Raw genomic sequence first — 121896 nt, forward strand, 5'->3', positions numbered from 1 at the left:
CATATTTTAAAATACTTGATATGCAACATGAGGACTAGACCCTTATTCTATCTTAAATGAATAATAATAATAATAATAATAATAATAATAATAATAATAATTTATTTCTTACCCGCCTCTCCGATTGGATCGAGGCGGGGAACAACAAGCATAAAATACACAAAATACTGATTAAAAACATAGCATACATTGTTAAAAAATGAAAACCAAGTCCCTCAGACAAATGATGTGCCAAATTTCAGATTCTGCATGAAATATGCAAATTCATGTGATGTAATCACAGCATATGAATGACCTGGATTTTATTTTTGAGGCTGGGACTCCATAGCCCATTTTGGAAAGACCAACAGAAAATACTGCCCATAATCTAAAAAGAAAAAGAAAAAAAAGTGCAATTCTTCTGTCACCTACATCAATATAATGCCGTTTTAATGCTACTGTCTTTTAATTCACCATGGCAAATAATAGTCTCAGTGAACCGCCCAACATCTGAGGTTCCTCTTCCTTTCCATGTATTATTATTATTATTATTATTATTATTATTATTATTATTATTATTATTATTATTATTTATTTATTTATATAGCACCATCAATGTACATGGTGCTGTACAGATTACACAGTAAATAGCAAGACCCTGCCGCATAGGCTTACAATCTAATAAAGTTGTAGTAAACAATAAGGAGGGAAGGAGAATGCAAACAGGCACAGGGAAGTGTAAACAGGCACCGGGTAGGGTGAGGCTAACAGTATAGAGTCAGAACAAACTCAACATTTAAAAGCTATAGGGAAGAGAAAAGTTTTTAGCTGAGTTTTAAAAGCTGTGATTGAGTTGGTAGTTCTCAAGTGTTCTGGAAGAGCGTTCCAGGCGTAAGGGGCAGCAGAAGAAAAAGGACGAAGCCAAGTAAGGGAAGTGGAGGTCCTTGGGCAGGCGAGAAGCATGGCATCAGAGGAGCGGAGAGCATGAGCGGGGCAATAGTGTGAGATGAGAGAGGAGAGATAGACAGGAGCTAGACCATGAAAAGCTTTGAAGGTCAGCAGGAGAAGTTTATATTGGATTCTGGAGTGAATTGGAAGCCAATGAAGAGATTTCAGAAGTGGAGTGACATGGTCAGAGCGGCGGGCCAAGAAGATGATCTTAGCGGCAGAGTGGTGGACGTTTATGTAGGATGTTTGTAGGATGTTTTAATAATGTATACTATGTTTTTAATTCAGTTTTATGTATTTTATACTTATTGTCGTTCCCCGTCTCAATCCAAATGGAGAGGCGGGTAAGAAATAAATTTGATGATGATGATGATGATGATGATGATGATGATGCATATGCAAGGGGGCAAAACCTGTAAGCAGTCCTACTGTCTACTTTGAAAGCTCTATAAGCCTGCATTTCAGCTTTGATCACATTTCCTCCTACTGAATAAGACAAACTGGCAACCTTCACTTGTGTGAGAGAAGGGTTAACTTTTGTAAACAGCATCATTGTGGCCAGAGTATACTCAATACTTTTATGAACCAGGCCTTGTTTGATACACTGATGGATAGCAAAGGAGGAAATTTCTAATTGGGCAGTGAGGGACAGGTTATTGGAACAACAGCAAAACCCACAAAATTCATGGAAGGACAGTGTGACTTTCAGCATAAGCCAAGCTATCACTGGGTGTTAGTATCTCCTGTTCTTTTTTTATATCCACTGCTCTGTAGTGCTGCTTGAGAAATAAAATACTCATTAGGACATGTGATACCCTGAGGTGCTCACAAGGCTCTCTCTGTCTCCAGATTCCTTGTTTTCTCACTCTAAATTTAAGAAGACCCAGATCCAGATCCAGTTGCTCTACAAGACTAGTTAAAACGTCTATCCAAAACCATTCCCAAGTTGTCAAGAAACCAGTATATGAAAAGGAGGGATGCTTTGATGTGAAAGTTTGAGTGGTTTTCCACTTACAGTGTCAGCCTTCCCCAACCTAGTGCCCTCCAGATGACCAGGACTACAACTTCCATCATCCCCCATCATTAGCCATGCTGGTTTGTAGTCAAAAACATCTACAGGGCACCACACTGGGGAAAGTTGATACACCATCAAGGTGTTTTTTGTGTTAGCGGCAAGTGCTTGGGAGGAGGTAGAGGAAAGAGGCACCATGAAAGACTCAGTAACAGAGTGTGCTGCCATCCCAAAGGAGCACAAAGTGCCTTGGATCCACCTGCCCAAAAGAACATGAATGGCTGTATGTTGCTTCTACTGCTATTGCGCCCTTCTTCCACCTAAAAAGAAACCAGAAGGTCTCTTCCCCCAACACACACACTTTCTCTCAATCACACACCCACCCTTTCCCAACCCTAATACAACCTATCTTTCATGCTTGGAATAACTGCATACTTTCAGATTCCAGAGCGCATCAGAAACAGCTTGGCTTTGAGTAAAATTCACCCCTCACATCAACCTATTCTTCTATTATTAATAGATAAACTGCAGCTGAACCTCTCAGAACCTCCCTCGATGCCAGACTTCTTTCCTGGGTTTGTTCATTATGACTAGGTTTCACTCATTTCAGAGCACCCAGCTTCCCAACTCATCCCCACCTCCCCATGACATCCACACACACACACAGAGCAGATTTTGTGGCTTACTTTCTGTACTGCGCCTTCTCCTGGGTTTGGACTCAAGACTGCATTCTATCAAAGTCTGGAGCTTCCTTTGTAAACTCTCTGTTCATTCTTGTTTCCTGTTGCCACAATAAAAGGAAGTACTTTGAACGCTTTATGCTTTACCTATGGGATGCTGATTCTCAGATGTGAAACATCAAGGTTTTCCAAGGGAACATCTTAAGATCTTATGTCCCAGCAGCTGAGAACAGTGTAACAGTCGTAGCATGGTCTAGAAAAAAGGAAGTAGGTCTGACTTGTAGCTGCTTCTCAAGTGTTCTTCAGCTCCTTGGGCCTGGGAAATCAGTGCAGTTTCTTGTCTTGCTTGAGAAGGAAACATGCTACACTGCCATGGACACATCTGCTGAAGTGTGACTCTACAAAGGTGGGATTACAGTGCTCCCCACACATACATGATATGGGTCCGAGAGTGTTCCTGCAAGATATTGTCAAAGTGGCCTGGGTAGTTGGAGGTAAAGCTGGAAAGGAACAACCCCAAAAGCTGGACTATTACTGCCACTCTTTCCTCCTCCTCCTCCTCTTCTTTTTTGTTTTGTTTTTTGCATGTGGTTGTCAGTTTGCAATTCTATGCTGTGGTGTTAGCTGCCCACCTCACTGCAGGTTTCCAGAGCTAGAACAGGACTCAGGAGCTGCAGAGTCCTCTGTGGGATGATAAGAGGGCGCCATCCTCTCTGACTCACAAAGATGTGTTGAGACCTCTATTTCTGTGCTACCCTATCTGCTCCGCAATGACCAGACCTGGGCATAGGGCACTTCTCACACCCTCACAATGAAGTCTCCACGCAGGACCCATTCCGATGGAGATGGCGGTGGTCATGGTTGAGGCAGCCTTCGTTTCGATGCACAATGAGGATGGGGAAATAGAGAGCATCCTGGTAAGGAGGGGGATCTTCTTCCTCCACAGTGACCTGGCTGGACAGGCGGGTCTGCTCAGTTGGGCAGCTCTGTTCATTGAGGCTCCCGCTCCGGCTCTGCCAAAGGCAGCTGCGCCGTGAGCCATAGAGGCGGCCCAGTGAGAAGCGGCTGCTGCTAAAGGGGATCCTGGGGCTGCCATTGCAGATACTGAGGGCGCTGCGGGAGAAGATGGAAGAGCTGCTTATAGTCCTGTGGCACTGCTCACAGTTTTGCCTGTAGCTCCCGTAGCGGCAAGAGGAGTAGGTGGTGCAACCAGACAGTCCCACCAAGTCCATGAGAACAGCCTCTGAGTAGCTGGGCACCAGCTGCTGATTGGACCGGATGTGCCACTCTAGCTCAGTACTATCCACTGTGTTGACCCGGGGCATCCTCCGACAGAAAGGGCGCTCTTCCGATGGGGTTACTGCCACATAATCAAATCCAAAGAGTTTCTCCACATGGTAGTGGATGTAAGAAGTACGGTACTCATTCAAGACTCTCAAGGGCCAGGATAAAGTCAAGAGAGCAGCCACCCAGAAGACATAGTGGGAGACATACCAAGGTAGGTTGTCTGGATCTGAGAAGGCCACCATATATTCTTTGAAATCCACATTCTTGAGATGCATGCCTTCCCTTGCCTCCATATAGTCATCCAGTCCTTCGTTTTCTGTGAAAAAACGGGCCCTCTGGGTTAGATAGGAGTTCTCAGACTCCACATTGGCAAAGCTGAAGCACTTGGTGAAGCGAAGCCGAGTGGCTGGGAAATGCTCCAGGTCAATCAGGTCTTTTGAGATGTCCTTCACCCCACAGTTAGAGTAGTCAAACTCTGCTTCTGCAACATGGGTGTTGACCCTCTCGTGGTACACTTGGGTGGTGGTATAAGCATCACCGTTGCGGTAGCGGGTGACTTGGCGAGTCCTCCTGACATAATGGTAGCTGATGGCTTTCCACCAGATGCACGGCGTGGCCTGCTGCATCCTCTGGACACGTTCATGCACACTCTCCACATCCACCTTGTACTGGAGTTCATTGCGGGTGTAGCAGTGCCAGCACTCCACCAGGTAGACCACGTACAGCATCACCAGGAAAGCCAAGGGGATGTAGACATAGCCATTGGAGCAGGGGCTGTCATGGTACATCATGGACTTCCCCTTGTAGGCGCTATCAAATGTCAGCCGGGTTACCTTAGTCACATGGCACCAGGTCATGGCTCCCATGCAGCCATACATGAGGAGGGAGAGCACCAGGCACTTCCAATGGGACTCTCTACAGAGCGACTTGCTGAAGGACTGCTTCACTGGCCGCTGCTGCTCCAGGTGGTGAGGAGAAGCCAACAAGATGGGGGCAGGGAGGGAGAGGAGAGAAGAGAGAACAGAAAAAGAAATTACAATACAGTGGAGGAAAAGGGAAAGCCACAGAGCTGCATTACTCCCTTACTTAGCATTGGCTAGAGAATGAGTCACAGATGGAGATCCCCAGAGGCATGAAATCTCACTTCAGAGGCTACTCAGGAAAAATCCTCACAGCTGGCAGGCAAGAGGCGCCAGAAGCCTGCCTAATGTGTGATTGTTTCCCAGGACCCATATTGTATGTCCTCCAGTTACTGCAACGGGAAACCTGTGCCCTCTCATTTCCATCCTTGGACTGTCACATTCTGCTCTCAAGCACTCATGAAATGTGGACTCAGGGTATGTGGATCTGCTCTCAGAGTTATGAGCATATGGTCATCCTGTTTCAGTCTGAATAGAGTAGTTGCATTCATTATCTCCTGTCTCGTAGTAGGATGGAAAAGATGGCCCCAGTCTGACCACCCCCTCCCCCACCACCATACATTTTCCCTTCTACTGGAAGCCAAATGTATGGGACAGCTTTGTTTGCAATCAACAGTCACTCCTTGTTGCAATGGCAGGCCAACTGGCTCCCTCCTTTGTCCCATGATTTCTGTCCTCATATTGAAATCTTCCACTCAAGGGTCAAGAGCAACTGATATTTATTAATCCAGTGTGTTTACCCACCAGGCCTAGTTACAGTTATTTGCCCTTTTATAAGAACAAGGCAATCAGACGAGAATGAAACATCCATTTCTGTATCATCCACATTAATGGATGTAAACCAAGGATGAGGAACATGCGGCCCTGGGGACAAATTCTGCCTTCCAGGCCTCCCCATTCCGACCCATGAATGGCTCAAGCAAGGCCCCTCAGAGAAGGGAGAGGAGGTTGGACAGCGACACCCAACTGAGCTGCGAGCTCAAGAAGCACTCCTCAGGGCCATGGCTCAGTTGGCTTCATTCCCCTCTCACCTTTAACCTCTCACCTTTCCTGCCTAAGCCACTGCCTTGACAAGGACTTCTCAAGCTGACCAGCATGGATTGAGTGTATGAATGAGGTGTGCATGTGAAGGGGGGGAGTGGGTCTGTGTGTGAAAATGTGTGGGGTGCATGCTTGTCAGCAGTGGCTCTGCAGCAGCCCTGCTTACCACTGGCTTGTGCTCTCCAACCTAGAACCAACCAAGCTCTTTAAAAAATATTTATAAGCCCAGTTATAGTTGTTTTTGAAAGCCTTTCTTTATGCACCTTTGTGCATAAAACACTAAAGGCACTGGGAACTCAAATGTTAGTGGAAGATAGCAGATTGCAAGCCTCCATCAATCTCTAACGCTTAGTGTTCTTGTCCTCAACAGCCTATATAGAGAAAGGGGTTTCCCTTTGTCCCACTCAGTGTTAGAAGAACCCTGGCAGGTATAGGGGAAAGTTCTCTATCCACAATTGCAGGAGGTAAACACACACAAGCACCAGGAGGTGAAAGATGAGCTTAGAGATGACCTGAAAACAAAAAAGGATACATATAGGAAGTGGAAGGAAGGCCAGGCTACAAAAGAAGAGTACAGACAGGTAGCACAGAAGTGCCGAAATGGAGTCAGGAAGGCTAAAGCTGAGAATGAGCTGAGACTAGTGAGGGATGCTAAAAGCAACAAAGACTTTCTTCAGATACGTGAATAGTAAAAGACAGATGAAAAAAATAGTGGTTCAACTGTTTAATGAGGATGGCAAATTGATAACAGATGACAAAGAAAAGGCCGAAGTGCTCAATTCCTGCTTTGGCTCAGACTTCTCCAAAAAGAAGGTCTATAAACAAATGGTCAGGGAACACCTAATTTCTTTGAACGAGTTCAAATCTCCAAGGCCTGATGAACTGCATCCTAGAGTAATAAAGGAGTTGGCAGAAGAACTCTCAGAACTACTGTCTATTAACTTTGCGAAATCATGGAAGATGGGTGAGATGCCGGATGACTGGAGGAGGGCTAACGTTATCCCTATATTCAAAAAGGGCAAAAAGGAGGAACCCAGGAACTACAGACCAGTCAGTCTGATATCCATCCCTGGGGAAATTTTGGAGCAAATTATAAAGAAGTCAATCTGTAAGCACCTTGAAAACAATGCAGTGATTACTAGAAGCCAACATGGATTTGTCAGGAACAAATCCTGCCAGACTAATTTGATCTCAGTTTTTGATCAGATAACCTCCCTTGTGGACTGCAGGAATGCTGTGGACATAATATATCTATATGTCATATATCTTGACTTCAGCAAAGCTTTTGTCAAAGTGCCCCATGATATTCTGATTAACAAACTAGCTAAAAGTGTGCTAGATAGACAAACTATTAGGTGGATTCACAGCTGGCTACAGAATTGGATTCAGAGTGCTTATCAATGGTAGCTTGTCAAACTGGAGGGAGGTAACGAGTGGGTTACAGTTACAAGACAGGGGATACTTGGCTCAGCAATACTACAAACGAGAAGGATCTTGGAATTGTTGTAGATCACAAGCTGAATATGAATCAACAGTGTGATGTGGCTGAAAATAAGCAAATACTATTTTGGGCTGCATTAATAGAAGTATAGCTTCCAAATCACGTGAGTTACCGGTACCCCTCTGTTTGGCACTGGTAAGACCTCTGCTTGAGTATTACGTCCAGTTCTGGGCACCACAATTCAAGAAGGATGCAGACAAGCTAGAGCATGTTCAGAGGAGGGCAACAAGGACGAACAGGGGTCTGAAAAAAGAGCCCCTTGAGGAGAGACTGAAAGAACTGGGCATGTTTACCCTGGAGAAGAGAAGATTGAGGGAAGACATGATAGCACTCTTCAAGTACTTGAACGGTTGTCACACAGAGGAGGACCAGGATCTCTTCTCGATCCTCCCAGAGTGCAGGACACAGAATAATGGGCTCAAATTACAGGAAGCCAGATTCCAGCTGGACATCAGGAAAAACTTCCTGTTAGAGCAGTACGACAATGGAACCAATTACCTGGGGAGGTTGTGGGCTCACACTAGAGGCATTCAAGAGGCAGCTGGACAACCATCTGTCAGGTATGCTTTAAAGTGGATTCCTGCAATGAGCAAGGGGTTGGACTCGATGGCCTTATAGGCCCCTTCCAACTCTACTATTCTATGATTTTATGACCTGTTATCCCGTGGCTTTGCAGTCAGACGCAGTGAATGGGACTTAGTTTACACTACTTCTGCAAAGTTTCTATCTTTGCCCTTCTCTCTATCCAGCCCAACATTGTGTCATTTCTAGTACTGGGGATGCCCAGTGTTGCACAATGAATAGAGCAGGGATGGGCAACACAAAGCCTGTGTGTCACATGTGCCCCCCCTCCGCCATCCCGAATTAAAAAAACAAATAAACAAAATGGCACTCTATAGCAGTTATGGAGCATTAAAAGGGTCAAATTTAGCTTGCTAACTAGCTAAGTGTCACCCTTTAAGTGCTACAGAGTACTTTATTTATTTTAGCCTAGTGCAGCCGGGGTGGGGGATGGACAACCGCTTTCAGACCTCCAGCAGTTGCCCACTGCTGGATCCTCTCTGTACCTTCGATCCTCAACCTAAAATGTGTCCTTTGAACAAATGACATTCCAGTGGTATAAATAACACTTGCTACAGGTGAAATCACTGTGTTTACCTATCTAGGATTCAAGAGGTGGTAGGAATATAATAATTTAAAATAAATAAATTAGCATCATCCATCTGCTGGTGATAGAATTACAGGTGACAAAAATGGAAATATGTTACAAACCACAGTTTCTCTACTTGGATGCTGCTAGTTCTATTTTTGTATCTCTCACATTTTCTGAGAGTGACTAGCCAGCTTTGCTTTATAAATCTCCCACATTGACAGGATGCAAGAAGCAATCTCATCACTGGTGTAGTTGGTATCCTCAGGGTCATTAACAAGATTTTTCTGGAAGGAGCTGTTTGTATTCAAATTCTTGGGTGAACATTTCTAAAATATAATTTATAATTTTGCTTTTTTTAACCATGATTTTCCAGGGTGGGGGGGAAGAACCAGTGAAAACCAAGCCTCCAGATGTCTTTAACAGAGATCCTTTACAATGAGTAATTCCAATAATACTCCAATGGTCCGTCTATGGCAGACTGAAGCACCTGACAAGCTATTTCCCCGCTCTACAAGTGTATGGAGCAATTCCTACCTTCCTTTGCACAGAGGGTGGAAAGGCCCCTTCCAAAAATAGCTGAAAGGGGGACCAAAGTCCACACTCCACCAAGGCAGATGCTGGCTCCTTTGGAAGCCACTGGCTCCAGACACTGTGCCTTGAAGTAGCAGTTCACCTTTCCTGATGGTGCAGTGAAATGAATATTGGGAAAATCAGAATAGACGAAGTATTACTTCATACAGCACGTAATTAATATATGGAATTTCCTGCCACAAGATGTGACTGCCATGAACGTAGAGGGCTTTAACAGCTGAGAAGGCAAATTCTTGGAGGATAAGACTATCAATGGCTACTAGTCATGATGGCTACATGCTAGCTCCAGGACCAGAGGTAGCATGCCTCTGAATGCTAGGGGAGCAACAGTGGAACAAGGCTAATATTCTCATGTTCTGCTTGTGGGGTTCCCAGAGGCATCTGATTGGCCACTGTAGAAGATAGGATGCTGGACAAGATAGACCTTTGATTTGATCCAGCAGGACTCTTCTGATGGCCAATGGAGCAAGGGCTGCTGGGAGGTTATACTCTTCCGAACACGACCTCCAGCAACATGATCAGTCTGGCTCCAGCCACCGGATCAACAGTTACAGGGAGCTTCTTTCCCGCTCTCCCTTAGTGATCCTGTGGGTGCCGAAGCAAGTGGAAGGATACCCTTGCCCCAGTTACTGACCAGAAGACCAGAAACTGCTAAGAAGCACCACCATTTCCCTACCAGGAACAACATGCCTAATATCCATGGTTTCTTTAGAGCTTTTTAAAAGTAAGATGTTAAATAACTGTGTAAAACAATTCACAGACTTAAGGCCTGGAAAATCCTTATCTAAATTAATATCAGTATGGGTTTTGCCACTGAGAGCAGGATCTGAGATTTGTCATCCCCCAACACACCCACACACCCACACAGTTTCACCTTAACCCCAAGTGCCGGATTCCCACCCCCGGAGCAAAGAAAGCATAAGAAGAAGACTGGATATAAACACTCCCAGCTTCCCTCTATCTCTGTATTTCTAAGTGTTGTTAGTTCTTAAAGTGTGGAAGGTATCCAGTGTGCTTTAACAAGCCAGACTGCCAGGTGTCAGGGCCATCATTAACCCTCACTATCAATACAAAATAAAATCGGCCTCTTGGGTTGAGTTAATTATGTCTCCAGGCAACATCCTGCTCCCAGAAAGCAAGTGGCTGGCTCTGTGGTTGATGAAGACTTGCTTCGCACCAGAGAGTGCTTTGAAAGATAAAATGAAGCAGATGGAGAAGGCAAGAGAGCAATTTGCATGAGTGGCTGAACAGATCTGTGCTGAGTACTACTGAATGACTCAGGCCACCCTCAGTACCAGTTCTAGCCTATCTAAAAAGTTTTTTTTTAATTTACTACATTTCTATACCGCCCAATAGCAGAAACTGAGTGATTCACAACACAATTAAGTAAACACAACTAGGCTTGAACCTCCTTCTTGTATCATCATGGGATCCTAAAGCAAGAGTGCTACCATCTTCCCTTGGCATTCCTGCTCCTATGCTTTTGAGACTAGTGCCTGCTCTCTGATTTGGGAATTCCATATGAATTCCTACAGAAGAACAATAGGCTGCTCCCTACACAACATGATGGCTAAGATAGACGGCTGCATATTTCTCAGATTCTTTGTGCCAACTCTGCTCACAGTTCCCCTCATATCATTATTTGCCTGGCTCTGAGTTGCCTGCCCAGCAATATTGTGGGAGTGAAATCAAATGCTGTGCAAGCAGCCCCCACCCCCATGCATGCCTGAAAATCTGTTCTGGAGGTTCCCCCAACCCTCCGAAACAGATTTTGAAGGCACATGGGGGGCTGCAGGAGGGAGGAAGAATCTGCTGATGGAAGCAGTTGTGTCAACAAGAGAACTTAATTAGATGCCACCCATTGAGTTCCCTGTTTTTCCTTGCATCTTAGCATGAAAGTATCAAGGAACTGGCTAACTCTTGCCACATTCTGCTTTCTTTCAGGAAGGAACATCCCTGCTGCAGAATCAAGGCCACTGGAACAGGTCATTGTGCATCTCAAGATGTAGGAGGTGAAATCTGATGAGGGATATTCTGTGCATGCAAGCAGACCTCAGGGCTGCAGAGAAAGAATTGGCAGTGCATGACCAGTGTTCACCAAAGGCTCGGAAACAAAGTCCTTAATCAAGGTGTCTGTATGCAGGAGCCTGGATCTCTGTGCCTTGTCTATTTCTCTAACCTAAAACATGATCTTCCCTCCTACTCTCCATCATTCCCTCTTCCTCCTCCAGCTTCTTCCTTTCTGTCTACAAGTCTGGTCTTTGCCAAAGCATTCTATATTCTGTAAAAATCTAAATGTTGCAATAAACCTAATCATGTCTATTTTCCTATTATGATTTCTAGAGCAATTTTCAGTGTACACAGTGCAAATAACGAACAAGTATTTATTATTAGGATTCACTAATCCCTGTAAACTGTCCACCACTCTACATTGTTTGCATAATTTATCCACTTGAGTTGTTTTGGCCATGGAAGTATAATTTGAAACAACCTCGTTCTGCAAAGAAACAATAATTCCTTATCTACTGAGTAACAGTCTTAAAGCTCCTGTGAATAATTTGGAAAGATACACACATCTGTGGAAAATACTTTTCAGTTATTCATAGAATCATAGAATAGTAGAGTTGGAAGGGGCCTACAAGGCCATCGAGTCCAACCACCTGCTCAATGCAGGAATCCACCCTAAAGCGTCCCTGACAGATGGTTGTCCAGCTGCCTCTTGAATGCCTCTAGTGTGGGAGAGCCCACAACCTCCCTAGGTAACTGATTCCACCGTCGCACTGCTCTAACAGTCAGGAAGTTTTTCCTGATGTCCAGCCGGAATCTGGCTTCCTTTAACTTGAGCCCGTTATTCTGTGTCCTGCACTCTGGGAGGATTGAGAAGAGATCCTGGCCCTCCTCTGTGTGACAACCTTTTAAGTATTTGAAGAGTGCTATCATGTCTCCCCTCAATCTTCTCTTCTCCAGGCTAAACATGCCCAGTTCTTTCAGTCTCTCTTCATAGGGCTTTGTTTCTAGACCCCTGATCATCCTTGTTGCCCTCCTCTGAACACGCTCCAGCTTGTCTGCATCCTTCTTGAATTGTGGAGCCCAGAACTGGACACAATACTCTAGATGAGGCCTAACCAGGGCCGAATAGAGAGGAACCAGTACCTCACGTGATTTGGAAGCTATACTTCTATTAATGCAGCCCAAAATAGCATTTACCTTTCTTGCAGCCATATCGCACTGTTGGCTCATATTCAGCTTGCGATCTACAACAATTCCAAGATCTTTCTCATTTGTAGTATTGCTGAGCCAAGTGTCCCCCATCTTGTAACTGTGCATTTGGTTTCTATTCCCTAAATGTAGAACTTGGCACTTATCCCTATTAAATTTAATTCTGTTGTTTTCAGCCCAGCACTCCAGCCTATCAAGATCACTTTGAAGTTTGTTTCTGTCTTCCAAGGTATTAGCTATCCCACCCAATTTGGTGTCATCTGAAAATTTGATCAGCGTTCCCTGCACCTCCTCGTCCAAATCATTAATAAAAATGTTGAAGAGCACTGGGCCCAGGACTGAGCCCTGCGGCACCCCACTCATTGCCTCTCCCCAGTTTGAGAAGGTTCCATTGATAAGTACTCTTTGAGTCCGATTCTGTAGCCAACTGTGAATCCACCTAATAGTTGTTCCATCTAGCCCACTTTTAGTTTGTTAATCAGAATGTCATGTGGTACTTTGTCAAAAGCTTTGCTGAAGTCAAGATCTATAACGTCCACAGCATTCCCACAGTCCACAAAGGAGGTTATCCTATCAAAAACTGAGATCAAATTAGTCTGACAGGATTTGTTCCTGACAAATCCATGTTGGCTTCTAGTAATCACTGCATTGATTTCAAGGTGTTTACAAATTGACTTCTTTATAATCTGCTCCAGAATTTTCCCAGAGATGGATGTCAGACTGACTGGTCTGTAGTTCCCAGGTTCCTCCTTTTTGCCCTTTTTGAAGATAGGGACAATGTTATCCCTCCTCCAGTCGTCCGGCACCTCACCCATCATCCATGATTTTGCAAAGATAATAGACAAAGGTTCTGAGAGTTCTTCTGCTAGCTCCTTCATTACTCTAGGATGCAGTTCATCGGGCCCTGGAGATTTAAACTCATTCAAGGAAATTAGGTGTTCTTTGACCATTCAAACCTTATCCAACAAATCACTGCTGTACTAAGAGAGACTAGATTTCAACACTGTCCCAAGCTATGTTGGAGGCATGGGAAGGTACGCATTAAACACCACACTCATCATCCAACAATTTTGTTGCCATTTAGTAAAGAATGCCTATTTGTTCTCAGCAGCCTGCTCTTGCTTCCAGCAGATACTCCAAACAGCAGCAGACTGGTGCAATCACCTACCCTGGAAATAATAAGCACAATTGGGTGAAATTAAAGCCTCCAGTGGTTGTTTAAATAGAATAATCAATCATGTTAGTATCTTGCACATACACATTGCAATACTCTTACCCAGGTGTATTACTCTTAATACATGTTTGAGAACTTGATGTCATCAGAAGTCTCCATTTCTACAATTCCTCATCTTAACACTGAAACAAAAATGGCTAAGATTTAGGTAAATTGCAGCAACTGTAGAGGGCAAAAAGGGCAGATTCTAATCCCACTGGAGTCAGCAGTAATTTGCCTCTCTTTTCCCAGAAGCACAAATTAATCCCAGACAGAGTAATAACTGACAGTTCTCACCTCAAGTCAAACAGGGCTTCTAAACTAGCTCCTTAAGGGAGCTACTGAGGAAGGCCTCTTACTCATTGAGGACAGGGTTAGGAGACAAAAGGCATGAAGAACCACAGGACAAGCAAAACTGAGAAGGCAGGGCCAGGTAGATGAACACTTTCCCAAGAACTCCTTCACTAAGTAGGAGCAGTACAGCACATGCTTTGCTTGTGGAAGACCCAAAGTTCAATCTGTGGCATCTCCAGGTAGAGGTTAGGAAAGACTCCCTGGCTAAATCCCTGGAGAGCTGTTGCAGTAGGCAATACTAAGGTAGACAGAACCAACTGTCTGACTTGATATAAGTCAGCCTCTGAAGTGATGGAGATGAAACTGCAGTTCTGGACACTTGTTCTATTTTAGTGCAGATGGGACTTTCCTCTAGCCCAGTGTTTCCCAGTATTGTAGTCCAGAACATCTGGGCTATATTTTCTACCATCCATGAATGACCAATGACCATACTGGCTGGGGCTGATGGAAGTTGTAGTGCAGAATAACTGGAGGGCACCAGACTGCAGAAGACTGCTCCAGCCTCTTTCCACCTTCACTGCAAAGTAGTGAACTTTGCAGTGCAAAATAGTCTAAAGAAATGAAGGATATCTGTAAAATGATACGTCTGTCTTCAATTGCAGTTAACTGGTTCTCCTTTCCTCTCTTAACTATTTCCCTGTTGGCAAGTATTAAGGCCAATTCAAACATTCAGTTCCCAAAGGAGTACACTCCTCTCCAAAGAATGTATCACATCTGTTTGTGCAGGAAAAAGAGCCTACAAGTCAAAATAGCATTCAATCCATGTGAAAAACATACAAACCAAATGCAAACACCTTTCATTGTTTTTTGAATCACCACCATTTGATCCCTTTGGGGAGCCACTTCCATGACACTGTGTTTGAAAGTCTGGCAAGATGCTCATGGGTTAGATATGCCCACAAATAGAACAACAGAAGCTTTTCAGTATGAAGTAGGGTCAGTGGGTTGCAAATTAATCCACTGCCAGACGTGTTTAAGCTGTACTTTCCAGAGCTGTGACTTACACAGGAGGCTGCCTTATATCAAGCCAGACCATTGGTCCATCTAGCTCTATCTACACAGACTAGCTGCAGTTTTCCAGAATTTTAGATGGGAGTCTTTCCCAATCCTGCCTGGAAATGCTGAAGATTGAACCTGAGACCTTTGCATGCAAAGCATGTGCTCTACCACTGAGCAAAATCCTTCCCCCTAAACTTCATTAGAAGAAGACAAAAATATTGTATGTTTTGATCTTCTCCTTCAGAGACAAAATCTCGGACTGGGCACACTACGGCTTCACCTTTTCCTAAAATCAGCACTAGAAAAATACATTTTCAGCAGGTGAGTGAAGATTTGAACTGTTGTGAGTGTCACTCTCTATCAAAGGAAACTATATTATATAAACCTTAAGTCCATAATGGTCCCAAAGGTAATGCCAGCTTCACTGCAAAGTGAGTAGAGCTGCAAAAGGGAAGGGACAGCATGAGCTGCTGAACCTGTGTTGAGGAGAAAAGGGTATGCCACTGACTCACACTGTCAATTCTAACCATGACCCACCCTGCACAGGAGAAATTAAAAGTACATCAAGGAAGAGGCAATGTATGAATCAGTGGATTAATCAGTGGTGTGTTAGATATGGAACAGGGTTTAAAATAGACATGGGTTTTTATATTAACACTGCAAAATGATTTTAAATGAGTAGAAAAAGTTTTTAAAGGCAAGGTTGTAGCTTAGTGGTAGAGCACATGCTTTGCATGTAAGAGATTCCAAGTTCAGTCTCTGTCCTCTCCAAATAGCGTTGGGAAAGGCTTTTATCTGAAATCCAGGAGAACCGCTGCTAGTCATCATTGCAGACAATACTGAGCCCGATGAATCAATGATCAGACTTGATGTAAGGCAGTTTCCCATGTTCTTGCTTTGAAAATCCACCGATTTTCCCCATTTTCTGATCCTGGTCGTCAACTTGAGAAGAAAAAAACCAACAGCAAAATGCAGAAATAAGTCCTTACGTATCTGTGGAGGATTGTTAGGCAGTAAGCAATAAAAAGTGACTATGCTTTGGAGTTGTATCTGTCTGGCCTAGTGTGTGAGAATATAATGGCTTAGATGTCCTCCTAATTCCCTTGCAGACTGTCCAGCAACAGCAGCAGCAGTATGGAATCTTTTACAACCTCCTACAAATTAATGCCTTCAATGATGATATTGACAATGCTAGTCTCCCAGGAGAACAGAGTGACAGCAGCACTTCGTCTTTCTATTTTCTAGTTTCCTGATGTTATTTTTCAGTTCATCTTCCCTATAGGTTTTGATGATGAGGGACTCCAAGCCTTAGTAACAATGTACACTGACTTGAGTTTCCTGTTAATTCCAAACGGATTGAGAATACTTATGAACCTGAGATCCCAAAATTATCTTGTATGAAGGCAACACCAGCAGTACTACTAGTAGAAATAAGAGAATGTCTCAACTAATGGAGTTACATTTCTTCTTCTTCTTCTTCTTCTTCTTCTTCTTCTTCCATTTGTATACTGCCCCATAGCCAAAACTCTCTGGGTTGTTTACATAAGATTAAAACATTTAAAAACAATATACAAAATTTAAAACTACAAAAACATACAACACAGAGAGAAACATACATTTAAAACTATAAACAGCTTTAAAAACAAATCTAGGATCAGTAAAGCTCATCATATATTGCTAAATGCCTGGAAAAAGAAAAAAGTTCTAACCTGGCGCTGAAAAGATATCAATGTTAGCGCCAGGTGGGCCTTTTCGGGGAGATGATTCCATAATTGGGGGGCCACCACAGAAAAGGCCCTCTCCCTTGTTGCTGTCCTCTGAACTTTCCTCAGAGTAGGCACCCGGAGAAGGACCTCGGATGTTGAATGTAGTGTACGGGTAGGTTCATGTCGGCAAAGGCGTTCGGTAAGGTATTGTGGTCCCGAGCTGTGTAAGGCTTTATATGTTAAAACCAGCACTTTGAATTGGGCTCGGAAATGTACTTCCCTCCTAGCCTGGGAACAATGTGAATTTCAGTCCAACATATCTGGAGGGCATCAGGTTGGGAGAGGCTGACCATAGCCATCTTTCCTTGTTTTGTGCTACAACTGGGCAGGCTCATCTATTGTATTTCTTAAGGGAACTCATACGGATGCATTGGAGAAGCCCTCCTTTCCTCTCCCTCATGAAATGTTTTTTTCCTTTATATTAGTATGACCTAAATTCATATCAGTCCTGTCAGCCGATATAGCTTTTCCCAGCAGGGGGGAAATGCTGGACTATCTTCTCATAGTCCACTCAAGATAGCGGACTGAAGCACATTAACAAAGAATTGTGAAACTGATGTATGTTGTCCTTTTTCAATAACCACAGGCTCTCTGTCCTGAGGGCTTTAAGTCTAAGGCCTTTTCACCAGCCATTTCATTTATCTGAAGACAAAACTAAATAGTAAAAACCATTCAGCAAGGAATCTGTGACTTTTTCTTTTGCAGACCTGACAGTGTCATGCACTGCTCAGGTCAAAAGAGGTCAAGAACTTGCCTCAGCCCAGAGTAAGAATTAGCCTACATTACAAAATGACCCCATAATTTAAAGATTTAAAAATGGTTGTTGCTCCGTGTTTTATCTCTGCTGGTATGGACTGGGATATTTTTAATGCTGTTGTCTTACATTTAATGTATTTCATATCTCTTTTAAGTTTTAAACTGCTTTTCTGATGATTGTTTAAAATGCATTTGGTTACATTATAAATGTGAAGCAACTTGCCTGAAAAATGTGATATAAATATTTAAATAAAGAATTAATTTGAGTGTGGCTAGATGGGAAAGCAGTGCCTTTTCTGGAGAGGCCAAAGACCTATAGCCCATTCTTAACTCTACCTATAAAGCAGAAAGTACGTGTGTGAAATGTATGTCCGGAAATGTTTACCCACTTCCAGATGAGTTAGAAACTTGAAATTTGGCATGCTGATAGGTCTGCCTGTACAATATACCAGAAAAATCTAAAAACACAGAATTTTGGATTTTAAGTATTTTTAAAGAATTCAATAAAAACCAAGGCTTATGACTACAACTCCCAGCATGCCTTGGGCGGGAGGCCAGACTTACTGACCTTTGGCAGCCATTGTGAGTGCATGGGCGGGTTGCCGCTGTGTGTCTTTCACAACTCCAACTCCTAAAGTTGGTCTTGTACAGTCAACTGAATTCCACATAAAAAGAATTAAATTTTCTTTTTAATTCTGTGTGATTTAAAATCATAACTAGATACAACAGCGTGACTTTGAGGGGCCAAACATGCTCAAAGGCACTCCATCCTGATATCGCTGTTTTCTCAGAATCTGGGCGAAGCAATCACACAGCCTTCACCCTTAAGAAGGAGGGAGGAAGGGGAGGCACTCTGCGCATGCCCAGAAACAGACCCAAAGTAGTGGGGGGGAAGTGCCTGGCCCAGCCCCGGCCCTTCAGTACAGGCTCCTGATGGAGCTCTTGGTGAGTGAGAAGCGCAGGCCAAGGCAGTCCCAGCAGGATTGGCCAGAGCTAGGTGCGTCCACTGACAGCTGTTTACCTCGCCTCCTTGGCGATGCTGCTCCTCGATGCTCTATCGAGGAGCAGCATCGGCAATAAGGGGATGCCTCAGAACACGTGGGCACCTGCAGGCTGCCAAAGGCATGCTGGGAAGTGTAGTACTGCATGTAGAGTGGCTAATTTTAAATAAAGTATGAGTTAGCAAACCAGGTCAACTATCTCTCAATCCTAACTCCGCTCCTATTTCCCTGACCTCTTACTGTCTTTGTTCTCCTTCAACCTGACTTTCTCCAACTGCCACTAATCACGCCCAACATTCCATTCTAGCCTCAGCTATCAGTCATTCCTCCATTCACTCTTCTGTTTCAATGGTACAGTGAGGCTTTTACATAAAAATCATAACCTTTATTCAGTAATTCCTGCATCTGTCTTGGAATGTTGTGATTTAGTTATAACAGGGGGCGGGGAGAACGCAGCATAAAAATCTTATCAACTTAAAAGGCCTTGGGGTGGGTGGGAATCACTTGGCACTGGAAAGCTATTAGTGCAGCTATTAATGCAAGCCTGTCTTGGAAAAAGAAATCCATAGCAGGGTGCCACAACTAAGAAGGCCCGCTCCCCAATTGTCTCCCAACACACCTCAGATGGTGTTCAAAGATTAATATGTTATTCAGGGAGCTAGGTTTGCACCTACAACTCCCAGCATGCCTTGGGTGGGAGAGAATATTTACTAGCTTTAGCAGTCATCATCTGGAAGTGGCTTGCCATCCTGGGCTTCAAGGGAGAGTGCCTGGGACTGGCTGCCTGGGTCACTAGGCACCAGCGGGAGCGGGAGGGTGCAGCTCCAGCCTCATCGCTGACAGCAACAACTGAGCTAACTGTCAGTCAACCAACCAGCTGGCTCCGTCATGGCCTACCTACACACACCAATAGCGCAGTGCAACATCAGCCAGCTCGGCCAGACTTCCAACCCCAGTGCTTCAGTACAGCCTCTTGCTGGAGTACTTGGTGGGTGAGAAGTGCAGGCTGGGCAGGCACAGGCCTTTAACCTGGCTGCCCTCAGAGGCTTCCTGGCACCTGCCAAAAGGCCCGAGCAGAAGATGGTTGAGAGGGCCATGGAGAGCTGCAGCTTTAAGGCAGCCCTGGCCTGCATCAGGGGAGAGAGAGAGAGAGAGAGAAAGGAATTCACTTTAAAGTTGCCTCACAAGCCTATCACCAGCCTACATTGTGGGGTTGTCATGAGGGTGAGAGAGGAAAAAAAGAAACTAATTTAATTCATTTAAAAGGTAACACACAGACCTAGCATTGGCCTACTACTTTAATATTTTCAGGTGATTATCCCTTGCAAGTATGCAAGAGAATACATAAATGCCATTAAAATACATATAGTTTTAGTAAGAAAAGGAATTAATAAGTAGTGACAGCAAAATCGAAGGTGCCCCAATAAACTCAGTGGAAGAGAGTTGAACTCTCATGAAACAGATGAGTGGCTGACAGCATATCATGCAGAGTTCTTTGGGTTGCTAAAAGTAATGTGTGTCAACAGTTTTAGTATCTTGGTTTATTGATTAAAAGGACATGATATTATTCTTATATTTTTACAAATAGTCCAATAAAATTTTCTACGTAATATAACATTTAGATCACATTATGTGTGCTTTAATTCCCCCCCCCCTCAATTTCAGGTAAAATACATGTGGGCATACTGGGACAAAAAATAACATGGGGTACTTTTTTTTTTTTTTTTAGCTGTGTTTACTGAATAGAAGTAAAATGATCGTATTAATTTAGATCACTCTCTGTGCAAATTGAAAATTTTACGATGCAATAATTTTTTTTTGGAAAACCCATATTACTGAGTGCCTGTGGAAAGCCCAAGAGTGGGGACAACAATAAATATATGGAAGAGTGATGGAGACAAGTGAAGGAGACACAGGTCTAGGTTAACACAGGAAATTTGGGTGAAGATAGGCCTTAGCTAGACCTAAGGTTTATCCTGGGATCGTCCTGGGTTCATCCCTGTTCATGTAAATGACACACAGGGGATCTTGGGAGCAGACAGGGACGACCCCGGGATAAACCTTAGGTCTAGCTAAGGCCATAGATTAAGTGTATAGTTTCAATCAATGGACCTACTAAATGGAAAAATTAACTGAGTAACAGATGTTCATACTCTCAAAGACTTGTCAACCCTTCACATATAATAGGTTGGGGTAGATCCACTAGCAATGGTAGCTAACCCCATCCATAGATGGGGTGACCTTACATTACACTTGCTATTGGAGTAAGAAAGCATGCATAACCGCGCTATTTCTAACACATTCTTTGTGTTACTCTTCACATTCTTTGAAGAGATGCTTCTAGAGGAAAGTTTGAGAAGGACTGGGGCCTGTTTACGGAAATTAGCCTTCTGCGGCCCCTGCCATAACCTCCCGGGCTTCTGCTAGATCATTGGGAAGGTAAGAGGATGGCAGACGCCATGTGCAAGGACTTTTCCTCCTTTCCACTCTGGTGTCTGCTAGCAGAAGCTAAAAAAAAAAACCCAAAACCTTCTCCTTCTCTTCCCTCCCTCCCCATAGAGGCTTCCACGGCCTGCCACCCAAGCCTATATCAGGGCTTCCCCAGCCACCAACATATGGAAGCAAGAGGTAGGGGTGACGGAGAAAAAAATTCTCTCCCAGCCCACCATTGGGGCATCTCCGGCCTGCCCCCCCCATGCCTATGTCAGAGCCTCCACCCCATAATAATCGGGACCCTCTGCCCCACCTACCTATCAGTGCAAGCAGTTTCAAGAAACTGTTTTTTAAAAACATTTTACTGTCCTTTGAGCAAGGCAGCCTCGTTCGGCACAGCAAGGCAAAGGTTAACAGCCCTTGCAGATGCCGTTCTGGTATTTTCTCGGGGCCTGCGCGGTTGCTTTTAGCTGGTCCTTGTTGTCCTCCTCCTGCTGCAGTTTTTGCAGGGGCCACGTGGGCAGGCTTGTGGCTGCCTTAGCGAAGGCAAGATTTAGGGGAAGGGGAGAGGCTCCGGGTGTTTACTTAAAAGTAAGTCCCAACGTTTTTAACTGGCAATTGGGAGGGCTCCAGGTTGGGGAAGACTGGCCTGGACTCCTAGCCATAGGTTTAAAGAGCCATAGGTTCCTTGTTTCCCAGTTGCATTTTTAATATTATATTTGTTTGTGTAATGCATTTTGTTTTAATTATACGGAATTGCCCAGAAGGCTTTGCTGGGACTTAGTTTGTGGCATTTTCTAGGATTTATCACACAATCCTATGTGTGTTTACTTAGAAGTAAGTCCCACAACTGGCAATTGGGAGGGCCCTAGGTTGGGGAGGCTGTTTTAGGGGAAGAGTGGCTGGCACTGGTACAGATAGGTTTGAAAACCCCTTACCAGCAAGATCCCTTCCTCGCTTCCTAATTGCATTTTTAAAATATATGTTAATTTATTTTATATTGCAACTGCCCAGAGAATTGGTTAGGAATCGGTTTGTGGCATTTTCTATAGTTCATTGCAATTCTATCCACATTTACTTCAAAGCAGGTCGCAACATGTTTAACTGGCCCCAGGTTGGGGAAGGCTGGTTTAGAGGACTGCCCGGGATTGGTAGCCCTTAGCAGCAAGATTCCTTCCTCGCTTCCTAATTGCATTTTTTTAAAAAATCTTATTTTATCAAGTATTTTGTTTTAATTGTACTGAAATGCCCAGAGAGCTTTGTTGGGAGTTGGTCTGTGGCATTTTCTACTATTTATCACACAATCCAATGTGTGTTTATTTAGAAGTAAATCCTAACATGTTTAATTGGCTATTTGGAGGGCACCAGGTTGGAGAAGGCTGAATTAGAGAAGGAAGAATAACTGGACCAGGCACTGATTGCTGGGTGGCATTTTCTGGATTGCTTCAGGCAGCCCTGGAACTGCCTCTACTCCCCAGGCTTGCCTAGATAGGAAGCAAAAGAGAAGACAACTCCTGTCTTCGATCACACAGCCCTTGGCCCAGCAATTGCTTCCAAGCTGCTGGAACACATGGGGTGGGGGTTTATATTAATAATCCAATCAGCACTCATTATGTGCAAGCCTTTGGCCTCAACTTGGGTAAACGTTTTAAGGATGATTGTGGTGCCTTTGGTTCACCACTCACATTCACCTGTTTGGCCTCCCTCCACTAAAAACTAGCTTTTCAGTGGAGGCTGGTGACTCCGATATCAGTGAGGCAATAAATCTGCTGCTGACTTCAGTAGAAACCAGTCAGAATTCTAAAGATGGTACTTGGCAGGCTCGTTTAAAGTACTGACTGAAAACAGTCCTCTCTACGATGTGTTTTTTTTTGTGTGTGTGTGTGTGAGAGAGAGAGATTCTGAGACGTGGGAGCACATGGAGATGATGCCTTAATCTGTAATATTTTTGACCAGGGATAGGCAACCTGGTGCCCTCCACATGTTTTGAAGTACAGCTCCCATAATTTCTGGCCATTGGCCATGTTGGCTGGGACTAATGGGAATTGTAATCCAAAACCAGTCCATCAAATGTTAATTTCAGATACACTGAATGTCTCACTTGTATTTTATTTCAGTGATTTTAACATTAAGATATTATGTAGAACAAGTTTGTCTTAATTGTGAGCTGTGGAACCAGACATGTGACCAAGGCCATGCCCCCTTGGGGGCTAGGCAAGTTGCAGTGGGCACGCCTCGTTGTGTGTCGGCCATGTTGTCCTCCTTTTTGGTTTCCAAAATATGGTCCTCCTACTCTCCACTGTGGTTTTGACACACACACACACACACACACACCCATCTAGAGAACCAGTGTGCTGTAGTGGCTAAAGTGTTGGACTGGGACTTGGGAGATCCTGGGTGCTAGTCCCCACTCGGCCATGGAAGTTTACTAGGTGACTTTGGGCCAGTCACAGACTTTCAGCCCAACCTACCTCACAGGGTTGCTGTTGTGCAGATAAACTGGAGAGGAGGGTTATGTACGCCGCCTTGGGTTCCTTGGAGGAAAAAAGGCAGGATATAAATGCAATAAAGTCCCCACAATTCTATAATTATTTTAATCATTATAATTACTTGAGATTAATCAGCCTAGAGTGTTCTTATATATCACTGAATTAGATTAGAACTATGGTTACATATTTTAAATATCTTTTCTTTTTTGAAAGAATGAATATATTAAAAGAAAAGCAATTAGAGCATCATAACTAACCTTGCTAAGTCTTCGTGAGAATGCTTCAGAGATTGTAAAACTCAGTGAGCTGATTTACAGTGTCTTTCTCCCCCTCCGCATAAGATACATAACATGTGTTGCAAGAACCATCACTATTAAGTTACATAGCACACTAAATAGCCACATTTATACATACATCTGCTCCCATAATTATCTATAACGAACAGAAAGGAGAAAGAAAGAGAGGTCAAATGAGACATCTGTGGCTTGTATTTTTTCTTCTTTCAGTGTAAGAGGGAATGCTGACAGACATACCATTAGGAGCTGTTCCTACGCATACAAATTGTGTGGCACAAGGATCCTGGGGAAAACCTACTGCCACATGCCACTGTCATATACCTGCAACCTATCTTGCCACAAACTTTCTCCTGATATGCAATCTGCAACTGAGGGGAAAGTTCACAATATGGAATGGGAAAGAGGGAATAAGTCAGTGGTAGTGCAGATGCCTTGCAGGCAGAACGTTGCAGATTCAATCCTGGCATCTCCAGCTAAAATGATCAGTTAGCAGGTGATGTGATGAAAGAGATAGGCATTGTTACCTTTTCCTAAAACACAAGTATGGACACCTTCAAGACAGCTACACCTCTTACTTCCTAGATCTGTTTTTGTACCATCTTCTTGGGTTGACCTTGTCCTCAAGGTTTGTTCACAGTTACATTCATATATGTTCTTATGCTCTTAAGAAAGCCATGCTGGATCAGACCAAAGACCTATCTAGTCCAGCTTCTGTTCACACAGTGGCTAAACAGCTGCCTCTGGAAAAACCACGAATAGGACAAGTACAATAGCACCCTCCTGCTTATGTTCCACAGCAACTGGTATACAGAGGTACACTGTCTCTGATATCGGTAGTAATATATAACCCTCATGACTAGTAGTCACTGGTAGCCTTATCCTCCATGAATTTGTTTAATCCCCCTTTAAGGCTATCCAAGTTAGTGGCCATTACTACATCTTGTGGTAGTGAACTCCATAGTTTAACTATGCACTACATGAAGAAGTTCTTGCTTTTATTTGTCATGAGTCTCCCACCATTCAGCTTCATTGGATAACCTGGGTTCTAGCATTATGAGAGAGGTTTCTCTCCCTAGTCACTTTCTCCACACCATGCATAATTTTCTACAGCTTTATCACATCTCATCTTACTTGCCTTTTTTCAAAGCTAAACAGTTCCTGACATTGCAACCTCTTCAGTTCCAAGAGATCCTTTTGGAATTCATCACAATCCCTTTTTGTGTTAATCACCCAAAATAATAACATGTTTATTGATACTCTCAAAAACTCTAAAAGGTTACTAAGACCGGACATACCTGTAGACATCATGGTGATTGTCTTTCAGCAGCACTTAGCCTGTTATATGCTTGATGTTATCTTTAATAACATTTTCCACCAATTTACCCAAAACAGATGCTAAGTTAACCAGCCAATAATTTCCTGCACCCCCACTGCATCTCTTTTTAAAAACTGGCACTACATTAGCCACTCTCCAGTCCTCTGTTACATATTTTTGTTATAGGATCAGCAATTTCACATTTGGGTTAAGAACTGTGGGGTGGATACTATCTAGACTCAGTGCAGATCTACACCTTGTGTCACATCATTATGAATGTGCAGTAAATAACACTATGAATATGGAATGTGGATTGTACCCCAACAGTTATCAGTGCCCTTCAATACTGTTATAAAGCAGTAGTGTAGATGTAGTCTCTGTGATTTGTTTGTTTTCATCAATAAGATAATATCTAGTCATCACTATTTGCTTATTTCTCATATTATCTTTCTAAAAATGCCAATTCAGGCACTGATATCTGCCCTACATCTTCTGCAGTGTTTTAAGATGAAAATAATTTATTCAGCTGTTCTGCCATCTCCTTATCTTCCTTTTCTACACCTTTAACTTTGTTGTTATCCAAGGGTCCAACTAGTCAGTTTCCTGCTTCTGAAATATTTAAAGAATTATTTATTGTTAACCTAGATATTAATAGTGATATGTTGCTCAAAATACTTTTCTTGCACCCCTTATTGTCTGCTTGCATTTCCTTTACACAGGTTTGCGTTCCTTTTTGTTCTTCTCATTTGGGCAAGGCTTCCACTTTCTGAAGGGAGTCTTATTTTCTCCAATACCTTCCTTGACACTGCTCATTAACCATGCTGATGACCTTTTGGACTTGGTGCTACCTTCCTGAACTGTGGCATACATTACAGCTGAGATTCTATAATTGTGGTTTTGCGTAACCTAAAAGCATTTTGGAGAGATTTGACTCCCCCTTCCAACATCCTTTTTATCAGTTCCCTCATCTTAGAGAAGTTTTCCTTTTTGAAGTAAAACGTGACTGTGATGGATTTCCTTGGAAGTTTTCCAATTAAATATAAATTAAATTTGAATTGGTTCAACACAATTAGTTCAACCACACAATTCTTGCACTAGAACTACCACTTTGTTATTTCTGTTTAACATTCACATTAACTTATTGCAGCTGTTTTTAAAAGTACTCCAGCATGCTTACTGATCTCTGAAGGTTGGTTACTGCAACAGGCATTCACTGAGGAAAATCACTCTTTTTTAATAACATGTGATCAGTCCAGAAAAATGGCTTAATGCCACATGTTAAGCCACACTCTATGTAACTAATGAAGCATATGAAGAAGCCACCTCAGTTGTGTGGCCTGTGGCTCCTTTTACTCTTTCATTGTGATAGACCCCTGGAACCTGGGTTGTCACTTGCCATCAAGAAGAAATGCAATCACTACATCACAACAAACAGAGTGCTCAATCCAGATCAATTCAGTTACTCCTTAGCATATTTCAGCTACCCTTTCCTAGTCAGTGTGTCTACAGACTCACACAAAATTACACCCTTTTACCCCACATTAATGTTATCTACAATTATTATTTACCACCCCCTGGTTCAAGACTCAATGACACATGAAAATCCCCAATTCCCCCACATATGCATGCATTGAAAAGGTGGAAACCCATCCTTTCAGGCATCAAAGTGTGCTAAGACCCAATTTGAATCTGAGACTAAACGTGGGGATTTTTCCCCTAGCCTAGTTCTTAGACAAAGTGAATATTCTGATTTGCCAGCAACAGCAAGCACAAGACCGAAGGGCACAGTATTCCAGATGAGCAAATACTGAATATAAGGCTGAGAGGCAAGTCAAGAACTACCCCACCCCACCCCTCCTAACGCCCTCCCAGGCAACGGAAAAAAGAGGGTCTACAAGGAAGGAGATCGGGACCACCTGCTGTGTTCCCGGGGATGCCGGCGAGGGAGGGCAACGGCGCAAGTGGAAGATTGCGTACCTGTGTATGCAAAGCGCACTGGCCGCGTTACAGCCGGGGTGCAAGCCAAGCCCCGTGTCGGAGGAGGGAGCCTCATCGCGATGCAATGAGCGTGCCATGCAAAGCCGGTCACATGCAGATGGTTACAACGTGTTTTGCTAAGGGCCGCCCGTGGAGGGCAGGTAGCTCCGCTCAGTCCTCACCTCCTCTCGACCACCCTCCGCCTCCTCCTGAGGCACCGAGGTGCTGCTGCCTCTCTCGCTGCTGCTGGCCGCGGCCGCCGAAGCCGGGGGGGACATGGCGGCGACTCGGGGCCTCTCGGATGGGCAACCAGCGGGCGCGGCGGCGGCGGCGGCGGCAGCGACGACGACGCATTATCCCGCCACGGCAAGCCGACAAGCGCCACCCGAGCGGCTGCGCCCGGGCCGGGAGCCGGTCGGCCAAAACCTGGGAACCATCTGCGAGCCCGGCATGGCGTCCCCCAAAGCCCGGGGCACCCCGGCTGGGGAGAGAGGGAGGCTGGCTGGCGGGAACCACCAGGGAAAGCCGAGCGGCACAGAGAGGCGAGCCTCAACGGCGGCTTGTTATTGTTGCTGTTGCTGCTAACTGCCTCCCGAAAAGCTGGTGGCTTCGCGCCTGAGGAACTCCTGGCCGAGCCGGAGCAAACCTCACGCAGCCCGCCGGGCGCGCACGCACCGAGCGGGGACGGGCAGCAGGGTGGGAAAAGGGGCGGGAAGCTGAGGGGCTGGCTGGGCACGGTCGAGTTGCGAGGCGTGGCGGCTGCTCAGGTGGTGGAAGGCGGAGAAGAAGCCGAGGGCTGGAGAGGGAAATAGGGGGCGCTGAGGAGAGGGAAAGCGGCTTCGTTCCCGCGCGCCTCTCCCCGCTCCTCCTCCTCCTCCGCTGCTGAGGAGGGGAGTGTGTGACCTTGAGGCTGCAGAGCTCCCTCAGGCTCCCTCTCTCGCCCCCTTTGTCTGGTCGCCCGCACTCCCTTCCTGTACTCTCTCCTCCAGCCGCGGCCACACACCCTCGCACCTCCCCATCCTCTCAGTTCAGATTCATGGAAGAGGAGCTCCTTTCCAGGTACAAATAACAAAACTATTAGTAATGAATGCTCTTCACGCGAGCATTAGCTCGGGGAGATCCAGCTTGCTTTTCTATTTCTTAACTGTAAGCGACAGATTAAGAAGAATCTTACAAAATAAGGGCGCAATCCTCTACCTGTTTAGATAGGATAAAAGCCCTTCAACTCCCAACACTCCGCAGCCAGCTTTGCTGGGGAATGCTGGGAATTTTAGGACATTTTTTTCCTGTCTAAACATGTATAGGATTGCGCCCTAAGAATCCTACAGCATGTTATCCCTGTTTTCTTCAACTGTTCCTCTCTGACCCTGCAACATATGTGATTCAAAACTTGAGTGTGTGAATGAGTGGGCGGGTGGGGTTTTTAGAAAGGGATCAGACCAAGTTTCTGATAAAACTTCAGAAGAAGTTCTAAGAATAGGTACAAAGCCAAGCCAAAGAGCCAGCACATATCCTGTCCCATAGAATTAGCTCATGTGCTAAATCAATGGTTCCTATTCGCTGCAGACAATTAAAGTTCCTGTCAAACAGATAAGAGGATGAGTCTCAAAGGCTCCATTAGTGGCCGAGATGAATAGCCACTTTGCCCAGATGTGTATGCAGATATACATACATAGAATCAGCAACTAGATCTCTAAAAATACGGAACAGTCAGAGAAGAGTGGGTATATCAGAGAAGGACTTCAGGACCCTCAGAATATTCTGTTAAGGCTTCCAGTCTTTGAAATGAATATGGTGGGCATTGGTTTTGTACTTTCATAGAAACCAGAATTGTATTGCTGGGATTATTCTCTAATGCTTCTCCAGCTCTACTTCTTCTGTGTTAGCATCTATGCCTTGGCTACTAATTAAAATAGTCATGGCACATTTAAATATGCTAGGTTTTGGCCTTATCTTTTTCAAAATGGAATTCACCCCTCGAGTTAAAAGAAATTCTACACTGCACCCCTGTTTTAAAACAAGAGTGAGTAAAGTATACCCTGTGGTTTGAACCACTAAGGCCTCTTAGTGTAGGCAGGGAACCTATCTGAGGTGGTCCCCTCAATCCAAATGCAGAGATCTCTAATGCAGGGTTGAAGTTGTGGAGAAGAACACCACAGGCACTGCATACTTGAACTTCATCAAGCACTTTTACTGAGCTTGCCTATAAGCGTTTCAGATGCGGCTTGTATTGGATAGGAGGCAGGCAGGCAGGGCAAAGTAAAGTAAATTAAGATATAGCAATAGGATTGCAATGTCTCCCAGGGTAGTGGCAGCACCTGGCTTCTGCTCATTTTCATGTTTGATGCATGAAACATCAATGTCAACTTAACAGTTTCCCGGAATTTAAGAAAGCCATAAAGACTGATCTCTTCCAGCAGGCCTACCCAGTTGAATTTTAAGGGGCCTTTTTAATAATGTGCTGCTTTTAATAAGGTATTAGTTTTAAATGTTTCAATTAGTTATATGTATTTTATGGTGTTTGCATTTGTGTTGTATCCCACCTCGATCCAGAGGGAGAGGCGGGTAACAAATAAATATATTATTATTATGTTTGTGTGTATGTGATATTAACACAGAATGCCTGAAAGTACAATTTCTGGTTAGGTGAACTTAACATAAGTTATGTGAACAACTTATAAGAAGTAGGGCTATCCAGAAAATCATGAGAGCAACCAGGGACAACTTGCCCCAGGCATCACTCTGCTGCAGTCCATAAGCAGAGATGCTAAAAGAAAGGAAACTTGCAGCAACAAAGAAACTGAAGGGGCATGAATTCAGTATGGTATACCTAAAAAGCTCAGCACTCAAATAAGAAGAGTCCTGCTGGATATAAGTGCCATTATAGCACTCTCCCACTTGTGCTCCCCAGAAGCTGATGTTCAAAAGCATACTGCCTCCAATACTGGAGGTAATATATGGCCTAGTAGCCATGTTGTCCTTTTCATCCAGCACCTTTTTTAATCCTCTGTAATATCAAGAAGTTCTCTGTCTATAGCAAAGCCATCACATTATTTTCATTTCCCTTTGAAAGAATTTATAGATACACATTATCACATCGGCTCTTTGTTCAGCTCAGCCCCTTTTCCATCTATTTAATGAGACAGATAAAAGTTACTAAATCCAAAGTCCTAATGGTCAAGTATCACCATACCAGACCAATCCAAAGGTCCTGTTAAGTTAGGGGTAGGCTACCTGGTACACCACCACTGATATTTTGTACCACAATTCTCATAAAACCCTGATCATGATGTCAGGGATTGATGGGAGTTGTAGTCCAAAACATCTGGAAGGCATGAGATTGCCTACCAGCTGACACTAAGCCAACACCAGTGTAGTGTCAGCATTGCTTAGTCAGAATCCTATACAGTCCCAGCGGAAATGTTGAGGAGGAAAATGTCAGCAGAACAAAAAGAACTGGACAAGGGCTGAGCTGTGTGGAATACTTAGTGAAGGAACACACTTTACCCTGGATGAATCACACTGGATAACCGGGTCAAAGGAATAAGAAAGCTAGCATTTATTGCAGGAAATACATGTCGTATAGGAGGTTCCCCAGCTCAAGTTGGAAGGAAACTCAAAGTGGTGTCTTCTTTCTGAGAGGCAAGAGCGTAAAGAAGTAGGAAGTGAAATCAGCAACCCTGTCAGTCTAGCATCAGAAGGAAGGTCAGCATAGATAAGAGGATAGTCTATGAAGCCTGGAGTCCCTCTCTCTGTCTATTCACTTTCCATGTAGACACAACAGCCTTTTTTCTTTTCTTTTGAAGCTAGCTACCATATTTCTTCGATTGTAAGACGCCATCGATAGTAAGACGCACACTAATTTCAGTACCACCAACAGAAATAAAAACCCTAAGACACACCCACGATTCTAGGACGCACCCCATTTTTAGAGATGTTTATATGGGGAAAAAAGTGCATCTTAGAATCGGTAGATGCACCCACACTTCCAACAGAAAATGACAGCACTGCAGACAACAGAATGCAACAACTCTAAGAGCCCATCCCCAGCACCCATGGCAATACCACCAGCATCCACCAAGCAAGGCTGACAACACCCATGCATCACCCAGGGTTCCTGGGCATGCGGAAGGTCTATTGTGCATACATCTGTACACACAGAGACTGTTTTTACAACTTTAGCTGAATGCACAGATGTCGGGGTGGAGCCAGCGGGCACATCAGGGGGTGGACTTGGGGTGATTGCAGTGTGCTTCCATGTATGCATGGAGAGGAAATATTTGCATAAGGTTTTGGCCAGAATTTTATGCTCCATTGCAGTTGTGTGGGCAGAATGAGAAGAAGTGAAGCTAGTGGTTTGGGGCTCTCAATTGACTTCAATATTAGTGTTTTAACGTTTTGCTGGTGTAATATTATATTGGTATCAGGGCCACGAGCAGGTTCTGGAAGAGTTTAGGATTCTGACTGAGTTGTACCGGTGGGGGGTACATATCTCCAGGATTCACTGTTGCTAGGGATTTAGGGCCAAAACAGACATAACATTAAATCTGTATCTAGCAGTGACTTTTTTCATTCTTACTCCAGAGGAAGCATGGGGGGAAGGCAGTACGGATGAGGACCCTAACATGGGGGGAGGGGCTTTTAAGATCCAAACCAGGCACCCTGTGCGTACTCTAGAGTAAAAATGAAAAAAGACGTAGCTGCTATATATGAATTTAAAGCGGCCTTTTATCATAATGTAACGACTTCTCAGCTAGTGTGCTACTTTCGTATAATATTACGTAGAACGCTTGGCAGTAGTATTAGAAAGTTCTTTGTGTTAAATAAGAGAGAGGTGCACAGGCCTCGTGTCAGTTTTTATTTGGTTTAAGTTCATTAAAACCTCGACCTGAGGTTGCTTCAAGGCAATTTGCCCCAGGAAAATTAAAATTTTGAATCCTATCCCCATGATGTTGTGTCTTACTGATCATTAAGGGCTGATTGGGATATTATTTTCTTATTTTCATTTTGAATGTCTGTCACTTCTTTAATTCCTCTCCTTTACAATTGTGTGCATGTCTTGAGGGGCTGCTAGAAATCAAAAGATTTTCAACTATGTGCTCCTAGAATGCAAATAAGGTGAACCTGCTCATTGAGTTGCTAAACAGTTTCTGTGCACCTTCTCCAAAATTGCAGGCAGCAGTTCCCTCTTCAAGACATAGCTGAAGCTATTTTGGTCCCCTTAGTTTGCCTCTATGGTTGGGCCAGTCCTGGCTCTATCTTTATGGATATTAATAAGTGGTTGAGTTTTGGCAGCTACTTTGAAATAAACATTAATATGAAATTTTATTAACAGAATAGCTGACAACATTACGTCAGTATGCAGGAAAAGGATGCTGCACAAATTCCCTGTGCTTCCGGACCAGCTTGCACATTTAGGAACATAAGAAGAGCCCTGCTGGATCAGACCAAAGACTTACCTTGTCCAGCATTCTGTTCCCACAGTGGCAACCAGATGCATTTTGGGAATCCCACAAGCAGAACATAAGTACAACATTTCTCAGGCTGCAATTGTGCAGGAACGGAAAGAGTGGGGATCTTGTATATCCGATTTCCCCCATCTACAAAAGAATGCCTGAAGTGGCTTTCTTCAGAAGTTCTGGGGAAGTGTAAAATTCTGTGAATTGAGCAAGAGATTATGCAATAAAAGCCTCATTAGAAAATGGCCCAAATTGCCCTAGCAAACAGGGAAGAGTTCCCTCTCCCCACCCCCAGCAGCGAACTGAGATCTTTTTGCACTGCTCACTAACTAACCTAATTGGTCTGCAAAGAGTTTCCTGAATCACCATTTCAAGATTCCAAAATCCATATTAGATTAATATCGCTATTACGCCAACACAAAGTTCTCCAGAAAGTTTAATCAGGCAGATGGCAAATACAGCAAAAAGAAGAAGAAGAAAAGGAGGGTGGACTGGTGGATGTTGAAGCCATGTAGACTGCACTTAAATCACAGCCTTTAAGGGGGAAGGTGTGAGGAGGAGCTGTAGACCATCAAATTAGGCCCTAGAAGGTGCTCGGATGATTTCAGGTTGTTCCCTAGAACTTCTGGGATGGAGAAAAAACAATGGTTGACCACACACACCATTTTTGAAAATATAAAATTCATCTATGAATGGCTACATATGGCTGACAGGGCTTTCACCATATCCTACACCAGCAATATCTTTTTCATTCCCTTCTCTTTTTTTGTTTTTGAAACAAGCCCAGCAAAGAGTTCTGTGAAACTCAAAAGCAAGCTAATTTGTTACGAGGGGCTTAGATGATTGTAATAAAGGTATTATGACCGTGTTCCCATTTCGATTTTTCTTTTCTTTCTCATTGACCAGAATAATTGCCAGCATTCTTCCTCCCACTCCACTTTTGACTACTTTATCTGGAATCTAACCATTATAGGGTAGGTGGGGCTGGATTTCATCTCTGCCTTCCCAGTGTTTCCATGGGAACAGTGGCAAGTTGGAGGAGCTTGTGATTTTCACAGTCAGCCAAAAAAAAAACCCACTTCCTCTCACCTAGGCAGACAGCCTGGATCCTCTAAGGTAGAGAAAGCAGGTCAGACTTTGTCCTTAAGCACCCTGAAATGAAATCACGCGTGCAACCTAAAACTGAGAAATGAGGACAGTCAGGAAAGGTCCATTTGCTGAGCTGTCTGCATCATGATATGCTTTCCTAGAATCCACATATTTTAAATAAGAACAATGTGTCGCTGTCGTTTATATCTGGATGAGATTTTGAGAAGATATTAGACTATTTCACTTTGGGTGCCCTAGGGAAGGGTGTCTGTGTATCTGAAAACATAGCAAAGGCAGAAATGCCATTGTGTTTGCCTAAGGACAATCTTCAGTACCTACCTAATCCGGCATTCTCTTCCCAAATTGGCCAATGAGATGCCTGTAGGAAGCTCACAATCAGGACCCGAGTGTGTGTATAATTGTTATGTTTTTATTGTGTTTTAATGTATTGTTGCATTGTTTTAATCAATTTTAATTGTTTCTATAAGCCAACTTGAGTGCCATTTTTTTTTTAGAAAGGTGGAGTACAAATAAAACAAAACAAACAAATAAATAATAAAAAGACCCCGTCAACTGGTATTGAGTGGCATACTGCCTCTGATACTGGAGCTAATATATAGTCAAATAGTCTTATTGGCCACAAATTTGTCTAGTCCCCTTTTAAAACTGCTCATGTTGGTGACTGTAACCCATTGACTCAAACAGACTCTGCATTTGAAACAGACCTACGTTTTATTTAAAGAAAGCCCTTTTCACAGAGTTCTCTCAGGCTGTGGCAGCTCTCTCCTCAGGCCAGAAGCAGAGGGTGTTGCCCTCAAACACTTCCTGGTTCCCCCAGGAAGCACAACTCACTCAGGCTGAATCCAGTAGTTCTTTCACATTGTTACCATCACCACATCTTGTAGTAGCAAATTCCATAGTTTATATATTATTCACTAATTGTTTATCCGACCTTTCCACCCAAAATGGTTCTCAAGGCAGCTAACAATAATAAAATGAAGATTAAAAACGAAATCTTAATTAAAACATGACATAAAAATAATTAAAAATACAACACTAAAACAAATAGATAGTACCCAACCAGTTAAAACCATTTTTGGAAGCAGACTGGATTACATACCACAGGCCAGCCTGAATAAACATATCTTCGCCTTCTGGCAGAAGGAAAACATAGAGAAAGCCAATCTAAACTTCCTCAGCAGGGAGTTCCAGAGCCTGGGAGTGGTCCCTGAGAACGCCCCACCAAACGTGCCTCTGAGGCAGTGGGACCAAGAGAAGACCCTACCCTGAAGTTCTCAAAACCCAGACAAACTCATATGAGAGAATGAATTTCTCTCTATTTTTTCAAATAGCTTGGCCTCTATGTATGTAGAGCTTCATAGGTCATAACCAGCAATTTGAATTATGCCTGGAAACAGGTGGGTAACCAGTAAAGCTGTTGTAACAAGGGAGTAATTTGCTTTAGTTTAACTATATGCTGAGTTTTCTAAGCTAAAGAGCTCCAAAATTGTACTCTTTCCTCATAGGGGAATATTTCTGTAGCATAAATTTCATGCTTCCTGCTGGTGTTCATGTCTGGCACAGGTGCCCTTCAGGCATTACAACAGCAATGTGGGAACAATTTCTCCATAAGTTCACACATGGCACTGCTTTAAACATCCAAACTATGGAATAAACCAGGTACCGGGTAGAGAAAGGCCAATTTACATCTTGATGAAGAACACAGTAGTAATCTGCAGATCCTTAGTGTAACAATACATTCTAGGACAGCCCTCTGCAACCTGGTGCCCTCCAGATGTTTTTAACTACAACTCCCAGAATTCCTGACCATTAAGCTGCTGGCTGGGGATGATGGGAATTCAAATCCAGAACATCTGGAGAGTACCTAGCTGCTCTGGTATTATTATTATTATTTTCATGGGGGGGAAAAACCTTTTGTTTGAGAGAAGAATTAAAGTGCTTACAAATTCATAGTTGCCCTGAAGAGCATGAAGTTGCAAGTTAAGACTCCCATCTTAACTTTCGTAGCATGTAAACTGAGAAGACCTTGCATAGACCTACATATTATGCTCACTTCCAGCCTAGTCTCCGTATACCCACATTTTGCTTTGGTCTTTAAGACTCATTGCTCTTGCTTAGTAGGCTGGGGTCAACACAGAGACAGGAATTTGTGTTATAAACAACGAACAACAAAATTGTCTGATAAAAATAAGGTTAGATATTTAAATTAATGGCATGGAATAGCCATTGGAAGGAACAGTTGCAACAGCAATATCACTCTGGAAATAAATATTATTATTCTCCGATCTCTGCGTGTCTTATGTGCTGTAATACAAAATAGATTTTTATGCTGTTGTTGCATGGTTTCCTTAGAAACAACCCCATACATGAAATATGCTCCAGTATATGCTCCAGTACCTTCTTTAATAGAGGCATCTATTGCTGAGCTATATTTGCCAATCTGAAGCTGCTTGTTACACCATTGTGCAAACAGACACTCTAAATGTAATTGCATCTTGATCCTTGTAGATGTAGTTCTTTTGTCAGGTTCTTGAGTTACAGATAAGGGCACACCCAGTGTCAGGGAATCTCTACCTATTTCTAAGAGGTATACATAATCATCTGCACACAATTAAAGCTATGGGGAAATCATCATTACCAGATACTGCTGGTTACAACTAGCCACTAATTTTTGCATGGGAGGAACAAGGACAAACTCACAAGAACAGAAAAATCAGTGGGATTTCCCCTTTCCAAATCTGCCGTCACCTGACTTATCCTCTAAGGTGCCAAGTCTCATTCGGGTGTTGTTGTTGACATTTCAAATAAAAGTGTATTTGACACACCACAGTCCTGACAAGATGGCTGGTATTGGGCCTAGTGTTTGGCTGTGGGGTGGTGGGCAAAAATGACTTCCACAGTTTTGGAGTAGGACTTAACTTCCCTCTAGTGACCCTAGATCAGCCTTCCCCAAACTGTCAGAGCTCCATCCGACGAGTGTTTTACTGCACAATCGTTACTGGGCACTCACGGATTGCTCGCATGTCGTCATCTGCCTCTCACGCTTCTTCTGCCCCCTTTGGCCTTCCTTGCGCCGCAAAACCACCCCCAGAAAAAGTCCGGTTGCTGATCTCTCCTGCTGGACTGAATGGGCCTTGTTACTTCCTGTTTTCAGCAACAAGAGAAGCAACGGGAGCTGTGCATTTCTACCTAGATGTAATGGAGCTCTGAGCCTCCAGATGTGTTGGACTACAACTCTAATCATACCCATCCAGAATCCCCAATGGCCACCATTTGTAGTTTCCTTTGTCAAGGAAACTGCAGGTAAATGGCCCCCCAATGACTAAGAAATGGCTGGGGAGAAAAGGCTCCCTGCTCCAAGCTACTTAATGCAGGTGTCTTTGTGTGAGAGGAAGAAACAGAGAGGAAGAAACAGAGTTGATTTGAGTTCTATAAGCATCTTACGGAGGTGGCTGATTCCTTGGAGTTGCCATGTGAAAGTGGACTTCAGCTGTCCATGGGAGCATTTAAAGGCAGGGTGTAGAACCTCAGGCCCAGGGTCCAAATCCAGCCTGCCCCTTTTCTCTGACCACCAACTGTTTATCGGTTTTACAGCTTTTGTTTGTACACCACCAGCACCATTATTCTAAAAGGTTGAAATGCCTCTCCTAAGATTTCATGAGAGCGTTAAGCTAAATATGCTGGTATCTTTGGTATTTTGGCCACATACCCTTTGCTGGAATGTGCCCACTCCCTGAGAACTTCTCCGAAATTGAATCCCCCCCTTAGGCTGAAAGGTTCAGCACCCTTGATTTAAGCCTGAGTTCAACCCATATATTTATAAATAAATGCAAATATGACACAGCACCAATAAGCCTCCAATAGCCTCCTTCCAAAGGGGAAAAAAGACCTGAGTAAGTGCTGCACCTCTGGAACTTTTCCTTCTCTGAAAAGTGGGGTAAATGTATAAATATCAAATACATTGCCTTCCTGGGGATAGATTTCCAAAGTCAGTGTGCCACAACAAAAAAGGCTCTGTCCCTGCTCATCTCCTGCCGCACCCATGACAGCAGTAAGATCCCAAGAAAGTCATCTGAGGCTGATGTTAATACCTGGACAGACACGTGAGGGAAAAGAACATCCTACGTTGTTAACAGCACCTATGTGGAGCCTGAATCAGTGATTGACACTGGTTAGGCTAACCCGGATAAAGTTCACAAATATGACACCACAGCTGAGATGTAAAATAAAATAAGCATCCTGAGCTCCCCAAAGGCAGATCTGGGGAATGGGATCCACCTAAGCGCCTGCCCTCCTTCCACCTACCCACGGGACCACTCCACACATACATCTGGAGAAACAGCCGGGAGGATAGACACCAATACTGAAAACACTTTAAATGGCATCAGCGCCAGGAACAGCTGGTTACCTGGGTAACACAGCTCAGCTCATCACTTATTCATGGAGACTTGGCGTGTAGCAGTGCTGAGGAGACCCTGCCTAGTCCATTCTCTTCCTTCTGCATCCCCAGGGAGAGCAGTCTACTACCTTCACAGCTTCTCATTCTTTTTTTCCTATTTATTGTTCCAAGGAGCAGATGCGTCTACCTTTCTTCAGTAAAATAGTCTTCCCGGCCCACCGGAGCTGGTTTTCTCAGGCTACCCTTTTATTTCCCAACTCTTTATTAAAGGCCAGACCCAATAGTAAGAATTTCCCATGGCTTTTCGTAAATAAGTGTGGTGTAGTGGTTAAAGTGTTGTACTGGGGCTCAGGAGAACTGGGTTGTAATCCCCACTTGGCCATAAAGCTTACTGGGTGATTTTAAGCCAGTCACTGACATTCAGACTAACCTAACTTATAGTGTTGTTGTGAGGATAAAAAGGAGAGGAGGACAACCACACAAGCTGCCTTGGGTTCCTTGCATGAGGGGAAAAAGGTGGGATATAGATGTAATAGTAGATAAATATGGAGCATCCGAGAATGGTAGGTAAAGATGGGACATGGCTACTAAAAAATAGGGATGTGCTCCGCTTCTAATCGGACCGGAGAAGCAGTAGCGGAGCGGGGGGCTTCGCCTGCCCTTAAGGCAGAGGCAAAGAGGATTGGGGGGCCAGCGGAGCGTGGCGAAGAGGATCGAGGTGAAGGCGGATCCTTCGCCTCGATCCGGAGCTCTGCCGGAAAGGTAAGTGGGGTTTACTGGGCCCTGCCGCTGTCGCTGTCGCCCATGCGGCGACAGCAGCAGGGCCCGGTAACGCCCCCCGCCCTCCTCTCCCTTACCTGTCTCCGTCCGCGGTCCGTCAGCGTCTCCAATTGAGCCCGTGGTTCCAGCAGGAAGTCTGGGCCGCACTTGCGGCCCAGACTTCCTGGTGGAACCGCGGGCTCAATTGAAGACGGCGACGGACCGCGGACGGAGGCAGGTAAGGCCCCCTCCCCCTTGGTCCCTTACCGGGCTCTGCCGCCGTCGCCGCATGGGCGGCGATGGCGGCAGGGCCCGGTAACCCCCCCTATGGGGGGGGACCGGAGCTCCGATCCGGATCCGGAGCTCCAAGTGGAGCGGAGTGGGCACAGGCGGAGTGGGGGCGGGGCGGAGCGGGCCGATCCGAAAATGGCGGATCTTAAAATGAAGCGGAGTGGGGGGTCCGTGCACACCCCTACTAAAAAACCCGTCCAGTGGCAAATCCATGGAGAATGTCAAGTTCTTCCCTATAGTGGCTGGTTTTTTATTGGGATTTGTTGCTTTGCAAGACACTTTGCTGACAAAAGACTAAGCATCAGGACCTACCATGAGGCAAAGTGGGGTGATGGCCTCAGGCGGCAAATGCTGGGTGATGTGGAAGGGGGCAGCCCCCTGACCATTCCTCTTTGTTGGAAGACAGAGCTGTGTGTTTTGGGCAGCCTGCCCAGCACCACCTAAGCTAGCCTGCTGCTCTCAGGTACGGTAAAGGATGCTGTCCCATCCCCAGCGATGCAGTAAGATTCTGGCCTGGTTCGGACGATACAATAATCAACGGGGGTGGGGTGGGGAGGGAAGAGGCAACTGTCTATTGAGTTGATTATTGTGTCATGGGGACACATACAATGCACAATATGTTATTTTGTTCATTTAAACAATGCAGAAAAACAACAGGCTGCTTCATTGCTTATCAAATAATCAATTGATTAAAATGTTGTATGGCGGGCTCTCTCCCCCCGTTGAGTACACTATTCCATAGATGATAGAGTTCTCTGGCAGGAGCAGCCGAAAACACCCCAGCTGCTCCTGTACAGCTGGCAGAACTCGCAATGGCTGATGGGATAGGGCTGGGAGGAAGGAGGGAAGGAGGAGTAACAGCCACCCAGAAGGACACCGGGACTTTGAGCCACATGATGGAGGGAGAAGCAACATGTCATGTGGTGAGTACCGGCAAAATAATGAACAGTGAGAGTGCTGTTCCAACCTCCGTTGCCTAATATGTCATCCAAACCAGGCCTCTCAATTGCTAATCCAGTTGGCTTCTGTAGGTGGAATGGAGAAGCACCATCTTGTCCTTTGCCTCAAGCAGCAACATGTCGTGGGCCAATCTTGTTGAGCATGTCATGCAAACCATGAGGTATGCACCAGGATGCCTTGCAACATAACAGATACAAGGCAGCTGTTGACTAGTGCCATGGAAACAGTGAACAGTCAAAAGGTTGTGTCCCAGAATCCCTCTGACTTCATAAGCAAGGTGCATCTTTTCAGATCATGTGCTACTGCTGTGGATGTTGCAAGAGTTGTGTCCTGTCATCTTCTGTGATATCACGAAGGGCCCTGTGACATGCTTTTCAGAAGGACAATCTCACTGACAATGTAACAGGAAGTAATTCAAAGTAATCAAGTCTAGGCCAAGGTAGTCTGGGGGTTTCAGGTTGGTTGAGAAACATTCGGATGGTAACTTCCTTCCCACATTTGAGAACTCAAGTCATCTGGAATGTACAGCTCGCAGGAATATCCTTCATTTCCTGTTTGTTAGATGTCTGGACTGGTGGAGGGATAGATTTGGACTAAAACACCCTGGTGATTAACTGTTTTGGATGAAGAACTAGCATAGCTGAATCTTGAAATGAGAAGATCCACTTATATGGCTTTGTGACTTCTAACACTGAAATCTCGGTATATGAAGTTGTAGCAAATAGCCATGGCAGAAAAATCAATATACAAACTGAAGATAGCTAAAGGCAAAAGCAAAATACCTGATTTTCAAAAATAAAATACGGCTTGATTTTGCTTCATATACAAATCAGGGACATATTCAGCAATATTTGTCAAAGCCTTTCCTTAGATTATGGGAAAGAGACTAAGGGCGTCACCACACGAGGCTAAAATCCCATATCCTTACTAGGGCTTCTGCTTCCTGATTCTTTGTGGGATTAAGATTGTGTCCTCTACATGGGCAGACACATGCTTTGAATTAAGGACTTCCTTTCCTGGCAAGTTCTGTATCTTTCATTATTCAGCTACTAGATGCCGTTATATCGGCTTAACATTTCTTATTGGGTTATCGCTTATCTTTTTTAAACTGGGATAAAGTTCAAGAAGTATGGGAGACACCCTGGAGGTTGACAAGATCATGTAAAGGAGCCACAAACTTCCGTGAGTGAAGTTTATTTTTTTTAAAAAAAATAATAAAAAATAAAAAATCATGTTGCAAAAAAAAAAAAAGCCTTGCGTAGAAATGCTCTAAATACAATTGCAACAACAAAGAAAGCAGAAACAAGACACATTGACCTGGTTTGCATGATCACTGCAGCCCACCGTGGCTTATTAGCCATGGTGGGTTGTGGTGCCCATGGGTGCCATATTGGTCATCCAAGCCCCTGCCGTGGCAGCTTCTCATTATGTGCAACCCTAGCATAGGTGGGTTGTTAGGGTGCTTGCCAAGGGACATTTTAGGCCCTTTCAACACCTAAGGGTTATCCCAGGAAAATGGAGGGATCGTCCCTGCCTACTCCCAGGATCCCCTGTGTGGCATTTTGATGCACAGGAATGATCCTGGGATGATCCCAGGATATAGGGCTGGTGTTTACAGGTGGTTTCTCAACCACACCAACAACACACCCTCCCCTGTTTGCACAAAATGAGAAGTTGCAGGGAGCCCTCTCCCGCCACACCTTGACTATTTAAAATGGCAGCCACTACCGCAACGAGAAGCCCCACTGGGAAATTCCCTCACGGTGGCTTCTTGTTACATATGAACTGATCCTCTGTTTATGTCTTCAGCAAGCTTGCATAGTTTAGCTCCCCGCCAATGCCATATCTAGTTTCTCACACAAACCTCAGCAACCTAAGACTCAAGAGACTAATATGAATTGGTTATTATGAAAAACCATAAAGAAAACCTACAAGCAGCCCATGGATTTCACCAATATTTTTTGTCTGTAAAGTAAAAGGGGGAAACGTTAAATGTAGTAGTTTTAAATGTGGTGCACTTTTGTTCTTGTTGTTGGTTTATCTAGGGTGAACATATGAAAAGGAGGACAGGGCTCCTGTATCTTTAACAATTGCATAGAAAAGGGAATTTCAGCAGATGTCATTTGTATATATGGAGAACCTGGTGAAATTCCCTCTTCATCACTACAGTTAAAGCTGCAGGAGCTATACTAGAGTGACCAGATTTAAAAGAGGGCAGGGCACCTGCAGCTTTAACTGTGGTGATGAAGAGGAAATTTCCCCATACATACAAATGACACCTGCTGAAATTCCCTTTTCAATACAACTGTTAAAGATACAGGAGCCCTGTCCTGCTTTTCATATGGTCACCCTAGTTTATCTTTGCATTTGGAAAATTAATACAATATATATTTAAAAACAGTCTCGTGGTTTCAGAGGCAAAGGGGGGAAAGGCTCTCTGGCCCCAGGCAAAAGAGCTAGAGCAGCTGAAAGGTCTTTCCCAACAAGACCGACTGGGAGGGGAAGATCAGCCTGGCCCCAGCCATCGATCAGAGGATCACTGATCAGCTATAGGCAGCTTGTTTCCTCTTCCCTGCCTCCCACCCTAATTGGTAGCTTGTATTATTTGTATCACATTCTTTGCATTGTTTCTTTGCTGCCAATGGTATATGAGCACATTTGGTCATGGCAACACTACTTCCCTGCATCACAGTTGGGTTGTTTGAATATAAACATACTAATGACAAGAGTGTACTATGCTACTAATAAATACCTACCCCAACCCTGTGTTCTAATAATTGTCAAACCAACGAGGCCAACGTAAACTTGAGCCAGGTGGCTTTTCTCTCCTGTGGTGGTGTGAAGAAGGTGAACGATTGCGCTCCTGTCCTAGCAAGGGGCGCCATCTCCTGGCAGGCCATGGCACTTCACTAGTATAAAGTGCATTATGATGTTTTCATTCCAACAAGAAGGAGGGGGGGGTGTGGAAAGCCCCTATTTGCATTGTACAGCTCAGGAAAAAGAGCTGAGATTGAGAGATAATTACTAGCCCAAGGCTATCAATATCACAGGGCCAGAACTTTAACCCAGTTCTAAATCTGTCCTTTTTGCCCACTCAATCGCCAACAGCACAAATACAAAGACCCAATTGGACACTCCGCAAGCCCCAGATTACTCAGACCCCAATGGAGTATCTTTTCGTCCCTGGGGAATCCCTGCTGGGAAACAGATTCAACTGGAGAAATGACACAAATACCGTTCCTTTCCTGCTGGAGGATTCTGGGATTGCTAGGTGGGATTGGAGAGTGCCTGCCAGCCCCCAGCCCCTCTCTGTTCCTCTGCCCTATGCTGACCCAGGGGAGTTATCGATCCCTTAAGGAGCAGGGAATGAGGAAGCAGAGATGACAGAAGCATTTTCAAGAACATTTTATCTGAATGCTTGCAAAATCTCATCTCCTTTTGGGGTGAGCAGCAGGATGCTTGTGCATTCTTATTAAGAACATACAAACATAAGCATTTCCCTGCACTATCCAATCAAGGCCCAGCTTCAATAGTGGTCAGTCAGAAAACACAAGCAGGACATGAAAGTGATAACTTCCCTCTGTTGTTGTTCCTCCATCCCACCCCCACCTGGCATCCGTTATTCAGAAGTATACTACTACTTCTTTATGAGGAGATTTCTCTCAGCTGCCATGGTGGATTGTAACTGGACATGGTGAATAGTCATTGATAGGTTTATCCTCTATGTGTATAAGACATATTAGTCACAAAGATTTACTGGAAGAAGCAACAGATAGAAAAAAATACCCTATAACGGGAGTTGGCAACCTGCGGCCATAAGACTCCCTGTGGCCCTTGGCCCAATTTTAAAAGTTTACTGCAAGCAGCCAGTTCAGATTTCCATCAAGGGGATAAAAGTGGGGAGGGGGGAGCTTGATAGAAGGGCAGGGGAGCCCTCTGTAAATAATCAGTACAGACATCTAGCAATAGTAAACTGTACCTCCTCCTGAAGCCTTCTGTGTGGGGAGGAAGAAGGAGGGAGGGAGGGAGTGAAAGGGAAGGGATTGCCCCATCCAGTGGAGGCTGGTGGCTCTAATGTCAGTGGAGTGGTGAATCTGCTCCACATTTCAGTCAGAACTCTAAAGGAGCTCTGTGCCTTGGATAGTTCCTTTAGAGTTCTGACAGGTTCTGACTGAAACCCAGAACGGATTCACTGCCCCACTGACATCAGAGCCACTAGCCTCCACTGCTTCCACCCACTTTGGGTTCAGGCCCCACCCACCAGTAGATTCAGGCCATTCCACCAGTGACATGGTCTGACCCTCCCACCCACCAAAGATTATTCCTGAGGGAATGCATCTCTCAACAGACAAAAAAAAAAAAAGTCCCCTGCTCGCCCTTGACCTAAAGAGAAAGGGAAGGAGGTGGGTGGAGAGCAGAGGGAGAGAATACTTCAAGCAACAGAAAGGAAACCTGTGACTCAGAATCACAAGCTCCTTCCTCTCCTTCTCAGTGGGCATTTCTTTCTCTCTGTGGCAGCAGCGGCATAGGTTTGGTTCATCCCCAAGGGGGTTTGTGGAAAGGCCTGGTGGGTTGATGTGGGCGCGTACGGAGTTCACTCTTCCCCTACGGTGTGTGAACTGAAAGGATTTAGGAAGATATTAATAGCACCTTGCCTTAGATACCACCTGATGTTAGTTGTTAGTTTTGATCATGCAGTTCTCTAAGAGGTGCAACAGTAAAGGGATTGAAATCTTCCGGTGATGCACAGTAGACAACGCGGGTCAGCTGTTGCTCTTCCCCCTATCGTTTTGTCTGCAGAGGCAGTTGGTTTCGGATGCAACTGCATATTTATCCCTACAACCCCACATACATGATAGTGCACAGCTGGGGTTGGACTTTGGGGCCAACTTCCAGGGCCCTGCAGCCCCGGACCCCCCAAATGACCACCCCAAGAGCAGCAAGTGATGAGGGCATGATGGTGCTAAGATTTAAGTTGATCTAAAATGCAAAACTGCACGTGCTCAGAGTTTGATTTTTTTAAACAAAAAAAATCAGGTTTGGAAAACAGTTTTGTTGTTTGTTTATTATTACATTTATATTCCACCTTCCTTCCATTGTGAAACTTAAGAGGGCTACATGTGGTTCCCCCTCCAAGCACTGACCAGGCTCAGACCTGCTTAGCTTCAGCAACTGCCTCATTTGCTTTCAGACCATTTCTTGGAACCAGGACATGGCTTGTTGTTGTTGTCAGAAATGTAGAAGCAGATGTAAAGTGTGGATTGGTAGGGGCCAGAGAGAAGAAAAATGCGAATTGTGTCCTTTGCAACTGAAGTCGTGCACATATGCCTTTTATCATGGCCTTCCCACAATGAGTATTGTTATTGCTGCTACTGTTATTCCTGTTGGTTTTATTGTTTAAATTGCTGTTTTATTGCAATCATGTTTTTATCATTTTTGATATTTTATTGTTAATATTTTATGTATTTTACTGTTGTAAGTCGCCTTGTGAGGGGCTCTGCCCTGAAAGGTGGCCAAGAGATGTAATAACAACAACAATCTATGACTATGTTAAAGACCGCCCCCCCCCCCCTCCATCAGACCATTATGTCCCGAGTCCAAAACTACCTAGCTGCCCCACTGTGCAACACATCTCTTCCAGCACTGCTCAGGCAATGTGAGAAGTCCTGGGCCACATGAGAGAGGCCTGCATTGTGGCTGCCTGCTCTGGATGGTGAGTAGTGAGGAAATGAGCCGGGTGGGAGCACTTCCCACCCCACACAGATCATCACTAGAGGCCCTTAGGCTAACCTGGCTGGCTGGAGCTAATGCAGCCTTCTCCAACCAGGTGCCCTCCAGGTGTTTTGGACTCCAACTCCCAGCAGTCCCAGCCAGCACAGCCAATGGTCAGGAATGCTGGGAGTTGCAGTCTCAAACATCAGAAGGTTAGGAAAGGCTGAAGTAATGAATCTGAAAAAAAATGCCAATAGGTGCTTGAGCTCAGAATGCACTCACTGGTCCCTATGGGGGAGAGGGCAGAATCTAAAGCAGGGCTGCCTACTGCTTACCTGAGCTCAGGGGTCCAGGTAAATGCAAAAAGAGCTTGTGCCAATTTCAGAGAGCAGAAGCATCACTCTGGGGTCAGGGCAACGGGGAGCCTCAGGAACACATATCAACTAGTTCATTAGGATCATTGCCTAGTTCCATCAAGAGCACATCCCTGCTTGCACCAAGACCCCTTGGAATGGCAGCAGCAAGGGAAGCACCAGTTGCGCTATTACAAGCTAGATATTCCTCCGCTTTCAACTTTGCTTCTGCATCAGCCAGATAGGACTATTGCATATTTCAGGTGAGAGGAGATACATAAATAGCTGGAATTACAAGTGGGGTTGTCTGAAAGCAGCAAAAGCAAATGGTTTTCTTCCAGTAATTACCAGCAATAAGTGGTTTATTAATGGCTAGCTTCTTACACATGCATCAGATGACTTAGGCTATAAAACAACCAGGTCAGCCACACAGGTTGAACAGGTCCTTTGTTTTCTGCTAATTTCTCTGCCTTTTTTATTTGAAACTACCAAACTAAATAGGAGAAAGGAAGCAGCTTTCACAAATAAGAAAATATAGCAAGAGAGTCAAGGAATTATCCATAGGCATTGTTACAAAAACATTAAATTATTCTCTGCTTTTCATCGGAAGCCAAGAAGCTGCTTTATACCGAGTCAGACCATGGGTCCATCTAGCCCAGCATCGTCGACACTGACTGAGCAGCTCTTCAGGGTTTCAGGCAGGATTTTATCTTTACGTACCTGGAGATGCCGGGTTTTGAATTTGGAACCTTCAGCATGCTAAGCATATGTTCTACCACTGAGCTACAGCTCCTCCCAAATAGATCAACAGTTTTTTAAAAAATTCCAGGGATTAAAAAAAAGAAAGGTCTGTTGTCCTCCAACAGAAAAAGGTAAAGTATTTAAAATCAAGTGGCTTGCTTTTGTTTGTAATCTTTACATCCCAGTGTATCCGATGGACTTAGGGCACATTTAGTCTATTTCATCATGGTATCCGACTCTGTTTTCAGAAGGGCTCACAATCCAAATCCAGTCACTGTTTTATCTACTGCAGGAAAATCGCAACCAACGTGATAGGCCCATTAGAATCATTTACAGGATCAGCGGTCCTGGGAAAACAACTCCTGAACTCACTTCATCTTCTGGCCGTCAGGGCTGTCAGCTAATTAAAGAAATCTTTAATCAATTAATCAAATTAGCTGAAGCTGTATTCCCTATTTAGCAATTCTCTACACCAGCCTCTCCCAACTTGATGCCCTCCTTATGTGTTGGATTTACACTCCCATCAGTCCCCACTAACATGGTTAGTGGTCAGGAATTCTGGAAGCTCAAGTCCCAAATATCTGGAGGGCACCAGCTTGGGGAAAGCTTTCTTAAAATGCATTGTTACTCTAAGGAACCACATAGTACTACTGATTTTTTCAGCAAGACCTAGGTTGGATTTCCCAGCTAGGATGGCTTTCATTAGCCACGGTGGCCAGGGATGAAGGGGACATGTGGTAGGCTGCAAATCTCCAAGTAGCCTGTCTGTCTTCTCAGGCTGAACAAACTGAAAAATTGGACCACTGGTCAACATCACCAGATGATACACTGTCCGCATTCATGTCTGACCTTGCTTACATATGACAGACTAGTTGTCATAGATGTGAGCAATTTTAGATGCAAAATATATAGGAAATTGATCCCAGTGGGCTACCAATAGCTTAGTCTCTTGTCTTTCTGAGCCAGGGCCATATTCCACCAGGCTAGAACTAGAAGATGAGGACCCTGTCACTGGTCCTAGTACTTATGGGGCTCAAAGGGGGCCAGCAAACACCCCCCAAAAACCCTCCCCAAGAAGATACCCCACTTGAGGAGTTTGCAGGTTCAAGGATTTCACTCTTTATAACTTCTAGAAGCTCTAGAACATCCAGAAGCAGAGACAGCAACCCAAGGTGCAACGCCAGCTGGACAGCCCAAACCCCCTCCATACCTGTGTCCTACTCATGAGTAGGGTGACCATATGAAAAGGAGGACAGGGCTCCTGTATCTTTAACAGTTATATTGAAAAGGGAATTTCAGCAGGTGTCATTTGTATATATGGGGAACCTGGTGAAATTCCTTCTTCATCACAACAGTTAAAGCTGCAGGTGCCCTGCCCTCTTTTAAATCTGGTCACTCTAGTATAGCTCCTGCCCATTTAACTGTTGTGATGAAGACGGAATTTCATCAGGTTCTCCATATATACAAATGACATCTGCTGAAATTCCCTTTTCTATGCAACAGTTAAAGATACAGGAGCCCTGTCCTCCTTTTCATATGGTCACCCTACTCATGAGTGGGAAGCCGGACTCCTCACACAATCCAGTGACATGCCAGGAAGGGGTGGGGCAGTAGAGCCAGCTACAATGTTCTTCTATCAGAAGCTATATATTGCTATGTTCCTAATGACTCTTTTGCTGGACAGCTCCCCTGCTACCTGAAACACCTTGATCCCTGATCCACTAGGCCATTCCTTAGCAAGGCAGAATTTTGAGCCACACGGTAGTGGTGGCAAGAATAGGACAATCAGATCGTATTAGACTCCTCACCATTCAAAGGGGGGCTGGCATTATCCTGATATAACAGTGATGGAGAAGTAAACTTTCTATGCTGTCATTACTGCCACAGAGTGGGCTGGAAACGGACTTTGGCCTGTGTTCAGTTGTGTTGATTACTAGCGCAGTATTCAGTGGGGCTGCTTCATCTCCATTAGTTCTGTTGTACCTGCAAAACCCACCACTTACACATTTAGGCTTTAGCAGTTCTAAAACAGCCCAGAGAGCTTCAGCTGTGGGGCGGTATATAAATGTAAATAATAATAATAATAATAATAATAATAATAATAATAATAATAATAATAGTTAACTCTGGAAACAAGAGGAAGCGTGTGTTTCCAGGTAGGGACAGGTCAGCAGAACTCCCTTCTGTGAGCTGCACTGACCCAACCGGTTCCAGAAACAAGCATTTCTGCTCATTTTGGGTTATTTTTAGAGCCAAAAAAAACCCATTGCACAGGCATAACAGGATGCTGTTTCAAATTCAGTGGAGGCTGGTGGTGCCAATGTCAGTGGGGCAGATCTTGGATAGCTCCTTTAGAGTTCTGACTGAAACCTGGAGCAGATTTACTACCCCACTGACATCAGAGCCACCAGCCTCCACTGCACAAATTCCCTGCCATCTGATCTTGAGCAGGCCTGGCTATAATTACATGACTTCAAAGGAAAGGGAACTCAAAAGACTTCACTTCCTGGTTTGTTGCCCAAAATTTGAAAAATGCTGTGTGTACAGAGTACCCTCAGGCTTCATCTGGCAATCAGTATGGGATTTCCTAGACACCCATCTTTAAAATTCTTGATTTCATATTCATCAGAGTAGGCCTGCCGGAAAAGGCTAGTCTTTAAAGCTGTCTCAAATTCAGAGAGAGAGTAAATTTTACAAATCTCCTCCAGCAGGCCATTCCACAATCTGGGGGCTACAGAAGAAAAGGTCCTCTGGGTAACAGTTGTCAGCCTAGTTTTGGCTGTCTGAAGTAAGTTCTCCCAATCAGGGCTGGTCAGTGGGGCCAGTTGGCATGGGCCTATGATTTTGAGGGGGCCTACTCAATGGTGCAAGAACGCTTGAATGGATTAGCAGTTTTGAACATTAACATTGACAAGGCAAAGTTGCTTGATTTTTCTGTTGATGATGATGAATTTGCCAGAAGAAAAGCACGTAAAGAATTTCTGAATGTGAAGAACTGATGTCTTACATACATCTTGAATAAAAGTGCTTGCCATTACCTTTTTTTATAAATCATTCTAGTTCATATGTATTTAGAAGTGATTAAAAAATACTTATGAAATGGGGCCTACATTTCCCATCTGGCCTGGGCCTATTACCAGCTTTGCCCGGCCCTGGCACCAATGGACAAGCATTGGAGCAGAAGAGATCTGCTGATAGCTACTTCTGCACTAGCTCGGACTCCAAAGCTAACACAATGACCCTAGATGTAATCTACCCTATGTGTTTTACTCGGTCCTATGAGCTGCTGGACTTTGCATTAAAAACACACATGCAAAGAAGAGGAAGGTATTTGGTACGAACAAGTTTGTATCTGGAATGCATGTTGGTTCAATTCTATTCCTCACAGTGATGTTCCTGGTGACTTAAACCCACCTCAAGCATTTGGTAACTGTGGTTATAGAACACTTGGTAGAGAGAGCCCGCACGTGGACTAGCCCCGCCCCTCGAACGCCAACACGCATACTGGCCACAGCCTCCTGCTGATGCGTGTTTGCAGCGAACCTACGCAAATACGGGTGGACGTGGGTAGGGGGCTATCATTGGGATCGCGACCCCGTGCCAATTTGTGTTTTCATCCCTGTGGAGCGGAGGCCCATACATCTGTACTCTTGCAGGCTCCCTTCAGTTCAGACTGAGGCCGAACACGTGGTGGCTGGAGGCATGGACGGCGCTTGCGTTGGGAGTCCAGGCGCGGCTGAAAAGCCCTTTCTCGCTACCGCCTTCACACGTTGAGGACTCGCGAGAACCCAACGCCTGAATAGAGCTTGTCTGCTGACGCCGTATACGCGGAGAGCGTGGTCCGCTACTGTCACATATAAGCGCGTACACCCGCACTGCTGCCTCGCCTACGTAGGTGGGGCGGGCAGAGAGAGATTAACTTCGCACTACCTGCCGCTAGGGCGCGCCAGTTGACCCGGAGTCCCTCTGAGGGGCGGAGGCGGAGGCGGGCTTCACTTCGTGCGGGAGCCACGGCTGCTGAAGATCGGGGAAGCTCTTTCCGCGGCTTCTCCAGACGCTCCGGCTCGTCCTCTCCTGCTCGTCCTCGGCATGCGAGCTCTGCGGGTTCGCCCTGCCTGGTTGCCGAGGTCTCTGCTCGTCCCAGGCCTCTAAACGCCTGATCGGAGCCGAGCGTCTCTTCGGCCGGCCTTGTGGAGGAAAGCTTCCCCGCTTCTTCCGTTGCTGCTGCACCATGTCTGGGACTCGGAGCTGCGACGCCAAGAAAGAGGCGCAGGTGGAAGGTGGCGGCTCGTACCTGGAAGAAGGGCAGTGCGACTCGGGCATCGGCTCAATCCGTTCTCTGCACAGCCAGCTTGGCGAAGGCGAGCCCCGATCTCCGTCAGCCCGAGGGCTCCCGTTGGACAAGGGTCCCGATCCGCCATGCATTGGCAAGGAGGGAGCAGCAGACGCGGATGAGAGGCTGGATTCTAGTTATGGCTCTTCGTCCCTCGTCGAGTCCTTGGCGGGGTGGGAAGGAGAGACCTCTAAGCCTAAAAATGAGGAGGTGGAGGAGGGAGGAGGAGGAGAAGAAGGAGCAGAGGAGAGGCTCTGGCAGCAACTGCTGGAGGCTTTTGCTTTCGTATCCGAGGACGGAGACACGTGAGTGACCACAATGCGTTCACACGAGCTGATAAAGGCAGAACTTCATGTTACGTGTTATTGGGCGGTTGTTTGTCCCTGTGTCTGTGTTTTAAAGAACAGCATCCCCGGAAGGCTGGGAACTGCACGGGAAATCTGCATTTTTGGAAAGGGAAGAGAAAAAGTCTGCTTAATCCTTTCCCTGTCACTTATTTGTGCAATCAGCCTTACGCTCTCCCCACAGTCACATGTGCATGCACGCTATCTGTGTGCTGGGGAATACCTGAAGGATGCAGAGAAAGGATGTGACTTTACTAATCGGGATGCATTTCAAAACTTAAAGGGACGCCTTAGACATGTCATGTTCTCTAAAATAAAGATGATCCATTGCCTATACAGGACTATCATGCCTTTGAGTTTGGGTAGGCCTTAGAACAGGGGAAACTGCTGCTTTGCAGGGTGTCAAACCATGTGTTTCGTCAATTGCAGTCAGACCTGCTGTGAGAGCCTGGCCAGGATGTATATGATGAAGTCAAAAACACATCTTTTGTCTCTTGCACACATTCCATTTCCTATAAAGCAGCTTTCTCTAATCTGATGCCCTCCAGATGTATTGGATTACAACTCTCATAATTCCCAGCCAGCATGGATAGAGGGCATTAGATTGGGGAAGGCTGCTTTACAGGAACACCTGACCCCACACCCCCTCTCCGTTAATGTAGGGTGGATATTGGGAAGAGGGGGGGGGTTGTAGAGGGGTTGTATTCCTCCCTTCACAACCTCCTGTGAGTTGTCTTCGCTCCAGGGTTAGAGTCCTTTTGTACTTTGGTGGGAATTGTTCAGTTACATATTCATATGATTGAAAATTTGGCTGTAAGATTCCCTATGGCTTGGAGTTACTGGTGTCCACCATTTTAATAACTTCATTCAAACAACAGACCTCTGGAGTAGGCAGGAGGAAGGAGACGAAGAGCTTGGAATGAATTGCCAAGGGTGTTCGAAGATCTGAGGTCTGACCCTAAATCATTCCTTTTCATCATTTCAGCTTTCTTGTAACTGAGATGTCATGGAGCATCCGAAAGCAATTCCAAAGCCATCTGAGCGTTGGCAAATTGCTCTGGTCCCATGCTTATGCTTCTCTTCGAAGCAAAATGCTTTTCACCTCCCCTATTTTTAATTTATTTATCTCTTAAAAAGAAGAGGTGAAATCAAGGCATCCAGTTTAGCAGTTGAGGCTTTTTATAGCCTCCTTTGTAGGTCTAGAGTGGGGGTGAGTCTGATGAGTGTAGTACTGTGAAAAGCCAACATCTTAATCCCTCATGACTCTTGCTTCTCTGATGTGGTACTACTAATTTCTCTCATGACCTCGTTCTGAGGCATCTGTTCCAAGTGAATGGCTTTATTGTTTTTCTGTAGCTTTTGGTTAACTGTTTTTCCAGTGGGGCAGTTATATATAAAATGTATATTTGGCGTGGGGGGTTCCTCCTCTTCATGATGGAAGCATAGTCTTCACTCTGCTCTTTGGTGCAATAAATCATGCACCGTCACTGGCCGTTACTTCCTTCTCCTCCTGCCTCCCTGATGAACCTCTTCTCTTTTTCCCAGCCTGCCTGTGCTTCCACTTTTCTCCTCAGCATTGGTGATCTAACTAACTAGACAATGATGGCAGCATGACCTATGTCCTGAGTTGATATGAAGTGGCAGGGTAAGGGACAACTTTGTGGAGAAGAAGCTGTGGTGGTGGTGAGACTTTGGCCCGCTAATGCTTTTCTCCCCAAATCCTCTGCCCTGAACTGCTTTTTTCCTGAATAGGTCTTGAAAACAGCTAGATGGGAGCTGGAGCAGGGGAAAAGCCAGAGGGCTGAGGAAGGGTTCTGACGCCTCCTTTTTTGCCTTCCCCCTTTCCGCACAGAATCGCAGTGGCAACCTGTGTTCTAAAATGCAGGTTTCCCACCATCGTGCCTAGTGACTGCTGACTAGTTTCACTGGCTCTGCCAACCTTCTGCCATGCTTCTGTAGCTATGGAGGAAGAACTCTCCTTTTGAAACAGAGGGTGGGGGAAAAGTTGCTAACCAAACATTTGCTTCTGGTGGTGATGGGGAAGCAAGAACATGCATGTTATTTTATAGACTCTTCTCCCACACTTGGGCATTCCTAGCTTGGAGGCGTGGGTGGGAGCCAGGGGTCTGTCCTTCAAGCAGGGACATTGCTAGGCGCTGTAGAGAGCAATCCTATGGTCCCCATAGCATGGCTTAGAAAGCCCCTTTCAAGGTTGGAGACTGCACTCCAACCTCAGGAGGGGGAGTTGGAGATTTGATCCCTGCTCCCTCACAGCTAGTACAAAGGGAACCATTCCAGTTGCCTCTCCCGGGTTAAACAATTGACCTTGGAGAAGGAGAAAAGGGGGGTATTTTGGTGGGCAGGGAGACCAGAGAGGCTAAGATACAATTTATCTTGAGCCTCCTTCCAGCCCTCTCTGAAGCATCCTTGGCACTAGTGGACACTCAGGGCTCTGGGGAACAGACCCAGGCAAAGTCCTCTTAGTAGGCCTAGCCATGCCCCTGCCTCCAGGAGTCCCTAGTTTAGGGGTGGGGAATGTGTGGCCCTTCAGATGTTCTTGGACTGCAATTCTTATCATCCCTCCCCATTGGCTATGCTGGCTAGGGCTAATGGGACTTGCAGTCCAACAACATCTGGAGGGCCTCATGCTCTCCATTCCTGCTTGGTGAGTCCAGCAGGGTTAGCCTTTGTCTCTTCCCAACCTTACACAGATTCCTCTTGCATGATGAATAATTTGTGTGAACCTGCATGTGCTTTCAAGAACAAAAGTTGGTCTATTCAAGCATATCACCTCTTTTTTGTTTCTCCTTTCGCTGGAAGAAGCAGTCCCTGGGCTCATGTCTTCAAGCTGAGGGTGCCTTGTGGGGCAAAGCTGGGATTTTTTTTTTATTTAATAGAGAAATTCACTATTTCTCAGCAGACTCCACTGGGCAATATCACTTCCTTGTAACAATTCTAATTATGAAAAAACAGAAGTTTGTTGCTTCAGATTTCTGCTTCCTGTTCTTTTTACAGCTGCCATTGGAGCTGGTTCTGGAGTGAATCAGTGCCCTGGTCCCCTTTGTCTTCTGATCACTCTAAAAAAGGGGGCAGCTGTGTTAGCTACGTGCAGCAAAACACACTCACAGGACGGGTTCACACATGCATACAATGCCAAGTGAATTGCCCTTCCGAGTTAGAATTTTCCTGTACCTCCAATGCAAATATTTCATATTATTTTATTTAAAATTTTCTCTTTTTTCTCTTTTTTTTTTAGGTATAGGTTTATTTTATTTTGTTTACTCTCTCTTCATTAAGAGGAGCTGACAAACTAAAAGAAAACACAATATAGAGTGGGATACAAATTGCCTTTGTTAAGCAAGCCAGAACCCCAGAATTATCATAGTTAAGTTAATCTTTGAACAAAAACATCTGCTTGCTTTGTAAGTCAACACCCTATGGAAAGAACACATATTAAATAAGTGCATATAAAAATCATGTCCACGGTAGCCTGTTGATCTCAGACAGAAATTGGCAATTTATCACCCACATCCACAGTTAAACTGAACCAAATGGAAACAAACTTCTATCGATGCTGCTATTAAAAAGCAACAAGTTTAGTGAATATCTCTGCCTTCCAACACCTACAAAATACACAAGATGTGTTGAGGTAAACAATGTCTATCGACTAGCCACAAACTATTAAAATAGCTCCTTGATCACCTATCTATCAACTCCTGTAATTTGTATCACAAAAGAATTTTAATGGAAATATGATCAAGAAATCAAACAATGTAGCTCCAACATGAGGCAAATTCTTCATGAATAGTGTGTTTAAATTCCACTGAAACCACATATATATAAATTATGCTTGGAGAAATATTCAGACCTTTTCCGTATTCACTCCCCTTCTAGTAGCATATGAAATATGAGGCATATTTTGGCCCAAATCCTTAATTCACGATATTTTATATAGTGATCAGTTTTGCTCTGTCTTTTTACTTTACATATATGGATTTATATTTGTCATTGATAGTACTGTTGACTTCAGAATTAGCATCTGTATTGATAGGCCTAGATCAATGTACAAAGTATTAGAACTAAAGGTGACCAGATACAGAAACATATTCATGAGACAGGTATATCAGCTTTCACCAAGAAATGCTAAGAAAACTAGCACTGGCATTTATTTTGCAAAGAACTAAATACTGAATAACACTCCTGCAGAAAAGGAGTACAGTATCCACTAAACAGGAAAAAATTACAAGTGAGGAAGAACCAATCCCAAGTTAAGGTTCGAGATAGTAAATATGTGCTGGCTTCAGTAACTCTGTAGGGAGAATCTTTCAGGCTTGTTTCAATTAATCAGGATGTACAATGTGTTGCAACATATAGTCTGGTAAGACATTTAAATCAAGAAATTAATTATGTTTTGTACTGACAATTTGAAATCACATTAAATACAGTGTTCAGAATAATGGCATTTTGATATTTTATTGACTGATTGGTCAGAGTATTTCTATTATGCAATAGATGGCAGTTCACAACATTACTGAGGCAGTCAGGAAAGTACTGCATCTATCTTGGGAATGATCCTGAAGATTTAACAAAATTGGTTAGTGCAAACGCTGACAAAGACATACATGCTTTTTCTAGTGTTTATTTTTTTCCACCTGCAAACTGTAGCAAAACATGATCAGCTTTATTATGCAGACAGGTATCCCTCTACATTATAGAGAATTTAGGCATGTATAAATAGAAGAGCTCTTTAGGAAAGGAAAAAAGACATCAAGAAATGAATAAAACCTTCAGTTTTGAACTCATAACTCCCATCAGTAATGGTTAAAATGATGTAGGTCATTCATTCCAAGAGATACAACAGCACCTTAAAGTGGCTGATCTATTTCTCCCAGTAACATTTTTCACATAACAATGTGTTAAAAGTTACAAATACTGATATGCACAAATAACAAATTCCTAAGAAAAATATGTACAGTACTGCAGCATAATGAATGTGATATCTGCAATAACTTAATATTAGCCAATTTTAATATACATGATACCATTAACATTCTCCTGCCACTGCACAAATTAAAAGATGTTACCACAGCCCCCTGTTTTGCACATTACCTGGTGTTCCTTGGTTTTAATACACAATGCAGGCTTTTTTTTATAAAGACTTCTTGTGTGTTTAAAGCTAAGGTCAGTGAAACAAGACAACAGTGCAAGAGGCGCAGAGATGTTATGTAATCACATAAGAGTTCTTTTAGGTAAAGTGTCTATAAGGCTATAAAAAAGGATTGGTTGATGAACTTCCTGATGGAAATTGCCCGGCTGGTGCACCGGCCATAAAAGGATTACTAGATACTCCAACAGCTGTAACTTGCCCAAATGGGGTTACTACTGGTTTTGCCTGCCCAAATGCAGCAAAGCCTGCACCATTAGGTTGCTGGGTGAAAGCAGCTTGAGGAAAGGCTGCCTGGCCTGGGAATGCAGGCTGTTGGAAGTTACCACTAAAGCTAGTAGGAAGACTGTATGAGGCTGTTGTTCCAAATCCTGCAGGCATGCTCATGGATGCTGTGCCAAATGTTGCTGCTGGTGCTCCTAAATATTCTTAGGCTGCCTTTTAGGGCTATGTCCTCACAAGGTGGCTTCGCTCATAAAAAATATAGAATCACAATGAAAACACAACTACTGTAAATATATATATAGCAGCATAAAAGATACCATTAAAAATCAATAACAATAAAACAGAAGGATAAGAACAACAGCAATAGATAGCAACATGTGACTCCGCACAATTTCATTAAAGCAAATAAAACAATTCAGCACCAGATCCATTAGCACCAGCAAAAGATACTTCTAAAGCAAAAACAATTTGGAATAAATAGGCCTTTAGGGTGTAATCCTGTATATGCATAGGATTTTACAGCCTTAAGATGCAATCCTATGGGATGAACCCTGGGTTCTTTCTGTGGTGTTAGAGTTTATCCACCTCTTCACACAGTTCTCCAGGTTCTACACACATGTTTGCTTTCCAGTCACAAACCTGTTCCTTTCCCCTTGCTTGGTTCCTGTCCAAATGTTCTGATTCTGCAAGCTTCACTATTTTACTTGGGGAATAAACTCAGAGAATTCTATAGCTGTATGTACATTTGTGTAACTTGTATGAGGTTCTTCCGAATGCAGAATTTTTGGAGGACTATCTTGGTCCAGATAGTCTAGATTTCCTGGAAATGAAGCTGTATGTCCTATTCTGGTTGTAGTCCATCCCTGTGGCTGACTGTATTGGGCTCCTTGGAGGAAGAGGGATATAAAGGTAATAAATTAAATAAACCCTCTTTGAATGGTGCATGAAGCATCTATTAGCGAGTGTATTGGGGATTCTCCTTTACTTAAGATGAAGTATCTGTAAGAGGACAGTTGGTTAACAGTGGACAAGGCAGAAGACTGTTGTGAAGATAGAAAATGGGAAGGTCAGTGAGTTGACCACTAGGCAGAGTGAACCCGCTGTCTTAGGCTACTGATTTTGGGCCTAATGAAAGGACAGCAAATAGTTTTGTTTTATTGTATTTTTACTCCCAGGGATGGGCGCTTGTGGAATTTTCTTCTTTGGGTGCCAAAATAATTTGTTCAGCCTTGAGTACTCTGCATTTTGACTGAGGGTGAGGGGTACCATTTGCTGTTCCTCAGGCAGTTAAATGTCTTGGGGCAACCTTGGGAGAAGATATCAGTGGCTTCTGAGATCCCAATGATGAGTACGTCTTCTAATCTGGCTGATCTCTCCTGTTTCTAAGGAGGGATGTAGAAGTCTATTTGAATATGGCTGCCATTTTGCTTCGCTTCACGCAGAGGACTTGAGTGCGTAGCCTTTGTTTAGTGAAGCATGGGATTCCCCCTCTCCCCCATGCCCCAGCCTGTACTGCAGCTACAGAAACTGTGTGGAAACTATTGTAGCTATTTTGGTAGTGTCAAATGTGTGTGGGAGGCAGATGCAGCAGGGAAGCCTTGCTCTGTGGCATGTCACTCTCCTGACTGATGGGAAATCACGTGTCAGTGACTTCTAGACTGCTTGTTGAATAGAGATACAAAGGTTCATGAGTTTATTTAAATGTAGTCCTGTGTGTCGGTGGGTGGGTTACTCTTCACAGGTGCTGCCTGTGGGTGAGCACTAGTTAAAACTGCTTAAGTTTTCATGCACTGCCAGGAACAGCTACATCAGCCTCCTCCATCCTCCAGATGTGTTGGACAACAACTCCCACCATCCTCCAGCCAGTTCAACACATATGGAAGGTATCAGGTTGGAGGAGCTGATGTAGCTGTTGAAGATGCTCCTGCCTAAGTCTGCCAAACATTTAGGATCAGGAGGCTGAGAGAGCTGATACAGTAGAGCTGCATGCATGCATCAATTAGATCAGATAAATGCATTAAAAACTTCCTGAATCTACCAAATCCGAGAGTAATCCCAGAGTAATTGGGCAACACACTTTTTAAAAGAGGTTTTTTTTAGATGGAATACCAGATGGCAGGCTCCATTTCAGATGAGACACAGGAGGGAATGCCTCTTCTAAGAGATGCCTGCTGCAACAGATACCCATGCATTGGCCAGGCTCACACACAAAGGTCTGGTTCAGACAACACGCTAAACCATGCTGCTTAACCACAAAATGGTTAAGGGATTCCCTTAACCATTTTGTGGTTAAGTAGCATGGTTTAGCGTGTTGTCTGAACCAGGCCAAAGACAATCTAGGGATTAAAAACAACAACACCTGGATTATTATGAAAGAGCCAGCCTTCTAGTCATTGTGGCTGAGTGTTCCCACTTGGCTTTTCCAGTGAGAGTAGCTAAATAAGATAAAGGGTTATAAACAACCCTGATTCCACTCTGACTTGTCGATGGAGAGAGAAGGCAGAATTCCAGGTTTGGACAGTATGCTAAACAACCCAGGGACAAATAATTATTTAGCAGCTCCTGGTGGCAGTGAGACAATGTGACTAGCATTCACAGCAACCCAGGGTTTAAAAACAAAGTGTTATATTGTTGTAGATATATGTGAATTGACTCAGATCTAATCAATTGATGAATCCATGAGTTGATTACCATTAACTTTCTTGACTAAGATTTCTTTAATTGGGTGATTGTTCTCTTATTCAGTGATGGTATATACAGAAGGACCTCAAGCAAACTTTGCACACCTGATTTCTTTAGGGCTCAGTCCTATGCATGTTTAGACAGAAAAAAAGCCCTTCAACTCCCAGCATTCCCCAACCAGCCATGGGGTTGTAGGACTTTTGTTGTAAGACTTTTTTCTGTCTAAACATGCATAAAGTTGCACTCTTACAGTGGAACTTGTGCAGAAAACCCACCCATGAGATGATGGTTGTTGTGTTCAGAGAACCCCATGTGGCTTCTCTAGCATAGTTTCCAAGTTAGGTTTATGATGCATTCTGGAAAGGTTTGTAGTGTATATTTTGGGCTCTTTTGGAATTTGTGATCCTTCAGTGGAGAACAACCTGGATGTTGTCCTATGTGTAGTTATTTTATTTTTTAATTTTAAGTATTTTTATGCCACCCCTATTTTTCTTCCTTTCTTCGCCTTCAGAAAAAAACACAGAAATTTGGGGGAGAAATATTAAACACTTTTTAAAGCATTTATTTATTTATTTATTTATTTATTGCATTTCTATACTGCCCAATAGCCAAAACTTTCTCGGCGGTTCACAAAATTAAAGCTTTAGAATCACTTTGTTACTTTAGGGACATAAAAAAGTATTATGTATACCTTGGTTTCCTCATAAAATTATCATTAAAATTAAAAGCATTTAAAAGTAAATGCACTTAGTAAATTTGCAATTGTTGCCAGTTAAACTATCATTTTAATTTTAATAGACCAAACATGCTAATTTTATGAGCAAACCAAGTTATATATGATACATTTTAGGAACTTCAGGAAATGGTCCCTGAAATATCTGACTAATTGTAGAAGCCAGAAAAAGCAGGAAGAGCTGGAGGCAGAAGAAGTCTAGTGTACAGCATCTGTTATAGAAGGCTTATTTTGGTGGTGTGTGGTGGTGGTGGTGAGATAGCCTACAGTGGCCCTGTTCAGAAGACACCTTAAACCACGGCTTATTTACCATGGTTAAAGCCATGGTTTAAGGTGTCTTCTGAACAGGGCCAGTGTTTCTGTCATACATTGGTTTTAGAACTATACGTATTGCCTGCTACAGCATCTCACCAGGAGAAACAAAGGATTCTACAGAACAAAACCCAAACTATCAAGAATTTTCTTCACAAATGGTGATTCTAGTCACATGTTGGGAAAGTGAGCATGCCTTGCAGCATCCTTAAATGTCTTATCAAGAAAAGATAAATTAGATCAATAATTTTAATTAGCAATGGAATAAATAACAATGCTAAGTTCTTATCCAAGTGATTAAAAAATCATCCCCCCTCTCCACAGCTTCAAAATTTCCAGACATTTTACAACTGTAGTATTACATAAAAATCTTCCTATTGTGTAGTTTTTATTTATTTATTTTATATTTTACATTTTTATACCGCCCAATAGCCGAAGCTCTCTGGGCGGTTCACAAAAATTAAAACCATAATAAAACAACCAACAGGTTAAAAGCACAAATATAAAATACAATATAAAAAGCACAACCAGGATAAAACCACACAGCAAAATTGATATAAGATTAAAATACAGAGTTAAAACAGTAAGATTTAAATTTAAGTTAAAATTAAGTATTAAAATACTGAGAGAAGAAAAAGGTCTTCAGCTGGCAACGAAAGGAGTACAGTGTAGGCGCCAGGCAGACCTCTCTGGGGAGCTCATTCCACAACCGGGGTGCCACAGCGGAGAAAGTCCTCCTCCTAGTAGCCACCTGCCTCACTTCCTTTGGCAGGGGCTCACGGAGAAGGGCCCCTGTAGATGATCTTAAGGTCCGGGCAGGTACATATGGGAGGAGGCGTTCCTTCAAATACTTTAAAAAAATATTTGGTTGGGGGGAGAGGAGTAAAGGCTGGTAGTGATATATGAACACCTTGTCTTAAAGAGCAGTCCTATGCCCCCCCTAGACAGTGCCTAAGGGGCCATAGGATAGTTCAGAGTCGGTGCTCCGACCTTGGACCCAGGAGTCCAAGCTCCCCTCCCCCTTCGGCTGGTTTGCCAGCTATGATTGTCTTGCTGTGGTAACCTTTGGCAACCTCCCAGTTGGATAACTGTAATGCGTTATATGTGTGGCTTCGCTTAAAGATGATCTGGAAACTTCAGCAAGTACAAAATGCAGTTGCCAGAATTTTAATGTGTACAGCTTAGGTGGAATCATGATACACCAGTTCTCAAGTAGCTACATTGCTGCCTATTTATTTCCTAGCCCAGTTAAAGGTGCCAGTACTTACTTTTAAAGACCAGCATAAAGGCCTGGTTCAGACAACACGCTAAACCATGCTGCTTAACCACAAAATGGTTAACGGAATGCATTGACCTTAATACATTCCATTAACCATTTTGTGGTTAAGCAGCATGGTTTAGCGTGTTGTCTGAACCAGGCCAATGTGTTGCTAACCAGCATACAAACTGCAATACTGAATGATAAACATAAATGGGGTAAATGATTTATAGAAACATTTTATATAATGTCATAATAGAACCACAATATATTTACAATATAACAGAAGGTTGTTAACAATACCAGGAATGTGATATTTAGTGCTCCAACCACACAAAGGAAGTTTATAATTGCGGGACGCTTGATAAATAATGAAACATAAAGTTGTTCGCAGTTAAACAAAAAATATAGTTGCGAGAAGCTTGATAAGAAACTTGTTTTACTTGATTAAACAAAAGTAGCTACTCTGAAGTAGCTACATCACTGCCTATTTACTTCATAGCCCTGTTAAAGGTGCCAGTGCTTACATTTAAAGACTGAAATGGCTTGGGACCCAAATACCTGATGTAGCGAATCTCTCTATATTAGCCTTCCCATGTCTTAAGAACTTCAGGTGATGCTCTCCTCCAAGCATCCTCATTAGAGGAAGTATGTTATGTGTCAACAAGGGAGAGAATCTTCACCTCTATAGGCTTACAACTAGGGTTGGCATTGCAATATTTTCAGTTCCAGACCAAAACTAAAGACGGTACTGTACATTCTGGTAACTTTGAGGCTCAACTTCTGCAATGCGCTCTACATAGGGCTACTTTTGTGCCTAGTCCGGGAACTTCAATTAGTTCAAAATATGGCAACCAGGTTGGTCACCGGTACACCTAGGGGGGACACATTACACCAGTTTTAAAATCTCTTCACTGGCTGCCAATTAGTTTCTGGGTGAAGTATAAAGCGTTGGTTATTACCTTAAAGCCCTACATGGTTTGGGTCCAGGCTACATGCGGGATCACCTTCTCCCATACAATCTGCCCCACGCACTCAGCTCCTCTGGGAAGAATCTACTTCCGTCTCCCAAAATTAGGCTGACAAGTATTACCCAGAGGACCTTCTCTTCTGCTGCTCCCAGATTGTGGAATGGGCTGCCAAAGGAGACTCATCAACTTAATAGTCTTTTAGCATTTAAGAAAGCTATAAAGACTGATCTATTCCAGCTGGCCTATCCAGTGGAATGTTAGGATGTTTTAATAATGTGTACTATGTTTTAAATTCAGTTTTATGTATTTTATACATAACTGTTGTTCCCTGCCTCAATCCAAATGGAGAGGCGGATAAGAAATAAATTATTATTATTATTGTTATTGTTATTGTTGTTATTATTAGCCCAGACATTCTAAGTCAAGTTTATTGGTTAGTCCATTTTTGATTGGTTTAGCTGGCCCTCAGCTGTTTTGTTATGAAGATGTTTTTTATTGTTATTGATTATTCAATTTTTATATGACTAGCTCTGGTCATATACATTAGAAACCACCCTGGTATCCAGAAGGATGAAGGGTAATTTTAAGATATTGAATAAGAAAATAATAATAATAATAATAATAATAATAATAATAATAATAATAGGTATTCTGCCTTTCACAAATTGGTGCATGCAGAATTAGTTTGTTCACTTCTTCACACCTTAAATTACCCAGCAATGTGAGTCCTACTCATAAGAAAGCATGCAATGTTTATTATGTGTGAACTGCCCAGAGAGCTTTGACTATTGGACAGAATAGAAATTTAATAAATAAAGTGATGGAGATGAGTCTGAAAAAATAAGCAAATCAATTGTGGTGTCAGCCTTAACACTTAAGCCTTCTAAGCTTATAACATTATCTATGTACAGCCTCCACCAACCAGGTGCCCTCCAGATGTGTTGGACTACAACAGGCGTCATGTCCAGCCAGCATGGCCATTGCTGGCTAGGGGTGATAGGAGTTGTAGTTGTAGATGTATTGATCTGGAGGCACCAGGGCGGGAGGGCCTGTATCTTAGGTACCCTCTTCCAAAGTAAGAACTTTCTTCCCAGAGACCTAGGGCTCATCTATACCTAGAGCCATTTTGAGAGGGGGGAGGGAAGATTGCAAAGTTTTCTGCTACAGCGATCGTCCCTCACAGGGCACATACCAGTGAGTTTGCCCGCAATATAAGGAGAGCCTTTCCGGGGCATTTTTTTTAATGATTCCTGACGCTTGCACAAGAGCAGAGTTGCAATCCTGCAAGAAGAGTTTTTTTAAAAAACAACAACACACACACTCAGTGCTGAAAGACCCCGAGACCCATCCAGAACGTGTCGACAGTGCTCTCCCCCTCACCCCTGAGACCCATGGGCTCACTCCGCACATCTGGTTGCCTGTTTCCTGAGCCCCGCTACTTGCGAGGAACAGGAACAGCTTCACGAGGCGAGGGCACACTAGCTGTGCACCTCGGGATTTTTGCGAAAGCAGGGGGGAAAACTGCATAAAAAGCTGTCATTGATATCCTGGAAAAACTGAGGTGTCGTCCCTAGATCACCACGGGATTTGCTGTGCGTCATGTGGCGCGGTAGGAACGACCTCAATACTATTCTGGAATAAATGGCTAGTGTGGATCAGGCCCTGGTTTGCACATAGTTAGACGGCACTGTAGGTGAATTTGCCATGGGGCTTTTCGTTACATCAGTTGTTGCCATTTCGAATATTTGGGCTGCAGTGGGGATACACCGTAGCTTGTCATTACATGCAGACTCAGTGAAGAAGGGCTGCTGGGGTGGTTGACAAGCCAACTAGAACCCATGGGATGTTTAAGGGCTGAAGTAGCTTGTTAACCACCCAAACAACTCACCATTGCCAGGTTAGCATGTAATTTCAAGCTGTGGCTTGATTATTCAAAATGGTGGCCAGCACCATAATGTAAAACCCCATGGGGGAATTCACCCACAGTGGCTTTTCATTACATGCGAACAGGGCCAGATTATCTAGCCATGTGAAAGTTCCAGGTACCCTCCACAGGTGTTTATCTTTGATTGGCCCATATGATCTTTATTCTTTGCAAAACCTGATGGAAAAGTCCCACAGAACCAAAAGAATGGTGGTAGCATTAGGCACATGATATACTCTGTGAGCCCCTGCCAAAGGAAGTGAGGCAGGTGGCTACTAGGAAGAGGGCTTTCTCCACTGTGGCACCCCGGTTGTGGAATGAGCTCCCCAGAGAGCTCATTCTCTTTGGCGCCTACACTGTACTGCTTTCATCGCCAGCTGAAGACCTTTTTATTCACTCAGTAGTTTAACACTTAATTTTAACTTAAATTTAAATTTTACTGTTTTAACTCTGTATTTTAATCTTATAATCAACTTTGCTGTGTGGTTTTATCCTGGTTGCGCTTTTTATACTATATTTCGTAATTGTGTTTTTAACCTGTTGGATGTTTTTTGTGGTTTTCATTTTTGTGAACCGCCCAGAGAGCTTCGGCTATTGGGCGGTATAAAAATGTAATAAATAAATAAATAAATAAATAAATAAATAAAATTCTTTGCAGGGTAGATGGGGAAAAAGCACACTTACAAGATAAAACCATTGTCCTTGTGGGCAGGAACGATTCCCATGCCGTCCCTTTCAGATAACCTAAAATAATCCATCCGCACCCCCTGCTATAATCAGGTCACCTGCTATGTAATTAACTGAATAGTCAGGGGAGAAAGGTATACAAAATTATCAGAAGGCTGAGGAATTGAAACAGCAGGAAGCCACCATAACTTATTTTCCCTCTGTGATTGTACAAACCTGGTCATCTTCCCCATTGGCTCATAGCTGGATTCCTATACTGAATGCAGGGCTGTCATAGAGAAGAAAATGGATTTACTTACTTGTTGCATTTATACCCTGACTTTCCTCTAGAGAGCCCAAGGTGGCATATATGATCTTGCTCTCCATTTTATCCTCACAACAACCCTGTGAGGTTGGTTAGGCTGAGTGTCAGTTTGCTCAATCAGCTTCAATGGCTGAGTAGGGACCAGAACCCAAGTCTCCCCAATCCTAGTCTAATACTCTAACCACTACACCACACTGGCTCTCAGGTCCCTGCCTTTCCTCAGTATTCTCAGCCATGCAGTGAACCACTCAGCATGGACATTTGTCAAGGTGCTGTCTGTACATCTTTGTTAAAGGCAGCCTATCATTATGGGAGTAGCATTCCGACACATCTCGGGTGGGTGGGGCATCAGGTTGGGGAATGCTGAAGTAGAGAAATTCATGGGACTTGGAATTCTGAGGCTTAGATCTGGTGCCTGTTTCATCGTTTAGATTAAGTGGATGGCACTCTTAGCCTCAGTTTCCCATCTCTAATATTGCAGTGTTGATGTAGCACCTGGTATACAGAAAGGTTGTAGGAGTTTACTGCGATGATGAGGCCAAAGAATGTTGTGCATGTTATTTAGATAACTTTCTGTTTGCTATTGGACCATGTCAGCACTGCCTTATGTACTTCTTGGCTGGGGAGATGGAAAGAAGAGGGAGAAATTGCATTAGTAGTTTTTGTGCAGCCAAGATTTTAGTGCTGGGGCTCTCCTGTCTTTCTCCTCTAGCTGCACCACCACATTTGGGAGGGAGGAATTACAGCTTTAACCTTGGCCTGGTGGGAATAGGGTTATTCCCTGACAGGTGTGTACTCAATAGTTCTGTGAAGTGTGGAGAGTACAATGTAAAATCCAGGCCAAGCCAAGTAAATACCAGCTGAAGCATTCCTCCCCACCCCTTCTAGCCTCATGACATGCATGATCAGGGACTTCCCATTTAGACACAAAAATATCCCCACTCTTGTGTGTGTAAGTGCATATTGCTCTTTGTGGTGATTCGGTAGACTTAGTACTTCCATGAATCATGCCCAGTGCTGTGTATGCTCCGTGCTTCAGATAAGTGAATGAAAATTCTGCACCAAGATAACCTGAGTTCTGCTCCAAGAAAGCTACTTTTCCAGCCAGTAAAGACTAGAAACATAACCTTTATTTCTTAACAAAATCTTTGATTCTCACTTAATGCCTTCTGCACTTGGAACCAAATTTTGTGCTTGTGGAAAGCACACAGCCCTTGCTCATGCCTGCGACATGGCATTTATGAGAGATGCTCTCAGCTGACAAAATTCCAATGCTTCTGTGTTAAAAAATAAATCACTGGGTTGACAATATTATGTAGTGTGTCATTCATTTTTTATTTATTTTTTTACTGAAAAAGGGGTGTGTCCTTCAGCTGATTACAGGCAGTCCAGCCCCTAATATTCATTCAGTAGCTTGTAGCTGGCAGGTGTCCATTTAACATCCTGTTCATGGGGATTTCTGAGTCCTGGTCTACATATTCAGCAAAATGAGGTGGTGGTATCCACTTGAGGTTGAAGTAGGGGCTGCCACTTTTTAAACTGCCCATATTTAAATGAAACCTCCCTGAAAGCTAGCATGTTGGGGTGAGAGATTCTAGTATATCCCATTCCCTGATATCCTGGTTTTCTATTTGTAGAGTGTGCTTTTTTTAACACAAGGAAGCATTTAAAAATATGATTTATTGGTCACCTGCAGTTTGAAGTGGAGTAGACCATTCTACCATCTCATTCTGCTCCATATGTAGACTACCCTACATTACCTTTGCAGTGGGGGAGCTGCTACTGTTATTTTGTACCGTACCATCAGTGGGTGCTTTACAGAGTTAAGTAGACAAAATAAGACTCACCCGTCCTACAAAAGAGCTTATAATCTAACCACGTGCTTTGGTCCCACACCCATCTGTTAAACTATGAAGAAATGGGAACCACGTAGGACAGGTGCCATGGCTTGGTTCCTCCTTATCATGCATTACGTGAGTGACTTGGGACCAGTACCTCCCATTCTGAAAAAGTGAGATTTGAGTCATTCCCCCCTCCCAGGTAAAGTAAATTTTTGGAAGACTTTTTCAGTTTAACTGTTAAAACTGAGAGGCTGTTTGTTGTCTGAAAATCTTTCTGAAGCTTGTGATGGCCCTCCCTCACTCTAGAGTGGAAATGGCTGTCTTTGCTAGCAGTTGTAGGGAATTTTTTGGGGAAGTGGCTTGGGAAGAATCCCAGAGAATTCTGTTTTTTCTCACGCAGTTAAGCTTCGCTCTGGCAGATAAAAACAGCATCGGTTAAAGTTCAATCCAGCTTGCCTTGGAAAGTCCCAGCTCCTAAGGGCTTTTATCTGCTGCATACTAGCTAGGAAGGAAGGATGATACACCTCTAGCCACACTGATCTCCAAGGATAAGCTGAGCAAAAGTGTGCAAACGAGCAAGTGAAACTGTAGCCACCTGGCACCAGCCAGGGCATGATAGCTGAGAACAGGGTTAGACAACCTAATGCCCTCTAGTTGTAGTGGTCTACAATCTCATTATCCCTGCCAGTCATGCTGGCTAGGAATGATGGGGGCTGTAGTCCAAGACCTCTGGAAGACACAAGCTTAGGGAAGGCTGCCTTAGATGCTGTGAGCTCTGCTAAACCTAAGAGGGAGCAATGCTATGCCCCCCACCCCAGACATAGGCTTAGGATAGTTCAGTTTCCTGGCTCCAAGGACTCTGACCTTGGAGCCAGCAAAGCTCGCTCCCTCCCCTCCCTCTCATAACCAGCACAGAGAGAACTGGCTACCTATCTGTGCTTGGAAAATGGAGTGGAGATGGGGGAAAGGGGTCATTTCTGGGGGTGGGATGGGGGTAAGTCCAGGGCTGCCTCAGCCTCCTTCTCTCCCTCCGCCTTGAGGTTCCATCTTGCAGGGTGGCTGGAGGGCAGAGTTGAAGATTGCCTCTGCTGTCATCCCATCCTGCACTGAATACTCGTTAGCTTCCAAATTCAGAGGCTGCTGGGTATCCACAGAGGATTGCACACTAAATGACAAAATGTATTGCCAAAGTACTGGAATTTATCGTGCACATTTTATCTTTTTATATTTTTTTTAATAATGCTGCTCATAATATTTAGAGTGCTTTCTGTACAAGTAATAAATTATAATAATATAACAGCTGAAAGCAAATGTTGGTTTTGTGGATTAATTACTTGAATGTTACTGCCCTTTCTAGAGTCTCCACTTCAAACTAGATTCTCCATCCCTACTATTTATTTATTTATTATTTATTTATTTATTACATTTTTATACCGCCCAATAGCCGAAGCTCTCTGGGCGGTTCACAAAAATTAAAACCACAGTAAAACACCCAACAGGTTAAAACACAATTACGAAATACAGTATAAAAAGCGCAACTATAGAGTTTCCTGTACCATGTGATTGTGAACCAAGGAGCTTGTGCCAACGTTGTGAACCATTCTTTTCAGATAGGAGATGTAGGTTGAAAATAGGGTCCCTCCCTGAGACTTGAGGGTGGTCTAATGGAGGGATCACCTCTTGTGAGGTATGCATTTGTTATTGTGCCTCTAGTAAGCCAGGTTTTGTATTGTTCAAAACCCTGTCAAACCTGTTGAACCAGAAGCAGTGGTGGGACTCAAGAGAGGGTTAAACTATGTTAATCAGTTGCAGGAAAAATAATAGATGAGCCTTGTGGCACTGTAAGGACTAACAAATGTATTCTGGCATAAGCTTTTGTGGACGCTGTTCGTTTCCTCAGATACGTGAAATGTTAACCTCAAATTGGCAAATTAATAGTACACATGCAGGTAGTTAGGGAATTTGAACTGTGTGGTCAAAAGAAATGTAAATGCAAAAAGCACCATTTGGACTAGAGGCTTCTCTCAAACCACATTCACTTCTTTAATACTATTGTCTGTCTTTTAGTTAAGGTACTAATTAGGAATTTACTGAATCTGTGAAGCTTGATAGCTCAGATCTAAGGTCTTGCAAAGTATGAATATGGAGACCAGTTGCAAAACTTGCAGATCTTGTAGGGGAAGCAGAATCGTGGTTTTTAAAATGTTTTGCTTCTCGCAGTTTGTTTCAGCCACTTTTGTAAATAACCATTTGCTCCATTGCCTTGTCAGGAAAGTTTGTGTTAAACCATAAGGGTTAATTCTATTTCTTTTTCCTTTGTCAAATGACAACATACGTTTGCGTGGGCAGGAGGGCATTAAAGTTTTCAGTGATCTAGTAACTTAATTGCAAAGCTAAGGTTTTGGGCAGGCTTATCTTGTTTAAGAAACCACAACAAAAGTGAAAATTGTCTGTGGGGCATCCTTAAAATCAGGTGCTTCCCACCAAGACTAGGAGGTTTGGGGTCTATTCTATTCCATTCAAACATTTATGGTAGTAACTTCCATGAAGACCGGACTTATAAAGGCAGGGAAACATACTCCAGCCTTTCCACACAATTTCCTGTTTCTGTTGCCATGTTCACTGGTTCCAGTTTCCCATGGATCATCTGCAGTTTTACTGGCGTGCTATATATAGAAACTGGCACCACTTTAAACACCCTTTACATATGAACGGAAGGCCTGTTGAGGTGGCTTGCAGCCTGGTTCTAACACGTTTATTCAGAAGTATAATTGCCAACTTTTTTTTTTTTAAAAAAAATCCTCCTAATTTTGTTATTTTTAAACCAGCCTTGTAACTGTGCCTTCAACATGAGATGGAAATGTAGACCGTCGGAGGTGAAGCTTTAGGGGCTGGTAAAGTAATGGCAAATATACTCTGAAGTAAAAAACACACACCAAAGGAGTTGTCTGTGGGGTGTGGCTTTTTAAAAATAAACTAAAAAAATAAACTGAAGCCTTATGAAATCTAAGTGATTGCATGCAGATGCAAGCCATAGGACACCCCTGTCTTCTTTCTTCCCACCACAGTGGCCTCTACTAGCAAGTGCAGCTGTGCAATGAGCTCCTTTGACCCTCCCCCACCTGTTGCCGAGGCAACTGTGGTGGGCAGGGAAATTCCCCATGACCATGTGACCTTGGGCTTCCCCATGGGCCCTGCCTGCTGCCTGAACCGCAAAGGCTGCTCTGACTGAAGAGCAAAAGTGTTCCTAAGAGTCCCACTGTCATGATTTCAGCTGCCACGTGGAGATCTCTTCAAAGAACGCATGCACTTTCCTCCAGCACAGCCTCAGGCAGGGCTGTTCCTAGGCCTTTTGCTGCCTCTTGGACAGACAGGGCCTGTGTGTCTCAAATCCTTTCCTTCCCCATCTTATCCCACCCCGCCACTATCCCCATTCTTTCCTGACCGCTCCATGGCCTGCCCGTACCATCTCACCTCTTCTTTGCCTTCATGGAAATCCCCTTTGTAGACTCACTGGATGCAGAAGTGCTATGTAGTGCAAAGTAAAAATGATTCTTTAATTTGAAAGGGCCATTTTCAAATGCATTGTAATTTTGAATAGGTTGGGTAGCTAACGGGCAATATCTTCTAAACTGAAATACTCCATATCAACTTCGGTTTTTAGAAGCTGGTAATTGTGGATGCATCCTTCAATTATTCTGGAATTATATGGTGAATGTGTCCCTATATTTTTTAAAAATTAACTTGTAAATCACAGGGTTTTAAAAATGGTTTAATTTAAGTTAATTTGCCAGTTTTAGTGTATGCTTAGTGTATCATGTGTATAAAGTTAGATTTGCTTTTCTGTCCTTGATCTGTATACAGTATAACCTTGTTTATCTGTCACATAAGAATTGCTATGTGCAGAGCTTTTGCATATGAAACTTGGGCAAGTCAAGTCTGGGCAACTCTGCTTCAGTTGTGGCCATCTTTACTTTTTTCTGCTGGTGGCTAGGAATTAGTGAAAAAGGTATTTATTTATTTATTTATTTATTACATTTTTATACCACCCAATAGCCGAAGCTCTCTGGGCGGTTCACAAAAATTAAAACCACAATAAAACAACCAACAGGTTAAAAGCACAATTACAAAATCCAGTATAAAAAGTATAAAGGGTTTGGAATCTTAGATACAGCATGGTTAACCCTCCACTCCCCAAATGCTGCAACATCCCTTCTTCCATTGGTGCTAATGGGAGCTCCCCTCCCAGCTTAAAAGTGTGTGTGTGTGTGTGTGTGTGTGTGTGTGTGTGTGTGTCACTCATTTTTGTGCATTTTTTCATACTTCTTCACAGGCATTGCAAATTAATAAATGCAAGTGCCACCACTTGCTGCAGTTGGCAAGATTTTAGCACACCATTGCAGCTGCAGGTTTTTTGAGCAGCTCAGTAGCATATTAAAAGCTGGAAGGTAGCAGCTGATAAACACAGCTACCATGTGCTAAAAGGGTTGTCAGAATTGCCCCTGAATTCTAGAACACCGGTGTAGCTGAGTCTTAATTGATGCTCAGCTGCAAGCAGAAAACATCATTTCCTGTGTAAAGTGTATGTTGGCCTATGAAAAGATATGAGCAGGCTAAACTGTTCAGGAAGAGGCATGACTGCTGTACTGTATATGTACATATGCAAGTCTGTTGTAGTTTTTCAATCAGCAAATATGTCAGTTGACTGACCCAAGAGTTAAGTAATTAAGAGTTAAGAGTTAAGTTAAGATGTAACATCGGGGCCTGCTCCTGCTGGACTCTTCCCCCCCCCCCCCCCACAGGGCAAACTGCCATCTTGGCCCTGTGGGGAAGGAGAAGGACTGAGGGGACAGGAGCAGGCAGAAGTAACATCGGGGCCTGCTCCTGCTGGACTCTTCCCCCCCCCCACAGGGCAAACTGCCATCTTGGCCCTGTGGGGAAGAAGAAGGACTGAGGGGACAGGAGCAGGCAGAAGTAACATCGGGGCCTGCTCCTGCTGGACTCTTCCCCCCCCCCCACAGGGCAAACTGCCATCTTGGCCCTGTGGGGAAGAAGAAGGACCGAGGGGACAGGAGCAGGCAGATGTAACATCGGGGCCTGCTCCTGCTGGACTCTTCCCCTCCCCCCACAGGGCAAACTGCCATCTTGGCCCTGTGGGGAAGAAGAAGGACTGAGGGGACAGGAGCAGGCAGATGTAACATCGGGGCCTGCTCCTGCTGGACTCTTCCCCCCCCCCCCCACAGGGCAAACTGCCATCTTGGCCCTGTGGGGAAGAAGGAGGACCGAGGGGACAGGAGCAGGCAGATGTAACATCGGGGCCTGCTCCTGCTGGACTCTTCCCCCCCCCACAGGGCAAACTGCCATCTTGGCCCTGTGGGGAAGAAGAAGGACCGAGGGGACAGGAGCAGGCAGATGTAACATCGGGGCCTGCTCCTGCTGGACTCTTCCCCTCCCCCCACAGGGCAAACTGCCATCTTGGCCCTGTGGGGAAGAAGAAGGACCGAGGGGACAGGAGCAGGCAGATGTAACATCGGGGCCTGCTCCTGCTGGACTCTTCCCCTCCCCCCACAGGGCAAACTGCCATCTTGGCCCTGTGGGGAAGAAGAAGGACCGAGGGGACAGGAGCAGGCAGAAGTAACATCGGGGCCTGCTCCTGCTGGACTCTTCCCCCCCCCCCCACAGGGCAAACTGCCATCTTGGCCCTGTGGGGAAGAAGAAGGACTGAGGGGACAGGAGCAGGCAGAAGTAACATCGAACATCGGGGCCTGCTCCTGCTGGACTCTTCCCCCCCCCCCCACAGGGCAAACTGCCATCTTGGCCCTGTGGGGAAGAAGAAGGACCGAGGGGACAGGAGCAGGCAAAAGTAACATCAGGGCCTGCTCCTGCTGGACTCTCTCTCTCTCTTTCTCTCTCCTCCCTCCCTCCTTGACTCCTTTTCCTTGTGTGTCATGTCTTTATTAGACTGTAAGCCTGAGGGCAGGGACTGTCTTTTTTCCTAAGTGTAAGCCGCTCTGAGAGCCTTTTTTGGCTGAGGAGCGGGGTATAAGTATGATAAATAAATAAATAAATAAAATAAATAAGTGCAAACAAGCAACTAAGGATTTGTTCTTCAAGAACATTTTGCTTCCTTTAAGGAAGTGTATTCTTTACAGTTGTAGGCTGGTGTGACTTAGGCACTGCACCACTGACTAATCTCTCTTCTCCCCTTCAGGTTGTTGCACCTGGCAATCATCCACTGTGTGCCCTCTTTAGCACTCTGCTGCATTGCCCAGTTGCCTATCGAGGTTTTGGAGATCCAGAATGACTTATTCCAGGTGTGTGGACGGGGATGTGGGGAGGGTTCACTGTTCCTTGTTGTGAGAAGGAAGACCGCTTGGGGGTGAGAACCTGAGGCCTCCCCTTGCAGCAGCCTGGTAGCAAGAGACTGATGTTCATCTGACTACCTAAACACTCACCACCCCCGTACTTGGTGCAGCTGACTTATTTTATTTTTTTATTAATTGCATTTATATCCTACCTTTTTCCCTCCAAGGAATCCAAAGCGGCATACATAATCTTCCTCCTCTCCATTTTAACCTCACAACAACAACCCTGTGAGGTAGGTTGGGCTGAGAGTATGTGACTGGCCCAAAGTCACCCAGTAGGTTTCCATGGCCATGTGGGGACTAGAACCTAGATCTCCCATCTCCCAGCCCAACATTCTAACCACTACACCACACTGGTCTTGCCCCATGTTTTCCAAGTCCAGTGAGCAGGCACACACAAATACATTGTACTGCTTTTCTGTAACATTCTTAGAGGTTATTCTTGGAATTTGCCATTTTGTTTTTCATGCCATGGTGTTCTTGGCACTCTTATAATCAGTTGCTCCCACTCCAATTTTAGTCCCATGCAACACCTTGTAGCCTCTGTTTGGGTTAAAAGGCTCATCCAGCTAGTTCAATGGGATGCAAATAGGTTTTTGGAGCTCATGTGTTTTTGGAGCCCATCAGGAGAATGCATAGAAACCTACTTCCACATCTGGACCACACTTGAATCAGAGTACTTCTTTATCAGTAAAAGAGCATGTAAGCTTTTAAGTTAAGTATTTACTTACTTATTACATTTATATCCACCTTTTTTCCTCCAAGGAGCCCAAGGCGCCATACATACTCCTGTTCCTCTCCTATTTTATCCTCACGAACAACCCTGTGAGGTAGGCCGGGCTGAGAGTCTGTGACAGGCCCAGAGTCACCCAGTGAGCTTCCATGGCCAAGTGGGGATTAGAACCCAGATCCCCCGACTCTCAGTCCAACACTCTAACCACTATACCACACTGGCTCTCAAGTAGAAAGCTAGCATCTACCCCTTATTTTTTGTCTAGGGGTTGGTTAAAAAAATTCCCTCTCTCCTGATGTTCTTCATCAGGGTAATCCAAATTCTGTAGCACGTATTAATTCTGTAGGCTTGCACGGCTTCTCATTTGAATAGGTTTTTCTGGCTTCTGCTAGTCATGGGAAGGGGTAAGGAGCTATGCACCGTACTAATGCCCCCTGACAATGGAAGTTCTGCTAAACCTCCCATCTCTGGCTTCACTAGGAATCACTAGGCATTGCCCATGTGCTCTCCACAGATTTTCAGCATGCTAAATTCTGCATCCATTATGAAATTCTTTGTTTTTGTGGTGGAATTGCAGCATTCAGTCAGTCCAGGTTTAGCCCCTGTCTCTTCTTTCTCCTCCAGCCCCAATCAGCCTTTATCACTTTCTCTGCCATTTGCAGACTCCGCTTCACCTGTCTGTGTACCTGGAGCAGTCCAGAGTGGTGCAAGCACTAGTCGTGAAAGGAGTGAACACAGCACTGCAAGACCGCAATGGGAATACCCCAATGCACTTGGCCTGTGAGCAGCAGAATCTGGAGTGTGTCCAGCTGCTGTTGCTGCAGGACCCGATTTCAGATAAGCACCTGGAGTCTAGAAAGACCCTTCAGGATCTGCAACTCCAGAACTGGCAAGGTGAGAAGGAGTCAAGATTGGTCTCTGTGTGTCTGGTGAGTGTTAGGGTCGGTGCTCAACTGCTTGCCTTGTAGTAACTTCCTGCCTTGTCTTCTTCTTCAGGTTTGACTTGCCTACACATCAGCACCTTGAAAGGAAACCTGCCATTGATGTCATTGCTGGTGAAGAATGGGGCTGACATTAATGTTCAGGTATGTCAAGGGCAGCTGGCAGAGCTCCACATCCTATATATGTCAGGGCCAGGTTTGTTCTCTATTTTTGTGATGGGACCACAATGCAAGGAGGAAATCTGGTATTGAGTGTACAATTCAGCATGCTGTAAAACTTCAGGGTTTTCTTTTTAAAAAAAGTGTTATGGCAGTAAAGATTAATACTGAAAATGTGTAGGCAGAGCCTAGTGAAATCTCACAAATGGGGGAGAAGATGTTGAGCAGGACTTAATGAGCTGGGGCTTTGCATAGTCTTTACTCATGTTGAGTAAGATAAGAAGCAGAAAAAAATGTATGCAAAGTAAACAAATTGTCAGCAATATTATTTGGTCTGTATAATTTGTTTCAAGATGTAAAGCTTTTCTTGAGATGAAATTTTGATTTACTTCAAGCAGATTATATGCAGCCTTAAATATGTCCCATTAGATTAGTATGCTGAAATTATTGCCACCTTCACTGTGTTTTATATTCGCTGTTGTTCCGCGCCTTGATCCAAGTGGAGAGGCGGGTAAGAATATATTATTATTATTGTTGTTGTTGTTGTTGTTGTTGTTGTTGTCTGCAGCTCCAAGAGCAGAATGTTCAATGGAGCAGTCATCAGATCTTGAAAGAACTCCCATGCCTAGGCTCTTCTACATTTAAGCAAGTTGTTTAAAAGCCCTTGGTTGTTGAATGGCCCAGAAATAGCTCTCATTTTCAGTGGCAATGGCTCAGTGTGATAGAGCACATGCTTTGCATGCAGCAGGCCCCAGGTTTGATCCCTGGCTTCTCCAGGTAGGGTGAAGAAAGAATCCTGCCTGAAAACCTGGAGAGCCTCTGCTGCCAGTCAGTGTCGACAATACTGGGCTAGATGAACAAAGGTCTGACTCAGTAAAAGGCATCTTCCTATGGTCTTATGTTCCTAGATTATGTGTGAAATTTGTTTTTCTTGGTGTGCCATTTTGGGAAGAAGTTCAGGAGCAGAGTACTTCCATCCTGGAGTTCCCAGTTTCCAAATGTGTGAGGGGTGTTCTGTCCCTATGGGGTTCTGCTTCAGATGCTTACTGAAATGCCTGATCGAATTCCCTGCTCTCTTGGTTCCAGGATGGCACAAGTGGGAAGACCCCCCTGCACCTGGCAGTGGAAAACCATGATGAGACAGCTGTGAAGCACCTCCTGAAAATGGGAGCCCAGGTGGATGCCCAGATGTACAATGGTTGCACCCCATTGCACCTGGCAGTAGGCAGGAAGGACGCTGCCATTGCTGCCATCCTCTGCCATTCGGGGGCAGACACCTTGCTGCGGAATATGGAGGATGAGACGGCCCAAGACCTGGCTGATGGCAATGATGATGTAAGAACCTCTCTGGATGGGGCTGCTCTAGACCAGTGACTTGTAGGAGAGAGAGAGAAGTCTCATCAAGAACTGGAAGCAAGGCAGGGGTGCAGAATTTGTGGGGTAGTTCTCAAGAAAGTTTTCTCTCTTGGCAGAACGTACTTCATGAATAGGGTTTGGAGTTCTGGCAACGAGTGATTGCAATTGCCTCTCTTTCCATGATACTCTTTGTACCTATGATTTGCCAGACTCCAATTCAGATGAGTTTGATCTTTATCTTTAAAGCCAAACAGCAGTGAGGAGTTGCTAAACCGGCTAGTCTGCCTCTGTGTCACCACCACCACCACCACCACCACTGTGGCACTGTTGCAGCTTCTCTAATAGCAAGCAGTTGAAGAAGGTAGGGCAGGCAGACTATAACTGTTCCATTGCATTGGAGTACTTTGGCAACTGACCTCCTTCTTTGCTCAGGAAGGTGGGAATGTAAGTGAATCCAGAGCAATATGTAGGTCAAAATGAAGCAACATCTCTTGCTTCAGTGGCTGGTCTGTGTTTTACGTCATTATCAACACAACAAATTGGCTGAAACAGGACAATTCTAAGGAATTAAAAAACAACTGAGCCTCCTTAGCTTGTACGTGCAAAGTGTAGAGACAAATACATATGGAAGCAGGTTCCTTCCCTCCCACTCTGTGAAACTTGCTGCTGTTCAGAGAACATGGGCATTCTCTTCTGCCTGTGGGTGCGTGGGTAGAATGTTGGCGTTATACATAAGAGAGCTGGCTTCAAAACACCATTTAACTATGAATCTGTTTGACCTTGAGCTATTTGCTATAACTCAGCCTATCTTCCCTCACAGGGTAGCTATGAGGATAAAATAGGATTGCCCCATGGACTCCACCTTGAACTCCTTTGAGGGAGGGCAGAGTGCAAATGTAATATGACCGGGATTACAATTTACGTATGTGATGAAGTGATAACCTCTACGAGCTGGAGGGAGTTGCTAGGCTACCCTGTGCTAGAGCAGTTTAAGCAAACTGGTGAATTCCTGGATATTTGCTCCATATTACAGCCCCAAGCAAACAGAGAGCCAATTCTATCAAGTAGCTACGATGGTGAATCCAGGCCTGGGGTGAAAGCTTTGGGGTATATACATAGTTCAGGCATCTCTGTCAATGTTTTGTCTTGCATCTGTTTGTCCCCAGTGCACATGTTACAGCTATAGCTCATGGTAGCTTGCCTGTGAATCTCATGTCATCAAAAAGCATCCCTATATCACAGGTGGGGGAACACTAGTATATTATAGGTTAAAGCTCTCACTCCCAGCAGTTAAGCCTTAGGAAAGACATTTCAACCTTTTAGAATGGGGGAAAACTGCACAAAAGCTGGCAACCCAGCGAATGGTTGTTGGTGGGGGGACAGGGGTTTGGCCCCTGGGCCTGAGGTTCTCCACTCCTGCCCTCTATGTTACCAGAAATCATCTTCCTGCATTTGGGCCTGTAGTGCATTATAAGTTTGAACCACAGGAGATATTGCTTACTCTGGCATGGTATGTGCTATGCTAGGTGGTGGCAGACTTGGGTCTTTCTGGTGCTCCCTGCTTTTGTCAGGCACTGAAACCGTAATGCGAATGTTTTGGCAGGCTCCCTGCTCAAATGCTAACCCTGTTGTTATTTGCCTTTTGCCTTGACAGATCCTTACACTCTTGCCTTTTGATGACCTGAAAATCTCAGGAAAGCCTGTCGTGTGCTCCAGCTGAGCATCCTAAGACTTGAATTGGATAGTTAATCTTTGGGAGATGGACCAAACTGCTGCTGCTTTCAGTTGACAGGAGCAAAGCTGGCCATGATTTAGTCATTTCCCTTATTGCACAATATGAGCCTTTGTGCTTATTCAGGCACTTTTGATAGTACACAGGACTGTGGGAGCCGGTGCAAGAGGAAAAGTGCTCCTTGTACATCAATTTTCATCCCTGGATGGTGACGTGGAATTTGCCTCCCTTTTGAGAGACTGAGTTCAGAAAGACGGGGCCTATGCTTCCTCTACCTGCTTTGTATAAAATAGAAGAAATCTGTAGAGACCAGAAAAGGATGACTGTGTTTTTCCAGACTACACAGAGACTAGAGGTGGTGTCTTAGCCCACATTCTTTTTCCTCCCTCCCACCCCTCCCCCGCAAGTCTGTGATAGGGGGTTTCTGTCTCCAGTCTGATAGAATTGTTTCTTTTGTAAAGATGCTTTCTTTCCACATAAACAATTTCCTGACCTGCACACTATGGCTCAGGCCTTGTACACTGCCTTCAGAGGCCCCTCTAGGCTGCATTGTTTTCAGGCTTCTAGTTCTGTGGTCTCCCGATGCAGAATTGCCCCCACCTCTCACTTTAGCTCCGCCTGTTGCCTCCCATGGAAGATAACCCTTGCAAATGGAGCTGGCAGAACCAGAACTTACCTGTAGTGCTGCCAGGCTGCCTCTGGGACAGACCACTTGAAGGATGGGCTGATGGAGACAAATGGGATCTGAGTCGCTTTTGCTTCAAATTAGCCAGTGTCCTTGAGCCCAGACCCAATGGGAGCCCTGTTCTTTTTTAGCTCTATTGAGATTTACCAGCTAGTATTACTGCTCAGGGAAGTGCCAGTTGACTAAACTGCTGTGCTGTAAATACCACATTTCCCTTGAAATTGCATTCTTAGCTGAAGCTGCAGTACAGCTCATGAAGCAAGAAAGAGCAGGGAAATGTCAGGGTTTGTCCGTCTTCATCAGGGGTTGTAGGATCCCACCTTGAACATCACTCTTGTTCATCTTGAACATAAGCTTTGTAGCAGATTTTTGTCAGGGACCATTTTCCCAGCTTTTGTTGCCACTAGTGGGACAAGCTGCATCATTCCCTAGAACTGTTCTCTACATCCTAATTCATGGTAATTTAACAGTGCTGAGTTTAGGATTGAATCTGTTGGTCTTAACCAAGGGGTGATCAGGCTTCCTTGCTTCCCTCTGCATTTTCAGTGGTGAGATTAGTGATCCTAAGCCACCTGTTAGGAGAGCGTTGCAAAACAGGGTTTGGAAATCATGACCTGCAGAACTGAGGGGACTTTGGATTGTTGTGTGTGCGTTTGTGTGTGTGTAGGGTGGCATTTCCCCTGTTGACAGTTATTCTGTTCCACCCAGAGGTGATAAACTCTCTCTCTACATGCTTGCTGAGGCTGTGAGAGAAGCATTTGGGTCATCAAGTGGCAGGAACAGGAGCTGCTTACATGCAAACTTACTCTGGACATGGGAAATTCCCAGCTCCCTCCCTCCCACTATTTGCTGCCTGGGAGCGGCTGTTTGTAACATGGCAAGTCCCGGATGGCGCAATCAGCTGGGATGTTTTAGGGAAAGGTTTTCCTCTTCTCTATTTTTCAGAGGACAGGCTTCCAAGTAGCAACAACTGTATGCACTGCAGTAACATTTTCACCAAAGTTTTCCTTGATCTTTGTATTTTGTTTTGGCTTTAGAGCCTCCCTCCCCCCAGTCAAGTTTTGTTATTTTAGATTTCAATTTTGTTTCTCTATCTATCTATCTATCTATCTATCTATCTATCTATCTATCTATATAAAACACTTAGGTATGTTTCCGTAAAGGCTTCAGCTGATACAGGTTGCTAAGCCCCTCTTCTGACTCCTCCAGGCTTTCCAAGGTAATCCTACCCCCCTTTCTGCCTCTGCGCTCCCCCCACCCCCACAAAGGGGGCAGCGCCACGGTCCGGAGCATGAGCGAGGCATGACCAGGGCCCTTGGTGGCCGGGTGGGAGGCCGCTCGCCTGCTGCGAGCCCACGCCCTGGCCTAATCTCATGCAAGCCAGGTGGACAGCCCAAGGCTGATATGCTACAACAGCGTATGTTACGCCGGGTACAGCTGGTAATAAAATAAAGTTCTTAAAAGGATGAATTTTCTGCTGTTGCAACTGATCTGACATCGATTGGTCTAAATACAACCACTTCATAGCAATACATTCTCCTGCCAGTGGCATCATGGTTCAATACATCTGTGGGAAGTTCTTCAGCTGGAATAGTAAGGAGGAGTGCAGATCACATTTGAACCACACGGCACGGAGAGTCCCAGCATGTGTGGCACACAGTATGCCTTTATACAGCAGTTGCTGGGGAACATGAGCGGGAGGGTGCAATTGCGCTCATGGCCTCCTTGTGGGTTTCCCAGATGCATCTAGTTGGCCACTGTGGGAGCAGAATGCTGGATGACATAGGCTTTGGTCTCATCTAGCATGGGTGGTCTTAGGTTCTTTTGAATAGCATGCTGAGCAGTTGGACAGTTGAAGGGGAAGTGTGCAAGACATTTCCCCCCCAAATGTTGACTGTGCAAGTTGCTTAGGTTTAAAATGCCCTGCCACCTTGTGGCAGTTCATAACTCCAGCTCTTCCTTGTGATTCCGTCGAAGCCATGCTGCAAGATAATGAAAGTCATACAAAATGTACCGCAGTTGAATGTTCTGGTGCTGTTATTGGTCACTGCTGCCTTGTGAGAATGGAACAGGCAAAATTGGCCCATTTGGTTTGCTCAAGACCCAAGTCCTGCTGTAATTTCTTGTCCCTTCCTGGCCTTTGACCTCGATGTGAACTTGTATGCAGAGGGGGTCTGGCTGGCCTAGCACTAGGGCAGTTTCGAGTAATATATATTCACAGAGGTGAGCAGTACTGCGTATTTTTAGGGTATAGATTATTCAGGAGCAAATTATGGTTCATACATTGCATATGTTCAATTAGGTCATGTGGGGGATGTCCTAGAACAAGGTGGGGCAGAAGGTAGATTAGGAAGCACGGGTAGATCTCTGGGTGATTTGCAGTAGATCAACAACGATTTCAGGCTCCTAATTGTCTAAAAGTAGCAGCAATTAAAAAACTCCCTCACCCTTTTAGGTCGCAGAAAAGAAGACGAGGCAGAGGGGAATCAGGAATAGATTTTTATGTGAAAGGGCTTACAAGCTTGGTTCTGATACTGACCACAAATTCCTTTTTGGAACATGTGCTCAGTGGCACCCTGTTCCTTAGTTTTTAGTGTGAGATTCAGCAATTTGTGGACCTCCAGATGTTTTGGCCTACAACTTGCGTCAATCCTCACCTTTGGCTATGTTGTCTAGGGCTGATGGGAGTATCATAGAATAGAGTTGGAAGGTGCCCACAAGGCCATCAAGTCCAACCCCCTGCTCAATGCAGGAATCCACCGTAAAGCATCCCTAACAGATGGCTGTCCAGCTGCATCTGGAATGCCTCTAGTGTGGGAGAGCCCACTACTTACCTAGGTAACTGATTCCATTGTTGTACTGCTCAGGAACTTTCTCCTGATGTCTAGCCGGAATCTGGCTCCCTGTAACTTGAGCCCAACTTGAGCCAGTGTGGTGTAGTGGCTAAAGTGTTGGACTGGAAATCTGAAGATCTGGGTTCTAGTACCCACTTGGCCATGGAAACCCACTAGGTGATTTTTGGCCAGTCACAGACTCTCAGCACAACTTACCTCACAAAGCTGTTGTGAGGATAAAATGGAGGGGAGGAGGATTATGTACGGTGCCTTGGGTTCCTTGGAGGAAAAAAGGCAGGATATAAATGCAATAATAAATAAATTAAAATATTCTGTGTCTTGCACTCTGGGATGATCGAGAAGAGATCCTGGCCCTACTCTGTGTGACAATCTTTCAGTACTTGAAATCTTTCATTTCTCCCCTCAGTCTGCTCTTCTCAAGGCTAAACATGCCCAGTTCTTTTAGTCTCTCCTCATACAGCTTTGTTTCGAAATCCCTGATCATCCTCATTGCCCTCCTCTGAAGTAAAATTTCTGGATGTCACAAGTTGCCCACCCCTGTATTTCTGCCCACTTATGCCATTATTCTGGGCTCTAGTTGGTGGGTCTCAGGTTCTAATAATAAAAAAAAGTAGATCCAGAAAGCCTGAAGTCTGCCTGTCACAAAACATCTTTTGCTCTGCTTTCTAAAGAATCCTCCCTTCTATGATGACACCCTTGGAAGTGATGGAGTGTTCTACTCAACAATTCAGGTATTCAGCTGATTTGTTGGTTTTTTGTTCTTTATTCATGAAATATTATTTTATGTCAAAATGAAGTTAGCAGAATAGAGACAACAAAAATAAGAATCATACATAATATAGCAAGATCACTAAAGAAACAAATCCACTAATTATAATGCTTAGTCCATAACATAGATAGTAAAATAGCCTAAGTAAGAGCTCGCTATATAACAAAAAATAAAATTTATACAGCATGTAAATCCTCATGACCACTTTGTATTCTGGAGGCCAGATAATGTATTCACATTTACAGCATATCAGTGGTCCATCCAGTAAAGTTGCCAGTTTAGGGTTCTTTAGTTTAGAGGAAATCTCAGCTCTGCAAAGTACTGACAAGCTCGCCTCATTTTTATGTATAGAACAAGGATGTTCCCTTGATCTGCAGCAGCACAGTTCCATTAAACTCAACGACTATCTCACTTTAGAACAACCTAGCTCCTGTGCAAACAGGCACTACATCTCCCTTGCTATTACTATGATTAAGCAACCCAGAGTTATGGCTTACTTTAACACTTTAAAAGCTAAGAGCACTACAGTGTTATGTGCTGAAATAGACATATGTTATACTACATAACATGAAGATTTGGTATTCTAGAAAAGGTCAGCACTACAAAAAAAACAAAAACATGGTAATCCATAGTATATTGTGGCAACAGGCTGTACCTATTGATCACTACAGCTGCCTAAACAATATGATACTGACCCATCTTAAATCAAAATTTCTGATGTTCAACTTTCTGCTGTAAGAGTGAAAAGCATGTTGCAAATGTTAAATTAGATAGTGAGCTGCAGAAGCATCCTGAACTGTGCTGTAAATTCCCCCATTACATCTGAAAGTCACTGATGCAAATTTGAAAAATTGACTCCAGGTAATAGTGCCATTTCATATAAAATGCCAACAGTGGTGGTGAAATGCATGACCTCCAGTCACTTGGGGAACATTTTCCCCATAGAGATGCATGAATTGAAGTGCCAATTGAAGGTTGTCCGACATGTTTAGACTTGGTTGTGACTCTTGAGAGTGTACCTATTTTTCCCCCCAGTCATAGCGTCAGATACAGCCCACACATTTTCACATGCCTACACATCCTTTTCAGGAAGGGAAACCCACCCCCTGTTCTGTTCTTCGGTCCCGCCTAAACAGTAAAAGGTAGCAGGGGAAGATGTCTTTTCACCCACACCAGTAGCTGCTTCTGCAGCGAATTGTGTGGGAAAGCACCAGTCAGCTGCTGAAGTAGAATCTGGTCATAAGGCCCTCTGCTTGTTATAGTATCAAAGCTGGAGGAGGCCCATAGACCACTGAGTAATGCTCAGGCTTCTAATAATGGAGAGTCCCAACTTATCAGTCCAGTCCAGTTTAGTTCACCTAATCCAGCTGTTAGGTGCCATAGACAAAGTACAAAGAGCTTTGGCTGATTTGAGCAACTCAAAAAGAAGAGAGAAACATTCTCAGGATGCAAAACATTTCTTTTCAGGAACATTTAGGGCTTCCTGAAAATAAACATTTTGCATCCTGAGAACATGTTTCTCTTTCTGACCTGCATTGGATGCTTGCTTGCTTCTGTTTTTGGTTTGACTTGAGCAACGGAACTAAGCCATGTATTAACAGAGACGCCTTCGGATAGGGTAAACACTTATTTCTGCCATCAGAGAGCATGGCCCTGTGTGTAAAGCTAAGGCCACTCACACTGCACTTGTTCACATAGGAAGGAATATAGGAAACTGCCTTATACTGAGTGTGACCATTGGTCTATCTAGCCCAGTATTGTCAATGCTGCTCCCTAGGGCTTCAGGCAAGAATTTTTCTTGACCTACCTGGAGATGCCAAGGATCAAACCTGGGACCTCCTGCATGCAAAGCAGATGCTATATCACCGAGCTAGCTCTTTACATGGAAAATATTATTAAACCCAGTCCCTGAGGGCCTGGAGGTTTTTCAGGATTCTGATTTGGTGCTTTATTTTTAAAATTTATATCCTGCATTTCCTGTGATGTCACAGTGCATCTTCAAGCCACATGAATTGCACAGCCAGTGCCAGTTAGCCTGCTAGTGGGCAGCATGGCAGAAGATGCCAACTTCCTTTTTCTTCTGGACTGGTCTCGCATTACCTCCAGTGTTCAACAGGAAATTAAAACTGCACTTCTGGATTCTGTTTCTTCTAGCAGTAGCCAGCTCGGTGCCACCTGGAAGCTTTTAAGAAAGCCAGCAATTGCTTTCAGAAAAAAATCTGTGACCAAAGAAACTCAATTTAGCCATCCTGGCTAAGGGTGCAATCCTATGTATAGACAGAAAAAAGTTCTACAGCTCCCAGCATGTCCAAGCCAGTGTGGCTGCCAGGGACATGCTGGAATTGTAGGATTCTTTCCTGTCTCAACATAGCCATTGACAAATCCTACCCTCCATGAATTTGTCTAACTAGGTATCGTAAATCAACATTTGTAGGATGCTAATGAGAAAACCAAATGTTCTTTCTCTATGGGCCCACCACATTATTTTCATGTAGTATTGGTTTTCCCCATGTAGCTCAGAAAGCATGTTCTCACTATCAGATGTCATAAGCCAGCTGTCCCCAAACTGGGTTCCTCTGGATGTTTTGAACTACAACACGTAGGAACACATGAAGCTGCCTTTTACCGAGTCAGATCTTGGGTCCACTTAGCCCAGTATTGTGGGACAGTGATTGGCAGAAATGGCTTTCTTAGGGTTTCAAACAGAATTTTTCTAGCTCTGTCTGGAGATGCTGGGGATTTAATGTGGAACTTTCTGCATGACAAGCATGTGCTGTACCATGGAGTCACTGCCCCTTCGGATGAACTCCCGCCATCTTCCATGCTGGCTGGGTCTGAGGGAGTTGTAGTCACAAAAGTCTGGGAGGAACCCATTTGTAAAAGGCTGCCATAAACTTACACAACATTTTTGGAAATGTCAAGGAGTTCTTGAAATTTGGTTTCCAGGTAAGGCAGGGTGTGTGTGGTCATCCCAAACAGGAAGTGTGGCAAGTAAGCTCCATTATCAAGTTCAAGTTATGTGTATGCTACCAACTTTTCCACATGGTTAGAAAGGAAGGTGACACAAAATGTCATGCAATGTTGCAATTATTTTGAGGCAGGTGGTGAGAAGAGAATAGTTTCCTTCACCTCTGAGTACTAAGGAAACAACCCAACAGGAGTGTGGAGGGGCTGGTCTTACAATGTGTGCCCTGGACTTTGTTATTGGACCCTAATACTGGACAAAGCAGGAACTGAAAGGGTAGTGCGAGCATCTTACTTTCCTACAGATGAAGAACCTAAGGAAGAAAATTAATATAATAGCTATAATGTGAAATATTTTAATTATCTATTGTGCTTTCTTGTGTATCTGAAATACTAAATGTAAAAGAAGTTATGGGAAGCTTTGTAGAGAAACCTTACATTTGGTTCACTGCTCACTAATGGACAGAGATTAGGCTGATTGAAGCACAGTGCTTCTGCCCATGTACAGAGAGCCAACCCTTTCAAAATTGTGGATTGGAAGCAAGATTTCCAAGCTAGGGAGTGTGGTTTGTAGGGATGACTTTGAAGTGATTCTCCTTTCCCATAATGGCACCTTCCATATGTTTTGGACTACAACCCCTATAATCCCCAATCATTGGTTAAATTGGCTAGTTGTAGTCCAAAACATCTGCAGGGCACCATGCTGAGGAAGGCTGCCACAGGGCATATTCAAGGGGACCCACACAACTCTGGAGATGTCCTTCTTGTATACCTCAGAGGTAAAGGGTGCAATCACTGTTTAAGTGGGGGGGAAAGATCTACTCCCAGCATGGTTAGCTGGGGAATGCTGTAAGTTGTAGGACTTTTTGGCCCTGTTCAGAAGACACCTTAAACCACAGTGATTAAGACTTTTTCGCTGTGGTTTAAGGTGTCTCTTGAATTAGGGTGCAATCCCATGCATGTTTCTAAACATGCATGGAATTGCATCCTAATTCCTAAAAACAGAGACATTGGGTCTCAAGCTATCTTTTTCCATTTATCTCAAGTGTTTGGAGGATAGTGTAGGTTAATAAGTGTGAAGCACTCTGTTCATGCTCAAAGGAGCACTTTCCTTTTTTATTTACATCACATTTCTATTAAATAATCTTGCCGTTGCACCCTTATTCTGGGCGTGAGGCCTAGCTCAAATCGTTTTACGGCCCCTTCCCTCACTAGCTTCCCATCGGCCTTCCTCAATCACGGGCGGAAATTTGGCGCGGTTTTGTGCTCCGGCTTCCAGCAGGGGGTTCCTTCCACTTCCCCTTAAGAACCGAATCCTTTGCTGGGGGCCTCCGCCCCGGCAGGTGGCGCTGTGGGGGCGTTGAAATCCTAGTTTGGCCGGGGCGAACGGCCGGTTCCTGGCTCTGTGGCGCCGGGAGGGAGGCGCGGCCGGGTTCGAAGAACCGAAGTGGAGGGGGGAGCAGCGCGCACCGGCCCGGCAAGCACCATGGGCCGCAGGTGGGCTCTTGTGGGGGCGCGGTGGGGGGTGAAAAGGCTGAAGGGCTGGGGCCGGTTCTTAGCGCCGGGGACGAGGCGCCCGCCTCCTTTTTCTCGGCCCCGTGCCGGGTGGGCGAGAGCAGGGAGCCGCCAACACGCGCCAGCAGCTTTGGGGTCTCCGGTCTGGGCGGTGGTGTGAGGCAGGCCCGGGCAGGGAGTGGGCAGAGAAGTCTCTAGCGAGGCTTCGGCTGCCTCGCCCGGAGCGGGAATCCCACGGTAGCTCTCGGGGAGAGTAACGGTTCCTATTCTCAAGCCCCCAGGAAAACCAATGGGCTTCTCTTGCCTAATCCAGCGAAGTAGGATGCTGAGGGGGTTCTACCTACCATTGACATTTCGAAAATATTCGGGGGTATAATAACTGGTGTGTGTGTGGGATGTGTGTGTTAAATCTGCTCTTAGGTTTAAAGCAAACTATGAGGCATATATGCGATTTTATAATGTTTGCAGCGGACTTCCCCAGTTTGGTGCCACCAGGAGTTTTATACTACAACTCCCATAATTCCCTGACCATTGGCCTTGCTGACTGGGGCTGATGGGAGATGTAGTCCAACACTGGAGGAGTCCTGGTTGGGGAAAGGTGGGCTGCAGTGTGCAAAACGATTTCGTCTGTGATGCTACGTCCTACTTGGGAGTAAGTCCCATTGATATGGGTGGAACTTGTTTCTTAGAACCAATGTGCATCTTCTCTTGCCTGGCCTCATAACCGTGTGAGGTAGGTCACCGCTCATCTTATTTTTCTTTTTGAGATTGAACAGCTCAGAGCTTAAAACATAAAGGCCTGTCCAAGGCCACCCAGTCAATTTCATGTTGAGGTGGAATTGGTATCAAGGTCTACTTAGTATTTTATTAGGTTAAAGGTGCAATACTATCCATATTTAGACAGAAAAAGTCCTACAATTCCCAGCATGCCTGGCTGCTGGGAGTTGTAGGACATTTTTCTGTCTAAACATACATAAGATGCAACCCTAAATAAATATAGCAACAGTTAGGCTTCAGTTCTCTAGTTACCTGGGAATAAGCCCTGTTGAAATCAGTGGGATTTACTGAGTAGACATGGGTAGGATTACATTGTAAAACTCTGGATGAACTAATCTGAAGTAACTCTTTGGTTCTATATTTTAATGGTGCATATGCAATTTTAATGCAGATCAGTTATTCTTTAATGCTTTCTAACCTGCTATGATTACAGCAAATAGTAAAAGGATAGTTCTTCTTACTTTCTCCATTCAGACCTATGGATAGAATGGGTCTTCTGATCTCTATTAGCAATTCTGAGTTTGGGGCAAGAATTATTCCAGGATTGTGAATCCAGAGTAAAAGGAAGTGTTCATTCATACAGCACTGACCATCAATAGAAACAAGCATCACAGCCCATCTAAGCAAACATGTACTAAAGGAGTGAGGAAAATCTTTTGTTGCTTGTAGATGAGCTCAAGTGTGCAAATGGGAGGTTAAAGTACATGCGAAATAACTAACAATGCAATCCTTCGCATGTTTAATCAGAATTCAGTCCCACTTTATTCAAAGGGGCTTACTCCCAGCAGACAAGCATTTATAGGATTGCAGCCTAAATTTCATTTGACAGCCTTCCCTAAAGCACAGAGTTGACAATGTAATTTCTACATTTCAACACTGTGAAGTTGGTCAGAGTGTCATTTGACCAAGGCTGCTCAGTTTGTGAAGGGATTTGAATCCAAGTCTCCTAGTCAAAATAGTCCCAATTTTGACTATTTGGACCACACTGTGTCTTATCACAATGTTAGATAAACAAACAACCTCTCCCCCACCTTGAAATCTAAAGGAAAATTTCAATGCAGGTGAAGTGCTCTGAAAAAATGAGCTCTTCCTAAGACTGCCATCTGCAGCCTATGGCTTCCCGGAGCACTGAGCCAAGAATATACAGAGGCTGCTGGTCAGCTAGCCCTCAGAATTTACCAGGACATGAAACAATGCAAGCTTTCCTGCCAAGCAATCATTCAACTTGCAGGGCGTGTTACTCCTGAGCACAAGGTACTGAAGCTCACATATGAACCATGAAATGGAATTTGAAAAAGTATAACTGCCCTGCATTTCCTGCACAAACAAACAGCAAAAAGCACCTCAGTGACCTTTCAGAACATTTGATCCAATTGATCATGAGGTATTATTGGACCTGGGTTTTCAGATCTTCAGTGGGAGTTGGGATTGCCCCCTTGCAGACAGGGCTGACTGACTGACACACTACCAGATATACAATGCAGCATCATGTGGACTAGTGTATGCATGGCTGCTGGCTCTTTAGGCAGAAGTGAAGGAGAAACTATCTTCATTGCTGATGACCTGATTCATGCATAACAGTAACAATTTGTGGGTTAATTAATCAACCCATGATTTGTCAGGATTACATGTCATAACCATTTTGAATAGGCAACCTCCAATTAGTACGATTGGAGGTTGCTCCATGATGTGCCAACACAGCCATGAGTTAATTATGGGTTAAATAACCCGTTGTTGTTGTTGTTATTATTATTTATTTATTTATATAGCACCATTAATGTACATGGTGCTGTACAGAGTAAAACAATAAATAGCAAGACCCTGCCGCATAGGCTTACATTCTAATAAAATCATAATAAAGCAATAAGGAGGGGAAGAGAATGCACCAAACAGGCAGTATAAAAGTCAGAACAAAATCAAGTTTTAAAAGCTTTAGGAAAAAGAAAAGTTTTTAGCTGAGCTTTAAAAGCTGCGATTGAACTTGTAGTTCTCAAATGCTCTGGAAGAGCGTTCCAGGCGTAAGGGGCAGCCGAAGAAAATGGACGAAGCCGAGCAAGGGAAGTGGAGACCCTTGGGCAGGTGAGAAACATGACATCAGAGGAGCGAAGAGCACGAGCGGGGCAATAGTGTGAGATGAGAGAGGAGAGATAGGAAGGAGCTAGACAGTGAAAAGCTTTGTAGGTCAACAGGAGAAGTTTATATTGGATTCTGAAGTGAATTGGAAGCCAATGAAGAGATTTCAGAAGTGGAGTAACATGGTCAGAGCGGCGAGCCAAGAAGATGATCTTAGCAGCAGAGTGGTGAACAGAAACCAACGGACTGATGTGAGAAGAAGGAAGGCCAGTGAGAAGAAGGTTGCAGTAGTCCAACCGAGAAATAACCAATGCATGAACAAGAGTCTTGGCAGAAGAGACAGACAAAAGTGATCGAATCCTGGCAATATTATACCATAGGGTCTTGGTTTGCATGTTGCATATTCAAAATGCCAGTGGTATGCGTCAGGCACACCCCACAGCAAATCATACATTAAATAACCCATGACGTGCCATCCTTATATGTGACCAGGGCCATGTGATGCTTGGCTATATTTTTGGGTTGCCTTTCCCACCTGTAAAAACTGAATGCTTCAAATTAGGAGCCTCCAAATCAGATATAAATTATGGGTGGGAGCCAGTCCCTGAATTTTTTTTCTTCTGGAAGAAATGTGCACAGTAATGTTCTTTGCCTCAAATTCAAGAACTGTCTTGGGTCCAAGGTATCTATTAGTAATGGTAGTCTGGGAGGTGAATGACTACCACTTCAAGCTTTATTTGAAAACTAGTTAATAGCTTCATGAAATATATGCAAAATGTATTTATTTATTTATTATTTATTAATTACATTTCTATACCGCCCAACAGCTGGAGCTCTCTGGGCGGTTCACAAAAATTAAAAGCATTCAAAGTATAAAAAAAATTATAGCCAGGTACTCTGTATGAAAACAATCTAGAGTAACTACCACCTTCTACTTCTTCACACAGTGCATAGTTAAACTAAGGAATTCACTTCCACAAGTTGTGATGATGGCCGCCAACATGGATGGCTTTAAAAGGTGATTAGTCAAATTCATGGAGGATAAGGCTGTAATTGACTACTAGTCTTGATGGCGATATGCTATTCCCAGTGTCAGAGGCCATATGCCTCTCAATACCAGTTGCTGAAGAACACGAGTGAGAGAATGCTATTATGTTCATGTCCTGCTTGTGAGCCTCCCAATGATATCTGGTTGACTGTTGTGGGAATAGAATGCAGAACTAGATAGGCACTCAGTCTGATCCAAACAGTCTCTTCTTTTGTTCTTATATTCCTAGTTCTCTATTTGCATTCGCTAATGCAAATTAGAATCTATGACTCTGTTCAGACGACATTTTAAGCCATGGTGGTTAAGCACTTTGAGCTAAACATTTTGGCTTAGTGTACCATGTGAACCATTCCTAACCATGGTGGCTGCATAACCAGGGTTTGAACACACTAACCATTTGCTGCAAAAGGGTTAGTGGTCTAACCATGGCTTAACATGTTGTCTGAACAGGCCCTATGTGTCACTCATATTTGTGCATTAAAACAGTGGTAAACTAAATAGTAAACTCACCATTCTACCATTCCTTAACCGCCCTGTTAGTTAGTTGTTAAAAGGCAGGGAATGGTATCCTCTGGCCTTCAGAGGTTGCCCATCCAATCCACAATGACAAATTCCCCCTTCTCAGTCCACACCTCTATCAGGGTCTTTGTGAGGAAGCAGGGAGAGGAGTCCTCTTTTTATCTCTGATCTGTGACTGGAGATGACAAGGGGATTGGGGGAGTGGTGCCTTTGCCTGCCTTGTGCCTTCTCAACGGTGATGCAGCTTTGCTGCACATGGGCCATCTCCAATGGGAGAAGACCCAGGCACACAAAGCCGGTTCCTGGTGTGTGTGCTGGGAGGATTGTCCTTCCAACGTGCCTGCCTGGGGCCTGATGTCATTTGGCCTGTGGTGTCCAGTCCCTGTTATAAGGTGTTAATTCTTACTAAGTAATTCTGACCACGTACCTCAGGGGCGGGAAGCTTGTGGCCCTCCAGATATTTTGGCCTACAGCTCCCAACAGCCCTAACCAGTATAGTCAATGGTAATGGGTGATGGGACTTGTAGGCCCACCCCTGATTGTACCCAGGGAAATCCTGGGATTGGAATTCAGAGCTAATGAGGACAACTACAGAACTGTGTCTACAGGAGACTGAAAGAAGGGGCATTTCTTGCAAGGATTCTTTTGTACTCTTCTTTTGTAGCTTTATTGCCATGAGCATCTGGATCGGAGGTCTGTGGGGATTTTTCCTTTTCTTGCTTTAGAACCAGCTTTTGAGTTGCCTGAAGGGCTGAAATTGAAAGGTCTGCGAAAAGAGGTTTTGTCCCAGGCCTCTGTTGCTCTAGCAGAGAGCAGCCTATCTGCGAGAGTGGCGGCGGTGTGTGTCAAAGGCGTGCCTGTCCAATGCAAATGGGAACAGTAGATGTCTTTACGAGGTCCAACTTCCTGGCTGCTTTGTGGGTTTGAAGCTATGAAAGCTTCTTTCATGCCTAGCACTGTTGCTGCTATTGCCTGCCTGGCTGAATTGGTAGCACACCTGTAACACTAGTTACCCTGTCTGAAGGAAAACTGGAAAGGAGAAACTGTGCAAAAATGCTTCGCTTCTGCTTTCAAAAGTAGGAGAGAGAACTGTTGTTTGGCAGTTTTAGTCGTCGTCGTCCTCCTCCTCCTCCTCCTCCTCCTCCTCCTCCTCCTCCTTCTCCTTCTCCTTCTTCTTCTTCTTCTTCTTCTTCCTGGGAGCCAGTAATACTGCCAGATCAAAACAGCTGGAATTCAGCCTGATTGAAATTGTTTTGAGTCATGTAGTGTTGCCTCAGTCAGGAGGCTAATCACGTGGAGAGGCATCCATACAGTTGGGGTTATCAGGAGCAACTGTCTTAGAAGGCCCACTTTAGATTCTAAGTTTATTACTGATTTGAGAGTGATATGGGTGTGTGTTTTTATAGGAACCCCCCCCCCCCCGCCCCCAGCTTCCTCTTTGATGAACGATCAGGGGCATGATGTAGTCTGAGCCAATATAGGTAGTATATCTAGAAACTAGTGCTGTGCCATTAGTGCTCCACTATGGTAGTGGCAAACCTGTGCTGCAAACACAGAATACCCTTTTATATATATACAGCATCTTACAATTCTGTCCACACAGTGACTTTGTAAAGTAAGGGGCTTACTCAAAACCATCCAGCAGGTTTCATGGCAAGGATTTAATCTGTGCGTCTTGCATCCAAGCTCTGCACTCTGCCTATGCAGGGACACTGGTTTAAATTTGGATAATCTTAACACATCCCTGTTGCAAGGTCAGCCCTGTGGTGTTGTGAAGTGTATCCCAAAGTTGTCACCAGCTATAGGGCAAGGAGTCTACACGATCCAAGTTTGCTGAATGGATTTTGCAGCGTTTGGTATTCATCTGAAAACCTCCAGAATATTATTTATTCAGAGCTTCAAAAAAAGATATTTGAAATTCCTTGGAGCCAGCATTACTTTTTTATGCAACTAGATGTGGGGGGTTTTCTAGCAGTTATTTCTGTAATTTTGATCGTGTTTGTCACATCATGAGGTAATAATGCAAGAGGACAAGGCCCTGAAACTGACCTGAGTTTCAAAGGGGCTGTTCAAATTCATCTTTAGGACTTACTCTGACTCCCTTTTTGTGGTTTCATATCTTGCAAAAAATCTTGCAATGGGATGTGCAAGAGGGTGGAAAAGAGAGAAGCTAAGTGAACAGTTGAAGGGGGGTTGGGATGTCAGTAAGGGGATTCTGCTTTGGAAGCTCCTTCCGGTTTTAGTAATGAGGTAGCTATTAATGAGGCAGAAATCCTATGCATATTCGGAAGTAAGCCATGTTCAACATATCAGGTTAGATTCAGATTCTTTTTTTCCAGCAGGAGATTCAGTCAGGAATGCTCTTTCTTTTTCTTTATTTATTTACAGTCAACAGACCAATATAAAACAAGAAGATACACCATTATATAAAACAGTACAAAGTAGGGATAAAAAAAGAAGAGGGAGTGTTACAAAACCACTAAAGATACTAGATTGTTATTTGTTGGAATGCTCCTGCCAGCAGAAATAGGGGTGGGGCTGATTGCCCCCTTTTTCTGCAGACCCCAGCACCACCTCCCCCCTCATTGTTCCAGAAGGTCCCCCAAGAGCGAGGGGGGAATCAATAAAGATATCTGCTCCGTTACACCAGCGGAATTCCTCTGCTGGATCAGAAGACTCTTGCAGACAGCAGGAGACCTTCCATCTGCAGGTGGCAGATTCTGGGTCCAACCCGATGATTACATAGGATTGGGCTGATCAAATATGAATCACCATGGATATGTTTCAGGCATCCATAAAAAACCTGCACAAGTGAAGAATTTAATATTCTGAGAATTGTGGAGTTATTTTCCTTCAATTACAGAAAGGAAGTTGTATGGAATAGCTTAGAAATATGTAAGCAGCCCAGTGGTGCTGGTGAGTGACTGCATAGATGTTCTGATGGTCAAAGGCTGGCCCAGTGCTCCGTATCGCTCTTTGTCCCTCATGGTTACTGTTCCTTGACTCCTATCACCTCTTCTTCTGAATCCCTTTACAGCCTGCATCTTGTTTCTAAATATAATGCTCTCTCCAAATGTGCATAACAGGGTTTCATAGCTTTATCCTTGCTAGGAAGATTTCAGTTGAAACCCTGCAGTACATTTCTCTTCTGCTAATGAGATGAAAAGGATGTGGATGACATTGTCAGTCATTAATCTGCCTACCCTTATTTTGGTTGGTTTTTTTCAATAGCCACAGCACAGTTATACCCCTTACCTGTCTATGGTGAATTCCTGCATGACTGCACAGCTGTTCATTGGTTTTCACCTTGGCATGTAAAAATGTGCCCTTGTGATTTCCTCTAGTTGTTAGTGGATAAGCCTGTTCTTCAGCTTCCTGGGCTCCACAAAAAGGTAGTTCTCAATCTGTTTGTTCCTTGATGCATCTGGGATTATATGCTGCTGTATGGTGAGGACTGACCTTTTTTATAAAATATGTGAATGGTAATTCTAATGGAACCCTCTACTGCTACAATTTTTTGTTTTGTAGGAAGGTTCTGCTTGTTCCAGTGTGTGTGCATGTGTGTGTCTGAGATTTTCAAAGGGCAATTATGTTTAGAGTTTGTTCTCTTTGCCTATGGAGGTCACATCCTTATTTTGTTATTTTATTAAATTTATCTCACACATACACCTGAAGGGTATATGAAAAAGCTGAAGATTGGACAAATTAGAGCTCACATAGGCCACTGCCTTTGGTATCATGCCAGATCAAGCGAAAGAGGCAATTATTTCTCAAACAGATAGGGAATTACAAACGGAAGAATGGCTTAATTTGGTCTTGATGTTGCAAGCAGTACGATAGTATTTGCTTTGAAAATTTGGTGTAAAAAGATGTAGCTGTTTTGTTTCTGGTTTTCCTAGTTGCTACAGGGAGATGAGGAAGGAGATGGTGATGGAAATCTTGAATGTTCTCCAAGTTGGCTCTTTTTACTGGCCCTGTGGATTCCTTTTGGCTTACTGCCTGTTCTTCTTCTTCGCAGGTTCTGCCTGGCTCTTGTGCTGGCTGCTCTCCCCATAGTGGCTGCTAATGAAGAGGTACCTCCTGTTCACCAGGACTCCTGGGGAGACTTCTGGCTGTTCCGTTTTTTGGTCAATGCTGCAGGCTATGCAAGCATTCTGGTACCAGGTTTCTTGCTTATACAGTACTTCAAGAGGAACAATTACCTTGAAACAGGTAAGTAGCAGCAATATGTCACCTCTTTGGACATAAAACAGTTCCCTAATATTGTTGCTGAAGTACCTCATTCCCAGTCCACCATCTCTTTTTCCATCCCTCAGCTATTTTATCTGTGCTTGAAATTCCCTCAGAACTCATTGTTATCTTGTAACTGCCCTACAAAGTGAGTTCAGTTCTGTTAGCTTGGCAAGTATGGAATCTATAGCCATTTCTGGATGAGGAAATTTGGGGAATTGCGAGTGACAGCCAAGTTGTGGCAATGTGGACAAGATGCATAGCATCCACCTCATTATCTGTGTGACTTCCTGTATCACTGTAAACCAAATTGGTCTATCTTCTCTTAGCTGTGGCAAGCACTGTGAGCAAAGTTTAGTTGAATTGGTCTAGAGAAGTGGCTGAAGTTTTTGGATCAAGCTGGTGATGGTAGGGGTACCATTGGTGGTTATTATTATTATTATTATTATTATTATTATTATTATTATTATTATTTATATAGCACCATCAATGTACATGGTGCTGTACAGAGTAAAACAGTAAATTTTGGTTTTAATGATGTAACTTTCCCCACCCCTTTGATATGTTCCACTGCTATGGGCTAATGTTCTTTGCTTCTTTCCTTCTGCCTCTTAGGGCGTGGTATTTGCTTTCCATTAATCAAATCATGCGTCTTTGGTAATGAAGCCAAATCGGTACACCAGGATGAAGTCTTAATGGCCGCTCGGAATGAGACTGTAGAGTCCTCCACAGCCCGACAGGTTTTTAAGCTGCTGTTCTGTGCAACTGGCCTACAGGTAAAGTACAGGTGTGCTTTGCGTCACCCTGCTTCAAGGATGATGGATACAGGGAATGATGGGAAGGCTTCTGTGATTCCAAGAGTTGAGAACTAGTGCTCCACATCAATTTGGCTTATCTGGAGCTGGTAGTGGGGATGATCATTTATGAAGCACGTATCGTGCTAAGTGTTTTATTACCATCTCATGTATCTTCACAGTTATACTGTGATAACGTTGTTAGACTTCAAATTTGCAGATGGATAACAGAGACTGAGAGCATAGTTACCTCAAAGTACAGTTCATTGCTAAGCAAGGCTTTGAACTTGGGGATCCAATTATCCCATGTGGCTAGTCACCAGACTGCAGCAATGTGTATTGGGACATAAAGTCTTCCCAAGTTGTAACTTCTGTCAGTCAATGTTTCAAGCTCAATGTTAGTGAGGATGCAGATGAACAGAACATAGAATTAGAACATAGGTGAAACCTTCAAAACGGCATGGTTTGACCTTTCGCATAATACACAGACCATATCATTTCACCCAGTTGTTATCTGAATGGAGGCCAGAACGTTGAGTTCAGTTAGAAGAGAGAATTCTGATATTTAGATAAATTGCTCTGCTCAGTCAGTATCCAGTGCTCTGGAAACATTTTTTGTTTTATCTCTCCTATTTCTGTAGAACATAGATAAGAAATATTTGTAGTTAATTTAGCTGTTTGAGCAGCTATCATTCTAAGACTAACTCTTAGCTGGAGGCATAACTTACCGAGTGCAGTACTTTGCCTGGCACCCCTTGAATCCTGCCCATGGCTTCCTATAGGTGAGATATGTAGAGTGTAGCTCTCTGTTCAACAAATTTGCTACATGGCCCCAGGCATGTCATGTTATCTCTCTGACCCAAGTCATTCCAAATTCACATGGCAGGATTAATGATGATTCTCGTATTGCTGAGGCTATTGAGATAATTGCTTCTGAATTTTCAAGGACATTGTGAGAAATCTGTTCATTCGGCTAACTAAAAGCTGCTGTTTGCAAAAAACAAGTGCTCTGTTGGCAGCTAAATTCCTGCTGTGTAGTTTTTTTCAATGCCTGTTCTTTCGAGTTCATAAAGCAGTAGAATATATAACTGTATAAGTTTGGTTGTCATTTCTCAAACCAGACACCAGATGGTGTCCAGATTGTTAGGGTTGATAAGGCATTTCCTGGCTTGTGGCTAAACTGGCATTTGATTGCTGCAGTTTTTAAAATGTAGGACTTACAGTGTCCTACATTAGGTGCCCTAACATAGCTTAGCATCAAAAATATTCTAGATGTAAGTGGGAGGAACTGCAAGTACAGGACATATGAGGGTGCATCCTGTTTAGGAGGAGGAAGATAATCTAGTCAGGTCTGGCCGCTGGCTTTCTCTTTGGTTTGAGTAGAGGTAGAGTGTAGGAAAAGTTGGCAGTGGGCCTTTCATGAGCTTGTTGGCTCACAGTGGTATCAAAAAGGTTAGGTTAGAAGTTGGCAACTTCTGGTCTGCGGGTTGTATGCAGCTCCCACTGATCCCCGCTGCCCAAATTTGTGGCAGCAGCAAATATTTTTGGCTATTTACTGTTACAGAGGGGGGAATAAATCCAAAGCTAAATTTGATCTAGTTACTGAGCTGTAGTGGCTTGCTGCTGAATTTCAGCAGCAAGCCACCTTTTTTGGCCTCCCCTCCCACCCCAGATTTCTGTGGCGTACCAGCCCATGGTATGTATTAAAATTGCCTCCATACCTCCCTGAAGCTGCCCCCCTCTAGGTTAGATGATTTCCGCTGATTGAGATCTCCAAGTTGCTATCTTCCTATGTGTCATGGTGATGGTCGCCTTCCTAATCTCTCCCCCCTCTTGCTTTGTAGATCTCCTACTTAACATGGGGTGTCCTCCAGGAGCGTGTGATGACCAGAACATATGGAGCAACCGAGTCAGACCCTGGAGAGAAATTCAAGGATTCTCAGTTCCTGGTCTTCATGAACCGGATCCTAGCCTGCACTGTGGCTGGCCTCTACTGCGCCCTGATCAAGCAGCCCCGTCATGGTGCTCCCATGTACAAGTATTCCTTTGCCTCCCTCTCTAATATTCTCAGCAGCTGGTGTCAGTATGAGGCACTCAAATACATCAGCTTCCCCACTCAGGTGCTGGCCAAAGCCTCCAAGGTGATTCCAGTCATGCTGATGGGCAAGCTGGTGTCACGCAAGAGCTACGAATACTGGGAGTACCTGACAGCAGCACTCATCTCTGTCGGGGTCAGCATGTTCTTACTTTCCAGCAGTCATGACAAGCACCTCTCTACCGTCACCACCTTCTCTGGCGTGATCCTCCTGATCGGCTACATCGTCTTTGACAGCTTCACGTCTAACTGGCAGGACGCCCTCTTCACCTACAAGATGTCCTCAGTGCAAATGATGTTTGGAGTGAATGTCTTTTCGTGCCTCTTCACCATGGGCTCACTGCTGGAACAGGGTGCTTTACTGGAATCGGTGCGCTTTATGGCACGCCATTCTGAGTTTGCTGCCCACGCCGTGCTTTTGTCAATATGCTCGGCCTTTGGGCAGCTGTTCATTTTCTACACCATCAACCAATTTGGAGCAGCTGTCTTCACCATCATCATGACTTTGCGCCAAGCCTTTGCCATCCTCCTTTCCTGTCTCATCTATGGCCACGCAGTCACCGTAGTGGGCGGGCTGGGCGTGGCTGTGGTCTTCATAGCGCTCTTCCTCCGCGTCTATGCCCGCAGTCGCATGAAGAAGCGAGCCAAGAAACCGCCTGCTGGTGAGAGCACAGTGCAAAAGGTTTAGAGGCTGCAGGCAAGTTAAGTTGCCACTAAGCTCCCACTAAACCCTAAACACCTGCCCAATCTCTTTCATAACCCAGCAAGGAGCTGGAAAGGGGGAGACTTTGATATTTTCTCCCCCCCACCCCCCACAACAACCCTCTCAAATGGACTCTTCTTTGAAAAACGCTGCTGGGGTTAGCTTGGAGGATGTGAGGGGTGCTTTCCTCCTGCTGGCTTGATATCTGAGCATTTTTCTGCTAAATATGATGAAAGTTATTGAGATCCCATTCCCAGTGGAGGAGTGCAGGTGAGCGTAATGCCTGCCCTGACTCGCAGTGTTTTATGGGATAACGTTTATTTATGATTAAGGCAAACTGGAGCTGTCTTGGGGTTTTTTGCTGCAGTTCCCCTTCTGCTTACCATCCTGCGCATAAGGGAATAGCAAGAATAAGACTTTTACATGTGCAATGAACAAGACACTCCAAAACTTCATGATTGGAAGGGAAAGCTAGCAGCTGCTACAGACCTTACTGCTAGATAAAATCAGATTTTGGATTTCTCATACTGGGTCTCAAAATGGATAATTGCCTCTCTTAAATCACAGCCTCTTATTTTCTGGCTCATCATACCCACCTCTTTTGTGTGTGTTCCACTGCTGATTTTTTCCAGACTGCTCCCGTTAAACCATACAGACTGCATCGTTCCCGAGTGTCATTTGGTTCTTGCTTTTTTGCTAGTTGTGCATTGGCCATCCTCTCCTTTCACTGCCTTGAACTACAGTCCCAGAACCCCTTGAGACCGTTCTCGGGATGCTTTCCTGGGATTTATGGTTGCTGCAAACAGTTTAGAAAAGCACAAATATTGCCTTTTTGAAACACCTCTCTTTGGAACTGCTTCAAGGGGTCTTCCTGCTCTTGGCAAGGTGGTGTGTGAGATGGTATCCCTATAGAACAGGGGTGAAAAATGGGTGGCCCTCCAGGTGCTTTGGCCTATAACTCCCATGATCCTTCCCCATTGGCTACACTGGCCTAGGCCTGATGGGAAGTTGTAGGTCAAACGTGTGGAGGGCTACAAGTTGCCCACCCCTGCCATAGAAAAAGAATGTGTATCCTATGTGTATCCCTGCCTCCCCCACTCCAATAACTTCACTGAGGTGGCTGGGGCCTCCTCTGTTCATTCTGGGAGCCAGCCATGATGGAAGCAGTGTGAGTCTGGGCTTGCATGCTTCTTCCAACCTGGCTGGATTTCCCTTGCAAACTGAGAATGTGTTCTAGAAGCTTTGAGAAGTGTTACAGAGAGTTCTGGAGCACGCTTCCATTTTATGTGGGTCACTGGGCATGCTGAAACCGGAGAAGGCCTCTGCTGCCCATAGCAGCTGCCTGGCTCTGCCCTTTTCATTTTATCCTCTTTGTGGAGCCAGGAGACAATAGCTCTGAGCTGTATGGGACAGGAGTGTTTGGTTGCCAGAGGCTGGGACTTCCTTGAACTTTTATCCACATGCAGCTGCTGTCAGACCTAGGTGCAGGATTGGAGTCGCTTTTGCCAGCTCCAACCAGGAAGTCTAGGTTTTACCCATTTCACTCTTTTATTGCCAAGCAGATATTGTGCAGGGGGAAATGTTTTGGTACTCTTGGAACACAACTCTTATTTTATTAAATTTAAAATATGCTGCAAAGAAGTGGCATGGGTGTGTTTCGTAGCCTTCAAAATATATTGTGGGAAGGCGGGAAGCAAACGGGTCTCTTGGGTCTCAGGTGTGCTTTGTTCTGTAGATACACATGGATTTACCGCAGAAGCTCCGGACTTGGAATTTAAAACAGTATTTTACATCTTGAAAATCTTGACATGTGAAAAAGCCCTCCTAAGCTGAGAAGACATTTGAACAGGGGAGACTTGAAACTAGAGGGGAGATGAGAGAAGTCTTCATTGCTCACAAAATGGAGCTTCAGTGCTCCTACTAAGCAGGAAGGTGTCCCTACATCATGGGTGGGGAGCCGAACAAACACTGGGTGGATTAGAGCCTCCTCTTTCTACATACCTATTCTCACCACCCATCTGTTCACCCTTCCTTTCCCCCCTCTTTTGTTTTCCTTCCCCAGCCCCCCTCCACAGCAATAAGGCTTAGAAAAAAGCTCCCCTTGGTGCCACTGGGAGCTGCTTCTCCTCCTCCTCCTCTGTGTGTGGATTTTTAGGGAGGGGGAACAGTGATGGAGGGAAAAGAGAATCCCTCCTCCAGTTGCTACCCCTCCCCCATTACCAACATACAATGAATGCTTTTAAAAAGCTTCCATTTATGCCAATGGAAGCTTTTTAAAAAAGGAAGGGGGGTGCTGCACCAGGGTGAATTGATTTAAATCTAGGTGGTTTAAATCATTTTTAAAGAACAACAATTTAGTTTGCCATTGATAGTTCACATATTTCTTAAAAAATAGTTCAGATCTGATCTTGAAAATGTTAATTTACAATTCAATACAGCATTTTACAGTATCAAAGTGGGTATGCTCCTAGATAGTATTGCTCTTACACCAAAGTGATGGCAGTTTTGTGTTAATTGTAGAGAAATGTAAGAACTGGGTCTGTACTGTTCTTTTCCATTCTGCCTCCGACCACCCTATCCTATATTTTCTATGTCCTAACTGACTCTTCTGCCTTACTTGGCCCAACTCAAGCGCCACAAAAACACAGAACCACCAACCCGTGTTGGCACATGTGGCTTTAGTCAGAGAAACAGGATGCTGCTGTACAGAATTAAGCCCACTGGCCCATCTTGCCCACTATTGTCGACACTGACTGACGGTGGCTCTCCCAGGTGTTGTACAGCCCCAGAACTTTAAAATAGTGCTGGTAATTAGGCTGGAAAGAGCCATTTTCGAAAGACTGAAACGTGTGCCCATCTTGGTTTGTAGGTAATAATGTGCGTTTGTGATAAAGCTCTTGGTTCATTTTTACAAGCTTAAGTGTTCGTGATTAGATTTAATTTTAACTTTTTAAATGGGATTTTTAATTTTTTAAAAAAAAAATCAAAATCTGACTTTATTATTTGTATCCACTTGTGCAGCACTTAAGAAAGGGTTAACACTTCTTGCTAGCTATGACCCCTGAAACCTCCCGCAAATCTAGGAGTTAGGTGTTAAAAACTGCTCTCATAGGCTGTGCAAAGCAGGCACCCCTGCCGTCAAATGGGCTGCTGGTTCTCCACCCATATGCTCACCTTGCCTTTGAACCGTGAAAATGTAATTCCTTACCTTGAAGAGAGGGTCTAGCAGCAGCAACATTTACAGTATTCTCAAGCTGAGCTTTTAACAGAGATCTAATGAACCTAAATATGCTAAGCTTTGAATTCTGTCCCAGAGCTCTATATTGCCTTTTCCTTCTACCTCTGCAGCCATAGAAGATCTCACAACTGGAAAACTCTTAAACTGTATTCTCTGTCAGGTTAGGTGAGGATGGAGTAGGCTTCCTACATCACAAGCCCCAGCTAGTTTGGATAATGCGGTAGCTGAAGAGGATTGTTGTAGATCAACGTAACAATTATGTAACAGGTTCTGCCCCTCCATCTCAAAGATGTAGGAATGTGTGTGGGAAAGCCTGGTACAGATACTCCTTTAAATTGAAGTTATGCCCGATGGCTAGAAATGCTTCTTTTGCTCGTTACTATAGATAGGTAAATACCAAGTGAATGGGAATGCAGATTTGGTACCAAAACCCTGATTTCTGGCTCCAAAATGTAATATGCAAATTTCCTGTTCGACATGTTGCAGGGTTTGGAATTTTATTTCAAGTCTTGTAAGTCAAACAGAAGACGTGGAAGAAGCAATAAGGTGCTAATCCCCCCCCCCCCCCCCGGGTGCTCATGGAAGATGTCTCTGCCCAGTTTTCAGGGTTCTTTCCCCCACTCTACTCCCCTCCCTCCATTCAGCAGGGTCCTCTGACCCTGTGTAGCTTTTTCAGGGGACTGGAGGGCCTGCCATGGGGAGTGGGGGCAGGCAAAGAAGCCTGCTTCCACCAGCCCAGTTGCACATACTTAAAATTAAGAGTCCAACCCAGAATAATTCAGATGTGCCCACTGAACACCACCTTACTGCTAAGCCAAGTCCATTATATATGTCTTAACAGCATATACAAAAAGTGTGATCTAATGCCAGCTCCTTGCTTCTGAAGATGCTTGAATTACTCTTTGTATTGCGTGTTCTAGGTCATTGACAAGGATTAAGGAGGTGCCAATAAAAGAGCAGGGAGGAAACTTTAGTACCAATAGATTCTGATCATGTGAAAACAGAAGATAAATACTGCAGTCTTAGCCACCTCAGAGCTGTCAAGCTTCAGTTCTTACTGAGACTGACTTTCTAGTTATAAAATAGAGATTTTAAAAAGCCATTCTGCTGCATGACAGGGAGCAGGGATGGGAAACTTGCAGCCAGGAGACTAAATCTGCCCCCCAGAACAACTTTAATAGATCTATATAACAACTATCTTGTGTTTTCACTTAACATGGAGGCCATAGCTGCTTTCCCTTAAGACGTTCACTTTATTGGTCTTGTGCATCCTAGCACAGAACATTGAATTAGGACCCTCTCTCTACTCGTTATTCAGGAGCTGTTGCTTCTAGTTCCTGGGGACACAAGTGGGTGGGTGCTATTACTTGATCTGCTTATGAGCTTCCCAGAGGCATATATGGTTGAGCATTAGTGGGAACAGAGTGCAGGATTGGCTAAGGCCTTTGATCTGTACAGCTCTTCTTCTGTTCTTACAGAAACCACACTGTTAAGTCTGATAACAAGGTTCCTGCTCTGGATGAGACAAGAAATCCACCACAGTATGATTTCATTGTAAACCACATTCTTTGTTATTTTAATTCCAGTAAAACAAAACCAAATACAAACAGCCAACAAGAGTATACGTCCCTGCTCTCTGAAGACAAAGGGCAGCAGTGAGGGATGGAGACGAGGAGTCAACTCACCACCATTTGTGGGAAGAACATTTGCTTTGTGTTCACCTCAGCTAGGGTGGGATGGATGCTTGGTGGCCCAGCAGACATAGGATAAAACCCTCTTAGGGGAAAAAAAAATTAAAACCAGTGGACTGGTCCCTTTCCCCTAAAGCAGCATTTTCTAAACAAGCAGAAAGACAGACCCAATAGGTGTGGGGGGCCCTTGCCACACTGGCTATCAATTATACACGGAATAGTGAGAAACCGTAGAGGCGTGCTGTTAGCGCTGCCAGAGCCAGGCTTCCTGAGCAAGGCGATGGTGCAGGGAAAGGACGGGGGCAAGAAAGAAGGGAGATCACCCTCTTTAATCCACTTCCTCCATGCGCGATGCATCCTCGTCTCCCTCCAGCGGAGGGATCTCTTCAGAGACAGCAGCGCTAGGCTCTTCAGCAGCCACCTCATCTTCATCAATACCTAGGGTGGAAGAATCACAGAAGCAAGAAATGTCAAGACAAGGTCAGGTTAGACATAGTACCTCCTTATTAAGCATAACAGGAAATGCCTGCATAGATATATGCTACTAGGCCAGCCTTCCTCAGCCTGTCGCTTTCCAGATGTCTGGACTGCAGCTTCCATCGTAGCTGAGAATTATGGGAGTTACAGTTCAACACATCTGGAGGGTATCAGGTTGGGGAAGACTGTAACAAACTGTCCTTTATGGAGCCACGATAGGTAAGGGAGGAGCAGTTGAAACCATGCTTTCAGAATACTTGGCATATATTCAAAAGTACTTCACACCGTTATTCAATGCTACAGCATTCCCAGCAATTCTGAAAACAACCTGTAAAGCTGAGTCAGTGTTGTAGAGAGGCTGAGAGAATACTGGCTTCCCTATGTTGCACGTTTATGGTCAAGGTGAAAGCTGAGCAGGGTTCCCCCACCCCCTTTACTCAGCAAACTACATCTCCTTCTCGGAACTTTGCTAGACTGTCTTGCAGACTGGAATCCTTTTGGTACTCCATGCCCTGACATTTGGGGCTTCACATCAGCTGTGCACCAGATGCAGGTGCTTCTCTCTCCCCACAGCCAGCACCACTTGAGACCCTTCCTTTTGCTGCAAAAAGCCACAACACTAGATCAACCCATGTTATTGTCTCCCCTCCCTACCCCAAGACAAGGCTCCACTTTGATGCTAGAACAGAGAAAGCATCATTCCTTGAGCAAGCAACTCTGACCTTGCTGATGCCTTGTGACTGAATACATCTGGGTCAAACACACAAAACCATGAAAGCAAGAGCTGGACTGCCACTCCCATAATTCCCAGCCACCATGGCCAGGCTGGGGAAGGCTGTCTTTGTGGTAGAAGCAGCATGACCCTGGGCTTTTGAAGCACCCAGTCTCCCAACAACTCACCTAGCCCCAGCTTGATCATCCTATAGATACGGTTGGAATGGGTCTGTGGATCCTCCAGGGAGAAGCCGGATGAAAGCAGCGCCGTCTCAAAGAGCAGGACCACCAGGTCCTTGACAGCCTTGTCATTCTTGTCTGCCTCAGCCTTCTGGCGCAGAGTCTCTACAATGGGGTGGTCAGGATTGATCTCCAGGTGTTTCTTGGCCATCATGTAGCCCATGGTGGAGTTGTCGCGCAGGGCTTGGGCCTTCATGATCCGCTCCATGTTGGCTGTCCAGCCATAGGTGCTGGTGACAATACAGCAGGGGGAAGAGACCAGCCGATTCGAGACCGTCACCTAGAGAACAGATTAAAAATAAATGCCCGACACTTCGTCAGCAGAATGGGTGGGAGGAACACAGGTGTGTTGCCAGCCACTGAAACAAACACCTGGAGGGACAAGAGAAGAACCCGGCACAGGAAGCTCACCTTCTCAACTTTCTTCTCCAGGATTTCCTTCATGAGTTTGCAAAGGTTCTCAAACTTGGCTTTGCTCTCCTCCATCTTCTTCTTCTCGTCCTCATCCTCTGGCAGCTCTAGGCCTTCCTTGGTGACAGACACCAAGGACTTGCCGTCAAACTCCTTCAGCTGTTGAACGCTGTACTCGTCAATGGGCTCCGTCATGTACACCACCTCGAAACCGCGTTTCCTCACACGTTCCACAAAGGCAGAGTTGGCCACCTGCTCCTTGCTCTCGCCTGCAAGGCAAGAGGTTAGGAAGTAGCAAATAAGCCAGCAGTACAACGGGGCCTCCAACAATCCCTTTAAGAATGGGTGCCAGTTTGATTGTGCAATTTAGGGAGATCTGAAGAGTGTTTTGGCTTTTCATAAGGCATGGAGAAATTAGCCTGAGACTCAACGTTTTGAAACGGCAGGCAGGAAGTATAGAACAGGGATGGACAGACAAGACATTTCAAAGCTCTCCTGAAAAACCTGTTCGCTTAAGTTTCAAACTGCTAAGAGGTTTTCAGCTTAGGCCTCTGAAATCACGAGGATTAGAGACTGGTTTTCCATCTCTCTATTTCAGGGGTGGGCAACTTGTGGCCCTCTATTTTTTCGCTGCGCTGCAACTCCCAGCAGTCCTAACCAATAGTGATGGGTCATGGAAATTGCAGTCCAGCAATATCTGGAGCGCGACAAATAGCCCAACTCTGCTATTTAAATAAAAGAATCATCCCTGCAAACTCAACCCTGTTTGGAAATTAAACCAGCAAGATCCAGAGAAGGCCACCTTTGAGTTGGCCTAAAGCACACACACATCGAAACCAACAGGTTTTTTAGGAGGTAGGTCACTAAACCGAGCTGCAACAGCACCCCCAGGTCAAAGAGATTCCTGCTCAAAGCAGCTGGTGATCCTCTGCGAGACGTCACTCACCTGTGATGTAATAGATGCTCTTCTGATTCTCCTTCATACGGGACACATACTCGGAGAGGGAGTTCATCTCATCACCAGAGTGAGAAGTGTGGTAGCGCAACAGCTCAGACAGGCGTTTCCTGTTGGTAGAGTCCTCATGGATCCCAAGCTATAAGCAAAAGAGATAGTATATGCATCTATTTGGATGTAGAGATTGTCCTATTCCCAGTACTTTGGGTAGATTAAATACACCTAAAATAAAGAGGGATGTCTCGATTCCCCCAGTTTTTCATTTAAATATGGAAGGGAAGGCCATGGCTTAGTGTGTGAACTTAAATTGTGCCCCGAATCTTTTGAAAAAATCCAACTTCTTCCTTCTACATAAGGAACTGGAAACACAGACACAGCTCCCTAGCTGTTAATTCAAGGCATAAAGATAATTCTGGAACTTTTCATGAGAGAAAGAGGCATTACTCTAACAGTGATCATGCTCAACTGGATCCCCAGAAATCTAAGAGGATCAAGTCTTTTCCTGTTGCTGCTATCAGCTAAGCATCTTTCTGAAGTCCATACAAAAGCTGTAAATGGGTACCTAACTGATTAGATACATAAATCCCATGTATGAAGGACAACAGGTGATCAAAAAGTTTGCCCCTCTTCAGCCTGATCACCTGAAATTACTGCTCACTTTACTTTTCTGAACAGACCCTTACAGTCTGCAGGTTTCCTAGCCTTTTCACAATCATGAGAACTGGTTGTTTTGGGGGGCTGATCAAGAGCAGCTCATCCAATTCTGAAAAGGCCAACATGGAAGAAGCTCAATAAATCAAGAACAAAAGATTCTGCTGTATCAGATTGCTGTAGGGTGCACCAGCCCACTCACAGGCCGTGGGGTAGCCAGCTCTCACCTTGAGGTTTTTGGAGAAGGCCTCATAAAACTTCTTGTAGTTCTCTTTATCCTCAGCCAGCTCTGCAAAAAGTTCCAGGCATTTCTTGACAATGTTCTTGCGAATGACTTTGAGAATCTTGCTCTGCTGCAGCATCTCACGGGAGATGTTCAGGGGCAGGTCTTCAGAGTCTACCACACCCCGGATGAAGTCTGAGATAGAAGATAAAAGAAATGGAATCAGAAACAGAAGTATCCAAGTAAGGATGGACTAGTCAAATGGCTTATTCTTGATCTAGAGATGACAGCCAAAGCAGTGTCATGCACAGAGATTCTCCCTTGCCTCAAAGTGCCTTTTACAGAATTGGCATTGCTCCTATTCAGTGTCCGAATCACCATATTTGGAAGCTGGAAAGAATTCACCCCCATGGGTTTTGTTTTCCCGTGGAGTTGCTCTCTTGCTTGGAACATCTGGAGCGATTTCTTCTGCAAGCATTTTCTAGAACACACCTGCCTATGTGAACCAAACTGCAGAGACTGAGCAGGGAGGGAGAAGTAATCAGGACAGGTAGGCAGGTGAGGCTGGATGACCTTCCATCCAATCCCACTAAGACATTTTGCAAGTAAAAGGTGTCCAATGGGAAATCGAAACCCCAAACCTTTGGAAGGAATAGTGCAAACAGCCAGGTACACAGGAAGGCTAACCTGCTTTGTCCCTCTGGACGATTCCCCCTTCCTCTCACCCACAGCTCCACAGACCACATAGGAAGATAAATGAGCACACCAAGCTGTATTGGCAAGGGAAAGGGCTGGAGCTCTGTAGAAGAATGCAGGCTTTGCCAGGTCCAACCTTCAGATAAAAAAAATAACAGGGAGCCTCTGGCCTGTGGATATTCCCCTCTGGCCAGTGGAGACACAGGCTCCCTCCAGAGACCCTCCCTTCTGGAAACTCCCAGGGGCTTGGGGAGGAGGCAGGGAGAGGAATCACTGCTGGTATGTCTGATGTGTGATGCCATCAAGCTGCCTGGGAGCAAAGCTGTCCAGTTCTGGGGGTTTGATGAAGGGGTCACCTTCAGGGATAGAATGCAGGCTGGGGCGGGGCCCCCACATGGACAGCCCAGCCTCCGTCGCTTATTTTAACGGGCAGGCCAATCCACCTAGATATTATCAGCTTGAGGTCTTATTATTTAACCCTTTACTTGTGTTAGGCAAACACAATATTCAGAAACACAGTATTTAGAAACTGCTAGTGTACTCCAGCTGTAAAGTGGGACTTCCCCCACCCACCCACCCCCAGCATGGCTTCTAAAGGTAGGCTAGAAAAATCTGCCTGCTTTGCAGATGCCAAATTCCTTCTTCTCAGTTCTTCTCCAGGGCTTACAGCACATGGTGCTGTTCCGGATTATGGTGGATCAACAGCAGCGGCCTGGTGTCATCTACGGGGGGCTCCCTTCTTTCAGAGTCAGAATTCCACCCCTAGGTTAGGGATGGATCCCACAGAAAGGGGAAGGAAAGCAGCCAGCGTTTTAGCTGGGGAAGGTAGGAGCCGAGAGGGGGAGCTTACTCAGGTACTCGGGGATGAGTTCGTCACAGCTGTCCATGATGAAGACGCGCCTGACGTAGAGCTTGATGTTGTTCTTCTTCTTCTTGTTTTCGAAGAGGTCAAACGGGGCCCGGCGGGGGATGAAGAGCAGCGCCCGGAATTCCAGCTGGCCCTCCACGGAGAAATGCTGGGAAGGGTGGGAGCACGGGATGAGTGAGCGAGTAGCCGGCTAACCTCCCCACTTGGGGAAAAATAGGCAGGTCCCTCCAGAGACAGGCTGCAGAGGCTACCGCAAACAACTTCTGCCTGGGCTGGAAACATATCTATGGCTCAACCTGTTCGATTAAGAGGAAGCTTCAGAGCCTCCGTCGGGGCTGTCGGAACTTCTTTCAGCCCGAGCGCTGAACTCAAATTCAGAGAAACTCTTGTGGGAGCTGTGCTCCAGAAGTGGGGCAGGGACAAAGGCAGAGGGGGGGGGGGCAAAATACATTAAAGCTCTTCCTGCCAGTAACTGAGCCTTAGCAGAGGCATTTCAACCTTTTAGAATGGAGGGAGTGGGGGGGGGACGCACCAAATGATCAGTGGGCAGGGGAAAGGGACATGCCATTTGGGGACCACCAGGTTTGGCTCACAGGCCTAAGGTTCAACACCCCTGGTCTACATTATAGGATTCCTTGCACCCTAGTAGGGATGCCATAACTCATCTTGCTCCTTTAAAAGCTCAGAAGCAGCAGGGAGTTCCACAGGTTCAGCTTCCCTCATTAGTAAAAAGAGAAGCTGCACCTGCCCAATTTCAACCCACCACAAAGCTGGAAAGGAATAAAACCTTGTTCCGGCAGGGAATGCCCGGTGGCCTCTATTCTTTCACCTTCTCTTCCTCCACCCTAGCCCCTTGAGCTTCTGTCTCTCCCTCCATGTCAGGCTTTAGGCCTAGCAGTTAGCACTGGCCCTGCTTAGCAGAGGTAATAATGAGAAAAGCAATGTTTTCTTCTTTGAAACACACCCATGAGCTGTCTGAATGCTCTATTCATAGAAAGCTTGCTCAACATTCAGAAATACTTTAAAATATTCTCTAATGTGTGGGCTAGAAGAGAAAGCAGGGTAGTAGCAACGGGCAGAACCTGGAACTGTAAGAACCTACAACTGAAGCTGTAATCCAAGAAATTCTGACAGCTGCGTCATGGAAGAAATTTAGCAGATATTCAGTGACTGGGAAAACTACGGGCCAAGACACACGGCTATAATTCGACCCAGCGGGCAGAGATTAATGGGTGTCCTGCTTCTCAGTTCACACACTACTTTTGCTGCTTTCTCTACAGGCCTTTTGCTAATAAACACCAGCGGAATAGAATCGGTCTCCTCAATTGTCCCCCCCCACCGACCAAGCGCTCACCTTGACAGCCAGGTGGTCCTCCCAATCGTTGGTGAGGCTCTTGTAGAACTCGCCATACTCCTCCTGGGTGATGTCATCCGGGTTGCGGGTCCAGATGGGCTTGGTCTTGTTCAGCTCCTCCTGGTCGATGTACTTCTCCTTGATCTTCTTGGTCTTCTTCTTGGTCTTGCCCCCTTCCTCCTCCTCGTCGGAACCCACGTCCTCAATCTTGGGCTTCTCCTCCTCCTTGGGGGCGGCCTCTTCCTCCTCCTTCTCTGTTTTTTCCTCCTCAGCCTCGTCGTCGCTTATCTCCTTCTCGCGCTCCTTCTCCAGCTGCGGGAAGAAGGAACACTCAGTACCGCAGGTTCATGGGAGAGAAAGGTCAGGGGTGACCTGTGGCGGCATTCTGAAGTGGGGAGGAGGCCCCAGGATGACTACTGTACCAGGTGCAAAGCTCCTGCACAGAGGCCTGCCCTTCCGCCCCCTCATGCTCGGCACACTAGCGGGCTTTTCAGTCTCCCTACAATCCAACATGGCCGACATTTTCCCAGTCATGTGAGAACTATAAGATATTGGGGAACTCTGTATTAGACAAGAGCACAGGGTTTCCCAAGTGGAGCCACACTGGAGAACCACTTCACTTTTACACCCAAAACGCTTTAGTTTTAGCCAGCAAGACTTATCCAATTGCAGAGGAGCACCCCGCTGCTCTACCCGTATTTCTGCACGAATCATAGATTGGAAGAAGGCAAGCGCAGAGTAGTGGTTTATGTGGAGCAGGGGCCCAGTGTCCCAATCTAGCCCACTGGGTATCGCCAGATGGCTCCACCCCTTCCCCCTGCCCAACAGACCATTGGGCGGTTTCCCCCCCATTCTCAAAAGGCCTTCCCAAGGCTTAGCTACTGACAGCAAGAGCTTTAAACCAAAATTATGCTGGTGTTGTTGGCCCTGCCCCTTTTGCCTTTGGCTTCACCCACCAGTGGGATCCGGCTCCCGAGAGCTTCCCCAAAATGGAATTTGGCCCTTGAGCCAAAAGAGGTTCTGCACCTCAGGGCTGGCTTCCTCCAAGGGGCACGTGTGTGTTCCTTTGGCTGCCCCTCAGCACTGAGTTAATCCAAGTGTGTGCAATGCAGGCACACGGTGTAAGGGGGAAGGCCTGCAGCCGGCATCTCCAATTAGGACTGGAAAAGACCCCTGCCTGAAACCCTGGAGAGCTGCTGCCGGTCAGCAGAGATGAGACTAGATTAAACTGACCAATGGCCTGTCTTGGTAGAAGGAGGCTCCCCGATTCCGACAGCAGAATGGCCCAAATCCGGTGGAAGGAGGCAAGGGCAGAGGAGGGCACTGGACAGAGGCACAATGAGCAGCCTTCTTTGTGGGTGGATACTCTGAGCTCACAGGAGAGAATTGGAGGTCACCCAGTCCAACCCCCTGCTCAATGAAGGATCTGGACCGCAGGATGCAACTACAGCATCCTTGACAGCGGGTCGCCCAACCTCTACCTAAAAACCTCTGTCGCAAGAGAGCCCACCACTTGCCACGGCCGCTTGTTCCACTGACAAACAGCTCTTACTCTTAGGACAAGGTGGGGAACCTGTAGTCCTCCAGATGATTTGGGCTACAACTCCCCATGGGACTTGGGAGTCCAACCACAGAAAATAAGTCTGTTCCCTGTTCTGCGTGAAAGCTCTTCAGATATCTGAGGGCAGCTGTCAGGTCTCCCCTTTCACCTTCTCCAGGCTACTGATGCCAGCTCTTTCAACGGTTTCTCATAGGACTTGGTGATTTCCAGACTTACTCCAGTCTGTCCACGTCCTTCTTAAACTCGACTTCTTCCATTCCTCACGGCACAAGTTGGAAAGGCCTGCTGGAGCAGGTGCCTGAGATATTTTTGGGCTGCTAGCTCTAGCAAACCAATACAATTGAGAACACCCACCAGGTCCCATGCAGACCACCAAGGGATGACTGCAGCCCGCCAGTCTACCCACTTTCTGCAATCACAGGGCTCAGGTGACAAAAATAAGTTTTATCCAACCCCTGGTGGGATGTCAGATATGGCAGCTGAAGGTTGCAAGTTGTGCAGGGCTGCTAGGCAGCATAATGGTTAGTTCAGCCCTACCAGCCTCAGCCATAGTGCCTGGGCTCCCCCTTGTGGAGAGACTTCAGTACGGCGCTTTCTCCCTGAAGAGGAGAAGTCAAAATCTGTGGCAGTCACCAGGTGACCAGCAAGGCTTACAAGGTATCCAGAAAGCTCTACCAACAGCCTGTGGCATGGCTGCCAGGTATACCAAAAGGTAGCTGTGGAAATTAACTCTTGGAGCAGCTCCTCTCATATACCTACATAGAGGGTGATGGGGTAGCCAATGAACTGGGAGTGCTTCTTCACCACTTCCTTGATACGGCGTTCCTCCAGGTACTCAGTCTGATCGTCTTTCAGGTGCAAGATCACTTTGGTTCCCCGGCCAATGGGTTCCCCTAAGACAAAGAGCAGGAGAGAGCAGCTTTAACAGGGGCAGACACTTCACAGGGGCCATTAAGGACAATGAATGGGGCTTGGACAACTACGGCTTAGAGGAGAAGCAGGTAGCAAGTAGATGGATTACGGGGAGATCTCTTGGCGGATTGCAGTAGATCAGCAAGGATTTCTGAATCCCAACTGTTGAACTAGAGCAACAACAAAATGTTTCCATATGCATCTAAATTAGGTTGTTGAAATGAGAAAAATCTGGGGTAAGCAGGAGAGGATACTTTTTAGGGAAAGGACTATGAGGTACTGAATACAAATTCCTAAGGTTCAGGATGTGCTCAGTCTCCCTGTTCTTTAATTCTAAGTGTATGTCTTTTTCATATGGCTCCGGTTACTGAATCTTGAGCGTCTAGTAAAAAACAAACAAAGTAGGTCTAACTTGCCTGAAGCCATCCACCCCTGGACTAGCGCTCATGTACCCTGATAATACTAAAGCTAGGCATAGCTTTGCCTTAAAAATGGAGAGAATGAGAGCCAAAATCAGAATCTCTAGCAGGTAGACAGGAATCTATGCAGATTTAGTCATACTTGCAGCAGACCCATTGATTCCAATGGGTCGTGTTACTTGTGACTAACTTAAGTCCCAACAGGTCTTCTCCAAGTATGACTAAGACTGGATCCAACCCACAGAGCTTTTGTTTGTTAAAAAAACAAGTGCCAAGTTATTATTATTAGAATTTTTTTTAAAAAAAATTACAATCTGCATCAGATTCTATTGTTCAGAGGAAGGACTTGTGTATCCTGAAAGGCAACCGATGATGTCATTCCCACCCCCACAAACTCATTTACATTTCTCAACCCATATGCCTTTACTGTTGCCCACACAGCATTTCGTACTGCAGCAGCAGGGCAATCTGCAAGCGATGCAGATGAGGGGCTCCATGAACCAAGCACATAAAACATACAAGTCAACAAGAGGGATGCACATTTGCTTGCAACTGTTTTGAGTGCAGAATTTGAATTGTTCGGACACGATGGACCAGAGGCAACCGCTTCTCCCCCTGCTTGGCTATTTTGCCCATCTTAGAATACAGCTTTGATCAATACTAGATCAACTTTGTCCCCACAGCTTTGGAAGAGGAAGTTAAGTTAACAAGTTGGTAAATTTAAAATCCAACATGCTGGACCAGACTGATTGCTTTCCCCAGGGTTTGCAGATGGCATCACATACCATGATCGGTCCGAACAGTGAAGGAGCCCCCAGCAGAGGACTCCCAGGCATACTGTTCATCATCGTTGTGCTTGGTGATGACCACCACCTTCTCAGCCACAAGGTAAGCAGAGTAAAAGCCCACTCCAAACTGACCAATCATGGAGATGTCTGCGCCAGCCTGCAGAAGGAAGGGAAGAGGTGAGACGTGAGGGAAGAGGGGAAGATAGCTAACCAAACAAACATGTACGGACGCACAGACTCAGCCTGCTGGAATGCAAGCAAATGTTTCTCAGTAGCCAAAGAGGTCTGTTCTAGCAGCAGGGAGCTGGCATGAAATAGGTAACATTTAGCTCAGATGGACTTTTATGCCGATTTTTAAAAAACAGGAATGGGGTGCTGACACACAGCGTCTGAGAAAGTAGTCTCCTAGTGACAAGACTGCAAGACTAGGCATCCTGAGATTCTCTGTTTTGATTACTTTTTAAAAGCAAGTTTAAAATGACAACGCGTGTGGACAATTCCTAGTAGGATCTTAAAAGCAAGGCAAGCCATAATTCCAGGGACCAAGGGGATTCAATGCCCTGTATTCCTCTTTGCCTTTTCCCATTAGAATATGTTATGATAAATAAGCACAGAATGCAGATTTGTCTACGTTTTCCAGCTTTTCTTGCTGAAGAATTTCAATTATTTAATTTTAAACATGAAGCTTCTGCAAGCCACTCAACCCATCTGCCTCCTGAGTTTCCAACAGTATTAGTTTGATGCCGGAGATGTGGCTGGTTATTTCAAATGAAAGTGAAATCCAGACTCCTCGTCTCTCTGCCTCCTGAAGCCACCAGGCGAGATGTAAAGTTTTTCCCATCCTCATTTCTCCTTCAGTCCCCTGCTTTCTCCCGCCACTTAGCACTCAAGCCCCCATTTCTTTCCCCGCTTCTTCAGACGCCAAGCCCCCCAAATTTTCCCACACCCCTTGACAGGCTGATGTCCTCTAGAACTCAACCTTCCATCCATTTCCTGGAAATGGCGGATGCAGCCTTACTTGCAGCAGCCGACCCTTTGCCAAGAAGGGAGGTGCCTGTCAACTCTTAGGTCACAAGTGTTGAACTGCTTTCAGCCGGAGGGCCAAATTCAATTTTGGAGAAGCCATGGGGGGGCGGGGGAAGAGAGAGATCCGACATATTTTAGCTCAAATCTCTGACTGCCGGAAAAGCCTTAGGCAAGGCAATTCAATTGGGGGGGGGGGAATCCATTAGAATGGGGGGGGGGGGAAATCCTGCACAAAAGCCTGGAAGCCATGATATGATTGGTGGCTGGGGAAAATGGTGTAGGCCAGATTGGAACCACACACAGACCAGATCTGGCCCATGGGCCTGAGGTTCATCACCCCTGTTTTAGGCTATTTATGTAAGATGGGCCATACTGTGAGGTACTATGATATTCTAACTCTACAACCCCAAGAAGGGCCCAAACGCTGTGACCTCTGTACGCTCCCAAACACCCAGCTTAGAAAGCCACCCACCTGCAAGGCTTCCATGAAGGCCTTGGTGCCAGACTTGGCAATAGTGCCCAAGTTGTTGATGAGATCCGCCTTGGTCATCCCAATGCCAGTGTCCACCAGCGTGAGGGTCCGGTCATGGGGATTGGGGATGATGTCAATCTTCAGCTCCTTGCCACTCTCCAGCTTTGAGGGCTCCGTCAGACTCTCATAGCGGATCTTGTCCAGGGCCTAGGGGAGAAACAAAGGCAGGTAAATGGATGGGTTTTTCTACCAAACATCATCGCTGTTCAGGGATTCAGATTACTTCTGCTTCCAAAAAAAGGCACTTGAGGAAGCATAAAGTGATGGCCCAGGAGGCTCTCAATTTCAGAGTGTAAAGATGGGCAAGCTTTGGCTAAGGAGGAAAGAAACCTATTCAGAGAAGCATGGCTGCGATCACAGAGCAGCAGCAAGGGATAGATTATCCAGCCCCCCTGAATACTCACTGGATCACAAGTCTATTCCAGAGCAGCTTTCCCATAGGCAAGGGGAAGAAAGGTACAGCACACTGAGAGACGTGTCTACTCAAAAGTAAGTCCCGTTGCATTTAATAGGGCTTACTCCCAGTTGAGTGGGTATAAGATTTCAGCAATTATAAATGCAAGCAATCCTTGCCAGAGCCAGCTTTTGTATGCAGGGATCTCTCTCTCTCTCCCTCTCTTATTTTTTCCTCAGACTTCATAGGCTAACAGAGAACTTGAAAGAGGTTTATAAAATTATGCATGGTGTAAAATTAATAATAAAAAGAATAGAGGGCATTTTCTCGCTAATATAGTATTAGAATTTAAAGTCATCCAACAAGATTGATTGACAGTGGATCCAGAACAAAGGAAGCACTGTGATGTTTCACTGTTTTATGCTATTTATTTGTGATGTAAAATGCTGTTTAGACTTCGCACGGTAAGGCTGGTAAATCGTTAATTCTGTTGGGAGGGGGGTGAGTGAATGGAATGTTGGGGTGAATGCAGGATGGCTGTTGGATTCAAGTGTGTGAACGGGAATGACAGTTAGTAGTTGGGAGTGAGAGAGTCTGCGTTAATCTCCTGAAGAGGTTAGATCAGCATAGGCTCTATATTTTATTGTTTTGGAAGTAAGAGGGAGAAAGAGGAGTTAGATTTGACTTTAATGGGTAGAGTAGGCAAGAATACATGATATATTTATTGTAACAATCGAGTACTGAACCAAATGAAACCACAAAATTAATAACATGTATGAACGTGCTTCTTGTTAAATAAAAGTTATTTTTGTTTTCACACTGGATTGAATTCTTTAAGTACCTGAGGTAAGGTACGGAGTTATGTGGTAGCAGCAGTAAAGAAAAGAGGAATAAAAAGGAGCACAAAGTGCCAAGCTGGTTGCTGTGAGACCAAAAATGGGGGGTCATATAGGCACAGAACCAGTGGGAGAGTAAAAAGGTGGTGCCCAGAGGTGGGAACAGAAAGGGAAAATAATCCACAGAACGAGCAGCCGTATACCAACTGCGTTCTTGGTTGGGATCCTTTAAAGAGAAAGGTAAGGAGGAGTCCCAAGGGAGCGGGTCGTGACAAGCGCCTCTGGCACACAACAGATTTTCGTAAAATGTGGTGAGGGCCATTGGTTTAGAGGGCTTTGAAAGGCGATTAGGCAAATTCATGCAATGTTCACAGACACCATGCCACTGAAACTGGGCAGGAGGAAAGTTTTCTCCCTCTCTCATAATACTAGAATCTGGGGTCATCCCATTAAGCTAAATGGTGGGATACTCAGGTCAGGTAGAAGGAAGTAGTTCAGTGCATAATTAAAACTATTAAATTCGCTACCACAAAATGTAGTGGCGGCTGCCAATTTGGATGGCTTTAAAAGAGGGTTAACAAATTCCTGGAAAAGAAGGCTATCAATGCTTACTGTTACGATGGGCATATATTACCTCCAGTATCAGAGGTACTATGCCTCTGCTGGGGCAACACAAGCAGAAGGGTGCTGTTGCACTCATGTCCTGCTTGTGGGCTACCCAGAGGCATCTGATTAGCCACTGTGGGAACAGAGTGGAGGACTAGATGGATGGCCACCTGTTAGGGATACTGTAGTTGCACTGCGAGTCGGTTGGTCTAGAAAATCTCCAAGGTACCATCCGACTCTTATAATTCTAGATAGACCTCTGGTCTGATTCAGCACAGTTCTTCATACGTTCGTAAGTATTACTTCTCTTGCACTCATCTACACACACAGCTCAGGGTCACCGTACTCACATCAGAAGCATTGGAAATTATCTCCCGCATAAAGATTTCCTTGTTGGAGTAGAATGTGTTGATGATCAGGGACATAAGCTGGGCAATCTCTGCCTGGAAGGCAAAAGTCTCCACCTCCTCTTCACCATGCTGGATTTCTTCAGGCATCTGGAAGACAACTCAGGGTATCAATACCTTCATAAATCCTCAGCATCCATACCTGATAACACTTTGTATTCAAAGTGGTTCACATACATCATACAACAACCTTGTAAAGTAGGCCTACAGTATCATTGCCATATCACAAGACAGAGATCTGGAAATAGTAGCCTTCTAAAAGCTACCTGGCACAGCCTTGTATTTAAGCACTAGCCTGGTAACCATAGGCAACTGGGAATTGCAGGTAGACGTGTGAGTGGGCTAGGGGAGAAGAGAGGGAGCACTCTGTTCCTCCTCTGCATAGAATCTATGAGGGAAGCCCTTCTATGCCCAGCATAGAAGTTTAGCTCTCTTTCCCTCTTCTGCTAGCCCAGTCCCCAGAAAGCTAGTCACCTTTGTGGGCTTATTTACAAAGCTGACTTGGCAAGTACATGACAGAGACATCTTGGTTCAAAGCGTAACCCACTACACTACATAGTGGAACGTGTTGGGTTCAGGTGAATATGACAAATACCTACACAGCCATCGCAGCCGCTAACATTCAAACTCGGCTCAAACTGAGATTTGCGGAGTATCCTAAGACCAACCATTCACCCTAAATTCCCACCTAGGATAAGGATTTATCTCCTAGCCTGGATTGCTTCCAAGGATGAACAAGATCAAGGCTGCAGGCAGGCATCCGATTATGTCACCATAACACGTTTTGCAGTGCTACATGAGCTCAGCAGCTAAACTGCGTTTCAAATTACCTTGGGGTTTTGGTACATCAGTCTCATTTGGCTTTTATTTGTAGGGATGCTACCTAAAATATTAATTAATAATAACTGTAAATTGAGAGGGGGGAAATTCTGAGATCAGAGACTGTTTTTGTTTTATTTTTCAAATTTAAGGGAAGAATTCTGTCCCCGTGTCTTAAATAAAAGCTGGCTGCCATGGCAATAACAACCAAGAGACACACCGGAAATCCATCGGCCAAGAAGAGCATCCTTCCCCAACTTGGCGCCTCCTGGATGCGTTGGGACGATCACTCCTACAATCCTCAGCCATCTGGCGATTACGGGTGTTGTAGCCCCAACACACCCAGAGGGCGCCAGCTTGGGGAAGGCTGGGCCTGCTCGGGAGTCATTGTTGAATTGGCGGCCTGCCATGACAAGATGAGCGCCATCAGCCCGGATCGGTGTTCTTAAAGCCTTCCCTCCAAGGCCCAACGCGCAGCCGGCCGGGGGCGGAAATCTCTACCGGCAACGCTTCTCCCTGTGGGTGGTGGGAGGGAGGTAATCGCCCGGCACGAGGGGCTGGGCGGGGGAAACAAGGGCCGCGGCCCCGGCACAGTCATCGGGAGGGGCCCTACGCGCGCTGCGCACCGGCATTGGGCCTGGCTAGGCCGGAATCCGCGGGCACGCGTGGCGCCCTCTTCGGCACCTAGGCCAACCTACGCAGCGCCGCATCGAGGCTCGCTCCCTCCGTGCTAGCTGGGGCCGGGTCGCGATTGAGGTAGGTCCTAGCAGGGCGCCGCCGCGCAGGAGCCCGCGAAGGCCCGGATCTCAGGCGGATCTCGGGCGCCCCCCGCCTCATCACGGCCACATGGCTCCGGGAAGCAGGTGCGCCGCGCCGCGCTTCGCCTCCCACCCAGAGGCCCCTTTGGCTCCGCAGCCTGCCGCGGGGAGGCGCGCAAGGACGGGCAGCCGCCCCCGCCCCTGGAGCGGCCTCTCTCGCTTGGGGCGGGGGGGGGGACCCAGGACCCCGCTTACTTTGATCGACGGCGGGAGACGAGCCTGGAGCACGGCCTGGTCTTTTCGACAGAGATCGCGGCACAGCCAGGAGAGGAGGAGGGACCGCCTCCGCCAGACTTATATAGGGGCTGAGAGCAGAGCCGTTGATCCGTTTGCTCCCTCCGCCTTAAAACGGTCTCGCGCACGCTCAGCAACCGCCTGCTTAACAAAGAGCCTTGTGGCGCCTCGAAGACCAACACGGTTCTTTCCGGTAGAAGCTCTCGTGGCCACTGTCCTATTCATCACGTAACCATCACTGTAAAATATACAGTGTTACCATATATATATATATATACACACACACACACACACACACTGTGTGTGTGTGTATTATAAGGCTTATGCCGGAATTAATTTGTTAGTCTTTAAGGTATCACAAGACTCTTTGTCATTTTGGCTGCAACAGACTAACAAGGCTACCTCTCTGGAAATGGTTGCAATGCAAGTCAGTTATCTCAATAGTCCTTCTTCTCCTTTGATGATAACCATGCTGATTTTGGTTGTTTGCTGTGTTATGTATTATGGGACTTTGATAACTTATTGTAATTTTAATTTTATTTATAAGAAGTGGTTTACAATATTATTTTCTACTGTCAGTAGCAAAGGCTGCTGGACACCTGGCAGAATAAACTCAGGATACAATCCCAGTCCTAATTCCAGAGGGGTAGCCCAGTTTTCCTTTTTGCAGCACAATCCAGCCTCTTGTGGCACCTCAAAGACCAACAAATCTATTGCAGCATCAGCTTTCATGAACTAGAAAATAGCTTTCAGTTTAGCAATCTAGTGTGATCCTATACATGTCTACACAGAAGTAAGTCCCACTGAGTTCAATAGGACTTAGTTGGCAGTGTGGCCAAGACAAAAAAGGAAAAATGGATGGGGAGGGAAGAGGAAAGACATGAAAAACATCATGTGAGAAAATGCCTGGCCTGTTACTTTCCACTTACTTCAGATCAGTGAAAATAAATCCAGTATACAACAATAATAGTGCAATCCTATACATGTCTACTCAGAAATAAGCCCCATTGAGTTCAGGGGGACTTACTCTCAATTAAATGTATATAGGATTGCAGCCTTATAAACTGAAATTTGAAGTATGTTTTCAGACACAAGTATGAAGCAATGATAGGTGAGGAGGAGGATACATCCTTTATCCTGAATGATTTATGTTCATGGACTCAAAACCCCGTGTGTGTGTGTGTGTGTGTGTGTGTCCAGCTAGATAATTGTTAACATTTC

General features: G+C 44.8%; 4 protein-coding genes across 4 annotated transcripts; 2 read left to right on the forward strand and 2 right to left on the reverse strand.

The window, feature by feature from the left end:
• Positions 1-3425: 3425 nt before the first annotated feature.
• TMEM151B (transmembrane protein 151B) lies at positions 3426-27208 on the reverse strand. The gene is made up of 2 exons (XM_063125406.1): positions 27113-27208; positions 3426-4862 (listed from the first exon to the last, which is right to left on the reverse strand). Exons 1-2 carry the CDS (start codon positions 27206-27208, stop codon positions 3426-3428), a joined length of 1533 nt encoding a protein of 510 aa, XP_062981476.1.
• A 23518-nt stretch (positions 27209-50726) lies between these two features.
• NFKBIE (NFKB inhibitor epsilon) lies at positions 50727-80889 on the forward strand. The gene is made up of 6 exons (XM_063124209.1): positions 50727-51352; positions 73704-73806; positions 75253-75484; positions 75587-75675; positions 76777-77025; positions 78701-80889. Exons 1-6 carry the CDS (start codon positions 50946-50948, stop codon positions 78764-78766), a joined length of 1146 nt encoding a protein of 381 aa, XP_062980279.1. The 5' UTR covers positions 50727-50945; the 3' UTR covers positions 78767-80889.
• Positions 80890-87468: 6579 nt separating this feature from the next.
• Positions 87469-101902, forward strand: SLC35B2 (solute carrier family 35 member B2). The gene is made up of 4 exons (XM_063124202.1): positions 87469-87548; positions 96002-96195; positions 96829-96989; positions 98852-101902. The coding sequence occupies exons 1-4, from the start codon at positions 87538-87540 to the stop codon at positions 99788-99790; spliced, it is 1305 nt and encodes a 434-aa protein (XP_062980272.1). The 5' UTR covers positions 87469-87537; the 3' UTR covers positions 99791-101902.
• A 2688-nt stretch (positions 101903-104590) lies between these two features.
• HSP90AB1 (heat shock protein 90 alpha family class B member 1) lies at positions 104591-120740 on the reverse strand. The gene is made up of 12 exons (XM_063124204.1): positions 120637-120740; positions 118748-118894; positions 116502-116708; positions 115001-115160; positions 113644-113777; positions 111324-111635; positions 109952-110117; positions 108410-108600; positions 107523-107670; positions 106577-106845; positions 106112-106445; positions 104591-105172 (listed from the first exon to the last, which is right to left on the reverse strand). The coding sequence occupies exons 2-12, from the start codon at positions 118892-118894 to the stop codon at positions 105063-105065; spliced, it is 2178 nt and encodes a 725-aa protein (XP_062980274.1). The 5' UTR covers positions 120637-120740; the 3' UTR covers positions 104591-105062.
• Between the last annotated feature and the right edge of the window lie 1156 nt (positions 120741-121896).

Source organism: Elgaria multicarinata, chromosome 4, assembly GCF_023053635.1.
Source record: "Elgaria multicarinata webbii isolate HBS135686 ecotype San Diego chromosome 4, rElgMul1.1.pri, whole genome shotgun sequence".
NCBI classification, from domain to species: Eukaryota; Metazoa; Chordata; class Lepidosauria; order Squamata; family Anguidae; genus Elgaria; species Elgaria multicarinata.

What these genes read in the sequence shown, in the direction of transcription:
- TMEM151B (XM_063125406.1), bottom strand. Translation starts at nt 27,208, where the DNA reads ATGTCCCCCCCGGCTTCGGCGGCCGCGGCCAGCAGCAGCGAGAGAGGC. An exon ending in CGGAGGGTGGTCGAGAGGAG is followed by an intron (nt 4,863 to 27,112) that starts GTGAGGACTGAG and finishes CACCTGGAGCAG; the next exon opens with CAGCGGCCAGTGAAGCAGTC.
- NFKBIE (XM_063124209.1), top strand. Translation starts at nt 50,946, where the DNA reads ATGTCTGGGACTCGGAGCTGCGACGCCAAGAAAGAGGCGCAGGTGGAA. An exon ending in GCAACTCCAGAACTGGCAAG is followed by an intron (nt 75,485 to 75,586) that starts GTGAGAAGGAGT and finishes CTTCTTCTTCAG; the next exon opens with GTTTGACTTGCCTACACATC. An exon ending in TGGCTGATGGCAATGATGAT is followed by an intron (nt 77,026 to 78,700) that starts GTAAGAACCTCT and finishes TTGCCTTGACAG; the next exon opens with ATCCTTACACTCTTGCCTTT.
- SLC35B2 (XM_063124202.1), top strand. An exon ending in GAACAATTACCTTGAAACAG is followed by an intron (nt 96,196 to 96,828) that starts GTAAGTAGCAGC and finishes TCTGCCTCTTAG; the next exon opens with GGCGTGGTATTTGCTTTCCA. An exon ending in TCTGTGCAACTGGCCTACAG is followed by an intron (nt 96,990 to 98,851) that starts GTAAAGTACAGG and finishes CTTGCTTTGTAG; the next exon opens with ATCTCCTACTTAACATGGGG.
- HSP90AB1 (XM_063124204.1), bottom strand. Translation starts at nt 118,894, where the DNA reads ATGCCTGAAGAAATCCAGCATGGTGAAGAGGAGGTGGAGACTTTTGCC. An exon ending in AGGACCACCTGGCTGTCAAG is followed by an intron (nt 110,118 to 111,323) that starts GTGAGCGCTTGG and finishes CACCCTTCCCAG; the next exon opens with CATTTCTCCGTGGAGGGCCA. An exon ending in TGGAGAAGAAAGTTGAGAAG is followed by an intron (nt 106,446 to 106,576) that starts GTGAGCTTCCTG and finishes TCTGTTCTCTAG; the next exon opens with GTGACGGTCTCGAATCGGCT.